This window comes from Apus apus, chromosome 3 (assembly GCF_020740795.1).
Source record: "Apus apus isolate bApuApu2 chromosome 3, bApuApu2.pri.cur, whole genome shotgun sequence".
NCBI classification, from domain to species: Eukaryota; Metazoa; Chordata; class Aves; order Apodiformes; family Apodidae; genus Apus; species Apus apus.
The window spans coordinates 76,853,621-76,969,975 of NC_067284.1; the positions used below are offsets into that span (position 1 = coordinate 76,853,621).

The 116,355-nt window shown below is 55.0% G+C and overlaps 7 protein-coding genes across 16 annotated transcripts; 3 read left to right on the forward strand and 4 right to left on the reverse strand.

Annotated features, from left to right (window-relative positions):
* Positions 1-7,164: 7,164 nt before the first annotated feature.
* On the forward strand, positions 7,165-21,534 carry TCTE1 (t-complex-associated-testis-expressed 1). Of its 2 annotated transcripts, none has more exons than XM_051615836.1 (5): positions 7,165-7,225; positions 12,609-12,878; positions 16,881-17,437; positions 17,990-18,439; positions 20,415-21,534. In XM_051615836.1, exons 1-5 carry the CDS (start codon positions 7,210-7,212, stop codon positions 20,589-20,591), a joined length of 1,470 nt encoding a protein of 489 aa, XP_051471796.1. In that variant the 5' UTR covers positions 7,165-7,209; the 3' UTR covers positions 20,592-21,534. The 2 variants fall into 2 exon arrangements, with proteins under 2 accessions (XP_051471796.1, XP_051471797.1); XM_051615837.1 differs by lacking the exon at positions 7,165-7,225 and adding an exon at positions 7,534-7,617.
* A 70-nt stretch (positions 21,535-21,604) lies between these two features.
* Positions 21,605-41,545, reverse strand: TMEM151B (transmembrane protein 151B). 2 transcript variants are annotated; one of them, XM_051615834.1, is made up of 4 exons: positions 41,436-41,545; positions 32,436-34,420; positions 31,945-32,349; positions 21,605-27,001 (listed from the first exon to the last, which is right to left on the reverse strand). In XM_051615834.1, the coding sequence occupies exons 1-2, from the start codon at positions 41,526-41,528 to the stop codon at positions 32,984-32,986; spliced, it is 1,530 nt and encodes a 509-aa protein (XP_051471794.1). In that variant the 5' UTR covers positions 41,529-41,545; the 3' UTR covers positions 21,605-27,001; positions 31,945-32,349; positions 32,436-32,983. The 2 variants fall into 2 exon arrangements, with proteins under 2 accessions (XP_051471794.1, XP_051471795.1); XM_051615835.1 differs by having other exon boundaries at positions 32,231-34,420.
* Positions 41,546-43,226: 1,681 nt separating this feature from the next.
* On the reverse strand, positions 43,227-49,799 carry LOC127382641 (uncharacterized). 2 transcript variants are annotated; one of them, XM_051614530.1, is made up of 7 exons: positions 49,710-49,799; positions 47,326-47,692; positions 45,933-46,028; positions 45,470-45,581; positions 45,125-45,288; positions 44,669-44,734; positions 43,227-44,372 (listed from the first exon to the last, which is right to left on the reverse strand). In XM_051614530.1, the coding sequence occupies exons 2-7, from the start codon at positions 47,475-47,477 to the stop codon at positions 44,315-44,317; spliced, it is 648 nt and encodes a 215-aa protein (XP_051470490.1). In that variant the 5' UTR covers positions 47,478-47,692; positions 49,710-49,799; the 3' UTR covers positions 43,227-44,314. The 2 variants fall into 2 exon arrangements, 1 of the variants encoding a protein (XP_051470490.1); XR_007889011.1 differs by lacking the exons at positions 45,470-45,581; positions 47,326-47,692; positions 49,710-49,799 and having other exon boundaries at positions 45,133-45,232; positions 45,933-47,317.
* Positions 49,800-49,889: 90 nt separating this feature from the next.
* NFKBIE (NFKB inhibitor epsilon) lies at positions 49,890-63,217 on the forward strand. Its single transcript, XM_051614529.1, has 6 exons — positions 49,890-50,323; positions 60,761-60,863; positions 61,356-61,587; positions 61,733-61,821; positions 62,123-62,371; positions 62,716-63,217. Exons 1-6 carry the CDS (start codon positions 49,989-49,991, stop codon positions 62,779-62,781), a joined length of 1,074 nt encoding a protein of 357 aa, XP_051470489.1. The 5' UTR covers positions 49,890-49,988; the 3' UTR covers positions 62,782-63,217.
* Positions 63,218-67,334: 4,117 nt separating this feature from the next.
* On the forward strand, positions 67,335-71,769 carry SLC35B2 (solute carrier family 35 member B2). The gene is made up of 3 exons (XM_051615573.1): positions 67,335-67,917; positions 68,209-68,369; positions 69,617-71,769. Exons 1-3 carry the CDS (start codon positions 67,644-67,646, stop codon positions 70,553-70,555), a joined length of 1,374 nt encoding a protein of 457 aa, XP_051471533.1. The 5' UTR covers positions 67,335-67,643; the 3' UTR covers positions 70,556-71,769.
* A 2,012-nt stretch (positions 71,770-73,781) lies between these two features.
* Positions 73,782-79,869, reverse strand: HSP90AB1 (heat shock protein 90 alpha family class B member 1). 2 transcript variants are annotated; one of them, XM_051615110.1, is made up of 12 exons: positions 79,793-79,869; positions 79,326-79,472; positions 78,968-79,174; positions 78,523-78,682; positions 78,199-78,332; positions 77,425-77,742; positions 76,826-76,991; positions 76,467-76,657; positions 76,048-76,195; positions 75,634-75,902; positions 74,876-75,209; positions 73,782-74,354 (listed from the first exon to the last, which is right to left on the reverse strand). In XM_051615110.1, the coding sequence occupies exons 2-12, from the start codon at positions 79,470-79,472 to the stop codon at positions 74,245-74,247; spliced, it is 2,184 nt and encodes a 727-aa protein (XP_051471070.1). In that variant the 5' UTR covers positions 79,793-79,869; the 3' UTR covers positions 73,782-74,244. The 2 variants fall into 2 exon arrangements, 1 of the variants encoding a protein (XP_051471070.1); XR_007889074.1 differs by lacking the exon at positions 73,782-74,354 and adding an exon at positions 75,459-75,528 and having other exon boundaries at positions 75,120-75,209.
* An 887-nt stretch (positions 79,870-80,756) lies between these two features.
* Positions 80,757-115,396, reverse strand: SLC29A1 (solute carrier family 29 member 1 (Augustine blood group)). 6 transcript variants are annotated; one of them, XM_051613906.1, is made up of 14 exons: positions 114,840-115,396; positions 108,528-108,692; positions 88,325-88,407; positions 87,776-87,857; positions 87,339-87,502; positions 86,976-87,115; positions 86,635-86,769; positions 86,362-86,459; positions 85,045-85,135; positions 84,842-84,933; positions 84,591-84,699; positions 84,230-84,315; positions 82,336-82,535; positions 80,757-81,713 (listed from the first exon to the last, which is right to left on the reverse strand). In XM_051613906.1, exons 3-14 carry the CDS (start codon positions 88,351-88,353, stop codon positions 81,602-81,604), a joined length of 1,338 nt encoding a protein of 445 aa, XP_051469866.1. In that variant the 5' UTR covers positions 88,354-88,407; positions 108,528-108,692; positions 114,840-115,396; the 3' UTR covers positions 80,757-81,601. The 6 variants fall into 6 exon arrangements, with proteins under 6 accessions (XP_051469866.1, XP_051469867.1, XP_051469870.1 ...); XM_051613907.1 differs by lacking the exon at positions 114,840-115,396 and adding an exon at positions 114,013-114,056; XM_051613910.1 differs by lacking the exons at positions 108,528-108,692; positions 114,840-115,396 and adding an exon at positions 103,743-103,782.
* Between the last annotated feature and the right edge of the window lie 959 nt (positions 115,397-116,355).

The following is a 116,355-nucleotide window of genomic DNA, read 5'->3' on the forward strand; positions in this document are numbered from 1 at the left end:
TGGTTTCCAGGCAGCCCAGCCCAGCAGGTGCAGGCAGAGCCTGCAGTGTGCCAGGGCTGAGCCCAGGTCCCTTTGCCAGCACAATCTCAATGCAGTGACGGGGTGCAAGAGGGAAGCCTGCTGGCTCTCCCTGCACTAGCCTGCGATGCTGCCAGGCATGGTCAAGGCAGGCAGGCAAGCACGGGCAGATGGCTGCAGCCACGGGCATTCAGCAGCATGCACCCAGCTCCCCCCAGCATGCAGCACAACATCTCAGGGTCCCCTGCTCTGCTGGCCAAGCCCTGAAAGGGAACATTAAGCTGGCCAAGGCTCTCCATGGCCCACACACCCTGCTGTGGGGTTGGGGCATGCCTGGGACCAAGATGCAGCAGCACTGGGAAGTGGCTCTGTCATGGACCGTGGCTCTGAAGGGAAGGGGATGGCTGCTGGCAGCTCTCCAGCCCTGCCAGGGCCGGGCTTCGCTGGGATAGGAAGAGGGCACCAAAGGACAGTGTCAACTCAGCAGCCCTTGGTGCACAAGCTCCAGAACTGTCCTATCCCATCAGCATCGGACTCCTGCCACAGCGACTGCCCCGACGTCCTTGCTGCGACCGGCTGGATGGGATTCCCCTTCTTCCCCCCCCCAACCCCCAGGTTGCCCCACAGCAGACCCTGCAACTGCTGATGCAGGATGTACAGAGCTGCTGCCAGAGGACACCAAGGGTTTAAAAGATGGAAGAGACATCTTGTTCCCAGGTACCCTCACCTCCCCATAGAACGCAGACCTGGGGAGCTGGAAGAGCTCCCCATCGGTCTCTCTCTTCCGTGAGTTAGGCTCTGAGTGCCCCCTTGTAAGGGGTATCACAGCCAACCTGACCTTGAAGCTAAATAAGACAAGCATGGATTATGCCCTCATTTAAAATATAACAAAGCCCCTGGACCTCTGAGCTGCTTACTGGTGGCCACATGAGGGTAAGATGCTGCACTGCCTGCCCTGGGCTTTTCAGCATCTCCTTGTGTACCGCCTGTGCTGTAAGACCTGAGCCCGCTCCATGTCCCTCTAGAGCACTAAGCCCTGTCGTGAGCATCTTGGGTTTATCAAACCACAGCACAAGAGGGAGAAGTGGAAATTGGGGCAGGGAAGGGAATGACACAGAGTCACAAGATAAAATGGAAAGCATGGACCTTCCCCAGGGAAAAAAGAGACCACGCAAAACCGACCGAGTGTCACCATGAAAGTGGTGGAAAATAGCTTCCCACTAACTCATTCCCAGCCTGGGAAGGGAAAAAATCTTTGCACCTGCTCTGAATGTTGTGAAGGCTGCAATAAGCACGGAGAGGAATAGAAGTAACTGGATGCTTTCCCTCCTCCAAGTGAAAATGCAGCCTCCTCTTTTTTTTCTTTTTCGCTTTTTACTTTTTTCTTCCCTCCTCTCCTGGCAGTGAGAGGACACATGCATCAGGGACAGGAGCCATGGGGGTTGCTGTGACACAGCAGTGATGTGGAGACCCTAGAGCTCAGGCAGTGCTAGTGGACAAGCCCATCACTGAGTATCAAGAAGAGCCAGCAGAAAGCGTCAAGAGTCCCTACAGGAAAGGAGAGATTGCTCAAGGAGCCACCCAGTTCTGAGCCAAAAGCAGCAGGCATTTCACTAACTCAGCCATCTGAAGCAGAAATGCTGGGAATACCTGAAAAAATCCTCCCTGAGTCCCTTTTGCTGCCTAAATACAGCCCCATGCTCCCAGCAGGGCTCACAAATAAGAGGTTTCTGCTGCCCACAGCTGAGACACATTTGCTGGCAGGACAGCTGCTCTGCTTTTCCCCTCCTCCTCCTCATTTCAACAGGGGGGACTGGGGGCTTGTCCTGCCCAAAAAATAGCTTGCTAAACCTTCAGACATGTAACTACCTTTGCAGATATTTACTCTGTGATGATGAGCAATCCCAGCCGAATAGGAAATTTTCCAACAAGGAAGGCAGCAGGGGCAAGGGAGTGTGGAGTGGTTCTGGTCATGTCCTAAGCATTGCTGTTAGTTATAGCACAGCCTGGGAGCTGGGCACAGGGGAGACTGTCAGAGCAGGTCCTCTCTTCCCTGGCACCCTTTAGTCTGTGGTTCTGCCAGCACCTCCCACAGCAATCCCACCACAACTGGGGCTGAGGACCAGGGAAGTTGGAGCAAACACGACAGCCTGAAATCTGGCAGTGATGGTTTTCCATCTCTTTTCTGTAGATGGAAGGGTGAAGAGAAAGGGAGGGGAGCTTGGCACAGCTCCTGCCTCAGCCTAGTGTGCCATCTGGCACTTGGATACAGCAGGAGGGGCTGAGTGGGAGTCAGCAGAGGGACCTGAGTCTTCTGGCCTGACGCTGGAGGGATCTTGGAATGAGGGAAGGAGAGAGGGTTTCTTCATCAAGGAGAGTGGCATTTGCAAACAGGAGCCAATAGGTTCCTGGGCAGAGATCCTGCCAGCAGAGAGGTTTTCATGATTTAGTCAAGAAAACATATGCTCTGGAAAAAAAAAATAAATCAAAACCAAGAAGAGGTAAATAAACTCTTGCCTGGGGATCTTCAGCTTGGCAGGATGAGGCAGTGTGCCCGCCCTGCCCTCTTTCCCTGCTACAAGCAGCTAGGATCACTGAATAAAAGGGGTTCCTGTGGTGAAAAGTGTTGCCACCTGCTGAGCTGAATCAAGCAGGGACAAATTCAAGTTTAAGGGGAGCAGCAAGGATCTGTTGAGACACCGTGGCTGCTCAGAGGGGCAGGACAGCAGAGGTGGGGTTAGAAAAGTGCAGTATGACCAAGCATCCTAGGGCGAAGGGTGTCCTGTTCTAGACTCTGGGATGCACAGGGAAGATTTAACAGCCATCCACTTTTGCCTCCATCTTCTTGGGGTGTGATTCCTGGGCCACAGCCTCAGTGGATGAAAAAAACCTCCTGCACTATTTTTGCATCAGCACTAAAATATCCTGGATGAAAGAAAACTTCCTGCTTCAGTGTTCAGGCCAGAGGTGGAGTGGTGTAAGAAAGAAAAACACATCCCTCTTGGGCAGGATGTATCCTGATAAATCCCACAGCATTTGGGTGGTGTGCTGTGGGAGATGGGAGACAAATCCAGGCGTATCCTGGACCGGCTTGCACCAGCAGCAGAGGAAGGATGCCCTTTTTCACAGGCCTCCTTGGTACAATACATGATGGTGGAGATGCCAACCACAACTACAGGTCAGATTCCCTGATTATTTCTTCCCCTGTCTTGTTTATTTAATTAATCTCAAAGAGGGAGTGTCCAGCCCAACCTCAGGCTTTGGTGATCATTTTCCTCACCCCCCTGCAGGGCTCCTGTGTACCATTGGAAAGGCCAGGATGAGAGGAGCTGCTGTAGCCCAGCAGCAGGCAGTCTCTGCCTCCTCTCCTGTGTCCAGCATCCACAGGCAAAGCCTGTGGGATGTCTGGGGGGATGAGCCTCTACTCCCAGTGGCAAGCCCTGCTCCCCACAGAGCTGGTGCAGGCAGCAGATGGGCCCATCTCTCCCTGCCAGCACAAGCAAGGGGGCTGGAAGGTAGGAGGTGGAACCAAATCCAGTCTAATTAAGGGTAATTACCATTCATACCAGGAAGCAGTAAGAGACAAAACCCACGTTCTGCCCGTCTATTAATAGTTGTCAGCAGCTGCAGGGTTCCTGCTGGGACCCAGGGAGAGCAGAAAGCTTTGGGAGGAGCAGCAGCATAGAGAGCAGCCCGCTCCCCTGTCCTTCAGCACTGGTTGTGCAGGGGCCTTTTTCCTCCTTCCAGGATGCTCTTCTTTCACTGCTTCCCTCAGGACTCCAGGAGATGCTGGCTGCTGTTAAGCAGTGTTTTCCAGAAGAAGCTGCAGGGAGCCAGTGGAGGAGGGCCTGGAGACAGGGCTTTGGAGCCAGTTCCTGCTCCTCAATGTGCTCAGTTTGCCAAGTGTCCACCAGTGTTGGCAACTTTCTGTGCTCCTCTGACCTTTCCAGTGAAAGGGTAGAAGCCATACAAGCAAGAGGACTTGCCTGGTGCCAAAGAAGGACAAACCTTGCTGGCTTCTGCCCCATTGAATCCGTTTGGTGTCAGGCAGACATCCAATACCAATTGCTTCCTCTCAAACCCAACCTTCAGCTGTGCCCACAGTTCCTCCCCTCGACAAGATGAAACACATCAGACAGAGGGGTGTTGCCTCACTGAAGATAGCAACTAGGGAAGCCACCCCACATGGCATACAGGACTTGGATAAAACAATGTCCTGAACCAGTATGGTGACTTCTGGCCATCATAGCATGATGTGAGGACAGAGGTGCAGGAGATGCACTAGCAGAGCTGACTGGGAAGACACATGCACAGGGAGGGTTTTTTCTCTCTTCCACTCCTGCTACCTCCAGCTGTCACTGCAAACAATCTGTCACTTGCTGTGGGCAAAAACGTCACCAGATGCATTTGTGCAGTCCTCAAGGAGACAGCTGGTGCTGGTGCCACCCTCCCAGGGAGAAACCAAGTAACAGATCAGAGCTGCTTGGCTGTGGAGTGTCTTGGAGGTTAGGCAAAGCAGGCTGCAGGAGAGAAAAAAACCTTTCTGTGCTTGGGCACTGTCCTCTCCTGCTCTGGCACTAGGCAATGCCCGGCAATAGTCCCCCTCCCAGTAACACCCAGCACAGCTTCATTGCTGGGCTGTCAGCAATCCTTGAGTTCAGTGCTGCTGGGGCAAGGGTCTGCTTGGGTCCCCTTGATCTCCTTCTCTCCACTGCTCACATTGAAGTGGAAGATGCCTAGACTGAGAGGGGCTGCATCCAATATCTTCTCCGAGATGAGCAAAGGCTCTGCTTCTTGCTACAGCATGTTGCTGAAAGAAACCAGGACAGCAACAGAGAAGGGAGACTGAAGACCAGAGGTTTGGGTCAAAAAAGAGAGCTGCTGAGGCTAGCCCTGGATGGGCAACTTGCTCTTCTGCAGGTCCCTGCAACACCCAGGCTGCATACAGGCCACCATTCTCTCTCCCTAGATGATTTTCAGCAAGCACAGCCTGCAGTATTATAAAAGACAATTTGGAAATGGAGCAGAGGTTTGGAGCTCTCTAACAAAGCCTGACCTTCTCATGCCACAGCTCTAGAAATCACCCCTAGTTGAGAACTTTAAGATTTGGGCAGATAAAGCAAGAATTTTCTCTTCACTCCCCTTCCAAGGCTGACATGGTGCTGCCTTTACCCCTACATGGCATATCTCCCAGCAAGTCCTTACAAACACCCTCAAAGAGACAAAAAAAAAAAAAAAAAAAAAAAAAAACCAAACAAAAAACCAGAATGGGAGAAGCCAGGTAAAGTAACATGTTTCTAGTCCATCGTGCCTGGGACACTAAAAATGGTTGTCACTTTATAGCCATAGCCCTGTCTCCAGAACAGGACACACATCTTTGCAGCAGCAGGAGCAGATGCCCTGTGGGATGTGTTCCCCACACACAAGGCACTGCAGGACCTGGCTCCTCTCCCATTTATTTGTTGTGATAATGACATTCGATTACTGTTGCACTGTCCTCAAACTCCAGGCAAAGACGGCTGAGCTGATAATGCACAACAGCACCACAGGCTCTGTCTGAGGGAAATCTGAGACCTGGAAGCTGAAGGGATAGAGCCAGCAGCTGGGATTTGCTGGTAGGATGATGCTCTGCTCACAAAGGCCAGGAAGCAGTGTCTTTCCCCATCCCCTCCCTCAGATGTGAACAGGAGGAATGGGAATGAATATGGGTGTTTTACCCTCCACACAGTCAGCTACTCCGGGGTATTTGAGAAGAAACTGGCTCTGCACACCCCATGGAAAACACATGCTAATTTCTACACAAATGGAAATAAATGCTAAGGTAGATAAAGAGTTAACACAGCCATTTTTCAGGTACCACTACTCGATTTCAGCACATGATTCCACAACTGAATGCATCCAGTTCTACAACTTGACTGCAATACTTGGGCGGTGCTGTCTCTGGGATTTGGTGAGTTTGGGCAGACAGAGCTGGTGAATTACATCGGACTGTGAAGTCTTCAAAGCATGACATTTGCATCACATTAGGGAGGCTGAAGACTTCCCCACTGCTGGCTTCTTATTGAAGGCTCAGCTTAGAAATTGAGCACAATTGTTGAGGCAACTCAGCGGGGTTATTTCTGTGGATACAGTTTGGCTATCTTCTTTGCTATTCAGGAGTCAAACTGAATACGTTCATGGAAATCAGTGCAGGAGAAAATATTTCTAGCTTTATATTGCCCTCATTCCTGCTTTTCAAGATTTCAAAAGCCCTGATGATGTGCTGCCAGGGAGAACACGGTCACTGTGGGGCCAGTGTTTGTGAAGGGCTTTGCAAGGCTTCTGACACCCTCATTGTGTGAAACACCAGCTTGGCTCACAGGCAGTGTCACTGTCTTCTGGGGAGCTGAGTGACAGAATCAGGCCACACCTAGAAAGGAAGTACATTGCTGCCAAAATCTAACTTCCCATCTTTGAAACTCACATAGAAGACCTCAAAAATCTTGATCCTTTTTTAAAAAAAAATTAATCTATGCATTTTCTATTTATGGTTTTGTTGCTGTACCTTTTGCATGATCTTGGATCACATTTGCAATATCTCCTTCACAACCAGGAAGTCCGTTTTAGATGGAAGTCAACACAGCTTCCTCAAAATGCCAGCTATCATGGGACTTGCAGGACTATCATGAGAGCTGGCACCAGTATTCTGGATACTCCCACAGGGCACAGAATGGCTACGCTCATCATGTACCCACTTCTGAGAGCATCAGCATTTTGAAGGAGAACAATAAAGTCACATTTCAGTCTGAAAATCTACTGGCAAACGGAGAAATGCTTAGGTCTGAGAAATAGGAAAGAGGAGATGCACATGTTCACCCCTTTGTTTCCTCTCAATACCCCACCGCGCTACGCGTGCAGTCACTGCCTTGCCTGGGATCCAGGTCTTTCCCGGCAAGAGGATGCTGACTGGCAGAACGGAAAGAAAGGGGACTGAGGAGGGGAGAGACGGGAACGCACACAGCAGATGGACCCAGGTCTTTCTGTCAGCAGAGTCCTCACATTTGCTCTCCTCCCTCTCAGACCTGTCTGCGATCTGCCATTCGGGGCAGCGGCCCCACAGAGTCAGGCCTCGAAGCAAGCCAGCCTCAGGCACCGGCGGCAGCCCCTCCAGCAAGGACGCTGCTGCCAACGCTGACGCGCCGTAAAACGCCCATGGGCGGCACAACAGGTACCTGAGCACAGCAAAGCATCCCCCCTCGGAGTACGGGTTCGCAGCGGGCTCCTTGCCCTGTTTTGTTTTGTTTTTTTTCCACGCTGCCAAGAAGCCACAGCGGCTGCCCCTGCAGGCGCGTCAAGGACCTGGGCAGAAGTCCCCACCAGCACCCCTGGCGCAGCTCCCCGGGCCAGCGCGGGGTGCGAAGGGCGTCCTGCTGAGCCCACACGCCTCCTTGGCGCTGGAAAGGAGGGCTCCCACCGCCGGGCCTCAGCCCTTTCCGCGGGGCGGGCCGGCAGGGGCAGCCCGCACCCCCCCCCCCCCCCCCTCCCCGTTCCGCACCCGCGGAGCAGCCCCCGCCGCGCCCCGGCAACGGCGGCGTCCCTGGCGACCGGCGGCGGCGGCAGGTGAGGGGCCGGGCCGGGCCGGGCCGGGCCGGGGGGAGGCGGGCGGGCTGCCCCTGCTCCCCTGCCCCGCCGCCGCGGGCAGAGCCGGCAGGCGGAACCCCGAGCCCGAAGGGGGACCCCGCCTGCTCCACGCCCGGCCTGCGGCATTCCCGGGGGGCTGCCGCATCCCCCCCTCCCCCCCGCTGGGCCTCCCCGCCTCGGCGGTTTGCAGGGCTTAATCAAGCGGCTGGGCTAATGAGTTTTCTTGGCTTCCGGGGAGCTGGGCTGGTGGGCCTGGCAGGGGGCAGGGGGGGCACGCTGTGGTTTAGCAGCAGCCAGATGTTTTCCTTCCCTCCCGGGATGAAGAGGTTCCTCCCGGAGTCTCCCGGGGCTGGCTCGACGGTGTGCGGCGTGGCCAGGGCTGCGGTGGGCAGTGCTCGGGTCCTGGCGTCTGTCGGTGTTTCTGACACCTCGTCTGGGCAGCGACCCTCACCGGGGCAGGCCTCTGGGGTGGTGACAGATACCCAGGACCACAGGGCTGGTCCTTCCATGCTGGCTGGGTTTCAGCTGTCACCGTTTGACTCGGGTCTGACAACAACGCTCTCGACCCCCTCCCTTCCTCCCAGGTAGGGAAGGAGAGAGAGAAGAAGAGAGAGACTTGGCTGGATTGAAAACTAAACTACACAGCTTTAATTAAACACTAATGATATAAGAAAATATATACAATTATATACAAATATGTTCATATATGTGCAAGAGCCTCTCAGGAGAGCTCGAGCCTGGAGGTCAATGGTGACAGAAGGACGGAGTCCTCCCCGGGCCCCGGCCATGGATGGAAGAGAAGGGAAGGAGAAGCAGGAAGAAAATTGTCTTCTGTGATCTCTGACGTTCCTCTGAGCTTATGTGGATATATGGAATGGAATAGCTCTGGCCAGTTTTGCTCTCTGTCTAATTCAGCCTCCTACAGGGGGGATCACAGATCTCCCCGTAGTGTCTGAGCCGGCAGAGTGAAGGTGCAACCTTGAAGCCCCAGCACTTAGAAAAACATTCCATTCTTATCAGTCTGAATTGGAACACACTGTGACTAGTTCAAAGAAAGCTTAGTGAAGGAAAAAAAATCAGTAAAGGGAAAATTGGCTTCGTCCTGGCTCAAACCAGGTCAACAGTCATGACATTAACCATTTTACCATATAGCCAGCTGGCCTCAGTCGGCCCGATCTCCCATTACAGAGGAATTCCATGATATCTGAAGCCAAATAGATCCCTCATTTGGCAAACTATTTTAATTTTTTTTAAAAAAGTACTTAAGGCGCATTGCAAAGCCTCAGCCCCTTGATGAGCCTGCAGTACACTGCCCAAATGCACACTTAGCATCAGCCTCTCAAAGTGTGGCAAGTCCTTGCAGGTGGTCGTGGGGTCAAGTGGTGTTAGCCAGGACTGGGGGATTGCTTGCCAACATCCTCACTAGCCGGCTCAGAGTAGGAGTAACAGCATGAAGCCCAGGACACCTGTAGTTCAGCTGGTAGTTTCTGGGTAGAGTGAGTTTCAGAGCAAATGTCATGTTGCCTGGAGCATAACCATCCCCAGCAAGAATTTCTTCTGTATTTACAAACTTACTGGTAAACACTGTGTGTATAGGCACTTCGTTTTTTGCATCACTGTGCTGCTGGTAGGAGATATCAGCCAAAGGTCACCCATTTCCATGTAACTCTTTATTTGGTCTCTCTGGGCTTTGGTGTGAATCAAAAGAGCACAGAACTTTTATGCTGGAGCACATGTCCTATTTCCAGATCAAAACAGGTGCAGCAGAAGGTTTGTTTGGCATGCTAGGTATTAGCATAAATTGGCATTTTCTGAAAGATCAGGTTCTTCCTGAGAAGGGAAGTGCGATTTCTTTTGTTTAGAAATGTTGGTGTCACTTACCTTTCAGCCTAATCTGAGTGTTAAATGACATAAAGTTGGAATTTAGTACATGACCCCATTCACTGTATATTATTTAATAAGCTTTTTCTAGCATAGGTGACATGTGGAGTGGGTGGGAAGGCACGTGTGTTAACACTGTTGACTTGGCTTATTGATAGTGAATTACAACAATTCTCCTGTGCTTAAATCCATGCTCAGCAAACTCTGGTGTGTTAGTCCTGGCTGGGTGAGGATCCTTCAGCCAAGGCAGAGGGGATGCAGGGGTGAAAGAGGTCCTTCCCCTGAGGGACTGCACCTGCGGAGAAGAGCAGTGGGGTGTGCTCCCTGTGCTGGGGGTGGTGGGGATGGATGCAGCAGGAGAGGTGACTCAGTGTCAAACTCAACTTCCCCCGGCACTGCAGGCGAGGGGGTTGATGCAGGCGCCTTGTTCGTGCTGGGTTCACACTGAGTGCTGAGTGGGGATGGGGGAGTCAGTGGAGCTGAGTAGGTGTGGAGCTCAGATCAGGGGAAAGCTCTTTAGCAGCCAGGACCCTCTGAGCTACCTGCTTCTCTTTTGGGGCCATCCTGTGTTGGGTCTGGTCCACAGCTGGGTGGTGCACACTGGCTGACCTCCTGCTGCAGCTGAGCTTTGCTCAGTCAGCTTCATCCAATGTATGGAGGGGCTGCAGTTTTCTGGAGCTGGGTTTCAGCTTTGCCTGAGGGCAGCTATGTCTCACGCTTGGTCTCCAGGAGCCCCTTTGGCAGTCCTGCATGTGCCATGGAAGATGTACCCTCTAAAAATTGATCTGGAAAGCAGCCATGAAATAATCATAGGCCACCGATGCTGCACTGGCTTTCCCCAGCAGCTGGCCTTTAACAATTGCTTCCAAAAGGTCAGGAAAGCCATCAGTAACTCCAATTAGCTGTGGCTGGCCTGGAGGACAGAGTGACACAGATGCTTTTTGAATAGGACGAAGGACTGAGCAAGGAGAAAATGTTTTTCCCAGTCACTTCTGTTCTATTAATGCCACCTCACTGCTACCCAGCTGTGCTTTGCCCTTCTGCTGAAGTCTGTCAAGCACCAAGAACTGGGTTTCAGCTGGGTCAACATGCTGTAGAGGATCTCTTCTCCCTCAATGGTGTCCCACTACCAAGGCACCTTCCCCTGGGGGCAGGAAGCTTTGCAGAGAGAGAACTTTCAGTCCTTGCATCTGCCCATCACCCATTTCTTCTCCTTCCACATCCACCCTTCTCCAGAACAGGATCACTTTTTCTATAGCTTTTGCCTTTGTCATCCATACACCAGTGCCTCCCGGGAAGTTCAGCTTCCCTGCCCTTGGCACCCTTCGTCCTCCTGCTTTGTGCTGGAGGTGCCCTGCTGCTGCCATCTCCACTCTTTCCTGACTGTCATTCTGAAACAGTTCCTCTCTCCGCAGACCTGCTTCAAGTGCATTTGAAGAAGCCTTGGCTGACACATTTGCTGCAGTACAGCATGAATCATTTTGCTCCTCTTCTGTAGTTCTCAGCATTTCACAGATTTCCTCTCTCCCCCCCTCTGCCAGTTCCTTTGCAGGCCCTTCTTTAGATGTCTTTTGGAGGGGGAAGGAGCAGAAGGAGGAACACCAGCAAAAAGTGAGCCACAAAGCTTTCAGGGATGGAGGGGCCTGTGCTGACTGAGGTAGCATAAACCGAGAGGGCAGAGGAGAAGGGAGCAGCCTGGTGCAGGGGAAGCAATTAAGATGCTCCATCTGGGGAGCACTGTCTGGCTCTTGCACTTCATAGAGAGGAGCTGTTTGGGATCAAAGGGCTGTTCAGCTGAGGGATGCTGTGGCACAAGATAGTACACGGCATTTGGCTTCTGTGCAGGATGTTATCACAGGACCCTTTTGATTCTACTGGGGTGCAAGGCCACCTTTAGCCTGAGGCATCCCCTTGGTCTTGCAGGAAGCTGTCCTCACCTCTGACCTTGCCATCTGTTCATCTGTCTGTGCTGCAGTCCTGTTATCCAGTTAGCCCAAGTGAGGATCAGCATGGGCCTGTGTGCCTTGGGGGATGCTCCCAAGCCTGGGCACTCCTGTTGAACCCAGAACTCAAGTGACAAATTCCTTCCTAGTGTCTTCTCTGCCTCTTTCAGACTGGTAGGGCTGGAAAGGGAACCATTAGGATTTCCATGCTATAACTGTACACGTGGGATCCTGACAGATGAGAGTGCTGGTCCCAAGGTTGGCGTAGGAGATGGCAAATGGGAAACTTTGTTCTGCAAAAGCTTTACAGAGCTAACAGGACTGGGCATCCTGCCTAGTGCTCTAGGCTGGTTCTTTTAGGTCTTATCTGCTTAGGCTCAGTGTGGTCTGAAGAGGTGTAACCATCTGATCCATTTGTCAGCTAATGGATGTTTGGAAGGAGTTCAGCTGGAGAGTAATTGGAAAAAGCACAAATAAACCACAAATATACTTAAAGTGTACTCGTCTGTAAAACATCTGTCTTTAAAGAATTACAAGAACAGGCATCCTGGATCAAAACAAAGATGGTCTTGCCCAGTACCCCACCCCTGCCAGTGTCTAGCAGCCGGTACCTGGAGAAGAGTAGAAAACCAATGCAAGTATGTATATATTTTTCCTTCAGCACTCTCCCCTCCTCCAGCTGTGTTCCACTCACCCTGGGCCAGTTGTAGTTCCTGCACAATGAATCATTCTTAAGGGGTTTATCTTCCATGGACTTGTCCTGGAATGTGCACAGACATTCTGTAGCAAGGAATTCCCCAGCTCAACTGCAGGTGGTGTGAAGAACTATCATTTTCCTTTGCTTTAAACCCAACTCCTGCCAGCTTCACCTATTTTTTTATGGGAAAAACCAGTAAAAAATCAAATCCTGTCCATCCTCTTCAGTAGCACTCTGAATTAATACCACGTTATTATCTGCTTATTATGCTTGGCACCTAGAGACCTCTTAGTACCAGACACAGTAGAAAGATAAGGCTGAATAATAATTGCTTAGTTGCAGTGCTCCCAGTCCAAGCAGAGAGACAGGCAAAGAGCAGGGGCTGAGTGCATTACAAGGGAGATTTCTTATTGCTGGCCTCTTTCTAAAGTTACCTTCTTCTTTTGCAGGCATCCCAGCTGGAAAACATGGTGGTGACTCCTGCTCTCAAGCAATTTTCATCTTTCTTGTCCTGAAGGAGAAGTGGATCTTGAGCAGGATGCAGCAGCCAGTGGCTGGTGACAGGAGCACAGCCATTCCCTGGCTGTATCCATCCCAGACCAGCCTCACTTCTGACTCGTACCGTATGCACCGCATCATCGAGGATCCCGAGTGGTCCCTTGCCACTGTCCCCCACCTCACTGAACTCTGCCTCCAGCACATTGTCCAGAATTTCGAAAGTAAGCAAGAGCTTGTCTTCCCTGGTGCACATGAAGAGAGAGCACCAGTGATGGGGAGCAGAGGGTCAACAAGATGGGTAGAGGCGTCTGAAAGGCAGAGCGTGGTACCCAAGCCTGCTGAAGGGAGAAATATCCCTTCAGGCAGCGAGTTAAACAAACTGCTTAGTTGCTAAGTATATACTTGTACACTCCAGGGGTGGCTGTAGTCCTCTGGGCTGCTATGCAGGATGTGACTGTGCCCTAACCTTGTCCTATTGTTTCCTCTTCCCTCCATGCTCTGCTGAACTCAATTACCTCAACTGTGGCCGGGGCTGTGGAGTTGCTGTTTCCTTCTCTAGATTCATGCACACATGATGGTAGCTCTCGAGGATGGAGCTCCGACGTGTCTTATTGATAGGGCTTTTAACTAGGTTGGAAGGGGGTGGGGGATAAAGCCAGGCTCACTACAGATGAGCCTAGGGGTGGTGTGGTGGTCGGGTCAGCTCGTCAGGCAACCTCACTGGAGGCCCAGCTTAAATGCCTTTGTACAAATGCATGCAGCATGGGGAATAAATAGGAGGAATTAGAGATGAGGGTGAGCCTGCAGGGCTATGATCTCATTGGTATTACTGAGACCTGGTGGGATGGCTCCTATGACTGGAGCATCAGAATGGAGGGTTACAAACTCTTTAGGAAGGACAGACAGGGTGGATGTGATGGGGATGTTGCCCTCTATGTCAAAGACCAGCTGGAGTGCATGGAGCTCTCCCTGAGGATGGATGCAGAGCTAACAGAGAGCTTATGGGTTAAAATTAAGGGGAAGAAAGGCCAAGGTGACATCACAGTGGGGGTTTGCTACAGGTCACCTGAGCAGGAGGATAATATAGATGAGGCACTATATAGACAGATAGGAGCAGCTTCACATTCACAAGCCATGGTCCTCATGGGAGAGTTTGCTGATGATATCAAGCTGTGTGGTGTGGTTGACAACCAAAGAGGGAAGGAATGCCATCCAGAGGGCCCTTGACAGGCTGAAGAGCTGGGCCAGTGCCAACCTCGTGAAGTTCAACAAGGCCAAGTGCAGGGTCCTGCACCTGGGTCAGCACAACCCCAGGCACAAATACAGGCTGGGGGAAAAATGGCTGGAGAGAGACCTGAGGAGAAGGACTTGGGAGTGGTAGTAGATGAGAAGCTCGACACGAGCTGCCAGTGTGCGCTGGAGCCCAGAGAGCCAGTTGTGTCCTGGGCTGCATCAAAAGAAGTGTAGCCAGCAGGGCCAGGGAGGTGATTCTGCCCCTCTGCTCTGCTCTGGTGAGACCCCACTTGGAATACTGTGTACAGTTCTGGTGCCCTCAGAACAAGAAAGATATAGACCTGGTGAAGAGGGTCCAGAGAAGGGCCACCAAGAGGATGCACCTTTGTAGCACCTCTGCTACAAAGACAGGCTGAGAGAGTTGGGGCTGTTCAGCCTAGAGAAGAGAAGGCTCCAGGGAGACCTTATAGCGGCCTTCCAGAACCTGAAGGGGCTACAGAAAAGCTGGGGAGGGGCTTTTCATCAGAGAAGATAGTGATAGGACAAGGGGTAATGGTTTTAAACGGAGAGAGGGGAGATTTAGGTTAGATATTAGGAAGAAATTCTTCACCATAAGGGTGGTGAGGAACTGGAATGGGTTGCCCAGGGAGGTTGTTGATGCCCCATCCCTGGAAGTTTTTAAGGCCAGGTTGGATGAGGTTTTGTGCAACCTGATCTAGTGGTAGGGTTCCCTACTCTTGGCAGGGGGGTTGGAACTTGATGATCTTTAAGGTCCCTTCCAACCTTAATGATTCTATGATTATTTGATTCTAGGTGTTGTACAAAGAGAAGAACCGCTCCCTACTCAAAGGAGCTACCATCTCAGGATACATACTGTACTCAGACCTTCTTCACAGCTTTTGGTGGCAATGTGACAGTTATATCCTCAGGCAGGGAATGTGCTTTTTGAAGCAGGTGGACTGATGAAACACAGCAAAACAGAAAAAGCATTTCTCACCTGGGAACTGACTGGGAGGGGGAAAGAAAGGGCCTACACATCTTTTTGGCTGACTCAGTGGAGTGGCAGCAAAGACCAAAGATAAGTCTAAGGCTGTGTCCACATTAGGACTGTATGACAGTGTAGAGGAGCTCAGTGCTGCCTTATGCCTGGAGCTGATGGTGCTTGGGGCTCAGAGCTGATGGCACTTGGAAGCTGGAGCTGGGAGACCCTCACAGTCCTATCAGCCTGGTCAGTCAGTCTGATGTCAAATGGATTTGACCTACATTGTGTGCATGTAAAAGCAGTGTGCTCGGCATCTTGGGGACCCTGATGACATTACCTGACTTGTGCAGCTACATCTTGCCCAGTGGTGCTGCCTGAGTGAGCCTGAGTGAAGCTAGCCTAGTTCTGACCCTACGTGTCCTGTCCCTGCTTGTGTTGTGGGACTTTGCAGGGACTTTGCAGAGAAGGTCACTGCAGTGCCAGCTGTAGGACACTGGATTGTCCTCCAATGGGAAGAGGACACACTCTGTGTGTCTCTAGGAAGCAAATGCCACAGAGGCAGAAGACAGAGACCGCACTTTGTGTCTCAAAATCTGTTTTCCCATGCACAGATAGGCCACTCCACTGATTATGTTCCCCTGAAAGCGGGAACCCAACCCACACACAGAGTCAAGATGTTTGCTTTAATATCCAGCTCAGTGCAGAAGAGGGAGCAAGGTGGTAATCCACAAAGCAAGCTCAGTTTCCTGAAATGCAAAGGCTACTTTCATACCCAAAAACGTGAGAAAGAACTTTATCTCTAACATTATTCTACCACTGGCACACACGACTGGTCAACTAATCCATCACTTCCATTTAAAGTGGCAATGCTCAGGAATTTCACTAAGCATGCTCAGAGAGTAAGGGGCTTCTTTTTAGCAAGGGTCCCTTTAGACTGTGGGTGTGAATTTGAGTATGCTAATGGATCGTTCATATATCAGAGATTTCAGTTACTCAAGGTGTTTTTCCCCAGTGCTCAAGGCTGTAACCAAGATAAGCTGTGGGGAGTGCCACTTTCCATCCCTTCCATCTGTCTAGCAGATGTCCCGCAGGCCTGTCTCAAGGCTGGGCTGTTGACTACCTGGGACATGTTTTTCTCTCAATGGAATCTGGTTTTGTCTAATTCTTGCTCTTTCACTGCTATCTAGGCCCTGTTTTTATTCTGCATGCCCCTTATGTTTTCTTGTATGTGACTTTCCCAAATGTAATTTGTTTTCCCCAAGTGTTACTTATTTCAATTAATAACTGACATCAGTGATTTCTGTTGATGCTACCGTGTATGTGTCACCAAGCATTCATGATGTCAGTATACATGGCTTTTTTTGTGGTGTTTCTTAACACAAAGAAATTCCAGCACAAAGGAACCAACTTAGACCTAGGGCAAACATTGAGAAACAGACTGAGGGAAGAAAGCTCCTGGGAAAAGGGAACTTTTATTTGAACAAGGTGGACAGGAATCAATTTGGGGTAAGGCAGACGAGTTAAGATTAAAAGGCACCAGAACTTGCATGAATAGCACACAGACAGTGATTCTCAAATATCATTCTTTAATATGCTTAGAAACCAAAGGGAGAAAGTTCAGCAAATGACAAGCCAAGCTCTCTCCTCACTGTAAGGCTGAATTAGCTCTCTTGGGAGCAGAAGTCCTACTCTGAATATAAACTGCATTCGAACTAAATTTACTCTGGGAGCTAAGTTTCTGATGCAGTTCCCAAATATTATGGGAGGAAGCCCAGTTATGCTGATGTTTTATTGTAAAAGTTAGAAATCCTACACAGAAATGTAGGAAATGTATCCTACTCATTTTCTGCCAGCTTAGCTCCCTCCACCAGCAGCTGGCAACTGAGAAGGGAGCCAGTATCAGCAGTAGGGAGGGCTTGGGCACACAGCTGGGGACCTAAGCACAATCACAGTGGCAGCATAGTTCCTACAGCCCAGAGCAACCTCTCCTCCTCTTCCTTCTCTCCAGAGAACCCTATTTTGAACCATCTTCTGCCTGAACACCAAAAGAAGGTGCTGGACAGGCTTTCCACTGGCCTTCCACTCACTGTGACTGCCAACCTAATAAGTGATGAGGACTACTGGAAGAGGTGCTGCACTGAACGATGGCAAGTGTGTGACATCTCCAGCTATGGAGAGAGCTGGAAACGGATGTTTTTTGAACGTCACCTGGAGAACGTCCTGAAATGTTTCATCCCTAACTCCACAGACCCTAACCAGGTCCTAGAGCTCATCCCACTCTGCAAAGACTATGTGCGGAAACTGGAGGTTGATCAGTTCCTGCCACCAGTGAAGGTGGATCAAATGGAGGAGAGTGATACAGACAGTGATACTGGGCTCAGTGATGTCCCCATGCATCACTACGACCTTGGAGTCCTCATTACTGCTCTCCCTCACCTTGAGGAGCTTCATCTCACTTATGGTGTGAAGGACTGTGGCATGAACTTTGAGTGGAAACTCTTTAACTTTACCTATCAGGACTGCTGCAACTTGGCTGTCGCCGTGAGGATGTGCCACAACTTGAAAGTAACGTATCCCAAACCCAACCTTCCTTGATCAGCTAGATCTTCAAATTTCCCAGGGGTAGAAAACCAGGAGCCAGTGTTGCTTTCTGGGAGCACCCATCCCCTTGCAAGCAGAGTGCAAGTCCAGCAGAGTGCAGAGATGTTAACTTGCTGGCCTAGCGCTGAGTGTCTTGCTCGGCATATGTTCTTGTTAGAAATGGTTGCCAAAGGGTTGGTAAGAAAACTGCTTGCTCCCACAAAGCATGTTCCCTGGAACCCAAGAGAAAGCAACACTCCTAATTTAGCTGGACAGTGAGAGTAAGAGGAGAGGAACAGGTGTTTCCAGCAGATGAACCATTTCTCCCTAGAACACGCAGGAGACATCAGTGGTGTCTCCAGCCTGCTGGAAGTATCTGCCCACTGTAAAAGCAACAGCTTGAACCTGCTGGCTAAAGGTGTCTGAAGTGAAGGGAGACACTGCCTGGTGGGCCATGGGCTTAACTCACTGGAGATCTTGCACAGAGCACAATCCAAAGCACTGGCTCTTTAGTGTCCCTGTCCTTTATGCCCACAGGTTTTCAAGTTGACGCGCAGCAACGTGGATGATGAGAAGACCAGGCTGCTGGTCCGTAACTTGCTGGATCACCCCAGCTTGGTGGAGCTGAACCTTTCCCACAATCTCATCAGGGACAAGGGGGCAAAAGATGTTGGCACGTTGATCACCCGCAGCAGATTAGAAATCCTCAATCTGTGTAACAACCAGATTGGTCACCTAGGGGCTCAGGCTCTTGCCCATGTCCTGGCCAAGAACTCCACCCTCATCTCCCTGAATCTGCGCCTCAATCATGTGGAGGACAAAGGTGGGGAGGCGATTGGTCAGGCCCTGCTGACCAACACCACCCTGAAGTCCATCCATCTGGGAAGTAACAACCTGTCAGAGGGAACCGCTAAGCTTTTCTCCCAGGTCCTGGCTCAGAATGCCACCCTGACAAGCATCAATTTCTCATGCAACAACCTGGGGCTGGTAAGAGAAACCCCTTCTCCCTGCAGTTTGTGAGACCGTGTGGTGGCCTTGCAAAGCACATGCTGAGCCTGCCCTGTCTTGAAGCCACAGAGGCAAATGCATCTCTAACGATGCAGTCTTGCTGCTATACCAGTCAGTTGTGAGGAGGGAGGAAATTAGAAGATGACAGGAAGGAGAAGGACATTTTCTGTGCACACACACATCTAGCTCTGTTGACAGGAGCTCCCAATCTGAATCTGGCTTCCAGGCTTTGGGCTTCTGGGCAGATTTTCCCCCTAGGAAACGGAGAACGAGGAAGTATGTCTGGGAAAAATCAAAGCCACTTCACACATGTGGGAGTATCTAATAATGATATGCAGCATGAGACAAGAGCCTTATGCATATCCTCTGCACTTTGGATCTGCTGTGCCATCTGTCACTCAGCAGCACACAGATAGTGTCACCCTTCCCAGAATCTCTTCTGTCCATCACATGCTCAGGGGAGGCTGAAAATTTGCTCTGTTGTTGTGCTCCTTTAACTCACCTTGCCACTCTGGAATGGCATGGTAGGTCAAAAATGTCACATCTAGGTGCTTATGAGTGGCTCCTAAACCACAGGCTTACAGTTTTCTAGATAGAGGAGCATCCACAGATCTTAGAATCATAGAACCATTGAAATTTAGAATTGTTTGGGTCACTAAAGTTCCAACCACCCTGCCATGGGTAGGGACACCTCCCACTAGACCAGGTTGCTCATCTTACTACATCCCCAAAAGTTGCAGTATGCAACATGCTCACAAACCAGGCTGCTTCTCTTCTGCTGATTAAAAAGAGCCTAAGAAATCTGAAACAGCCAAATGCAATCATGCTGGCTTTTAAACTTTCTGCTCTGCCTTAATTTTTCTCACTGTCACAATAGACAGCAAGACCAGCTGTCCCTGCTGGCAGGAATATTGGCATCAATGTATTTGACAACAGTTTTAAAATGATTTGATGGCAGAAACCTTTTGTGAGTTCTGAGGTTTATGATCTTAGACGGGGAAAAACATTTGAGTGTAATGACACAAGGGGGAAAAGGTTGGAAAGGAGAGAAGGATTTTTCCTTCAGAAAAAATAATCTTTGTGATTAGCATCTAGGAAACAAGTGAACCTGTGGTATTATATTTGGAGATATGGGTGTCTTTGTTAGAGATGCATCAAATTCTGACTTCCAGAGCCCATTAAAAGACATTCCTTTCCTGTCCTTTTTGTCCTGTCCTTTTGAGCAGGTCAAAGAGGCAGGGTGCTGGGATGAGGGGACTTCCTGGATGCAAGAGATGGGCACAGGAGGTTAATTTGGTACCTGAAAAAGAATAGCTGGGGGAAGTGGGTAACAAAGTCAAATTGTCACATCCCTAAAGACAATGCTTCAGGTAAGGGAAGGAAATGTTCCCAAGTGAATTGCCTCCTTAAGGCTATCTACATCACATTTTCTGCCCCATACAGGCTGGACTCCAGCTGTGTGAGATGTTTCTCACCGGAAAGCCAACCCAGCCTGGGAAATCACATCCAGGCAGAATACTGCTAGCAGTGGAGCTCTCAGCACTGCCGAGATGATGAGCAGTGCTCTAATCACACTGCCCTCTGTCCCCAGCTGGCAGTGAGCTGGGGACCAGGGGCAGGGAGGTGCAGAGACTCCTCTCAGGTTATCATTGCCAGCCATGCTATTAACCAGCCTGAGCTTGAAGACTCCTGACACCGTGCCCAGAGGGAGTCATTAGCATGTGTCACATCACTGAATGCTGCATAAGGTTACACTCCTTCCCTGTGTACTTCTCCTGTGAGCAAAATTTTGGGCTTGGGCTTCAAAGGCCTTGGTCACTTTTAGCACCATCTCTTGGGCTCCCCACCACTGGCAGGAGGGAAATGCAGAAGTTGTCCTGGGGAAGAGGGAAATAGAGCAATACACTTCACTTTTGGGCCTCCTCCTTTAACCCTCCTTCTTACCCATTTGCAGGATGGTGGGAAGCAGCTGCTTGATGGGCTGGCAAATAACAAGGTTTTGACCGAGTTTGACCTCCGCCTGGCAGAGGTGGGCCAGGAGATCGAGTACCTTATTCACCAAATTGTGTGGGCCAACCAGGAAGCAGAAAGCCTGGAGACTCTGCAGCAACCCCCTGCCAGCCCCCTCTGAAGAAAACACTCCAGAGAGCAATGAGCTTTGCAGGTTCAGTGTTGGGGATACTTTACTTCAGAGACTTGTATTTATTTGTATTTCTGAGCAACACTCAATCTGTGGCCACCACCACAGCCCTTCCCAGATTCCCATCATCCTACTTGTGACTTAACACCAGACAGATGTTTCATCTCATGGGACAGTAGTGGCACCACAGAAGCAATCTGCCTCTTGAACGCTCTCTCCCACTGCACCTGAAACTAAATCCCACCTCCTGTAATGTTTCTTATGTGCTCTGGCAGCAAGCCCAGTTTGGGCAGCTGCATGTTGTTCCACCTGTAAAGCAGCCAAGGTGAAGTCTCCACCATCTAAATGGTCTAAGTCCAGACCTAACCTTCAGGGCAGGCAGCTCATTAAGGCTTTTTGCTGAGGAGGGCTTGAGACACGTAGAGAATAGAGGGAATGTTGCTTCTAGTTCCTGTGCAGCTTTTTCTGGCTGTTGCTCTGCTCAAGGATTTATTCATTTTTATAGCAAAATTTCTCAGGAGTTTCAGATTTGGGTGGTGAAAAGTAGGAAAAAATATATTTAAATAAATGATGGGTCTCTCCACCATGGTTTCCTGCTTTGGGTTGCTATGCCTTTGATCAGCGCTAGCCTGCTTTGCAGAGACAAATTCTTTTCAATCAGATGCTTACCTCAACTAGTAGTGCTCTTCTGTGCAAACCTGTCAAAAAACAATCTGTTTCACATAACTGCAAGCTAGAGGGGTCCCTGCAGGACTGCTGGCTTGCACAGCCCACAGGGTTGAAAATGCAGCAGCTTCCTTGGGCTTGGAGGAAAATGGAGCAGCTTCCTTCTGCCCCATGGGCTTGTGGCCACTTGAGAACAGGACAGAGCACATACCTGACTGCCTTGGTCCTTTGACAGCCCCACTCAGGAGAGGTCAGTGAGGAATTAAGCAAGGGGGCCTTCATGCATCCCTCAGCCCTGCCCGGCACCAGCACTCACAGACCCACCGCTGGCAGCCACCTCAGTGAATCATCTGAAACTTTTATTACACCGATTTGGTTTACAATCTTTGTACTTTGATATTTCCAACAAAAAAGGCAACATTGTGATATACTGTTTGTACATATATAGAGAGACAGACAGAGCTAGATCATATTGACAGAGTTGGAAAGTAAAAACTGTTTCCCAGTGCTCACAAAATAATTTGTTTGCCACGTACCCGCTTCTGCCTTGCTCTGCTGGATGGATCCAGATGCCCACGCCGGCACCACGCACAGATCCCCATCCCACAGGACCTCTGCCTGCACCGTGTCACCCCCATATAGAGCAGAAAGGATGGAGGTTGAGGCTGTCTCCGCTGGCAGGGGTGCCAGCAGGGCTCAGCCCCAAGCACTCGCAGGGCTGTGTAGCTCCCTTCCCAACCATTTGTGGATGCTCCAGGGGCTACATCTGCAAGAAAACCTAACCAGCAGCAGGAGCTGTGAAACCTCCCCACTGGGGCATCTCCCACTACTTGTTTCCCATCCTCGAGACCGAGGTATTGAACAGATTTATTTATTTTTATTTGCATTTACAAAATATTTCCACTGAATGACACACCTGAATGAGATGAGAACTCGTGTTCAGAAACAGCAGGAAAGACCCAGATCAGCTTCAGGCTGATGAAGGAAGAGCTCCAGCAGCGAGGGTGGGGTGGGAGCTTAATGGTGTGGCCTGGTCCTCGGCAAGCCTGTTTGTAGCTCCAAGTATAGGGCTGCATCTGGTCAGCCAGTTGTGCAATGAAAGCTCGTGCTGGGAGGGCAGTGATGAGATCCCTCAGACATGCTAGCAGACACATGGGGAGGAACTGGCCACCAGAGCCAGTAAGGAACAGGGATGAAAAGAAAAGGGCTTGGGAAAACATATCAACCCCAGAACAACTGCTGACTTGCTTTTCAGGATACTTAGAGCTACTCTTCCTGCAAATAGCTGAGGCTATTGACACTACCTGAGCACCCTCTAAACCTGCTCCTGGGCTGCCACATGCAGGAACACCTGGACAGGTAGCTGCTGCCTGGAGAACCCTTTGCCTTCCCTCCCATCAATCTCTTGGCCAAACAGCAAAGCCCAAAGCAAGCAGCCTGGACCCCTCATCCACACCCAAGACCAACAGTACACTATCTGCCAGATTGCAAGAGTTTAAACCATATCAAATGTCATGCACGTTGGTAAAAATGAAAGCCCTGACAGCAACAACAGGTTGTCTGAGTGCAAACACTCCCAGGGTTGGTGGATCGCTTGTCACCTTGGGGTCTGGTTACCATGGTGTGGCACTGCCTTGCAGAGCAGTCACTAGCAGGTCAGTCTGTGCTGGGAAGGGCATGTGCCAGTGCAGGACCAGCACAGACCCTTCAGCTCTCCACAAGATCCATCCCCAAGGAGTACTGCGGGACTTTGAGGAGAGGAATCAGCTGTGGGCCTCCATCTGAAGGAAGGAACAACCTCCAGCAACTTGCCTGGGAGCTCATGTCCCCTCCTGCCGCCGTCCGCTGGAGCAGCGTGAGCAGCACTGGGTGGCACTCAGCAGCAGAGGGACTCCAGCCATGCTGGGAGCATCTCCCCACCCGTGGGTCTGCACCAGAGTGATGGGGGGGGATACATGGGGGTGGTCGGATAGTAAAGGAGGGGGATTGACACAAGGGCTTCCATTTCAACTACGCCAGCGGGCATCCCGTCGTGCCGGAGCAGGGGCTCCCAGCTGGCTGCTTCCCGCAGCAGATGGCAAGTCCTGCTTCTGCTCTGGGCATGGCGCGTGTGGCAGCCGGGGCCGGTGGCCGGCTTCCCAAGCCTGGCAACTTCTGCTCACAGCAACCCAGGCATCGGTTTGCAAGGTGTCATGCTGGCATATGTCGTAAACAGGACGGCAGGTTGATTTTGAGCACCGACGGGGTGCGGAGGAGCAGGCTGCCACAGGGATTGGGCAGAGGCTGGGCATGGGAATGGCTGCTGCATTCAGCCTCCCTTTGGGTCGATGGGACTGGGTTGGTCTACGCTGAGCTTGTTTCTGCCTGTCAGGTACCTGCTGGCCCTCTGCACAGCCAACTGAGGTGTTGGTGGCTAGGGTTCCATGGTGACAGGGGAATGGAGGAGCCTGTGCTCTGCCCCTGGGAGAGCACAGTAGAGCTGTGCCTCCATACAGGGTGAGGGCTTGGGCTGGGGCAGCCTCAGAGCATTTCCAGGTCATCTCTTATAGAGACTAACTATGAAACCGAATTGGGGAATAAACCAAGCATTACTGGCTGGAAACACACACTGTGCAGGTCACAGCCCTGTACCCCTGACAACTGAGAGAAGCTCTCCTGATTGCTGGGGACTCACTGCTTTATCCCATCAGCACCTACAGCACCAGTGCCCTGAGTGAAGCAGCCTCCCTCCAAACTCCCTCATCAGCTAGCCCTCTCAGGGACAGCTAGGCTAGACCCTCTCCTGCTTCCTCCTTCAATCACAGTGAAAGGGGATGAAGCCAGAGGTCATGCAGCTAGGAATCTGGGGAGCAGTGCAGAGCCAAGCCTTGCATCGGCATCCCTAGGCAGAGGGGACGGCTCAGAAATGAAGCAGTTCCTCCTCCCTACAGGCTGTGCCTGAAATAGCCGAGCCTGTCAGATCCCCATCCCTGGCCGTGATGGATTAGCCTCTCCAAGGCACAAGGCAATTTATTCATTAGTGACATTTACACCTTGTGGCTGCATTAGCCACTGCGGTTTGGTGACACGTGCTCAAGCTGTCAGTGCTGGGCTTGGAGGCAACATTGCTTCTCTGATGATCCAGCGAAGCTTGGCACCTCAGCTTGGAAACACCTCCTGCCTGTCTCCTCAGCCAGAGCAAGCACAGCCTGCTTTGAAAGCCCACTTTGTTCCTAGGCTTCTCCATCAAATGCCACATTCCCTACGTTTCCCTCCCATCCTCACAGCACCACTGCTCCAGCCCAGCAGCCTCCTGCCCTGTCTTGCCTGTGTCTCCTGCAAAAATGACCACACTTGCAAAGCCTTTTACAGCTGTTCTCCTACAGCCCCTCCTCTCTACGTGTCTTGCTGAGCATTTACACACTATTCTGCCCTCCTCAGCTAGCTCAACCCACAGCAAAGTTGCTCTCAGTCCCAGCAGAGAAGCACAGAGCTTATGTCTGGAGACTTGCCCAACAAACATGCTGCTTTCACCACCTCTCCTGGTCCTGTACCACCACAAGAGCCAACCTGCCTCTCCTCCCCAGGGACAGCACTGAAGATCAGGACCACCAAAATGTCAAGGGCCTGTTTTCTAACTTTAATCGGTCAAACTTACTCTGTCTACCAAGGCTCAGAGAAGTCCTGTAAAATTCTCTGGGAAAGCAGAAAGTGTTGCAGAAGTGAGGCCAGGCTGTGCTGTCTCTCCACCAAGCAAGCACAAGGCAAGCCAGGGCGGAGAGCACCGCTGGAAGGCAGCGCACAGGCAAACCAGCAGGTTACGGTGAGGTCTGGCCACCAGAATGCCTGAGGTCATCACATGTTTGCTGGCACTTCACAGCCAGCCCTCAGCACCTAGCAGGGAGAGGACTGAAATTATGTGAATGCCCAGCCTCAGAGGACTTCAGAGGAAGGGGGGTGATTCAGCCAGCTCAGAGGAATGACAGTTTGCACATCGTGTTTGGGGAGGGTGAGAAGAGCTGGAGAGTGCTGGCGAGGGAGCAGATCCAGCAGCTCTCCTGTTTTAGGCAGCCAGCAAGGGATTAGCTTGTTCTCATACACAGCTTGCTCCATGCTTTTATCCCTGCTCCCTGCCACTCGCTGCAGCAGATGTGATACTTCACACCATCTCCTCACCAAAACCAGGTCAGGAGTTGCCTCTCATGAGGAACAAGCAATGCTCTGTCACCTTGCAAAGCCCTCGCCGCGAGGACAGACGGGCAGCACCAGACCAAAGCCACAAACACACCAAGCCCCTGCAGGGGAGCGGGTCCCGGCTGTGCACACCAGCACGCAGAAGCACGCCCTGTCACGCGTGCACGCTTGGGTGGATGGCCAGGTCACATCTCCAGGGGCAGAGGAAGACTTTGAAGTTCAGCCTCCATTCCTGATCAGTCTATGCCACTGCGAAGCCACAGAGCCTCCCAAATCTTCCTTGAGCACAGCACTGTGCATTTAAACTGTGCTTAAACCCACCTCCTGGTCAAAAACTAAATTCTTTTAAGCAAGGAACAGCAACCTGAAACACTCCTCATAACTGTCAAGTGCTTTTAGTCTTGTTTCAGTTTGAAAAGGCTGTTGGCATTTCCAAAGTGAAATCCTGTTATTCTGGGGTCTAGTTGTCACTGCTTCATTCCCAACTGGCTGAGCAGTGCTGTGCACGCTGCTTCATCAGAGGCTCCATTACTTTCCTTCCTCTCTGCCCAGCCCCTGGGGAGGGGCTCTCCCAGGAGGGCAGGTGCAGCACACACAGAGCCCACCAGCCTCTGGCTGGGCAGAGCAGGAGGCCCTGTCTGCTTTCAGCTGCTCCTCCCTCTGCATCTGCTTCTGGAGACACGTCTAGACTCGGGCATGGGTTTCTCCGAACCTTTTCTCCCTGACTGGTTCATGGGCTGCCATCCAAAGTCGGAATTCATGGCACGGCAGCTGACGGTGCTGCTAATGGACATTGGGACTGATACAAAATACTAAGTCATCTCACCACATTCTAGCTAGGCTTTTTCTTTCACTAATGTGAGTAGCTAAGATTGCAGAAGCAGCTTGTGCTGATGGAGAGTGAAAGAACCTCGTGTGTCTGGGTGTGAAGTTACTTTGCTCTACGAAGTCCGCTAAATTATAATCACAGTAGGTGAATCATCCATTCCCGCAGTTCGAAGGACTAGGGAGGGTTCAGGATGGGTACCAATTTCTCATAAGCTTCATTTCCCCAAATGAATTTTACAAAAAACAAATGAACAAACAAAAATCCCCAGCAAAAAGAGTCTTCCTTAGGAGGAGGGGAGGAATAAAACCCACTTAGCTTTCCAGCAGCCGCTGTGCTTATTCTCAGTGCTGGATGGCCACGCCACACATTGTACTGGGCTCCTGAAAACTCGGCAGCTTCTGGAAGTGTTGCATAGGTGGATGATGTACCTGTTGGTAGAGCCTGGTTATGAGCTGCAGGAAGAGGAGCTTGCTGAACTCCACAGATAAATTGTCCCTCCCCCAAGATAGACAGACGAGGTGAGGAGGGGAGAAGGAAGGGGAGGCCATCAGACCATGGTTCTTGCAGGTTCAGTTCTGTCCTTGGGACCTCTTTTACCTCGTGTGTGGAAAGGATACAGTCCTGTGGGAGAAGGCTCCTCTCCCAGTGCAGTGGAGGTCAATCTGCTTGTTGGCTTCCTTTTGAAGTTGATGAGATCACATCCATGGGCATAACATTTCCCTTGGCAGGGCAGCTGTGATGGAGGCAGTAGAGCAGAACAATTCAACCCACTGCTTGCAAAGACAGTAGTTATTCAACATTCATTAGTGTTGGCCAAGTCTCAACATGAACTCTATGCATCAAAGCAAGATTAATTTGTCTGGACTCAAGGGCAGACCACTCTGAGGAGCTGCTAAGCCAAGCTCACATTGGTACAGTACCACTGGCTTCAATAAAATTATACTAGGAATTAACATAGCCCCTTAACTTCTACCTGAAATGTGACTAAGCCCTTTTCCCCTTTTTCAAGGATGTCCACAGGGAAAAGAGCCTGAGGAAGGCTCAGGCCCAAGTCCCCACTGGACTCCCAGGTTCTATGAACCAGCCTTTGGTGCCCAAGAATGCCTGATTCAGTGGAGACTCTAGGCCCACATGCACTGCAGGAAGCAGCATTACCAAACAGAACTAACACTTAAACCATACCCCATTTCTGAGATTATATGGTTCCAGATCATATTCACACAGACCTTATTCTAATCACTGATTATGAATGAAACATGACTATCACAACTTGAGACTTAGAGCTCTTTGGTAATACAATTTCTTTGTGGTGGTGTAGTATTTCAGACCCATGCGCTACAGCTACTGCAGCATAGTAGGAGCACATTGCAGCAAAGCTGTACCCTACTAAAAGCAAGGCAGCACCCTGGTGATACTAAACAGCAGTACTGAAGCCATGGCTGGAAAGGCTGGAGGGAGAGCTTAAAATATGTTCTTCTTCCCGCAGGCTAATCAGCCCGCAATGATTTACTGGCATCAGATGCTACCTAACTTTCTTAAACTTCCACTTAATAAACCTCCTCCTGCAGTCTCCTCTCTATGGGTATCCATCAGTTACTAAACAGCTCTGCAGCCTCTGGAGCATGAGCGGAGAGACAACGAAGAGGGCAGGGATAGGCTGGGTCTTTAACGTGCATTTTAAGGGGAGCTGAAAGGGAAGGGGGTGTGCTTGTTTGAAATAATAAAAACAGCAGCTTCCTCAGTGCTAATCCTGAGTGTTTGCATGATGGCAGACTTGGCACTGGCCATAAGATGAGATTCCCTCTCCCTGTCCTAACAAATGCTCCTACAGTTGTTCAAACTGAAAGTCCTCTCTGAAATCTTCCTCCTCAGTGTGGTCTGTATGACATGCAGCGGGCTCAAGATGTACCACCAGGCTGGTCGGTGTCACCACTTGGTTCTGCATAAACAAAGAGCTGGGCACTACCTGGGAAGCTTTCAGGGTGTGCTGAAAGCTGGATAAATGGGTGGTGGCATGTCTTGAAGAACAGCTAAACCAGATATTCTCACAGGTTCATTCTCTCTGTCTGTTCAGGAAAGCTGGAGAGCTTTTAAATAGCCAGCACGTATGCTGGCAGTAATGGGAAACACCAAATAGCCCAAGCTCATTGTCCAGCCTTGCGGCAGTGAGGAATAGCTCTCTTCTAGGGATGCATTAATGCCATGAAGTGCTAGGAAGAGGAACTGGCAGCATTCCCGCTTCACTCATCCTGGTGTGAGAGTAAAGCCCACTGACAAGTGCAACGCTGAGCCAGCCTCTTGGCCCATGGAAAGCTGCCATGGGTGAATGACGTATGGAAAAAAACAAAGCTGCTGGACTGCAGAGATCCTCCAGTTATTGCCCACTCGTACTGAGAAGCACCCGGCTTTCACCTTCCCAAAGGGTGATGATGCAGGCTGTCCTGCTTTTTTCCTTGTGTAAGGGGCCAGCAGTTCTGTGTACTTCACTTGAAGAGAACTTCTGCACCAGAACTGAGGACACAGCCAGCCTGGCAGACCAAGGCAATGCTTGCACCTTTGGCCTTCTCCTCTCGCCCAGGCCAGGCTCAGAGCAGGAAGGGTAGACTGGCTACACGGGGAAAACGTCTGCACCATCACACAAGCCAGGGTTTGCCCAGTAAGATCCTGGGATAGAGAAGACACTGGTGAAGGGAGGGCTGCAGAGACCAGATAACGCCTGGTTGTGTTGGGAGGCCATGGGGAAAATGAGCAGAGCCAATTGAACTAACCAGTCAATGGAGAAGAAGTAATGGGATTAAGATAGAGCAGGGAGAATTCAGCTTAGAGACAAGGGAGCAGGCTATCATGAGAGGAGCAGACTCGGCCATCGCCTGAGCTGCCAAAGGAATCGTCGTCACGGACACAGACACGGCAGAGAGCAGACACCAGTCTGCAGGAAGAGCAGGCGCCTGCCTGCTGCTCAGCCTGGAGCTGCAGTGGGTGGATGTCTGTGAGCTGTGGAGATGGGACCATTCCACAATGGAGGGGCTGTGTGCCAGAGCAGGGCCAGACTGCCTTTGGGTGTATGTGCTGAGAATCTGAGCCTCAAGGAGATTTAAATCAGCTGCCCTTTCCCCAGAGTATGAGGGCCCTTCACCAACACTTAGGAGGAAACCTATACACACCCGCCCTTCTGCTGGCTGCGTCCCAATGCTGGGGGTGGGAAGAGAGAGCCCAGTTGTCTGCCATGAACTTCCCTGCCTGGCTAGATATGCTGCCCTGCCATTGCAGGCAGGGAGAAGGAGAGGGAGCACAACCCCAGTTTCCATCTGTCCTCTTCAGCTTCATCACTTCTCTGCCAAGCTACCAGGCAGCTCCTGTCCCTTCTTCCCAGTCTGGTTCCTCACCCATGCCCAAGCATGTCATCTGCCTTTCCTGAGCATAAGACAGGGCAGGAAGGTCTCCAGCCTGGCAAGAATGGAGTAGGCTGGACTGGGAGGGCAACTTCACCAGGTGCTGTGGGGAGAAGGGCCAAAAATATGAGGAAGGGATGTCCAAGAAATCCTGGCATGCAGCGGACATCACTGCTAAGAGAGGTCCCACTTCTCCTCAAGATGCTGTGAGTCTGGCATGGCCAAAGACTGTGGCTCTGGGCTTATGTCTGGGACCTGGCTGTGGCTGGCACTATGTGCATGGGGAAGGTTTTCAGCAGCAAGAAGACTCTGCATGGATCCTGCAGGCCAGAGAAGCAGCCATGCCTCAAAGATATGTACCCACCTGGCTAGACCACCTCCAGAATAAGATTTCGTGGCTGAAAATGGGGCCAGAGGAACAAATTGAGGCAATCTCATGAAGAGGCCTAAAAGAGTCAAAAAAAAGGTGCCTGAGAGGGGAACTCTGCTGCAGGTGATAAAGGACAGGGGCACAGAGGCCCTAATAATCTCTCCCTACTCTGAGGACTGTCTTTGCCCCAGGGATCTAAAAGGCCTGCCAAACCTTTGGTAAATCCATCTGTCCAAGACACCTTGGAGGGTGGAGATAGAAAGACTAGGCACCGCAGTCTAATTTAAGCAGTGTGTAAGAGATTTCAAAGAGAACATGTTGGGAAGGACAAGCGGACCACGTTCCTCACTAATGAGCCCATTGCAGCTCCACTGACTGAACGTCTCCTGATTCACCAGGACATACAAGCACAGATCATTATCTTCCCAGAATCACAAGGACCCTCAGCACTGGTCTCGGCTTACATTAGGCCCTTGGAGAGAGAAGCAAGCCAAATGTCACCACTAAGCAAGAAAATACCAGGGCAGACAAGAGGACTGTCACTGCTTTCACCCAGTCTGAATTCATGCCAATAATGTTGAGAACTAAATGCGAAGGAGGATGTGCCCACACTGGTGACCTTGTGCTTCCCTGTTCTCAAAGGGACCCTCTTATGTAAGGCAACATCTAGGTCTCATAGTGATAGTAAGGGCAGATTGTAAGACAGAATCATAATGGAGCACAATTTTAAGGGCCTTTCTGTTCAAACCACCATTGTTTGCAGTCTAGCACTCAGGAATCAGGAGGACAAGGGCAAGTGACACTGACCAGGACACACAAAGCATGAAGAGAAGAGGAACAGATCACTCTGGGGGCAAATCCAAGTGGAGCCTTAAAATTCCCACAGGTGCTAGCTGATTCAGGCTTGCCAGCAAGAGATGACATCAAATATGGTGGAGGGTTACTTCTACAGCCTTCCCAAGACATGGGCAGAAGAAGTACAGCAGCATGACAAGAGAAAGAGAGCCTTCATTAATAAGTTAGCAGGAGGAAGACCAGCTGAACTAAATAAAATGCCTTACTGTTTGCTGTTACATCTTGCCCTTCTGCGATGGATGCAGAGGCAGACACCAAGTTCAAATGCTCAGGTGCTAACAGACTTACTCTTGTCACCCAAGGCCTGCTGCTCTCAGCCACTGTTTGCCCCAGTGGATAAGAAGCAGGCTGAGGCCGAGGAGCACTGCTGCCTGGAGAAATCACTGGCAGATTAAGCATGCACTCCCCCAAAGAGCTGATTGAAAAGAAGACAGCTTTTCTGAGAACTGGGACACGAGAGATCTGGGGATGTGCTGACAGAGAAGGAAAAGCTGGGTGCCTGCAAGCTGCAGTCACTGATGCAACTTCAGTGACATGAAGGCTCCTCGCCCATCACTGAGATCCCTTCCAGCAGGATAGAAGGGGCAGCACACAGTTCTGAGCAGGCCAGCATGCCCTAAGAAGAGCAAAGCAGAGGAACCCAGGGGCTAATGGGCTGCACAGAAGCCACCTCACTTCTCACACCTCTCTGCAAAAACCGGTATAGTGCAAACTGCTTGCTTTTAAGCAGGTTCCTCTCCAATGTATCCCCAAGCTCTATTCTACAGTGCATCCTTCACAGCAGATGTCTCTCTGCCTCCGAGCTGCAGGTTGTGCAGCCCCCCAGAAGGCGAATCCCTTTGCTCCTCATTTCCCCAGCCCAGGTTCCCGACCCTTCGGCATGCCCATGCGTTTCTCCCTCCCAGCCCCTCAGAGCTCTCTGCCAAAACCAGGCTGCCAGGAGCCTGCAGCCCAGACTCTGCAGCCAGAACCCAGCCTGATCTCATGCAAAATTCACTCTTGCAGACATGCACCAGATTGCTGGTCTATTATCAATAGGTGACTTGCAGCTGAACCTACCAGAGCCTTCCTTGATGCTCGTCTGAACCATGATTAGGACACACTTCAAAGCCAGGAAGGGACCCCAGCCACTTGAATCGCTGCCTGTTACCACAGTGCTTGTCCCAGTGCCATTCTCTCCCCCTTCCCCATCTCACTGGGGGCCTCCCACGTTCTCTTCCCAGCTGAGCCCTCCTCCAGCAAGCAGATCAGTAGTGCCGCAGATCTCTGCTCCATCTGGGGTTGCACATTCATCCCTTTCCAGGTGCTGCCTGCTTGTTGTAATCCCAGACTGAAAGCCCTTTACCTAGGGGATGCTGACTCTCAGAGCTGGCATGCCGAGGCTTCCTAAGGAGCGGAGCCTGGGATCCTCTGGAGGCGGTGCCATTCCCAGCAGTGAGAACAGAGTAACAGTCGAAGCATGGTCTAAAAAAAAAAACAAGTGGGGAGGGTGGGGAACGGTCGGAAGCGGAAGAGCTGGATTTGTGGCTTTCAGAAGCCTTTGCTCTAACCTGCCTCTCAGCTCCACGTGCCTGGATGCCCCAGACCTTTAGGCACAGGCAGTTAGATGCTGCTCCCAAAGGGCCTGTTCATCTCCACCCTGGCAAGGGTCTTGCTCCAGCGTGGGCAGCGGGGTAGGCAGAGGTGCAGCAGGGTGCCTTCTGGTGGCTGCTGGTTCTTCAGAGCACAAGCCAGCCCAGAGCCAGGGCTGGGAGACAAAGTACCCCCCTCCCTGCATCAGGCCTGTCTTTTTATTCCCCCCTTTGGATATCGATGCCATGAATGAAGGTTTTAGGGTTGGTTTGGTTGGGTTTGGGTTTTTTTGCATGTAGTGGTCAGTCTAGAGTTCTGTGCCACGTCAGGGGGAGCTTCAGCACTCACCCCTCCAAGAGGTCAGAGCCACAGAGGAGGGAGCTTTCGCTGGCTGCTGGAGCAAGATCCCGTGTCCGCTCCATCCTGATGTCCGCCTGGGCCACCTCCCTCCCCTGCGCTCCTCTCCCCAAATCCTGCACTGGCTCAGGCCAGGCAATGGACAACAAGATCTCGCCCCCCTCTGCTTTCACAGTGAGGTCTCCACGCAGGACCCGTTGCGGTGGAGGTGACGGTGGTCGTGGTTCAAGCAGCCTTCATTGCGATGCACGATGAGGACGGGGAAATAGAGGGCATCCTGGTAAGGAGGGGGGTCTTCCTCCTCCACAGTCACCTGGCTGGAGAGGCGGGTCTGCTCGGTGGGACAGCTCTGCTCATTCAGGCTCCCGCTCCGGCTCTGCCAGAGGCAGCTGCGCCGTGAGCCGTACAGGCGGCCCAGGGAGAAGCGGCTGCTGCTGAAGGGGATCCTGGGGCTGCCGTTGCAGATGCTCAGGGCGCTGCGGGAGAAGATGGAGGAGCTGCTTATAGTCCTGTGGCACCGCTCACAGTTCTGCCGGTAGCCCCCGTACCGGCAAGCGGAGTAGCTGGTGCAGCCCGAGAGCCCCACCAAGTCCATCAGGACCGCTTCTGAGTAGCTGGGCACCAGCTGCTGGTTGGATCGGATGTGCCACTCCAGCTCAGTGCTGTCCACCGTGTTGACACGGGGCATCCTCCGGCAGAAGGAGCGTTCCTCGGCCGGCGTCACCGCCACATAGTCGAACCCAAAGAGCTTCTCCACGTGGTAATGGACGTAGGAGGTGCGGTACTCATTTAGCACCCGCAGGGGCCAGGATAGGGTCAGCAGAGCCGCCACCCAGAAGACATAGTGGGACACGTACCAAGGCAGGTTGTCTGGGTCGGAAAAGGCCACCATGTATTCCTTGAAGTCCACGTTTTTGAGGTGCATCCCCTCCCTGGCCTCCATGTAGTCATCTAGGCCCTCGTTCTCTGTGAAGAAACGGGCCCGTTGCGTCAGGTAGGAGTTCTCCGACTCCACGTTGGCAAAGCTGAAACACTTGGTGAAGCGGAGTCGTGTGGCTGGGTAGCTTTCCAAGTCAATGAGGTCCTTGGAGATGTCCTTAACTCCACAGTTGGAATAATCAAACTCAGCTTCTGCCACGTGGGTGTTGACCCGCTCGTGATACACTTGGGTGGTGGTGTAGGCGTCCCCGTTGCGGTAGCGGGTAACCTGCCGGGTCCTGCGGACATAGTGGTAGCTGATGGCCTTCCACCAGATGCAGGGGGTCGCCTGCTGCATCCTCTGCACACGCTCGTGCACGCTCTCCACGTCCACTTTGTACTGCAGCTCGTTGCGGGTGTAGCAGTGCCAGCACTCCACCAGGTACACCACGTAGAGCATCACCAGGAAGGCCAAGGGGATGTAGACATAGCCGTTGGAACAGGGGCTGTCATGGTACATCATGGACTTGCCCTTGTAAGCGCTGTCAAAGGTCAGCCGGGTGACCTTGGTGACATGGCACCAGGTCATAGCTCCCATGCAGCCGTACATGAGGAGGGACAGCAGCAGGCATTTCCAGTGGGACTCTCGGCACAGGGACTTGCTGAGAGACTGCTTCACCGGCCGCTGCTGCTCCGGGGGACCGGGAGACGGGGAGAGAAAACAAGAGAGGAGTCAGTAGGCTGCTGCAGCAGGGGGAAGGAGAGCAGGGTGCCGAGGTGGCACCTGTAGCTCTGTGAACAGGGACAAAACAGCAGATGCCGTAGGGCTCCTGCCTCAGCAGGCAGGCCAAAGGCCGGGATCTCTCCCAGGATGACAGTCCTGCAGAGTGGACAGCTGTTACCCCTCCTTCCCTTTGCTGTGCTCTGCCCCTCCTTGGGAGATGGCCAGAGCCCAGCTGGAGGTGGAGAGCAGCAGACAGCAACTGGGCTGGCCTGCACCACAAGCATCCCCCTTCTTCAGTGGGGCATAACCCACCCCTGCCATGTCCCAGGGAGGAGTATTGAAGCACAGCAAGATGAAGACTGGGGGACCTCCCCCACATCCCTCTGCTTCTGCACCCATCCCACCAGCACAGGCAACCCAGCTAATGGGTTGTCCCACCTGAACACCTCACCACAGCTCATCCCACTGCATCTCTCACCACTTGCACTTGAGTGTCTCCCTCTTTCCCAGTAACGACAAACAGCAACATTCAGATTTCTCCTACCAGGGCAGCAGAAGCAGCCTGGGGTGCCTGTATGGTGGAGAAAGAGAGCTTCTGCAGCTGGAAAGGCCTCTGTTTGGTAATGGCTCTTCCCACCACAACACTTGGCAGCCCAGGGCTGAAGTGCTTCTCAAGTGCTTTATAAACCACACAAATGAGAAAGTACTTTTCCACAACTGAAATGCAGCCTTCTTTGGTGGGAGGGAAAGCAAATATGGAATAATGTCCTAAAACATGCTCAGGCTGGAAGAGAGGAGCATTCCACTGCTCTGCAGCAGAGGGGAAGGTGAGCAGCAGGTCATGTCTGCCAGCAAATGTCCCTGATTGCACTGGGATTTGGGTGTGACAGTCCACACTTCTGGAAGAACTGCTCTCAGCTCTTTCGTGGTGGGGAAAGGGCAGGACTTCAGCAATAGGACTTCCAAAAGATACTGCACTGGTGCCTTCACCATAGGAACTATGCAAAGTTTCCCAAAGACTTGGGAAAATCCCCCACTTAAAGAAACCTCTGTCACTCTCTGCAACACGCTGAAGTCTCAAGTATTGATCCACCTCAGTCAGTGAGACCTGGCAGTACCACACTCATTGGAGAACATGCAAAGTGGGTATTTCCTTTCTTACACAAAAGACTTCATCCAGCACAAATGCCATCCAATCTCCAAAGGTGCAACCTAACAGACAGAAGCAAGAACTCCAGCATTGTGCAGATGCCACTAAACTCACTAAGAGGCTTCCAGCTTTGCTCTCCCTCCCCAGCTGCATGCAGCATGGCTCCTGAGCTCACTTCTGCCATGTAGGGGCTAACACCAGCTGTAATGACACCATCCAGGGCAGTGAAGCCCAAGCTTGCCCCATCCCTCCTCCATTCCTGAGCACCCTGGGCTGCAGAGGTCTTTTATCCAGGGATTCCAAAGAGCTGAATGGGCTTATGCTGCTAGAAAACAAGGGAGTCACTTTCACTCTTGCATTAAAAAGGGAAGCTAAAGCAAGAACCTGAGGTCACTATGTCTCTGGCAGGTTTGGGACAAGTGTGGGCCTCTTCTTTCCCCTAAGAAATCCTCCCTGAAGAGCCCACCAGCCATGGCTTGGTCCCCTAGAATCCCATATGCTAATCTTTCCTCCCTACATCTTGCCAAAGCCTGGGCACACCCCATGCCAGTGGGACTTCTGCCACTGCAATTAGCAGGGCTGGATCTGGCCCAAATCTCCAACAGAGGTTTCTCCCCTGAAGGCAGGGAGCTTCCCTTCCTGCCTGCCCAGCAGCCATCCTGCCGTGAGCAGAACAAGTGGCACATCCAGAAGCATGGTGAGGGGAATGATGGCACATCCCACTGGGAGGCCAGGCATCAGTAGCACTGACCCTCTCTTTGGGGCGACCAGCTGAGAGCCAGAGCTGGCAACAGGGACACAGAGCCCAGGGAAGGCAGGCGGGGCAGTGTGGGTCTGCAGGCAGCAGAGACAGGCATGGGCTGGCTCTACTCAACAGCTCCAGCATGGACATGTGTACACCCGTCTTCCCAGTGTGACCCTCCACTGCAGCAGCCTCACAGTCACAGGGCAAGAAGGGAATCCCGGGCAAGAGAAAAGGGAGTGAGGAGAGGAAGTGGGAGCACCAGCAGGCAGAGCCGTGTGAGTCAGGTCCACGTTGGGATTACAGGAGCCTGCCCAGATCCTTCTGCCTTTGCTCAGCTGCAGCATGGCTCTCCCACGCTGGACTGCTGTGCCATTACCAAGGAGGATGAAGGTTTCCTCTCCCACAGCTGCCTTCTCCCTTGCAAATCCTGCCTGGCAGCAGCAGCCCTGGCTGTGAGGGTCTAAGGGGACTGCTCATCACAGGAGAAGCATGGGGGGCTGAGCAGGAGATGCAAGGCACATGCTAAGCCTGGGGAATCTGTGGGGTGAGAGGGCTTGCACAGAAACATGGCTTGTTTGGAGGTGGGGGGAGTCTGCAAATGGAGCACAAGGAATAAAGCAAAGCATTCAGCTCACTATTTGACAAGTTGGGGAAGGGGCACCAGTGGGCAGGTCCTCAGCAAATTCCACCTCCCAGTTGCTCCCCAGCCCCTGACATCCCCCACTGCCTGCACCATCCTGTTCAGGAGAAGGGGAATGCTGGTTGTTGCCCTGCGGAGATGCAGGCAAACCCCACTGCGGTTACCCACCCGGGGCAGGGCAGCTGGGAGTGTGATGCAGCCCAGGCTTGGTTCCAGGAACTGTGTTAGCAGGGCTCAAGTCCACGCATTAGTCTCCTCCTAGGACTACGCAGCATTTAGATACTGCAGCGGTTTTACAGGGTCACACTAACCCCTGCTGTAAACTGTTTACAAGCCAGTTTTGTCCTGGGCTTCTAAGGTAAAACACATACCCATCGGCCAAGCTGGTGGGGTTTCTGAAAGCTGATCAAGTGCCAGTGACAGGGGATACAACCACAGCAGAGATGGAGGAGGAGCCAGCTGCAGAGTCGAATCCCAGTAGGAACTGCAGTATCCCTGCTCCTCTCCTGGGCTGCAAAGGGCTCAGAGGAGCAAACAACTGGCCCCGTGGCTTCCCCCTGCAGAAGCAGCTGAACAAGGCTGCCTCCTCTTGCCTTGGAAAAGTCCAGCACGGCAAACATGCAGATGAGAAAGCTGGGGAAAGGGAAACCCTTTCTGTCCCAGAACAGTGTCAGTGGGAGGAGAGCAGGCTCTGATATAAATACCGTCGTCATCTGCCTGCTGCAGTCTGATGGAAAGAGGCAAAAGGCTTGCCCTATTTCACTGCAAACAGGGTTCCCCTCCACTACCAGGAGCCTCCCCCATTTCTTGGGCTGGAGCACTGGAGAGCAATGAGCAAACCTGCTATTGCTGATGCACCTGAACATCTCCGAAGTGCCAGAGGGCAGAACTGGTCCAGTCATGGCTCGGCCAACCCCTTTGTGGGACCCCAGTCAAAACCCTTCTCTGTGCTTCAGTTCACCATCTAGAACACCTCCTGGGACAGCCCCCTGGGTGCCCAGGTGCTAAAAGTAACACACATTGGGAAGGGCATGGGGTAGAGTGTTGCTACAGCCTCCCCTTCCTCATACATAGCATTTGCCTCTGACATTGCCCCTTAGGTGAAAGGAGATGGAATCCCACGCTTGCAGCTGCTCCTCTGGGATGGATGGGAGGGGATGGGGGGAATGACTTACGAGCAGCCATGAAGCAAATGGAGATGCCCACAAGGCACCGGGCAAAGGCAGATGAAGAGAGAGGCCCCATCACTGCTTGTACCAAACTCCTTTTGAGATCTAGGGAATCCTCATCTCAAAAAAGCCTGGAGGGGATAAACCTGCCCAGAGCCCAGGTGGCCAAGGACATGGGCCAAACTACCTTCATCTCCCCTACAATACAACTTTAAGCACTAAACAACTCCAGAAATTCTTCAAGCTTTACAAAGCTGCTCTCTGAAACATCCTGGCCCTGGCCAATCTCCCATTCCTCCATTTAATCAGTGTTCCCATGTCCTCACCTCCCACACCTCTCTGCTTCTCCCTGCAGAGATTAGCCTGAAATCTCCAGTTCATCTCCAGAAAACTAAGTAAGTGAGCTAAGCCCTCAGTTTACAAGATGCCTGGAGGTTCACAGGGTTAGGTGTACTGGAAAGCCAGAAAAATGAATCGAAAGCCCCAGAGCAGCAGCCTGAAGGCCCAGGTAGCTCCTGAGTGCCAGGCTGTGGCAGCAGCTTGCAGCGGACTCCAGTGGGACTCCTTAGCACCAGTTTCCATGGCTCTGCTCTGCCCATGTGCTTACATCATGAAACAATTTAATAAGCCCTGTCCCCTTTGACCTCAGATCCCCAAAACAATGCAGGTAGGGAGGAGGCAGTCATTTCTAGGAACTGCCACTACATTCCGAGGCCCCAGGCAGACATCAGCAACTCCTGGTCAGGATCCCCACATCACACCCCACATGCCTACTGCCCGGATTCAGGAACTACCTGCCTAGAAGAAAGAGCTGGCTCAGCCCCAGGCTGGCAGCACTGCCAACTGCAGAGGAATGGGGAAGGCTGAGCATCTAGGAGCCAGGCAACCCTGCCAGCAGTCAGCTCCTGCAATGGTACCAAGGTCTCCATTTTGCATAGCAACTAGGAGGAAGACTGGTTCTCTTCATCAGATACCACCTGAGCAGAAGGACATTTTTTTGCTTGTTTGCAGGCTTCAGAACTTGTCCCCTGGTATTTCATACCCTCCAAGGTGGAAATGCATTGCTGAGTGAGGTTCAGCTTCCCACCATTACGTGTAGGTGTATCCGTGTCATACCAAGAGGGAACAGAGGCTCAGCCAGGCTGCTACAGCCAGCTTTGGCCAGTAGCTCTTGCTACTTGCCTTGCTGGGACAAGAGCAGCACCTTGAATACGCCAAGGTACAGTACCCAAGACATGTCAAGGAGAGGCACTTTCTAACAGGGCAGAGCTTACTTCCCATTTTCTGGTCCCCAAACATCTCCTCTGGCTCCCTGGCCAATGGATCCTTACAGGCGGGATTCAGCCACCATCCCCAGATGCTCAGCAATGCTGGCAGCAGCAGTTGGTCCTGATGGAAATGAGGCCATCACACTGCCAGTACAGCCTTACACAGGCGCTACGGAGGAGCAGGGCCACCCTTCTCTCACAGCTTTCTGAGGACAGGAAGATTGCCCTAAGTCAACCCGTGAATCCCAGCTCCCCACTAAGGTCTCTCCTCATGGCATCAGATGAGATACCAGCAAGCATGGCACTGTCATGAGAGGCTGCAGCTTCCCTCTCCTCCACCAGCTGCTTCATGCAAGTCTGTGATAGCTTCTGGCCACACGAAGCATGCCCTTAGCCTAAACAGTGCAGGTCACAGAGTTGCAGCCTTTCTGCCTTTTCCCACGGGGTAAGATTATACTGACATCCTAGCTGGCAGCCTCCACGGAGCAATCAAAGCCCAGACGATCTTCTCATAATCCCCGTGAGGCAGGGGACACTGTAGTGGAGGGAAACTCATCCGAGCGCTGCCCTTGCTATGCTGCATGCATCCAAACCAGCTCTCACTCTGCCATCTCTCAAATGCCACTATGCTTTCTTGAACATGGCACTGCCAGGGCACTTGGGGCAAGAGACCACGACCCAGCCTGGCACAAGCATGTCCTCACACTAAAAAGGTGCCTCAGTTTGGCTCCACTGGTCAGGATCGTTTGGAGAGCCTGGGCTCATGGCACCAGCTGTTGCTGAAAGGAATCAGGAACAGAGGAACAGCCACAAAGCAGAGTATTCAGTATTTGTACAGCTTCCCAGTCCTTGAACTTCAGCTTTCCTCTTCCACAATTATTTATACCTAAATATAAATCTGTATATATAGAATAACCATGCACAGGCATGCACGTTGCTCCTAAGCCAAGGAGGCAGAGAACACCAGGATTATGCAGCACTTGCTAACCGCAGCTTCTCAACAGCAGAGGACGAGCGATGCGCCAGCTTCTGAGCAGCCCTCCAGCTGCCCTCTGAGCTGTGGTCTCACCGGTGAGGACAATCCACCCCGGCAGGATCACACTGCCCTTCCTGCGCTGCCCAGCCGTCCTCTCTGGGCCACCAGCCCCACAGCATAAGGTGGGTCTTGCGACTCAGTGCGATTGCTTGCTTTCCTCTTGGGAAGCCCAAGGTGCAAGCAGGATCTAATGGGGGCAGACAAAGGGGCACGCACACCTGCCTCCCCCTGCTGCTCCCAGGGCACAGAGCACCCTGCTCCTGACCCTTTTTGGTGTCTGCTGCCTGGACGCTAGAGAAGTCATCAGCCGGGGGGGACTGCAGCATACCTGGAGGCAAGGCTGTGCTGGTACCTGGCCTGCCCTAGCCCGCACCTTCTGCTCTTCCCAGCCTTCCTCCAGCTGAGAGCATCTCGAGCGACAACCCCAGGATTCAGCACATCCCCAAGTCTTCTGGCCGGCTGCCTGCTGAGTCTCCCCTCGCAGTGACCCCAGCAGCCGTGCTACTTCCTGGCAACCCCCTGCCCAAGCCAGAGCGCAGGATAAGGGGTCTCCATATCAATTTCTTCCAGCTACAACGACTTCTCCCCATCGCAGCAAGCCCAAGCAGCGACCCGCAATTCTCTTCCGTGATTTTCACCCTTCCTCCTACCCCCCCAGCCCCTCCCGGCTCTGCCCCCATCTCCGGGCACCGCTGGCTGCTGCTCCCCTTCCAGCCCCGAGGCACCGCGGCCAGCTCGAGGTGTCAAGCGGGTGACGGAGACCGGCAGGTTTCCTCGCCGCCCCCCCACCCCTCCCCCCATCCCGGGGCTGGAGAAGGGGAGAGGGGCTCCCGGGGAGGGGGTCTGTACCTGTGGGGGCAAAGCCCGTCCCGGCTGGCGGCGGGCAAAGCGGACGGGGAGGAAGGGAGTGGAAGGAGGGTGGTGGGGGGCAGCCCCGGGCGGGGGGGGAGGGGGGCGGCCGCTCTCCTCACCTCTTCTCGGGCCCCCTCCGCCTCCTCCTCCGGAGGCACCGGCGTGCTGCTGCCTCCCTCGCCGGCGGCGGCCGCCGAGGCGGGGGGGGACATGGCGGCGGCGCCCCGCTGGCGGTGCCTGCGGGCTGGGCAGCCGCATTATCCCGCCCGCCGCCGGGCGCTGCCCCGCCGGTGGCCGGGCGGGCGGCGGGGCGGCGGCATGGCCCCCAGCCGCGGCAGGGCGGCAGCGATCGCCGCCCGCCGGCCCCCGGCCCAGCCGCAGAGCAGCCCCGCTCCCGCGCCCGGCGCGGCGGAGGGGCGGGCAGAGCCGCGGTGGGAGGGCCGCGGCGGGGGCGGGGGGGACGGGATGGGGACAGGATGGGATGGGGAGGGGAGGGGATGGGGAGGGGATGCGATGGGGAGGGGATGCGATGGGATGGAGTGGGATGGAATGGGGGCGCGGCGGGATCCGCGTACCGCCCCGAGAGGGGCGTCGGGTGACCTTGAAGCGCCGGCGGCAGGCGGGGAGGCAGGCGGGGAGCCCGCTGCGGCCGCCTCTCGGGACCCCCACCGGGATTGGAGCTGCCGTCTGGGCGCTGCCGGGCAGGGGTCCCGCTCCCAGCCGCACTGAGTGAGGTCAGGCTGGCCAGTGCGGCCGGGCAGGCTTTGGTCCCGGCTGGGCTGTCTGGTGCGGAGACGAGGGGTCCCCTGGGTTTTTCCTCTCAGGTTGAAGTGGGAGAGCTCGATGGACCAGAAGCACTTTGCTTGAGCTCCAGCTATGGTTTTCTAACCCATGGGCAGCCCCAGCTGGTCTGGGGGGTAGGGTTGACCATCAGCGCTAATGCTGGCACGCAGGGGAAGACCTTAGGTTGGACAGTGTCTTCTCTGCTCCAGTCTCCACTGGGCCCAGGGATGCTCAGCTAGCAATCGCAGAGCTGACTGCGGCGTGTTTCACCCACAGAGCTGACCTGCTTGGTTGCTGGGACAAGTAGGAAAGTCTTCTCAGACCCACTGTCTAAACTCACAGTAGCATCCTCAGGGGACACCCACACAGAGCTCAGGAAGGGCCCAGATTCATCTAGATCCAAATATTGCCCAGCTTCCTCGACAGTCTTGGGAAAGCAGATGCCCCTGCAGGTACATCCCCAGATCCAAACTGAGGGAAAACATGAGCTTAAGAATTTGCTGGAAATGGCTTCACTTTTTCTGAGCTCTGAGGCTATCCTAGGAGTTAGCCTAAGCGGTTTGCTCTGGCCCACTCTGTTGCCTGGGATGGAAAAGGAATGATCCATAGGCCTGGTGGTCTTGCTCAAGGATATGCATTCGAGGGGAATTGCCAGCTACTGCTTCCTATGGGAATAGGTGTGGCAGTCGGGGTGCTGCTGAAGGAGCTCATCTTCAGAAGAGGCTGGGGATGCATTTCCTCTTGCCTTTCCCCTGTTTCCATGGGAACAGCAGCAAGCAGGAGCAGCCTGCTCTGAATTTTGCTGCCTACAGCTCAGGCACCCCCTGCCCAGTCCTCTGGGCAGACTTTGTCTCTCAAGGGTTTCAGACCCATCCTCACGTGATGGTTCCCATGCCTCCAAGGAGAGCTCACCAGTGTGCATGTGTACTTGGCAGAGCCAGGCAAACAGGCACAAGCCCAGAGCTGCCAGGATTTCTGTAGCAGCAGGTTTAAGAAAACATGGCAACTGGAGTAGAAGGGGTGCCCTTACTGGGATATTAATAGTTTTGTTCTCCAGATAGCCTTTATCTGCCACCCTGCAGAGAGATTCATAGCTGTCCCAAGCAGATGTAAAGCACTAGGTCATATTAGTGGTATTCTCCATTCATTTTCCATAATGTGTCAATACAGAAAAAGTCTCACACTTCTGTCTCTGGTAGTTACAAAAAGTAGCCTTTTAGCTCCTGGGTAAATATTGTTTTGGTTGCTACCTATGCAATAAATTTGCATTTAATTTCTGGGAAAAAATTTAATAAAAAATTAAGGCTGTATTTTAAACCAAAGGACCATAGATACCTCTCCTTGGGCTGGTATTTGTAGCATAAATATAAAAATGGATTTTGCAGAAAATTGGTGCAGCATTGAGTGTGTGTGTGTGTATATATATAAAAATTTGATGTAGCTTTATTTTGTCCAACAAATTAAGTGTGATCAAATGTTAGTCTTTTGTTTTGAAGCAATCAATGATTTCTAGGGATCTGCTTTTTCTCTCTTGAGCAGAAGTATAGCAGAGGATCCCCTTGTGTCAGGATGCAGGATTTTCTGAGCTTGGAAACTAATGCCTATTGCATTTAGAAATTTCAAGGCTATTTTACGCTGGCTGCCTGAGCCTTCCTGAATGTATTGCTCCAATTAAATTACTCCTTATTAATGTAACAAGGAGAGTGTGGGTGAGGGAACGTGCCTTTGCCATTGCTGGTCAGCAGTGTTGACTGCATGGGTGCTATTTACCTTTGAATCATTGTCCTCAAGAAAATCTGTGCCATTAGTTACATTTTCCTTAGCTACATACAGACTTCATGTCTGCTGGGAGGATATCCAGGTGTGGCCTTTTTTACTGTGGGAAGGAAACCTGTAGGGGTCACAAGTTTGTGACTGGGGAACTGGTTTCTGTTCAGCATTGCTAGGCAAGTGTCCACATCTCCGTGGGAAAGACGCCAACTATCCACAAACAGGCAAAGTCTGAAACCTCATGAAGTGGGTTGGTTTGTAGCTCCTGCTCTTGGGTTTATTCCACAATTGGGAATTCCTGTCACTGGAAACGCTGTGATTCTTCCCTTTCCAACAGGCTGCCTGTGTGCAATTTGCTTATTTTCCATCCAGCCCCATGAGAGTCCATTTCTTCACCAGCGCCATTATTTTTGAGGCTCCACAGAGGTTTCTGGCTCAGGTTAAATCACTTTCCTCTCTGCAGCAGCCCAGCAGGATACCCAGGGTCCTCCGTCACATCCCCCCTAGAAATGAAAGCTGGATTCAGAGCTGCCCAAATGCTGTTTCACACTCCTCAGGACATCTTGTCTGATAAAACTCTGGAGCAGCAGCAATCACCCCAGGTGCCTGGAAACTGAGCCAAATCCTCCCCTGACAAATGTTGCATTTTGCTTGAGGTTGTGAGGGTTTTTTTGGCCCATTACCCCCTGGAAGAAATACGCCATGGAAACTAGAGACTCAGAGAATTTAGCCTATCCCTAGTTACGGTCCTGGGAGTCACCTCCCTAAAAGCAGAAGACAGATTTATCTTGCAATTTACCTTCCCCATGCTGAGCAGTTGGAGCTGACACATCCTGGTCTGCGGAAGCACAGCTCTCCAGTGGACCTGGGCAGGCAGGGGAGACAAGGCTGTTCTGGGGAAGGGGCTAAAATCCCACTGCAAAACTGTTCTTCTGTCCATCTGCATTACTTAGGGGCCATTTCACAGGCAAGGCCAGCGTTCTGGGGAATGGCTGCAATCCCAGCTTGGGGAATGGCTGTGATCCCACCTTCAGCGCACCAGGAACAGCAGTTACCTGGGCAACACAGATTTGTTCATCACTTATTCATGGCACCCGGGGCTCCTCCATCCCAGGGGATGAGCACCTGCCCTCTGCATGCCCTATGCTCCTGCTCAGCATCTGAATATTTCAAAAGGCTTGGCTCACCCTCCCCACTGCCCTGAGCCAGCCCTGCTGCTCACCCCTCTCCCCTAACCCCTGCCTGGGGTCCTCACTTGCTTACAGTAGTGTGGTTCCACCATTCCTTTTCCCAAATCACTCTGATGCAAGTGTGGAGAGACACAAGCTCTAATTCAGTCTGGCAGCTGGGAAGTTTCACTCTCCTGAGAGTAGAGCAGAGCTTGCATGAGTAGTTCCTCCGGCAACACCATGCAGTTAACTAGAGACCAGCAGAGAAGACACTTGGAGCACTGTTAGGAGGCAAGGACTGTGCTAGTGGGGGGCTGCAGGGCTGTGGTGGGGAGCTGAGGTGAAGCAGGAAGCAACTCAAGCAGAAGCAACTAAAAAATGAAAGTTAACCATCCCCCATTCTAACAGCCATTAAGTGGTGATGTTGGAACCTGGGATGCAGCGTTGGTGGCAGACACCCTGCGCTCTCTGGTAAGGTGAGCTGAAGGATGGTTGGGTGAGCTGAGGTTTTTCTTCAGTCTTGGATGGTCCCCGTTGGATAAACTGTGCTTAGAGAGACATGAATAAATGATAGCCTGGCGACGGAGCACCGCTTTCCACAGCTATTTCGCGGGGAGGGAGGAGCTCTCTTAGTTAAAGCGGCGTGGCCAGACAGAGGTTACCAGCGCCACTCTCTGGAACTGAGTCTGCCTAGTCTCCACTAGCTATAAAGGGAGCCCCAGGTGACGAGATTTCTCACCTAAGGCAGAGTTTCACCATCTATTTAAGCATGTTTTTATTAACAGTTCTTCAAAACCATCTGCCATCCCCTCGCCATTCGGAACCACATCTGCCATCTCCTTTGGGGGAGCTCTGAGCACACACAGCTGCACACACACATAAATAAATACATACCAAGGCCTTATCAGCTGTGCATCTGCCCAGATCCAAGCGGAGAGCATTGTTGCTGCAGCCATTGACCAGACAGGAGTTATGAAAGGAGAATCTAATCTAGAATGAAATTTTAAAATATCTGGAAATATTTTTAATTCGTTTTGTAAGCTCAAAGATTTTTAGTGCATCTTAATATCAGTCACATTCTGCTTGTGGAAGTGAACGCTGTGGCTGAGAAGGCATTGAATTAGGTGTGAACCCCATTCAAAGAATCAATCCCCCTTGTCTGAATTCTCCACATCATACACACATATAGTGAGCCACAGAAGGAGCTAGAAACTGACCTGTCCACCACAGGACTCTGGGCTGCAATGGGAGTCGTGTGTCTTTCTCAGGGAGGGCAGCAGCTGGGCAACTTGCCCAGCACCTACCACATGTAGACAAACCTGATCTGCTGTGAGTTGTGTCACCGTATCGGCGAGATGGATCCCATAACATTATGGGAGTGCACAGGAGAAGGAGGAGGGGCACCCGACACAGGCTGCAAGGAGGAAAACTCCGGCTGGAAAGAAGCCCTTGCAGCAAAAGCAAGTGCCTCCCGGAGCAGCATCCTTGGAGGGTCTGCAGTGACCCGGTGATTTCAGCCAGACTTGCCACAAGAGGGCAGTCAGCGTTTTCCGGACTGGCGGCTCCAGAAATGGGTACCTGAGGAGGACCTAGTTTGCACTGATCTTTTAGAAAGCTCTGAATTGCTTCTGAGCTTTGAATCTTTAAAAAGTCATGTTCCTGCTTTACTCTGTTAGGCCAGAAAGTGAAGTGACCCAGTTTTGGTGCACTACAGAGCTGATTTGCTGTCAGATAGATGGAACAGCAGTTGGAAGAGAGAGCCTGCTGTCTTTCCTGTGGTTTTCCTCCCTCTCCCAGGGCCTCTGCTCCCTGCCAAGAGCCCAGTGCACGTGTCTTCTGGACTGAGTTCACTGAGCTGGAGCTGGAGTCCTGGTCAGAGGTCTGGGTTAGGGCTTGAGGAGCCCAGAGACAGCTCTGGAGCGGAAAATGCAGTGTGAGCTTTCTCAGATGAGGGTCTGGCACCTTTCTGCTGGGCTCAGGACTCTTGCTGCTGGGGTTGGGGGGGAAAGGGCTGCATGCCCAGGCAATAGGGCTGCCCAGTGCTTGTGTGGGACCAAAGCTGTGCAGTGGACAGTCTGCACGGGAGGAATCCAGCACCAGTCACTTTGCCTGGTGTAAATTACTGTGCAATAACTGCTTTTAACAATTTTAGGTAATCTATGTTGCTTAAACACAGTGGAGGACCACAACTGGGAATTAAAGTACCATTATTTTTTCTCAGATCAGACACAGAGTAATAATAAACTCCTTTTCTTCACCTCTCTCAACTGCATCTCACTTATCTCACCTAGTTAACCGCTTGAGGAACAGTAGAGAAGATGCTGGTGCCAGGTCCAGGCTGCAACTGATGCGGGCAGAGTTTGGGTTGAAGAAGATGGGTGCAGAGACCTGGGTTTCACTTAGGAAACCAGGAGGCTGTCCTTGCAGGCAGGACATCATCAGGGACAGTATCCGGGTTCACCGGGCAGCTGGGGAGTCCTTCCCATGCCCAGGCTCTGCCCCAATGCTCCTGGCAGCTCAGTATGATGGGGGAAGTCTTCCGGAGATGAGTTTCTTGCCAGAAAGGTTATTTTGAGTAGCTCACGGTGCTTTCGAGAGGCGTGGGCTGACACTGACCTCTAGTGGGAATAGATCCCTTTCTCTTTATTTTTTCCCTGCAATTTTAACCATTTTAAGTGACACATCTTAAAGGGGACTGGAGAGAGCCCAGAATTAGAATTTCTTTTTTAAAATCCTCAAATGCAAATCTGAACTTCAGGGTTGGCCTTATATTGTATTTAAATGGTTTTACTCGCTCAACCACCACCTACCTATACATTATGTATGTATATTATATATGTGCATGGGCACATGTATATGTATATCTCTCTGTATTCAAAGCCTCTGAAAATAATGAAAGTCCAAAACAGGCCAGGCAGAAAAGCTCTCTGACGGGAAGACAGCATGAAATGGAGACCAGGCCTTGCTGGATGAGTGACAGTAAGCAAATAATGAGGCAGAGTCACCAAGTTAATCTTTCAGACTTCCCAGTCTAACTGTCAAAAGGGTTAATAGAAGCACATTTAGCCAGAAGAGAGATGGCAAGGAGCTTGTGTCTGAGCTGGGTATTGGTGGCTGTAGTTGGAAGGTCAGAGCGAGGAGTGGCTGGACCTGGGCATGTGCATGGCATAGCTGATTTTATGGGGAGTGCTTGGTCTCTGCAGCTCAGCTGCAGCAGATCACTGCACCATAGTCCTGGGAGAGCACTAGCCAGCTCAAGAAAGTTCAAGGTTCACCTCAGTGAAGCTGCAAGATCACTAACTCCAGCTAAGTGCACATCAGCAGCAGAGGAAGGCCTCCTCAGGGGCTGCTTGGTAGCAGGGATTGAGTTGGGATGCAGTCACCACCAGGGCGTGAGAGGGAATGACATGAATATATGGCCCAGATCCCTGCCCTGCATTGGACAGAGCTGATAAGATGTAGGAGAAGCTCCTTTCCCATAGCAATTGTACTTTTGCAGCCAGGCAGTGCCATGGGCACATCTGGAGATACTGAGTGTGGGAGGAAAACCTGTGACTGGAAGTTACTGATGCTAACAGAGACTTCCCCTGCCTGCCTCCTGCTGCCCTCACACCCCAAACGCTTTCTTCCTGCCTGCTCAGAGGCACTTTTCATGGGTAGCTTGCCTGCAGCAAGGCTGTGGTTGAAGGCCTGGTGGCCAGTGCTGAGGGAGTGACGCAAACCTGAAGCGGCAGCTGCAGTGCGGGAGGGGGAAGTCATTGACGCTTTGCATGTGGTTTGTGTTGAGCTGGGTCTGGCACCTGCCACCAAGCTCTTCCTAGGTGAGCTCCCCTGCAAGTGTGTGGCACAAAGAGAACCTTCCCCTCCTGCTGGATTGAACTGGAAAGATGGGCACCCTTTGAAGGCAGAGAGGCATGTCAAGAAATAAAAGCAACAAGCGAAACTGATTTTAAAGTGTCACCTGTGTTCAGAGCTATCTAGGTTAGCTTTTGAGGTATGTCCACTGCTTGGGTCACTGGAAAGTAACTAATGAAGTCTATGCAGACCCATGAGGAACACCACTAGATAGCTTTGAGATTGGAAGGAGAGCACTGAAACACAGCCTGGTCAATCATTCACAGGCAGAGAGCTGGGCCTTTGTTTGCGCTTCTATTTTCAGCTTTGATCTCCGTGTCCTGGGTGCTCTTGTGTGAGCCCCAGCAACCCCTCCGGGCTCTGGGCTTTTTATTTGTGGTCCAGAAAGGCAGTGGGAAGCAGATAGGCCAAGTTACTCCTACAGCCAACTGTACCACCTGGCCTTTCGCTTTGCCTGTGCAGGCAGGGCAGACAAGGTGTCTCAGCGGGTGACACGGGTTAAACCACGCACACGGGAAAAGCAACTGTCTCGTTCGCACCTATCTCTGCTATCAGCAAGTGACATCTACCGCCTCGTTTCCCACAGAGCCAGCGGCTGCGGTCAGCACCCGCACACTCAACAGCATCCTCACCCACACCGCGCCTGGCGTGACAAGGTCCCTCTCCCAGCCCTGGCAAACCCGCCTGCTGTTTCAAGAACCCGAACAAACAGGGCGGCGGAGGGAGCAGGTCAGGACACACCGGCACGTCCTGCCCGGCGTGGGGAAGCGCAGCGCGGCCACCCCCCCCCGCGCAGCCCCGGCTGCTGACCCTCACCTGTGCCCGCGGGCGGGTGTTCTCCCTCCCACTGCTCCGGCAGGGGGGCCAGCCCCGCGTTCGCAGGGCGCCGGGGCAGCGCGGCGGGGCGGCAGCGGGCGGGGAATCCCGGGCAGGCGGGGCCGGGCGCGGCTGAGTCAGTGCGGGCAGGAGGAGGAGCCGCGGAGCCTCAGCCTCCGCGTCGGCCGCTTTCCGGCCATGAGCCCCCCGGCGCCGGGGCCGGGGCTGGGGTCGGGCCTGCGGCCGGGGCCGGGGCGGGCGGGCGGCGGGCGCTGAGCGATGTCGCGGGCGGCGGGCGGCGAGTGCCGCAAAGAGGCGGCCGGCTGGGAGGGCGAGGAAGGGCAGTGCGACTCGGGCATCGAGTCGCTGCGGTCGCTGCCGGGCGGCAGGGACACCCCCGCCCCGGCCCAGATACCCGCTGCCGCCGCTCAGGTCACCCCCGCCGAGACCCTCGCCGAGGAGCGGCTGGACTCCAGCTACGGCTCCGGCTCCCTGCCCGAGCAGCTGCCCTTGCTGCCGGCCGCCTGGCCCGCCGAGGAGCTGCCGCCGCCCCCCGAGGGGCTCAGCCGGCAGCAGCTGGAGGCCCTCGCCTACATTTCGGAGGACGGAGACACGTGAGTGGCCGCGGCCCCTGCCCTTTCTTTCCGTCCCTCCCTCCCTGGGGTCGGCTTGCTAGCGCCGGGGCCCCCCAGCCCCGGGCTTGGTGGCCCCTGGCGGCGGGGAGCCGGTGCCTGGAGATAAACAATCTGCCGTCGTCGTCAGCGCTCTCCTGAGGAGCAGCCCTTCAGCCGGGCTGTGAATGACTCCCCGAGCCCCTGTTCTGAGCGTCTCCTGCCTGGCACTGCACATGGATGCTTGGCACTCTGCCACGGGTTTGGGTGGGTGACCAGTGGGGCATCAAGCCAGGTCCAGCAGAGTGAGCCAGAAGAGGCACCCCAGTCAACGTGGTACAGAACAGACCCACCGTCGGAAGCAAACTTCCACTTGCAGGGGGGCTGCTAGCAAGTAGAAGGTGGTGTAGGAGCAAACCAAGCCCCTCCAGTGTCCCTTCCCCAGAGAGTGCAACATGTCCTCCCACATGAGGAAGGCTTGGCTGTGTGAGGTGGCACATAAGCGAGACCCGAAACAAGATGGGCTGTGCAGGGCAAGACCTTGAGGTGGCTGTCTCAGAGCCACAGATGCTGCTCAACTGAGCAACCCAAGAACTTTGTTCTCCGCTGGGAATGGCCTTGCTTTGCCAACTTGCCTGCACAGCCGCAGCTTTCAGCACAGTTGTGACGCACGCCCTACTATGGGGCTGCTGCCCCGAGCCTCTGTGATGGAGACGAGTGTTTCTCTTAATGAGGGGGGGGCGGGCGGTTGTTCCAACATCCGTAATGCCCTCTCAAGGGCAAAGGCATCAGTATGGAGGTATTTGGTTTGGCTTCTGGTAGCTGCCTTCAGCTAATCACAGCTTTTTCCTGTCTACATTCCCTCAACGGAAGGTTTTCATCATGAGTGCATACACACAGCGTGAGTGCAGCGTGCTCACAGCTAGAAAGGGCAAAGCTCTGCCCCAAACCCAAGCTGGAGTTTAATACAAGAGTAATGGTGCAAGAGGAAGAGAAACTAAGTGGCACTGACATGAGCAAGCGTGTCTTCAGTAGCAGGAGCAGCATAGAGACTCTGTCCTTTCCTGGCAGAGCACATCTGGTTCTGAGGCTGAAGATGAGCTGGGAGCCAGCCCGAGTGTTTACTTCCTGGTGAGGAAGGAGCCTGTGCATCTGCTAATTAATTCATTAATTCTCACTGCTCCAAGGATTGGCTGGAAGTCTCACAGCAAGCAAGGTTAGACTAAACCCAGCCTCCTACGCTCCCCACCAGGGTGCCTGGATTGTGCTTTCTAGTCCTGTCCTTATCTACAGGCTGGCTCTGGGGCTCCTCGTCATGGAGGAGCTTCACCACCTTTCCCAGCTGTGACGTGAGAGCTGAGGTGCCCATAGAGACAGCCAGGAGTCTTTTAAGAAGGGCTGTGGAATTGACACCTCAGAAAAGCCCCCTGGGCTAGTCTGTCACAGTGTGCCAAGGGCTCCCTGCTTGCTGTTCTTGAGTGAGCCTGGTAGATGCAGCTGCTTGGAGATGCTTTCACTGCTTGGGGCTGTTTTGTAAGGTGGTTGAGGCCTTTGCTTGTCAGACTTGCTTGGCCAGAGCCTAACGTAAGAATCTCATTAACTGGGGAAACATTAATTGGTGGTGTCTTGGTTACTGTAGGCAGGAGAGGCTCTCGGAGAGCTCTCCCAGCAGTTGCAGTTGCTCTCCTGTTTTCTCTCACAGTGCAGTTCAGAACAGGAAATCTGTAAAGAGCAAGGGAGGGAGCAAAAAGTCTGCCAGCAGTGCAGCTCATACAGCTCAGGGCTGGCCATGTCTCTGCAGAGAGCTGGCTTTCCTGGGATCCACTCCCAGCACTGAGAAAAAATACTGTTCTTGTGGTTAGAGTGGTGAGGCTGTGGATTTCTGCCTCTGCTATTCCTGTCTCTCCTCCTGACCCTGCGGCAGAGGTAGGTGGCATTTATATTTAGAAATGCTGAACATCCACCACTCGGCTCAGTGTAGATGGGGACTGATAGCACCCAGCAACTCAGTGAACTGCCACTGGTTTTGTATGCAAAAGCAAGTTGGGGCTGATAGTCATGCTAGAGTCTAAGGAGCAATTGCTCATCTGGTGACAGAAGATGCCCAGAGAAAATTGATCACATGGCCACAGGCTGCATCCCTTTCACCCTGCCAGACAAACCCATCAACTTCTTTTCATCTCTGTCAGCAGCATATTTCCTTGAGTGCCTTGCTTGAATGTCTGCCATAAAGCAGCTCCAGGCCAAGAATTAAAATCATACTATCAATATATTTCAGAAGACTTGGGCAACAGCACTTTCCTGTAATTGTAATTCTGAAAATACAAAAAGTTCAGGGGTTTTGGCTGAGTAGTTCCTGTTTCCCCAGCTGCCCTGGCTGGTACCGAGTGGAGAGGTGCACTGGGCTCACACAAAGGGAGCTGGCAAAAGTCTTGGTTTCCATCCGGCAGAAGTCTTGGCTGTCAGTATTTCCCTCAGGCTTGCCCACCTGTGCCACCTTGAGGTGTGCCTGTGAGGGGGCTTTGCTTGTTAGTCTGGCACTTGTGGGGGAAGTGTACAAGGTGGAGGCCGAGGCGAGGAGCATAAGCTTGGGTGGTTGAAGCATCAGCAGGATCTTCCGTGGATACTGTCGTGCCTGCCTCTGCCAGAGAGGAGTGTTAGCCTGGGCAAAGTGAAGCAATGGGGGTAATACTGGCTCTTCCAATACTCAAAATTAAAAGGGGTCCTGCTTTTGGAGGAAGGAAGTTAGCCAACAGGAGATGTGTGGGTGTGATGGCCAGTGAAATGTGTGGGTGCCATCTTCCAAGAATCATTTCAAAAGCCTCAGCTGCCCCCGTGCCTCCCTAGTGCCACTGTCGGTCCCTCTGCCTTGGGGAAGTCAGAGCTGCAGTTACTGGGCTACAGCACATCAGTCCTTGAGAAAGAGCGGCAGAATTGGGCATGGGTAGGAGAGGTCAAGGATGAGGAACAGGCAGAAGATGGTGGGTGCACTTAGGGCAGTGATACATATCCTGTTTATTCTGTGGCAGGGTAGGGAGCAAGAAGCCCTGTGCACTCATGTAGTCTCCTCAAAGCATCCGTCTTTTCCTTGTGAACCAAGCAGTCTCCTCCATGTAAACCAGCTCCTTTTCTGCTGAGTTGAGTCCCAATGGGACTACTCTGCGTGGAATTGAAGAGAAGGGGCTTTCCAGCTGCAGGCACGGCTAGCTCTGAGCAGGCTGCAGGCAGCTTTATTGCTGTGGCCCAGCCTCTGGACAAGCTCAACCTTTGTTAGGATTCATCGAGGAAACTCCCTCCTTCTCGGCCTCACCAGGCAGATGCATGAGTCCAGTCTCCTGGGAAAAGGGTGGGTGTGGGACCAGCTCCATTAAGGTGTGATGGGGTTGCCTGTTGCGTTCCAGCACAAGGGAAAACCTCCCCATTTGCTTGGGCTCAGGGCAGCCTCTGCCACTTGTAGAGAGACAGAGTTGATTCATCAGTGTGGGAACTTAGGCTGAGCTTCCTCTCTCTAGGGCTATATAGTCTGCCTTAAAAATACATTTCCCATTCTGCCTGTGCTTGTCCTTGGGCCACACACCAGTTTATGCTGTCGATACCTGATGCCATGGTGACGGGCTCCTTGGGCAGCTGGGCAGAGCACGCAGGCTTGCTCTGGGCCCTCTGGCCATGCCATGCTGCAAAGGGCTGGGGGCTGTGCCTTGGCAGGAGGGTGGCTGTCTTCTGCATGGGGCTCCATATGCAAAGCAGCACGGCTTCTCTGCAGGGATGAAGGTCAGGGGTCCCCAGCTCAGTCAAGGGAGAGATCTCAGCCTCCTTCTGATGGAAAATGGGACTGAGCGGTTTTGGTTGGGTGCGTGTTTCGGGGAGGGAGAGGAGTGGAGGAAGCTTGACTTCTTCCTTCCACCAGAGACAAGTGCTGCCCTGTCTGCTGATAAGAAATCACGTGCCAGTGACTTGTGGGCTGAGATGCCTTAACAAGGGCTTGGGGACAGTAAATGAAGTAAAATTTGCACCCCACGGGATCTGATGTTCTGAGGTCTTCTACACGTGATCGTAGCGAAGGGGCCTTCCCTGCTGAGCCCTTGCCTCTGTGGGTAGGCATTGAGCACGAAGGCTCATCTCACAGGGCCGAGAGCCACTTCAAACCACTCACCAGTGTGTCCCATCTTGTGTAGCCCTGTGCTGGAGGTCTTCCCCATGCAGGGGAACGGAGGTTGTCCCCGTTCAGGCTGCCTGCTCTGATGTGGCTGCTTGCTTGGCCCCTGTCCTGCTGAACAGGGACGTTGCTGAACCCCTGCATCCCGGTGTGTGTGCCTGAGGTAACACTCCCACAGCATGTGACAGCAAGGGGAAAGCAGTGTGAAAGAAGAAAAAAGAAGCAGAGGGCTGGAGAAACACATTTTTAGGAGAAGAATTAAAGAAGTTTGATGCAGAGACCTGGTTGCTGGTCAGGCTGGGAATCCCCCTGCTCAGCTGTTGTTGGTTTTGGCTGCCCAGCAGTGGGATGGCTGTAGTTAATGGGAAGCAGGGATGCTCTAGGGTTTTCTGGACGGGCTGTAGAAAGCTCCTTGCCCTATTGTTGGGGGACTTCAAGTCCATCTTGGGTTGCTCCCTAGTACATAGCTGTTGTGGGGCAGAGAAGAAAATTAGTCCTGGCTGTCCACAGGGAGAAGGGAACCGGCTGTGTCCGGCTGCCCGTGACTGGACTCTTGAGTTCTTCTGTGCATGCTCAGGAGTTTGTTGAGCAGTGGAAGGTTTGGTACCCCTCCAAGTGAGGGCAGGCAGCTCTGCACAGGCTCCTTTAGGATGCCCCAGGAGTTGCTGGCTGCCACAGAGCTCACACCCATACAGAGGCAGCCCTCTGAGATCATGCAGGCAAGAAGAGATTTTTTTTTCCCTATTCAGATGACCTCAGCCTGTCCTGGAGGAAGTTTCTTCAGACTTTCCACCTGCATAGGTTTGCCTTGAAGCTGGGCAGAGGCACAGGGAACTTCAGCACAGAGGAAAGGAAAGAATTACTGGAAATTTCCATGTTCTGGGATGCAGAAGCCTGATGCCAGGCTGTAACAGATCAGTTGAGGTGGGGAGGGCTTCATGTCCGTGCGCTCTGTAGGCAGGCTTGGCCGCTGCTGGGAAAGGGTTGAAGTCAGCTAAATTAAGAAAGTTTTGATTGTTGTTGGCTTGGGTGTTGGTTTTTTTTAAATACAATATGGATAAAAGAGGAATCAGGCATGACTGTGTAAGAAGAGAAAGCATGGAGTCTGAGCTGTGAGAGTGGTTATTGGGCCTTTCTCAGTGAGCTGTGTGGGATGCTCTCTGCATCCCAGAGATTGAAAGCCCCTCAGACTGGGGCAGATGCAGGAATGAAGGGGGCCCTGAGACATCCTAGAGCCATGGCATGTGCCTCATTAAAAGAAAATCCTGAGGGAGCAAGGATATGTGCACCGGGCTGTAAATGATTGTCAGGGTGCGTCATACGGGCTCTGGCAAAGTCCAGGCACTGGCCTCTCGCAGGAGGCTGTTCTGACCTCAAGATATCTCTGTGTGTATGGCAACCATAGAATGTATTTTCCTCCTGATGAGCAAGAATGGGAATTTGCTCCGTTTGAAATTTAGTTGCCACAGCCAATAGACCTTTCAGGATGTTTTCCACTTTTATTGTAATCATTCATCTCGCTTCTTGGCCCATGTCTGTGAAACCAGCTCTGTCCACCTGGGATGGGCTCACCTGCTTTCTGGCTTGGCTTATCCCTGCAGTGATGGTAGTGCAGGAACAGACCCTCATTTTGCAGGGGGCAGTCCATGTGCATCTGATGTTTAGTGTTTCTGCAACGCAGGACCCACCAGCTGCTCACAGAGCAAAATGCTCAAATGTGTGGGTTCAGAGTCTAGAGGAGGTTAGGCCAGGGGTGCAGTACATGGGTTAACCAGGGGCACCTTCATCTTCCCACCTCCTCCTCCTCTGCCTCACTGAAAAATGAGGCACCTGCAGCCCTCTTGTAATGGCCCACCACAGTCAGCCTCCAGCAGCCCTCATCTGCCAGCACCTGGACCAGACCCTCTGCAAAGCACCACAGAAAAGGTGGAGGCTGTCTCCCCTGCTCAGCTATCACTTCTCACCCCTCCATTTGGCCTCAGGAGCAACAGGCTGGGAAGCAGCTGCTGCCTGAGCTGGAGATGAAGGGGGTGAACCCAATGGCTGGAGGGGCTTTGTCCACTGAAGTGGAGAAGAAACCTGCAGAACAGCACACCCAGAGCAGGAGCAGAGGATGTGGAGATGAGCCTACAGCTGGCTGGGATCTGCTGGTCCCCTGGAGCTGCCAGAGGGCAGCTGGCACAGTATTATGGAGCTGAGTAGCATCACATAGGTATGCAGGGAGGAAGGGAGCTGAGCTGGGATGGTGGAGGGCTGCAAGGCAGGACAGAGCTGTGCTTGCTGAGCCTGCTGGCAGAGGTTCATGCTGATGTCTGAGGAAGCGGTTAGCAGTGCAGGTTACAGGGCTGGAACGGGACAGCAGGGTAGGTGTGGAATTCCCCTGCTGTTTTCCTCCTCCCTCGCTCTCCTCTCTATTGCTGCTGGGGCCATTTCCTCCCCTGAACAAGTTTCTCTTGTGCAAATTGTTTGCATTATTTCCTACTGCTCCAGTTGGCCAAAATCAGGAGTCAGGAACAAGTTGTTCCCAACACAGATAGGGACCTTATCTAGAGAGGGAGAAAAAATTTTCAAAGCAAATCCTTCTGATTACTGGATCACTTGTCCTAGGTGCTTCTGGGGTGAGATGGTGAAGGGAGAAGCTGCTTTGAGAGCAAGGTGTCTTGCTCCACAGATGTGGGGATCTGCATGATCACCCCCTTTTCCAGAGGGAGGGAAGAGAGTAGCCAAAGAACTGGTGGGACTTCATCAGTTATGTTTGTGTGTCATAGCTGGGTGTCACCCTTACCTTTGCCTCCAGCTGTAGGCACCCTCAAACACAGACACTTTCCCTGCCAGACAGCTGAGGTCACCTCAGAAACCTGCGAGATGGACATCACTGTGGAAATGGGTGTTCTTCTGTGCCTAAACTAGAACCACCTTGTGCATGGCAATGCTGCATGTTCAGACATGGGGACGTCCCCAAGGATGGCCCTGACCCCTCTGCTGCAGCATTGCTATCTCTGATGATGGATAGATCACCTTGTGACAGGGGTGCCCTGTGCCCATGGGCACCTTTGTATTTCGGACCGCTAATGAGTCCCCTTATGCCAGGGTGGAGCTGGTGAGCAAATGGAGAAGCTGAGAACAAGTCCAGCAGTCCATCCTACTAGATTGGCCATCCCTGCCCACAGATCCCCCATCCCTGCCCTTTCCAAAACTCCCTGTTGCCCTTTCCAAAAGTCCCTGCTGAGCCCCCAGCCCTGTGGCTGCAGGCAGGAGCGTGGGGAGGGAGGGAGCAGGGAAGCAGGGGGAAGGCAGAGGAGAGACATGCAGGCAGCTGAGGGCAAGGGTCTGAGTGTGGTGAGGTGGGAGGGTTTGTTCTGGCAAAGGCACAGGGTGAGGAGGGGTGTCTGGCAGCAAGCAGGTATCTCCCTCGCCGTGCTCTAGGGCTCAGCTGTGAGCAGCCCATCTGTGGCTGGAGCATGTGGCTGCCATGGCAGAGACAGAGGTGTGCTGGTAGCCTTGGCTGGAAGAAAGTGGAAACTGGCATGATGCCTACACCTCCAGTCTCCTGGGCATAGGAGGTTTCCTGTGTTATCAGGAGATGAATTCCTATTTGTGGTTGGCATCACTGCCCATGGCACAGGGTGCCTCAGTGCACATGTGCTCTTAGTGGGCTCATCCCAGCCCAGTGGTCTCTCCACAACTGCCCCCAGTAGCTCATGGCTCTCTCAGCTGTTTCAGGAAGCTGAGGGCTGGCAATGAGGAAAGGGGAACAAATGCAGAAATGAAAGTGCAGGAGGTGGCTGTGCTTTAGTGGAGAAGGAAGAGGGAGGGGAGGAAAGCAGTCCTTCGAAGCAGGCTTGTCCCAGCTGCTAGGTGAAAGCCTGAGCTCTTGACTGAGTGGGGATGGTCACTCCCATTACCTCCATGGCATAGATGCCGAAATTTGCTTGGCATCAGCTGAGCCCCGAATGGCTCCACTGCCTCACTGAGCTGCAAGGCCCCCCAGGGCAGGAAGAGCGAGGTGCTGGAGGCAGCGGAGGGCTGCCTGGGGTTTTCACCTCCTTCCGGTGGCTGCCCCACTTGTCCCCATGTGACAGCACGGCGTGGCCTGAGTTGTGGAGAGGGGCTGGGGGGATTCCTGGGGAGACGTGGGCTGGCTGCGGTGGGACTCAGCCCCAGTCGCCTCTCTCTCCCGTGGGAGCCCAGCGTGGCTCTGAAAAGTGAAAGCAGCTGAGTTTTAAAGTTCAGGCCAAATTGCCTTGGAAAGTCCCCTGTCAGAGCGGTCTTATCTCTGCCATACCTGAAGAAGGCAGATCCCATGGCCTCCTCCCGCATGTGTGGTGCCTGGGAGCGGGTTTGGAGAAACAGGGGCTGTCCCTGCAAGTGAGCAAAGGACACCTCGGGGCAGGTGCCACAGTGGGGACCAGGGGCCTGATGCAAAACCCAGTAGGGAATCTCCCTGCATGCATCATACGTGGGCTGGGGCCACTGAGAGTCTGCCGAAGGGAGGAGTTATTCTTGCAGCTGGTCCCCCAGCTCTGCTGCTCGCTTCTGTCCTGTGCTAGCCTGGTCTGGGCCCTGTGGCTGTTCCTCTGCCCCATGGTCTACTGAGGGTGGTCAGACCCTGCCTGTGGGGCTGCTTGGCCCTGGTTCAGAGCCCCTTCCCCTGCTTTGGGGAGTGCTGGCAGCGGGAGGCAAATGTGGGTGGCCTCTCCTTCCAGTGGGGAATTCCCTGACACTGTGTGACCTGGGGCTTCCCCAGGGATGCAGCCTCTCCTGTCGAGCACAGCCTGTCCCTTGGCGGCAGGGTAGAGAGAAACCAGCCTTGTTTTGCCACTGAAAATGGGCCTTAGCTGATGGGTCCCCAGTGCTGGCTCGACCCTTGGGCAGAGCATGGGAGGAGGTGAATAAATGATATTTTGGGGAACTGGCCTCTGGGCTTCTCTGCACGCTCATGTCCCCCTTGCAGCTGGCAAGAAGGCAGCCCCAGCCCCACTTCTTTGCTGCAAGGCTTTAGGGCCAAGTCTTGCCTTCTTGCCTGCAGAGGGATGCTGTCCATCCCCCACGTTGCAGGTGGCATCCCAAAGCTGGTCTGTCTGGTGAGCGGGTTGTCCTGCCAAGGCTAACACAGCTCTCACCCTCTGTCCCGTAGCCCTGCCCGCCTCTGCCCAGCAGCGTGGGCAGCAGGAGCCTGCTTAGAGCCAGGCCTTCGCTTCAGAGCTGATCCCTACCAGAGATAAAATCCACCCAGGAGCCCCAGCACAGGGGCAAGGAGGTGGCAGGAGGCTCAGCTCATGCCTGCCATGGTGTACGGAGCAGGAGTTGCTACCTGGTCCTGGCTGCTGCCTGCCATGGCTTGGGCTGGCCAGAGGGGCTACCCTGCTGTGCAGAGCCAGTCCCTCCTGTGCAGGGGCACCACCAAGGAGCACAGCAGGTCAGCGTAAGGGACTGGAAATTCCCTCTCGGCTCTGCCTCCGTCATGCTCTCACTTCTGTTCTGAGTGTGCCGGGGCCGGTGTCAGACACAAATGGAAATAGAACCTGTCCTTGGGCTGGGGGACTCGGGGCTGCGCAGCCACCTCATGGCTGTGGAGACCACGGCCCTGAGGATGAGGGCTCCCTGCTGGCCACCGAGCTCCGACAGTTGCACTTCCAGTGTCCCTCTGTGCCAGCGGGCTGTGTGCCAAAAAGGAAGGATGTGGGGGAGAAAAGAGGAAATCGGTGTGGGCCAGCAAATCGGCTGGCACAGGGACTGTGCCATGCAGGTGATCTTGGACCAGTGCCGGGCTCCTGCCCAGCTTTGGCTGCCTGCCTTCACAGAGGGGAAAGCAGAAGTGCTGTGTGCAGCCAGCAGCGGGGAACTGGAATTCCCCAGGCAGCTGCTAGAGACCAGGCCTCTCTCCACAGCTGCCAAAACTGGCCCTTGCGCTCTGTGAAGCACATCCCAGATTCTTCAGACGTGTCCAAGTTGGTGGCTTTGGGCAGTGCTGAGTCCAAGCTCCACATGTTCTGTGATGTCCATGGGAGGACCCTGTGGTGCTTAATGGGGACAGGAGGGTCAGTTCCCTGTGGGGCTCAGAGTAAAGGACTTCCCTGAGGAGTTTCAGGGTTCCTGCTTTGCCCTGCTGCTTTGGAGGGAGGGCAGGGTGGAGGAGCTCTGAGCTGACGGCAAGGGAAGGGGACTGGGGAAGGCAGGCAGGTTATTCCGCCCTGCAGCAGTGGAGGATCTCTGCTCCTCGGCATGGTACTCAGGACTCACTTTTTTTTTTTTCCTCCCCATTCCCCTTATCCCCTCTCTAGGTTGGTTCACCTAGCCATTATCCACTGTGTCCCAGCTGTGGCACTCTGTTGTATCGCTCAGCTGCCCAGGGAAGTGCTGGAGATCCAGAATGATCTTTTCCAGGTATGTAGATGTGATAAGCAGAAGAGGGGAGGAAGGCAGGTGCCGCAGGCTTGCTAGGTAGATGCCCAATCCTTCTGACCTTTCCCCAGGATCCCCCACACACTTTCTCCAGAGGGGGTGAAGATCTCATGTGAGCAGCCCCTTTTCAGGGATGGGAAAAAGAGTGTGGGAGGTACTGAGAGAGAGGTGTGACAGCAACCAGCATCAAAGGGTGAAGGGGTCCTTTACAAGGTGCCAGGATGTTGCAGACAGCCCGGTTGGTGGAGCTGGCACAGCTTGAATGTGACAGGGTAGATAACCTGGGAGAGTGAGATCTACCCCCACTGGTGATCCTTGAGCTGAGGTGCAGGGAGGCAGCAAACTGTTGGCACCCCAGGTGTCAAACACACTTGACCCCAAGACAGGCTCCTTCAACAGCAGCCTCACCACACTCGGTGTGTCCTGCAGGGCATCTCTCCCCTTTCCTAATTTCTGTCCCCACCTTCTCTGTAGACCCCGCTCCACTTGGCTGTGTACCTGGAGCAGCCCAGTGTCATCCAGGCACTGATGCACAAGGGAGTGAACCCCGGGCTGCAGGACCGCAATGGCAACACGCCGCTGCACCTGGCCTGCGAGCAGCAGTGCCTGCGGTGTGCCCAGCAGCTGCTGCAGGGCATGGCCCCGCTGGAGGACACAGGCCAGCCCCACCAGCACCACCAGGACCTGCAGCTCCAGAACTGGCAAGGTGAGACCTGAGGGCAGCCCGGTGTGGAGCTGGTGGCCGGGTGCCTCACGTATGCAGGGAGCCGGGAGCATGGCAGGGCAGGCACAGCGCCAGGGTTGGGTGGTCTGGGCTGACTGTGGCTCTCTCTCCTACCTCCCCACCCCAGGCTTGGCGTGTCTGCACATCAGCACCTTGAAGGGCAACATCCCAATGATGTCTCTGCTGCTGGAGAGGGGTGCTAACATCGATGTTCGGGTAAGGCTGGGGACATGGTGAGATATTCAGGTGAGATTGGGCGTGGTATGCAGCTCCCTGGGCCACTCTCTCCAACCTTGGAGCAGGCGCTGCCAGGCAGTGTCAGGACTGTCGTGGGGCTTGGAGGCAATTAATTTTGAGGGAGAAGAGATGAAAGGCCCTTGCGGGGCTGTTGGGTGCTATGACTGCAGTCAGGATGGGGACTACTCCCTTTGCACCCTGTCAAGGGAGTGTGGGCAGGTGCCGCGGGGTCCATCTGAGGGGACTCCACATCCATGTGCTTGTGGTCTGTGGCTTGCAGGAGGGCACAAGCGGGAAGACCCCATTGCACCTGGCTGTGGAGTGCCACAACCGCAGGGCTGTCCAGTTTCTGCTGCGCAACGGGGCCTACGTGGACGCCCAGATGTACAACGGGTGCACCCCGCTCCACCTGGCCGTGGGCCGCAGGGATGCTGCCATCGCTGCCATCCTCTCGCACTCCGGGGCTGACACCCTGCTGAGGAACATGGAGAATGAGACAGCCCAGGACCTGGCTGATGGCAACGATGATGTGAGTCTGCAAAGGGGGGGAGGAGCTATGAGCCCTCGGGGGGTGGGGGTTGTGGTTCTGCCAGTGTGTCAGGGTGCAGGAGTCAGACAATTTGAGGAAAGCTCCCAGGAGGAGTTTCTAGCCATGTTCATGCTCCCCCGTAAGGTGCAGGCATTGGCTCTGGGGATGTGTGGGTGCCTGTTGCCTTGAGACCTAGGGAAAGCCCAGCCAGGGTTTCTTGGCACTTTCCCAGAGAGGTGGGAGGCTGCAGGGTTGGGGGAGGGGAGCAAGGTCTGGGCCTCTACCCCAGACCCATGGAAAGATGATCCGGGATCCTTACATATCCACATCCTTGCACTTTCCAGCTCCTCGCCTTGCTGCCCTTCGATGACCTGAAGATCTCAGGGAAGCCTGTTGTGTGCTCTGAATGAGCTGCTGGACTCCTTTGGCCCCTTGGGCTGCCTTCTCGCTCCATGCTGCTGCCCTGCTGCCCCCTGAGACCTTGCCTGCCTGCAGTTCCATGGGAGCAGAGCCACTTTGGGAGACTTATCCCCCCCTGCCTCCTCTTTGGAAGAGTTTTGTTGGCCTCAGGCTGCCTTCGCAGAGGGAAGAAGGTGGCACTATGAGCACTACACAGAGGAGGCTTTTCTTGTAGTATTTGTGCCCAGCAGCAGAACTGAATTTCCCCACCCTGACACGGGTCTGACGTGTGGGAGTCTCCAGCTTACACAGAGAAGGAGCAGGAGAGGACTCCTTTTCACACTGTGTAGTAGACGGAGCACCCTCGGCACCCCCAAAACACCATCAGTGTAAGTGTGGGGTGAGGAGAGTTAACACTCTAATAAACATTTGTTCTTGCTGCGGGCAGCTGAGGTCTCATGTGATGTAACCCACCCTGCTCCCCTGCAGCATCAGGAGGCTGAGCACTAACTGCCCCAGGCATGTGAGGGCTGCAGGGGCTTCCCCAGCCCACCCGCTCCCTCGGGTCCCTCACACAGCAGAAGGTGAGTAGGAGCACAGGGACTTCCCCACTTGCAGAGCCTTTCTGGTGCTCAAGGCTGAAGCTGAGGGATCCCAACATGGTGCACCATTCCCATGCCATTCCGAGAACATCTGGCATCAGGGCTGAAGAAAGAACACAGGAGGTGCCAGAAGACCGGGTTGTGGATCCCTGGTCCTGCTGTCATGCCTGGTGTCTTGCTGCCCTTACTGTGCTACAGTTTCCCCTTTCGCAAAGAGGACAGAAAGATCCTGCCCCCACCACCTGGCTTCAGAGGGTGTTAAAAATCGTAGGGCATGGGTCTTCCCTGGGTTTTAGATTACGCCAGGCTAAAGCAGAGGAGATGGCTGGGTTATCTCGACATCCCTTCTGTTTTTCAGCTCACCAACCTTCACTTCCCTCCTCTCAAGCCAGAAAAACACGTGCAACACAGGAGGGAACCGGCAGCCCTTCGAAGGTGCTGTGGGAATGGAGATAACTGGCTGTGCCTGGCCCCACCGCAGCTAGGGAAACTCCCCGCTTGCTGCCTGGGAGCAGCTGCTGCTGTTTGGGTCACATCCCAGATGGGGCAATCAGCTAAGATGCTCTGGAGCGAGCCGCTGTCTTCTTCCTCCTCCCTTCTTGGAAAGAAAGATAGCCAGGGAATGCTGCCAGGAAAGCAGCACGTCCCACCCCCTCTCCCCCCCAGGCTTTCCTGTCGTTCACCTGGTCTCTTCAGCAGCCCTGGCCTGGGTCTCTGCTGCTCTGGGGTCTCTGCTGCTCTGGGGTCTCTGCTGCTCTGGGGTCTCTGCTGCTCTGGGGTCTCTGCCCGGCCCCCTCCAGCCGGGCTCAGGAGCGCTGCCCACGGGCCGTGAGGGCAGAGCCGTGCGCGGGGCCCGGGCTGCAGCTGGGCGGGGAGGGACGGGCAGGAAGAACCAAGCCATCGGCAGCGTTTTGTTTTTTTATTTTATTTTATTGTCAAGAATAGCTATTTATTTATTTACTTATTTTTAAGACGTCAGCTGTGGCTGGGTGCCCCCTGGTGGCTGCAGCCCGCCCGGCAGCCTGCCGTGGCGCCGGGGAGGGCCCCGTCCTGCCCCGCAGCCGAGCGGCAAGCGCGGGTTGGCCGCGGCGGGCGAGGCCCGGGCCCCGGCTCTCAGGCCCGGAAACCGCTGCCGGTGCTCGGCCTGGAACCGGAGCTGCCGGGGCCGGCGCCTTCCCCTTCCCGCCTCCCCTGTCAGTTCCGGCGGAAGCGATCCTGGCCGCTTCGCGGGGCCGGGGCGCAGGCAGCCCGGCAGCCCGCCCGCCTCCCGCCGCCTCCCGCCGCCCAGCGCGGCCTGGGCCCGGCGCGGCCACCGCGGGCGTCCCCCCGCCGCGACCCCTCCGCGGAGGCAGGGGGCGCTGTGGGGCGCGGGCCGGGGCTGCCGCCGCCGGGAGCGGAGCCGCGGGGAGCCGGCCGGGAGCCGGCCGGGAGCGGGAGCGGGAGCAGCGGGGCCGGGCCGGGCCGGGCCGCAGGTGGGTAGCCCAGCCGGGGTGGCCGCGGCGGGCCGGGCCGGGCCGGGCCGCGGGCGGCAGCGGGGTGGGCAGGGGCCGTGCTGCCGGCCTGCGCCCTGCGGACGTGGCGGGGAGGCGTCCCCCGGTCCCCCCGCTCGCTCCGCACCCAGCGGGCGATGTCTCCCGCCGTTCCCGGGGGTCGGTCCCCGGGCAGAGGCCGCTGGCGCCCGGAGCCTCGGGACAGCAAAGTCCTGGAGCGGGAAGCGGGCTTCCCGTGCGGGGACCCCCGGAGCCCCTGCCCGCGGGGAGGGGAGCGTCTGCGGGCGCAGGGAGCCCGGGAGCCCTTGCCGGCCGCCCTGGGCAGAGCTGGCAGCGGGCTTTCTGGGGACAGTCTGTGAGGACGACTTGGAGCCGGCTGCGGGGCAGGGTCAGGATGAGACGTGAGGTCCAGACCAGGTGGGATGGGTCTTGGGAGCAACCCGGTCTAGTGGAAGCTGTCCTTGCAGGGGGTTTGAAACTGGATGATCTGCCAGGTCCCTTCCAGCCCAAACCATTCTGAGATGCTACACTCGGCTCTTAGCGGGGGGCAGCAGACTTCTGAGCTTCGGGCTTGGGTTTGACCTCAGCCCGCCACGGTGTGAGAGATGCGCTTGAGAGCAGCAAGGCTGCAGGCAGGACATTTTTTTTCAGACCTCTGGCCCAGGACCCAAAATTTGCAACACACGCAGAGGGGCTGTTGCCCAGCCTGGCTCCGGAATGGTGCGTTCTGAGAGCTGCCCCTCTGGAACAGGAGCCAAGTTGTCGTCTCGGCTCCCTGGCTGCTCTGCAGGCCCCAGACTAAGGCTCCTTTCATGCCTCGGCGTGCTGCCTGCTTGCCCTGCGCAGCCTCCCCCTTTCTACCTGTAACACTGGTGCCCCTGTTTCTTCCCAGCCTCGGTGGGGAGGGCAGGGCCTGCTGCACTGAGTCAGCTCTCAGGGCCTGGGAATTGCTAGCGCAGGCATAGAGAGAGCCATTGTCCCGCCATAGCCTCCTCTTCACAGTTGCTGTGGGAGAACAGAGCTGGTTCTCCTCCCGTGGCAGCGCTGAGGGGGTGGCAGGGGTAACAGCAGGCACGGTCATGCTGGGTTTGGTCTCTGTCAAGTCGAAGGCAGACGTGGCCCCTGAGTGTAGCAACTGAACCTGCCGTTCCTATCTGACTTCTGCAAAAGCGAATGGCATTTTTGTACCCTCTCTCTCCAGTAAAAAGGGCTGCTGTGATCAGCCAGGATTGCTCAATATGGGCTGCATATGGGCAGCTTCAGCCCTGTTCTGGGCATCCTGCAGCACTCCTACAGCCTGCCACAATGCCCCTGCAGCAGAGGTGGGGACAGGGGTGGAGGTGTCAGAGTGCCTTTTCTACAGGGGAAAGCAGGGGGGAATACAAAGCAGGCACAGAAACCCACCCCCAGCTGTTTGCACTTCTCCCTGGGCTGGGAATTTCGGAGTCCTCTAAGTTACAGAAGGGAGATTTCAGGGTGAAACACAGGCTTGGCTTAGGTCAGGTTGTTGGACTTCAGGCTCCTGGCCAGAGCAACTGAGGATGAGAAAAGCCCCTGAAGCCCTTCCCAAGGACAAGAGGCTGATGGAGAGGTCTGCTTGTTCATGAAATGGCAGGGGACTTTTTAGCTCTTAAATCTCTGAGTTTTTAAGTCTCTGAGTTTCACGTGAGGGCTGCTAGCAGTGACAGCTGTAGAATGTTGGGGCCCAGTACACCTCACAGGGCCTAAATTCCTGTGACTCAGTTGTTTTGGGGAGAGGAGGGGATTAACACCTCTAGCCCTTTCCATCACTGGAGCCCAGAGCTTCTTCTGGTGCATGTTTATATAGCCAGCCCCACAGCATCCACCTGGCTCCCACAGCCATTGGGAGGCTTTTTCTACTGGAGACACTGAGGCAGGGATGGAGCATAGACCAAGGAAACCTCCTATCCTGATGCAGGAATCCACAGCTTGCCATGCAAGGGGAGGATGCAGGTGGCCTTGGGTGGACAGGTCCTTGCCAGATGCTCCTGCTGTTGTGTACCTGGTGCTTTTGTTCGCATGGCCCCTGGATATCGACAGTTTGCCTATGTGAGGGAAGGGACAGTGGAGGGAAGAACTCCTTCAGGGAGTATTAAAGCTGTTTTAAAGCTGGCTAGGTCACCACCTTAGGGCTATAGCTGAAGAATATCAGCTATAACTTCTCAGATAGTCCTGGTAAAATCCCAACCAGCCAGCTGGTAGGAAGGTTCCTTCCCAGCCTTGCTTTCTGGCTTGCCAAGCAGGCGAGCTTTGGTTGTTTCCTCTGAGCTGTGGGGAATGCCTTGGCACGATGCCTGGGGAGGTGGGGGAGGCTGGCAGCCTGAGCCCTCCTCACCTCTCCTCCACTCACCTGGGGCAGCGGAGGGGAAGCTCTGAACTGTTTGCTTTTAGAGGAAGGCCACTCTGGCCACAGGCTTGAAACCTGAGCTGCTAGGGTAGGAGTCACTTTTTCCATTCAATGACCTTTTATTTTTTCCGCCCAGGAGCTGCGCTGAAGTTTAACCTAAAAAGGTGAGGTGTGAGGTGTTCCTTGCATTTGGAGTAAGGGTGTTGTCAAAACCAGGTGGTTGTAACAGTGTTCAGACATTCTCTTCTGTCCTGGAAATCCAAGTTTCTGAATCCATGTGTTCCTAATCCAGAGAAAACACCCTAAACAGAAGCAAACAGGAATGTCTGGCATGTGCTTTTCAACTCCAGAGGGCTCTTCCTACTCCACATACTGCCATCATCACTGTCGTGGGATCTGGGTGCTGCTTGGCCATGGGGAGCAGGCCAGGTGGCACCGAGCAAAGCTGGCCATGTGCTGGTTGCCCACCGCTTGCCTCTTTGTTTCCCCACAGATTTTGGCTTCCCCTTGTGCTGGCTTCCCTCCCTATCATGGCTACTGGTGAAGAGATGACCCCTGCCCTGCAGGACTCTTGGGGGGACTTCTGGCTCTTCCGTTTCTTTCTTAATGCTGCTGGCTATGCAAGTATTGTGGTGCCAGGATTCTTCCTCATCCAGTACTTCAAGAGAAGAAATTACCTGGAGACAGGTAAGGGCAGGAGCTTCCCTTCCAAATCCTGCTTTCCTGTCAGCTCTCTGCACCCCATTTGGTGCTGACAGGACATTTTCCTGAGCAGTTTTGTCAGACCAGGTGTGAGCTGCTTGCAGAGCTGTGTCCCAGAGCTGTCTGGGTGCTATACACTAAACAAATTTATCTGAGGTCCTCCTGCCATCAGGTGCAGAGGCTAGTAAGGAGGGAGGCTTCACCTCTCAAACTGGTGCAGCTTATGGTGCCCGGGCTGTGGTTAATTCTGTCTCTACGTTCTCTTACCCCCTTTAGGCCGAGGCATTTGCTTTCCTGTCATCAAATCATGCGTGTTCGGCTCTGAGGTGAAGTCTGTACACCAGGAGGATGGCTCCCTGCCACCCCGAGCAGAGCCCACAGAGTCCTCTACAGCTCGACAGGTCTTCAAGCTCCTCTTCTGTGCTGCTGGTCTACAGGTAGGGGCCCTGTGCACATGTGGGGCATCCCACTCTGGGAAGAGGAGGTGGGCAGCAGATTTGTGGTGATCTGTTCCTTGAAGACCAAGGATGCAGTGCTGGAGGTTGGGACACAGACTTTCAACCCAGGATAGTCCACCAGAGCTGCTGTGTCACCAGTAAGGGCTGTGGAGGTCCATTTAGCTGATGTCATCTGGGTTAGGACCTCCTGTCCATCTGATTGTAGTCCTCTGCAGCCATGGATAGGGAAAATTCTGATTCAGCAGACTGTTAGGGCTGCTCTTGTTCTGGCCCTCATGTCAGAGCAACAGATGGTTTGAGCCCTCTTTATCTCCCACGCTGCCCTCTGGGTCACCTTCTGGGGCTGATGTGTCCTGCCTTGATAGATTGGATTTGAATACTGGAGAGAAATACTGAATTCAGCTATAGATAAACACGAATTCTTAATCTTGGGGAGACTGAGTCTCAGCCTGAGTGTCATTAGGAAGGGCAGTTTTTTGGGTCTCTCAGGACTAAAAATAGCAATGTGGGCACTGTGATAGAAAAACCCATGCCAGCAGAAGACTCCCACTCTGTGGCCTACCATCCCAGCCCATATAGACCTGCTGTGAAGACACGAACAACTCCTTCCATCTCTCTGTGCCTCAGTTTCTTGGGAGGGGATGTGTGGTGAGAGAAGTCTGTGTCACTTCTGTGAGGGGACTGTTGCAACAGAAGTAGTGGAGGTGACAGTCAGAGCAGTGATCATCCCTGGAGGACAATTTCATCTGCTGGGTTTGAAACAAGAATTGATTTGGATGGAAGAACTGGGCCTAGGGAGCTGGAAGTGAAAACCAATGCAGAGGCCACTGGGAAAATTGCCAGGACCTGCCACAGGGAGCTGGCACCAAAACTGCCGCTGTGCATCGGTAACGTTCCCTGATCCCGTCTGTCTGGTGCAGCTTACAACACAACTGCTCACTGTACTCCAGGGTGTTTGCTTTGCTGGCTTCTCTCTCTGCTTGAATAGGCTGTAAACTGAGCAGGGTTTGTTTGGGATGGGATGTTCCTGGTTGTAACCATCTGGGACAGTGAGTTCCCACAGACGGGTGGAGTGGGGGGAGGCCTCATCTCCCCGTGTGTCAGGGAAGCATTGCAGTGCAGGGGGTGAGGCAACGCTGGGGCAAGCAAGGATCTCCTTCGGGTCTGTTCTTCCTGTGGATGCTGTTGCGGGTTGTCATTCTCCCTGTGCTCCTCTTGCTTCACAGGTCTCCTACCTCACATGGGGCGTCCTCCAGGAGCGTGTAATGACAAGAACATATGGTGCTACTGAAACAGACCCTGGTGAGAAGTTCAAGGACTCCCAGTTCCTAGTGTTCATGAACCGCATCCTGGCCTTCACGGTGGCTGGTCTGTACTGCGCCCTGACCAAGCAGCCGCGCCATGGGGCTCCTATGTACAAATACTCCTTTGCCTCACTCTCTAACATCTTCAGCAGCTGGTGCCAGTATGAGGCACTCAAATACATCAGCTTCCCCACCCAGGTGCTGGCCAAGGCCTCCAAAGTGATCCCAGTGATGATGATGGGCAAACTGGTGTCACGCAAGAGTTATGAGTACTGGGAGTACCTGACTGCTGTCCTCATTTCTGTGGGGGTCAGCATGTTCCTCCTCTCCAGTGCTCCAAACAGGCACGTGTCCACTGTCACCACTTTCTCAGGCGTGGTCCTCCTGGCCAGCTACATAATCTTCGACAGTTTCACCTCCAACTGGCAGGACGCCCTCTTCACCTACAAGATGTCTCCCGTGCAGATGATGTTTGGCGTCAATGTCTTCTCCTGCCTTTTCACGGTGGGCTCGCTCCTGGAGCAGGGGGCCCTGCTGGAGTCGTTACACTTCATGGCCCGCCACTCGGAGTTCGCAGCCCACGCCGTGCTGCTCTCCGTGTGCTCCGCCTTCGGCCAGCTCTTCATCTTCTACACCATCAACCACTTCGGGGCAGCTGTCTTCACCATCATCATGACGCTGCGCCAGGCCTTTGCCATTCTCCTCTCCTGCCTCATCTACGGGCACACTGTCACTGTCATGGGCGGGCTGGGTGTAGGTGTTGTCTTCATGGCCCTCTTCCTCCGCGTCTACGCCCGTAGCCGCATGAAGAAGCGCAGTAAGAAGCTCCCGCCGGGCGAGACCCCTGTACAAAAGGTCTAAGGAGTTGGGGCCATGGCATTTTAAACCATGCCTGCTGTCCTGCCTGCACTTAGGGGTACTTGCTTAATTTCTCAGAACCCGCCGAGGAGCAGGGTGGGGTATGAATAGGCTGGACCAGTGACTCACTTTTCCACCTGCTTTTCCTGGGAAAGGGGCTGGATCAAGCCCAGGGAATGCTCTGGGCTGCCACAGCTCCAAACCTTTCCATTTGCCTTAATAGGTCAAAGACTTCCAGCTAAGGCACAGGCCTGGCAGGGGAGCTCATATCCTGGGGGAATACCAGTGGGGGGCTGCTGGTACTCCTGCCCCACCTTCATCTTGTGGCTTCTCTCCAAAGTCACTGATGAAGAAGGGAGCTCTTTTCCCTGGCACGGTCTTGCCTCTGGCTAATGCTCCTCCATTTCTGTTACTACTACATAGCTGTTACTACTACAGAGCTCAGCAGGAGGAAAGGGCAAGCAAAACTGAATTTCTCTTTTGAAGCATTTCCATCTGAGGCAAGCCCCAAGGTGAGCCTCCCAAGAGGTGCTTCAGGTAGGACAACAGGCACATTAAAGGGAAGGACTCCCAGCCTGTCCTACCCCAGGCCTGGGATCTGTTCTGCAGTGAAAGCCAGCACCTCCCAGTTTGGTTTTACCTGTTCCTCTCCCCTGCTCCAAGACACTTTGCTCCCCTGGGCCCAGACTGATTTTTACGCAGAGACTGAGGCTGGCTGGTACAGGTCCCAGGGCTTGCAGAGTTCTAGGTTGCTTTTTGGTTACATCTGCTGCTGTGACAGGCCAAAGGCTGTGCTGCCCAGAAGCCCCAGAATTGCCTCGGGGTGCCTCAGTGTCCCATGGTTTCTGGGCTCTGTATTTGCCATTCAGAGAAGCACAAATAGACCCTCTTCTTCCTGCCAACTGGAAGCATCAAGCCCCAGCTTTCCTGGGGTCTGGCCAGAGCCCTGCTGTGCCTGGAGGGCTGCAAGGTGGGACAGAGCCCACTTGTGGTGCCTTGTTTCTGCTCCACAGGTGGGTGAGTGGGCATCTGCTCCCAGGCAGCAGGGAACAGAGCACCAGAAGCTGCTCTTCCCCAGAAGCCTGGGATTTACTGGTTAACCCTTTTCTCCTCAACACAACCTGACTGACAAGCCAGCAGGTTTTGGTACTTTTGAAAGGCTTTTTTTTTTTCCCCTCTTTTTATTTTATTAAATTAAAAATATGCTGCATACAATATCCTGGGGCTAAATGTTTTTAAATTATTTTTTTTTCCATGTAGCTTGAAAGGAGGGGATAGACTTCCCAACCCTTCCTGCACCCCTGGTCTCTCTGGGACAGCAAAGCTGTCATTCCTTTCCAAACACAGGTGCTTCTGCCTTTGCCCAGGCAAGTATGAGACAATGTTAGACCCAAAGCTACAAGACCTGACAAGGGATCCAAGTACATGGCTGGGAAGCACCTGGGCTGCTGCTTATGCTGGTGGACAGGTGGAGGAGCTGTTAAGCCTGATTTTGGTTTGGGTTCTGGGTTCCCTGCATGGTGCAACTTGGGCAATGTAGCCAGAGATGGTGCAGAGGCTGGCTGAGCAACCACCAGAGCCACCAGCACTGTAAGAAGGTCCTGGAGGAGGACCCTTTATCAGGTGCACCTGTACCAACAGGAGCTCTGCAGGCCCCACAGCAGAGCCAGGGAGGCTTGAGGGGCAGGTGGTCCATCCAAGCAGTACATATGGGAGGCCTGGTAAAAAACCTTGTCTGTAGCCAGTACAGTCTAGTCATGGTGAGGTCTGGGGTCAGAGAAAGGACCTTGGCCTCAAAGAACTAGAGGCAAGGGAGACTTGGGTGAGGGTTACAGGAGAAAGAGGAGACTAGGGACAGGAGCTGCTTATCACAGTGCTGAGTTAGCTGAGCCAGCAGGGGTGACTGAGCTGGTGCCGAGCACAGCCCAGGCTTCAGAGCACTTTGGTCTCCAACAGCTTTACCTGTATTCCTTTCCTACCTCTTGAATTCTCAGAAGTGCCTACGAGGCCTCACAGCCCTTCATCCTGCCCCTACAAATTCCCTCAATGTCTGCGCCCACCAGTTGCTGGCACTGTGAAAATGGTACTTTTTCACGTTGGTCAAGAGAATGGTCTGCCAGGTTGGGAACAGGGTGCCTTTTCTCATTATAAATGTAGATTTAAAGAAAAAAAAATAGTGAAAAAAAACAAATTACCAACAAAACATTCCAAGTTAAAAATATCAATTGACTTTACTGATTCATTATTTGGCACAACCTTTCTAACCAGAGAGAGATTTTAATTTTCAATGTTTTTCTCTTGTCCAAGGGAAAGAAAACCATCCCAAAGGCATTTGCTGGCTCAGCTACAGCACTGCCCGAGTAGCCTGCACCCAAACAGCAGCCACATTGCAGCAGTGCCCTAGTGTGCAGCAAGGGACTCCAGCAGCCTCCTCCTCCTCCCTCCCTGTTGGAAGATGGATGCTGGCTAAAGCCCACTCCATTATGTGCCTGTGGTTGCTGACAAACAGCCAGGAAGACAATGTGGTGTTGGTGTCACTTTCCCCTGCCAAAACCTAGGGGCTACTGTGCCCAAGGGTGATGAACTCATGGGGTGTGAGTTGGGTGCAAGGGGCAGATTAATCAGAGGTGATGTCCTAGGCTTCTCCATCCTCCCAAACAGAGGCAAAAGCCAAGGGGATAGTCAGATACTGCCAAACTCCCCAGGGTTTCAGAAGCCCAGAAAGGACCAGCTGGAGGTAGGAGGAAAGGTGACATCTAAAGCACAAAGTGCAGTTTGGCCAAAGAGAGGCAACTGGACTACAGTCTGAAGCTGTTGTTCCACCCCCTGCCCTGCACTGCAAGGGAAAAGGCTGATGGCTCCTCTCACAGCTCCCAGTCCCAGGACGCTGGGATCAGAGCAACCAGCAGCAGTGCAGGCTCAGGTCCTGGCGCAGCTTGCCCAGCTGACACTGCCGAGTGAAAAGGTCTGTCCCCAGGCTGCAAGGCATGCAGCGCTCTAGGTCAAGAGCTGCCTGGGCAGCTGGAGATCACCCCACCTGCACAGCAGGGCATCTGTTTCTCCAACACACTTCACAGTGGCTGGGCAGGGAAGGGGTAGGGATCAGCTAAAGGCTGAGCTCTGCAAACCAGCCAGGGCAGGGGAGAGACCAGCAGCCCAATAACCCCAGACACAGGCTGAGACCCCTTCCTCCTTATCATAGGCATGAAACACAAGGCACTCCTCCACGTAAACCACAATCTTGGATACTTTAATTCCAGCAGAACAAAACAACAGAATAAATCAAACTAAAATAACCAAGCCAACTGAAATACAATATCCTACCCTGGGGGTTTCAGGGAGGCAGCAGCTCAGAGGAAGGCCTCTTCCACCCCAATGGAACAAGGGCAGTGTTTGATGAGAGACCCCATGGTGGGGGAAAGAGGGGAAGCCTGATGCCTCCCTCACCTCCACTCCCCACCAGCTGTTCCTACACAAGCAGAAAGACACAGAACAGCCTCAGGGCTGCCTGAATCACTACTGACAAACAGGGAATCATGCCCTCCTGCACCCTGCCAAAAACAACCCCAAACAAACAAAAATAATAAAAAAGACACCACCAAGGAGTCAGTAGCAGCTGGTGGGAGCAGACCCACTCCTAAGCAGACAAGATATGGGGCAGAGGCCTGGTAGGGAAGAGGCTTCTGCATACTTTAATCTACCTCTTCCATGCGAGATGCATCTTCCTCTCCCTCCAGAGGGGGGATTTCATCAGGCACAGCTGCACTGGGCTCCTCTACAGTCGCCTCATCTTCATCAATGCCTAGGGAAGGAGAGGAAAGGAAGAGATGAGGCCTCCATAACACCTGATCCCACGGGTACAGCCTCTCCCAGAGCACAGACTGGCTCCTGCCCACAGGGACAGGGCTATTGGCATCTACTAGTTATGCCAAGCCACAGCACCTCCTGATTTACATTTAGCTTCATAGCCAATTCAGAGAAAAAAACTGGAGTGCAAGAACAAGCTGTTTCACTCAATGGGTCACATCTCCCACTATAGACTTCTGACATTCACTCTGAAGAAATAAAAAGCCTCAGGCTCATTATCTGAGCAGCCTGATGGTGACTCCTGGCCTTGTGGAGGACAAGACAGCCCTCCTGAAGTACCCTGGCCCCAGTTTCCACTTGCCCCCAGCGACTTCATGTACACATCCAGTTCTGCACATCACACCAGCATGGCTCCCTCATGGGTCTCCCCTGCCCTAGGACAGTTTCACACTACCCTGACCAGCTAACCTGCTTTCAGGACCTGCTCCAGGCCTGAAACACTGCATGAACACCTACCAAGCCCCAGTTTGATCATTCTGTAGATGCGGTTGGAGTGGGTCTGGGGATCTTCCAGGGAGAAACCAGAGGACAGCAAAGCAGTCTCGAAGAGTAGCACCACCAGATCTTTGACAGCTTTGTCATTCTTGTCAGCATCAGCCTTCTGGCGGAGGGTTTCCACAATTGGGTGGTCAGGGTTGATCTCCAGGTGCTTCTTGGCCATCATATAGCCCATGGTAGAGTTGTCCCGCAGCGCCTGAGCCTTCATGATGCGCTCCATGTTGGCCGTCCAACCATAGGTGCTGGTGACGATGCAGCAGGGAGATGAGACCAACCGGTTTGAGATAGTCACCTGCCAATGGAACCCAGGGTTAGCTGAGCAAGGTCCTCGTACACCCTGGACTCAGTCCAACCACAACACACATGATACCCCAGGTCTTTGACACAGGGGCAACCCAAAGCAAGCAGAGATCCTCCAGGCAGCTCCGGGACTGCTGCATACACTAGTTTGGACAGCTCAGCCAGCACCTCAGCACCCACTGCACATTTCCCAAACTCACCTGCCCCCATCAATGCACGTATTTGGGTCAGTGCCCCTCACCTGCAGCCTGGCTGCTTAGAGCAAGATGGTGCAGTGCATGTTGGGACCTCCAGTCTCCTTAGCGGCTCCTCTGCAGGAGATGAGAGGCATGCATTGAGCTGAGGCCCTTGCCTGCATCATGGACGGCCCAGCCCTCCTCCCTCCAGCCTAGGACTAAGCTCCCTGCCCATCTCACCTTCTCCACTTTCTTGTCCAGGATCTCCTTCATGAGTTTGCAGAGGGTCTCGAACTTGGCCTTGCTCTCTTCCATCTTCTTTTTCTCCTCCTCATCCTCAGGCAGCTCCAGTCCCTCCTTAGTGACTGAGACCAGGGTCTTCCCATCAAACTCCTTGAGCTGCTGCACACAGTACTCATCAATGGGCTCTGTCATGTACACCACCTCAAAGCCACGCTTCCGCACACGCTCCACGAAGGCCGAGTTGGCAACCTGCTCCTTACTCTCCCCTGTGGTTGTGGGCGGTAAAAACGAGACGTCACCAAGGCACAAGAGCTGGGTACAGCAGGACAAACAGCACACTAAGGTGTTTTTGAAACTCCTAGCATAAAACTCCACCTCACAGGGTGAGGGCACAGAAGAGATCTGGCTCACCTGTGATGTAGTAGATGCTCTTCTGGGTCTCCTTCATACGGGACACATACTCTGAAAGGGAAGTCACCTCATCGCCTGACTGGGACGTGTGGTAACGCAGCAGCTCCGAAAGGCGCTTTCGGTTGGTCGAGTCCTCGTGAATGCCAAGCTGGGGGCAGAAGAGATTCGTGAAGCCTCCAAGATGGGACCTGCATGGACCTGGCCACTACAGAAGCACAGCCATCTCCGCCCACCTTCTAGCCATTTCAGCCCTAGGCCAACCAGAGGGACCAGCTGCCCACAAAGGCTCTCTGGGCACTTACAAGACCCCCTCTACCCTGACACCCACACAGAGATGACATGGCACAGGGACAAGCCTGCTCCTCTGGCACACAGGTCAGGGGCCCCTCCCTCCTCCTGGTGCAGGGTGCCCAGCTCACCTTCAGATTCTTGGAAAAGGCCTCATAAAATTTCTTGTAGTTCTCTTTGTCCTCTGCCAGCTCGGAGAAGAGCTCCAAGCATTTCTTCACAATGTTTTTACGGATCACCTTAAGGATCTTGCTTTGCTGGAGCATCTCACGAGAGATGTTCAGAGGTAGGTCCTCTGAGTCCACAACACCCCGGATGAAGTCTGAGTAGAGAAAATGAAAACAGGACTCAAATTAGGAGCTCTGAGCTTCATCACAGAAGTGCTACACCCCTGACTGCTGTATGCCCACACCAGCTCATGCCTCAGCCAGAGCAGAAACACAGGCAGTAGGGGTCCCAGCTCCGCACTGGAAGGCTGAGGGGCTCTTACTTAGGTACTCAGGGATGAGCTCATCGCAGCTGTCCATGATGAAGACACGCCTCACATACAGCTTAATGTTATTCTTCTTTTTCTTGTTCTCAAAGAGGTCAAAAGGGGCACGGCGTGGGATGAAGAGCAAGGCCCTGAACTCCAGCTGCCCTTCCACAGAAAAGTGCTGCAGAGAAAGGAGGAAAAAAAGCTGGCAGAGTGCTTCCCTTCTACCCCGTCCCCCAGGACCCACTGTGGGCAGGCTGAACTGCCATTCCTCAGCCCTGGGCTAGCAGGGAGCACAGCAGGATCTCTAGCATCCAAGCTGCCTGCACCGCTCATTCCTCTTCCCCACTGCCCCCTATATGCCAATGCTCTCTGGTATCCAAAAGGGCAGGATGGAAAGTCATGCTTGTGACACCCAACACCCTCCTGTCCTGCTTCTAGGCTGATGCCACCAACCACTCCACCTGCATGGAAGTCACACCACAGGCTGTGGCACCACTGAGTAGCATGGGAACCCTCCATCCCATTGAGGCACAACCATCTGGTGGCTCTGGGTATGGGCTGGAAAGGGCCCCTTTGTCTCTTCCTGGAAGCCAGGGTGGCACAGCACCTACCTTGACAGCCAGGTGGTCCTCCCAGTCGTTGGTGAGGCTTTTGTAGAACTCGCCATACTCCTCCTGGGTGATGTCATCAGGGTTGCGGGTCCAAATAGGCTTGGTCTTGTTCAGCTCCTCCTGGTCAATATATTTCTCCTTGATTTTCTTGGTCTTTTTCTTCTTGCTTTTATCTGCTTCCTCCTCTTCCTCATCAGAGCCCACATCTTCAATTTTTGGTTTCTCCTCATCTTTAGATTCTGACTCTTCCTCTTCCTTCTCACCCTTCTCCTCCTCTGCCTCATCATCACTGATCTCTTTCTCACGCTCCTTCTCCAGCTGTGAATAAAGTGATAGGCAAGACTGAGGTTTAACCCCAAGCAGCTGTTACCAGAATTCCTTTTGCTCCAGATGAGATAAATGGGTGTCCTCCAAGGCTCTACAAATGCAACAACTGGAACCAGGTCGTCTCCTGAAGCCAACCCTCAGAGTCCCTCCAAAGCTCATTCAACCAAAATCTGCGTCTGAGATGAGGCAGACAAGAGGCAGGAAATCCTCCTCCCTCCATGGCTGGTTTAGATCATGTCCAGCTGCACAGATGAAAGGCCAAAAGTGTGCCTGGATACCCACCACCTTCACCTCCAGTGAGCCCCCAGCCTCAAATCACCTCTGGTCACAGAAGCTGGAAGCACCATTGCTCATTACCCAGCAGCCAGGAGGCACCTGCTTCCAACACCACCCACCCCCATCTCCAGCTTTCAAAGAGGTTCCTGCAATCATCCTTCCCTCACGTACATAGAGTGTGATGGGGTAGCCAATGAACTGGGAATGCTTCTTCACCACCTCTTTGACACGTCGCTCCTCCAAGTACTCTGTCTGATCCTCCTTCAAATACAGGATCACTTTGGTGCCCCGTCCAATGGGCTCACCTACAGTGTGGGGAGAGAAACACTAGTGTTCCAGGGCACAGAGCAAGCAGGGCCAACTCCTCGAGCCCAAACGCTACTTAATACCCAACATGTACAAGCATGACTGACAACACAGCACAGCTCTAGGGAGCAGCAGGAAAAGGGTCCTTCTAGCAGAGAAATCGGCTTAGGTTTTTTGTACTACACGTACCATGGTCAATTCGGACAGTGAAGGAGCCTCCAGCTGATGATTCCCAAGCATACTGCTCATCATCATTGTGTTTGGTAATGACAACAACCTTCTCAGCCACTAGATAGGCAGAATAGAAACCCACACCAAACTGCCCAATCATGGAGATGTCTGCACCAGCCTGCGAAATCAGAAAAAGACCAACTGACTAGTGAAGAGACAGAAGACATCTGCAACTGATCCACAGCAGCAAAGAAAGAACTGGGTCAGCATGCAGACAAAAAGAGGCAAGTGCCAACAGGCAGCCAGCCCTACCCTCAGCTCCTCCCTGCTGCTGGAAAGGTTGGGAAGCACTCAGGTAGACCAACAGCACCCACAACAAAAAAGGCAGTAGGGCTGTGGCTATACCCCAGTGAAAGCCTGTGGCCTGGGCCCTAAGGAATCCATGCAGCCAAAGGCAACCCACCTGCAAGGCTTCCATGAAGGCTTTGGTGCCAGATTTGGCAATAGTGCCCAGGTTGTTGATGAGGTCAGCTTTAGTCATCCCGATGCCAGTGTCCACCAAGGTGAGCGTGCGGTCCCGGGGGTTGGGGACTATGTCAATCTTGAGGTCCTTACCGCTGTCCAGCTTCGACGGGTCAGTCAGGCTCTCATAGCGGATCTTATCCAATGCCTAGAGGAGAGGACGCTGCTCGCCACGACCTCCCTCCTCAGCAGCTCCCTCCGCCCCCCGCACACGCCCCGCAGGCCGCCCAGACACCCGTGTCAGCGCACCAGCCCCCCCCCCAAGGCCCCCGGCAGAGGAGGAAGGCCGCCGGTCTCACGTCAGAGGCGTTAGAGATGAGCTCCCGCAGGAAGATCTCCTTGTTGGAATAGAAGGTGTTGATGATGAGCGACATGAGCTGGGCGATCTCCGCCTGGAAGGCGAAGGTCTCCGCATCCTCCTCCCCATGCTGCACTTCCTCGGGCATCTGCAATGCAAGCACAGGCCATCAGCACGCCGGGGGGGGAGGCAGGGCCGGGGGGGCAGCGGGAAGGGGGGGCAGGCCGGGCCGGGGGGCAGCGGGCAGAGCCGGGGGGGGTGGGCAGGGCCGGGGGGGCAGGCATGGGGCAGGCCCAGGGGGCAGCGGGCAGGGCAGGGGGGGCAGGGCCGGGGGGGGCAGGCCCAGGGGGCAGCGGGCAGGGCCGGGGGCAGGCAGGGGGCAGGGCCGGGGGGGGCAGGGGGCAGGCCCGGGGGGCAGGCCGGGCCGGGGGGCAGCGGGCAGGGCCGGGGCCGCCGCACAGGCCTCACCGCGCCAGGCGTGCGGCACCAGCAGAAGAGCCGCGCCCGCCTCCCGCCGCCCCTTATAGGCACGGGGGTCGGAACGCTCGCCGTCTCCTTCCGCCTTAAAGCGGCCCTGCTCCCCGCTCTCTCCCTCCGGACCCCACCGCCTTCACCAACGCACTTCCCTGCCGGCCTCGCCTTTTTCCGGCCGCGCTGTCTGTCCTGCCTGCGGGCTCCGAGGGCCAGTCCCGCTGCCGCCCCCGGCCCCGGTCTCTGCGGCATGTCGGGCTGTGGGGCCCACCGGCGTTGCCGTTTAGCGGCGGCGGCCACGGCGGAGGCGGGTGCGCAGTCCGTGTAAAGCCGCTTCCAGGCCCGCTCCAGGCCGGGAGCCGCCGCCGCCGCCTCTCGCCGCCGCGCCCGGGGGGTGGGGGAGGGGGCGAGCGCCCGCGGTTCTCCGGGTGTCGCGGCGGGGGGCCCCGCCGGTGGGGGACTATTTCCTGCGGCCGGCGGCGGAGGGACACGGTGGCGGACGAGGGGGGCAGGGCTGGCAGAGGGCGGGGGGCGGCGTCCCCGGTGCTGCTGCCGGGGGGTCCCTCCGGGGGCGTGGGGGGTCAGCGCAGCCCCGGGAGGTGCCCGCTGCTCCGCCGGCGGCCACACAGGCCTGCATCCCCGGTGGTGCAGGGCCGGAGCGGTGCCTGGCGGGCAGGGGAAGGCCGGGAACGGGGCAGGAGTGGCCCAGGGCCCTGCAGCTCCTGGCTGGGGAGACCGAGGCGGCGGCGGCCGTCAGGGATGCGGGGCGAAGGGGCGATGTTGCGGGGGGGGGGGGTGTGTAGTTCCCCCTCAGCAGCAGGAGGGGGCGCTGTGGCTGTTCCCGGGCGCCAGGGAAGCCCCGCATCCCTGACAGCCCTCAGGGATTTCAGCCCTTCCCCCCCCACCCCCATCACCACCACGGCCCTCTCCCCTGCGGTGGTAAACAGACACACAGCCCAAGGCGTGTTTCAGTCTTTTTATAGAAAACGGCAACTGTACAGACACATTTACACAGACAAGGGGCGGGAAAGCCAAGGGAGAGGTCGGGTAAAAAGGGAAGGCAGCCCCGGCGGGAAGGGAGTTGCCTTCTCTCCCGTTGCAGCCCATGGTGGGACCTCCTGTCACACAACCAGGAGGCAGAAAGAAAACTGGAAAAAATGACCAAAAGAAAGAGGGAAGAAAGGCAGGGAGAGGAGGGGAAGGCGGGGTGTGGAGACCTTCCTCGGTGCAGCCACGGTGGGCCGCACTGCTTCTGGGATGCTGCTGTGCAGGAGGATGTACAGCTAGGAGAGATCAGGGATGGGAAGGCTGGCTAGGGCTCTCCTCCCCATTTGCATGTCTCACCAACAGGAGAAGTGGCGTAGGATGTTTCCAGGACCCCTGGAAGAAGAGGAGAGCAAGTCTCTAGGTGCCTTGGGGACAAGGGCAAGAGCAGGAATAACACTGGATACCAGCCTTCAACGCTGTCGGAAAGGAGGAGGCTGAGAATGGCTTTTGGCCTTGAGCAGGGAAAAGTACATGGCGTGGGAGGCAGCTGGACTTCTCCAAGATCCTGGGAGTCTTACATGCACACAGCATGGGGAAGGAGAAGGCACGTAGGCCTGAAGGCATCACGCAGCCGAGCATGGCAGGAGCCAGGCCAACCCTGCAGGAGTGGAACCATCCCTGGGTGTAATGTCTGCTGTGGCAGTGTGACTTTGCAGGGCAGGCTGAGGTGTTATCTCCCCACGGCGCCGAGGTGTCCAGGGCCTTGGAGGAGGGTGCGGAGCGGTCTCGCGCTGTCCCTGCACCTCCCGGGTGCCTCTGCTAGATTAGAATTCGGAACAGGAAGGAGACGGCAGCTCCTAGGGCCAAGCCCAGTGACAGGAAGAAGGCCATGATGGCTCCAGCTGTCTCTGCTTCATGGGCAAGCACTTTCCTAGGGGAGAAACAAGTGTCAGACCTGTCCTTAGGGATGTGTGCCCTGTGCCCTGCCGTGAGTTCAATGGAGGGATGGGACGAGGCCACAGAGGAGCCAGAAGCTGTGCTCCTCTGCAGCAGAGGGATGGCAGGAGCAAATCCTGTACTACGGGCTCGTAGAGAAAGAAGTGCATTGGGGAGGCTGTCTTGAAGCTCCCACTGCCAGGGGCACCCCTCCCTGACTCCTGTCCCCAGGCACTGCAGCCTGCATGGCTGAGCCCCAGCCGGGCTTCTCACGCTGCCTGTGCTCCTGTGCTGGGCACGGCTGCTCACCCTGCTGTGGGTGCTGTGCCATGCTTTGCTTCCCTCCAAATCCCTGCTGTGTCCAGCCCCTTCCACAGCATGGCAGGTAGGGGAAACAGGGAGCCCAAACAGTAGATTTCTCATCTCAAGGGTATGGAGGCACAAGGCTGGAAGATGGGACACTGGGACTGTCTTCCCCGAGGTGGTGTGGTGATTCTCCTCTGCACCTGCATCCCCTTCTCTAGATTCCATCACTGGGCAGAGCCAGACACCAGTTGTGCTGGGGCTGGCATCTGTGGGTGTAACCAACTCTTCCCCTGTCCCCAGCTCTTACTCACTTGGGCCCGAAGCACATGCAAAGGCTGGCCAGGTAGCCATTGGAGATGGAGAAGAAGATCATGAAGATGATGTACCAGGCATCATGAGAGAACACAACAGGCAGGTAGTGACGAGGCTTCACGTTGCACAGCATGAAAAGAGGGATAAAGATGACACGGAGGGCCACCATCACTGGCAGGAGCCAGCTGTCCTTCCCGGGCTGGGAGAAAAACACATGTCACTGAGCAGCTAAGAAGTGGGCATTCCCCATCCCATGGCATGTCAGCAGACTGTCCTGTGCTGGGGCTGAGGAGGAGCCACAAAGAGAGGGCAAAGTTGCTGAGAAACTTCCTCTGCTGCAACAAATCTCAGCATCACTGCTTGCTGCGGTAAGGAGGTCATGCTACTGCCCTGAACTCCTGTCCCAGACAACTTGGAGAGCAACAGCATTAGACTCAAAACACTGAGCTGGGCTTGTGAGCGACAGCTAAGCCCTTGCTGGAAACAGCTGGCAGGCAGGAGAGCCTCGTTCATTCTCATGCAATCTCCTCTTGCAGCAAACAACCAGGCAGGACAAGGCTGGCTGAGGTGAACCCCCTCTGGCACCTCAGAGCCTGCAAACTGGGCTTTAACCAGCTCTTCAGCCTCCTATGCCATCCCCCAGCCAAGCAGGGCAAGATCCAGCAATCTGGGAAAGAGATTATGCTGGAGCTGTTTCGGACAGTGCTAGGAAAGGCACAGACCAAAACAAAGTCCTCTTCGCTCCTAGCAGAGGACTTTAGACACTTGAGGCTGGGATGAAGGAGGCACCATCCCCCTGTGTTGTCCCTGCAGATGGGACTGAGGCAGCCCCTGGCATGAGATGTGCCTGGCTCCATCTAGGGCCTCCTCAGTGGGGTGCCAAGCACTCAGATGACGCCGAGTCTCACTGGTCTGGGATCAGGAGAGACCCACAACTACCCTGGGAGCTGCCTGGATTGGTGTAGCCATGGGACACCTCATGAGCACAGAGGGAAGCTGAGGTTAGGCCAGCTCCCATGTCTGTATGGGAATGAGCAAGAGCAGCAGCCTCTTCTTCCTGAGGGGAAGAAAAAGAGCAAGTGGGGCCCCAACCAGGGAAATGAGGCCCAAACCACATGCAGTCAGACTTTCCACACTGCCTTGTTTTGGAAACGTCTCCTGCTGGGTCATCCCACCACGGAGGCTGCGGCCTGGACACCAGGCAATGCGGCTCATGGCCAAGGCCAAGGGCAGCCAGCAGTGATGGCCAGGGGAGAAGCAGCTCCAGGCTGTGGGGAAGCTGGGCCCAGACAGACCCCATGGCGCTGAGGAGCTTCTCTAAACAAACAGCCTGAACAATACAGGGGGAAACATGCTTGGGAGGTAGGTGAAGGGGCAGGAAGAGAGACAGATGGGACAGCCGCCTTCCTCACCCACCCCCATCACAGCTCCCAAACCTCAGCCCCAGCAGCTCTGAGCCAGGCAGAGGAGAAGAGAGCAAGGGGAGAGCTCTGTGACCCACGTGGCATGGCTCTGCCCTGCTTCCAGGACAAGGTTCTTTATAGCAGCTGTGTCCTGTGTGGAGGCCAGAGGTTTTATTTTGGGCTGCCCTGTCTTTCACCCTCTTTCCCTGCCGCCATCCTGCCTGGCTGTTTGCATAGCTGGAGTGAAGGTTTGTTTACATAGAGGCTAAAGTGGAGGAGCCAGCTTCATCCAAGGCATGCTGAAGGAGGGGTGCAGAGGACAGGACAACACTGTGGTTGTCAGCTCTGACCCATAAATCTGTGCTGAGCACCTAAGGCCAGGGCAGGAGTCAGGTCTGTGCCTCCTTCCTCCAAGCCGTGGATGACAGCCATGGCTGAGGGGCCTGGAGATGAGGAGTACCTGGGCATTTGCTCCCTGCCTCATGCTTACCCATGTGAAGAGGGCAGTGAGACTCCGTCCTGTCCAGTCAAAGACATTAAATAGCAGGAAACAGGAGACAGGGATGAAGTAGAGACCTGCAGAAGGGGGAGAAGGTCACCAACGAGCCCAGGATGCCCCAGGTCCTCCTGCTGATTGCATGGAGACTGTCTCTGAGGTTTAGGTTCTCCTGGTTTCCCACTAAAGGCTGGAATGCTCTCCCAGCCAGGTTGGTATCTGCATAGAAACCATCATGCACAATGGTCTCCCCTCCTTCTCAGGCACCTCTGCTACTTCAAGTCCCACTTTCTCTCCTGCCAGTCCCCTCGTTTCCGGTTTCCTCCTGCCCCATCACATCCCTGGCCACACTTACCCCATCTGTTTCCCTCTCCAAGGACAGTGGACACCTTAGCTGTGATGGAAGGAAAGACACCGATGGTGACGGTGAAGACGAAGCAGACAGACACAGCCATGACCCAGAGCTAGGCAGATAAAAGAAAAAGGCTGGTACCAAACACAAACAAGAGACCAGTGCAGGCTGGTCTCCTCCCCCTGTGCTCTCCTACACCCATGCCCATCCCCTGAGAGAAGGGGCAAGGCAGGGGTTGCTGGCAACTCACAGACCTTCTTAAAAATAGTTACGACTGAAGGCGTCTCGTCAGGGTTGTGTATAGGGATGATCTTTGAGTTATTCTGCTCCATTCCGTTGGGCTCATCTGCAGGGAGAGACACAAGTAGGGTATAGCAGACCCCAGAAAGCTGGGATCTAATTTACCCCTTCTGTCTTGTTCTCTTTTTCCTTTATCTTCCTCCTCTCAGCCCCTCACCTTTCTTAATCAGGTCTCTCTTGGTCTCCAGCTCTGCATTGTACACATGGTACTCTGTCTTGTCCTTGACGGAGTAGTATCGGAAGAAATCCTGCAGAGACAGCCACGGAGAACTCATCCATACATGAGGAAAGAAGGCTGCCAGGGGCTGTGTGGTAATGGCTGGTATGGGCAATATGGGCAAAGTATTCCTTCCACTTGTGTCCAATACTGATAGTTTCCTGCTCACCCAGGGGCCCATTTCCACAGTACCCAAGGATACTGGGGTACAGACGACACAAAGTTAGGAGGGAATGTTGACCTGTCTGAGGGTAGGGAGGCTCTACAGGGAGACTTGGACAGACTAGATCGATGGGCCAAGGTCAGTGGTGTGAAGTTCATAAAGGTCAAGTGCCGGGTCTTGCACTTGGACCACAACAACCCCATGCAATGCTGCAGGCTTGGGGAAGAGTGGCTGGAAAGCTGCCCAGCAAAAAAGGACCTTGGGGTTCTGATTGATAGGCTGCTGAACATGAGCCAGCAGTGTGCCCAGGTGGCCAAGAAAGCCAATGGCATCCTGGCCTGTATAGAAATAGTGTGGCAAGCAGGACCAGGGAGGTGATCATCCCCTCTGTACTCAGCATTGGTGAGGCCACATCTCAAGTACTGTGTCCAGTTTTGGGCACCTCAATACGAGAAAGACATTGAGATGCTGAAGAGTGACCAAGCTAGTGAAGGGCCTTGAGAACAAGTCTTACAAGGAGCAGCTGACGGAACTGGGGCTATTTAGTCTGAAGAAAAGGAGGCTGAGGGGAGACCTCATCACCCTCTACAGCTACCTGAAAGGAGGTTGTATAGAGGTAGGTGCTGGTCCCTTCTCACAAGTAACTGGTGATAGAACAAGAGGAAATGGCCTCAAGCTGCACAAGGGGAGGTTTAGACTAGACATTAGGAAAAACTTCTTCACTGAAAGGGTTGTCAGACACTGGAATGGGCTGCCCAGGGAGGCGGTTGAGTCACCATCCCTGGTTGTGTTTAGAAGTTGTCTAGATGTGGTGCTTGGGAATATGGCTTAGTGCTAGACTTGGTAGAGTGGGGTTAATGGTTGCACTTGGTCATCTTGAAGGTCTTTTCCAACCTAAGTGATCCTGTGATTCTGTGATCTAAGGTGGGAAGTATCCCAGAAAGCTCCCTTGGAACAGGGGAGGGCTTGCCCTGACCCAGGAGGCGGAGGCTGGTAGAAGTCAAGGCTGGGATGCTAGAGGGCCACCATCTTTGTGCTGCGATGTGCAAGGGTCCCACGTCCCCACACCCTTCCCCACCAGGACAACATCTCACCAGGCGAGGCAGGAGGATGTAGGAGAAGATTGCCAGCACGATCGCTATACAGGCCGTGGTGAAGTAACCGATGAAGCTTTCAGGTTGCTGGGCACCAACTGGGAGCACAGGAAGGGAGGATACAGGGGGGGAAAAGGAAGAAGCTGACAGGTACTAAGAAGAGTAAGGCCCTGCTGCCATCTCCCACCCAACCCTGCAGTGTGACCCCAACAGATGCTGTTGACAGCAGTGCTCTGGGAAGGCCCTGTCACCCACAGGGCAGGAATTACTCACTGGCAATACTGAAGATCATCGCCAAAGCGGCGAAGGTGCCGGCCAAGCCCTGCCCACTCATGATGGGAGCTGTGTAGCTGGCAGGCAGGAGCCCTGCCAGGCCAAAGAGGCTGCTCTGGAGCATAGCACCAAAAGCTGTGAAGGGGAAAGATTAATCAAAATGAGAAACCAAAGGCAAGCTTGGACTGCACCTCAGTGGGGAGCCAAGGCCTCTGCCCTGCAAGTCAAAGCAGGTCCTCCTCCTCCTTGGCTCTCCTGCAGTGAGGTTCATGTTCTTTTCCCAGTGACCAGCCCTAGCCATGAAGCTGTGCCCTTTTCCTTCCCCCCACTGCCTCACGCACAGTTGATGAAGACGATGCTGATCATGGTAAAGATGAAGAAGGGAAGAGGCTCCATGGAGACCTTCACCATGATTGCTGTGACTAAAAACACCAGCCCAATGGCCACCAGGCTGCCCAAGATGCGGATCTGCTGGGGAATCCTGCAAGAAAGCATCTCAGTGAGGAAAACCCACCCCTCAGAAGCTTATGAAGCTGGGGACAAGCTCACCCATGGGCATCCCAGCCAAGCCCCAGCACAGGAGACCAGTGTTTTGCCTTTTGACTTAACAGGCTGCACCTTGGCTCAGTGCTGGGGCAAGAGGATAGGCCAGAGCTGGGCAGCCCTATAGGGACCAGCAGGGGCAAGGATGAAGCAAGGCTCACCGCTGGTGGATGAAGGAGTTGAGGCAGGTGAAGACAAGGAGGGGCACCATGGCGCAGAGAGTCATGAAGTTGTCAAACATGGACTCTAGGTAGGAAGGGGACCCACTGGTCTCATTCCAGGAGTGGCTCCTCTCCTCTGTGTCCGCGAGGCGACCGATGAAATACTGTTAGGGAAGGAGCCTGGTGGGGCTGAGGTGCTCTGAGGCCTCCCCGCCAGCAAACTCAGGCCACCCATGTCCCTTCAGCCCCATGTCCAGCTCAGGGTTCCTCCTGCCACCTCAGTGCCACTTGTCCTACCCAGGTCACCCATGCTTCTGTCTCCTGTGTGCAAATGCAGGGGTTCCACACCATGCCATGCTGTCACCACTACAGCATGGTCTCTATAGGTGACAGGGAATGATTAGTCTCATGGGCAGCAGGAGGAGGGAAGCCCTCACCTCCCTGGCAGTCATGAAGAAATTCCATGGCAGCAGCGTTCCCAGGCCGAGGATGAAGAAGATCAGCCAGACAGCCTTGTACCTGCAGATAGGACAGAGTAGTTTGGAGTAGGACTCTGGGCAGGGCAGAAGTCAGGCATCACTTCCAGCTGTCCCTGACTCATAGCTGGAGGCACCAGGAGGAGGGAGGACAAAGTGTATTGCCTTGCCTCTGCCTCACAGGCCTGTGGGAGGTGACGTGGCGCTGCAGAGGGGCTGTGGGAGGCCCTCCCCGGGAAGGTACAAAGGCAGCAGTGGGCACTGGCTGCTCCTCAGCATGTGGCACCCAGATGTGCAGCAGCCATCACCAGAGCTGGGAGGGAGTCACGCTCCCAAGGCGTGCCCCAGTGCCAGGGACTCTTTACAGCCCATTTGCTATAGAAAAGCTGATGGAGAGAGCATCTCAGGGAAGGGACAGCTCCATAGCCCAATAAGCATGCAGGCAACACTGGGTCCCCCTGTCCTCCCTTATCTCCTGGTATCCTGGGTGTGCCCCCAGACCCACATTACCTATCTTGGGGCCCATCTCTTGCTGTCATCTTGTGCAGCAAGGGTCAGCGCAGGTCCCAGCACGTCTTGTGGCTGCTCTCCGTCTGAAAAGCAAACAGAGGACTTTATGGAGGAGTGAGGGATGCAGGCCAGGCAGGGGCAGGGCTGGTTTTAACCCCTCAGCCATGCTGCCAGGTAGGGGCTCCACAAGTCACAGGAGCCAAACAGAGCCAGTTAGAGCACGGCACAGCAGCTTGGGAGACCCACAGCTCAGAGCCCCTCAGCTGGGGGGCTGGGACACCCTATCTTATGCTACTGGCCGGGGAACACCAAACCTTTCCTCCGAAAGGGGAACTGCTTTCCTGAGACGCCCAGGCTGCTGGGCGCCAGCCGCCTGCCCGCTCCGCAGCAGGCTCTTAAGGGATTTGCGAGCCTGCAGCTCTCTGCCCCCAATCCTCGGGCTGTGACCGCCGCAGAGGCGCAGCGGGCCGTGTCCATCCCCCCTGCCCTCCCCACCTTCCTCCGACGCCCGGGGCACGGCGGCACAAAAGACACGTTTAATTCAGCAGCCTTTCCGGCCAGAACGGCGCAGCCCCTCCACCCCCTCATTTCCAAGTCCCGCTTCCCCGGGGCTTTCGAAGCCCTTTCCTGGGTCACCTTGGAAAGCCAAGGGCGTTCGTGACACTGCTGTCCCCTGCCCAGCACCCACCGCTCCTTTTCCTCCCCGTCATCACCTGCCCAGCCCCTACCATCACCTTGGCGTTGCTGTCCCCAGAGATGAAGCCCCCAGAGGGGACATTCCCTCCCCGATCTCCCCCCTCCCCTCCCCCCCGCCTCTTCCTGGGGCTGAGCGGGATTAGCCGCTCTGGAAAAGCCACAGGCCTGCCTTGTCCTTTTCCAGTCCGGGCAGCGCAGCATGGGACGCTCCGACACCGCTCCCAGGGCTTCATCTGCAGCCGAGCCCCCGGCGCTCAGCCCCCGGCCCCCCCGGGGCATGCCCCTCCGCCGCCGGCTACAGCATCCCTGCCCTGCCGGCAGCCTTGCCAGGTAGGGCATGGGGGAGGCAGGCAGGAAGCAGCATGCTGGGATCTGTAGTCCCTGCCGGCCCCCGCGCCGTTAAAGGCAGCGGAGCCCGGCCCTTCCCGCAGGTGCCCGCGTGGTTCCGGGCACCGCTCGCCTCCTTCCCACCGTGGGGTCCTGCAAGCTGGGGGAGCCTACACCTAACAATCGACCCGAAACATAGCCGGCAGAGTGTGGAGAGGGATTTGGGAAGCCTGTTGGCTGCTTGGAAAACCCAGAGCAGGTTGACAGGTAGGTTTGCATGGACCGAGAGCCCCACCAACCCGGCAAGTGTCACCCTGTCTGCAGCACCACTCCCCTGCTTTCCCAACGCAGACAGCTCAGAGCATGAGAGCTCCTGCCTTGCATTGATGAGCCACTTGGGCTTCCAGAGAAAACAACCCAAAATCTCCTCCCAGCAGCCTGACAGTGCCTCTGTGGGCAGGAGATGCTCCAGGCCTTGGCCCTGGATTAACAGGTAGTTTTGCAAGCACAACTGCCACCCCCTCACATGGGGAAAACCCACCGGGCCACAGCTTGTCTCCAAGCAAACAGATCTCACCCAAAACTGAGGGGAGGAGGATCTCACCCAAAACTCCAGCTCCCCCCGTGGGTTCCCAGTGAGCCATCAACATGCTGCCCCCTTTGCCCAGCCAAGCTCCTGGCTCCCGTCCCAGATCCCCACCAGGTCACATAGGTGACCCAAGAAACAGGGGCAGGGACGGACCCCACAGACATACCTGGGGAGGACGGAGCCAGGGGAAGCTCCGTGTTCAGTGTATTTGAAGGCAGTGTGTGCCCCCCCTTTCTGTACCCCCTTGCTCTTGGGGGTGAGCGTCAGGCCCCGGCTCAAGTCACGGGGGCTGGGGCCATGTGGGTCTAGCGGCATCCAGGGAGAAGAGGTGTCGGGTACCACAGCTGGCACACAGCCCGGCCCCTGCTGCCCAGGGATGGGAGGGAAGAAGGGAAGAGTGTCATGGAGGAGGTGGCAGGCGCTGGTGGGTAGCAGGGAGGAGGTGAAGGCAGAGATCAGGCTCCAGGGGTGCTGGGGCAGGGCGCTGCGTGCTGCTCCACCACGCTGCTTTCCCGGCTACCTCCTGCTTCCGTCTGGAGAGCGCCCACATCCCTGCGTTAGGAGCCGGACCTCCTCGGCAGGCACTGCCTGCCTACCCAGCCGCAGCCTCCTGCCTGTTCTGTTTGTTTTCTGTCTCACTTCGCTAAGTGCCTCCTAATTTTCCCCACAAAGAGCAGTGCCTGCCAAGGGGTGCACGGGTCAGCACTCATTACGGCAGGAAATGCATCCAGCCGCCAGCTCTTATAAAAACAACCTTACGAGAAGCAGAAAAGGTCACATGAACCAACACCAGCAACAGGTGGCAACCTGGCTCAGGTCTGGCAAGAGCAGCCCTACCGTAAGGGATTAGGGAACAGAGGCCACCCTCCAGCCACCAGGATGGTGCAGCACAGATCTAACCACCTCCCAAGAGAGTCTCCTGATGTTTAGCCTGGCCACCAGCATGGTGGGAGCACAGCCTGGAGGACAGGAGAAGCTATGCGGAGTCTTGGAGCAAGGACATCCATTTTGTACCTGGGCTCAGAGCTGTCTGTCTCATCCCCTTGGAAGCTATGTGTAAGCAGAAGGAGAAAGAAAATAAGGAGTGAGCTTAACAAACAACAGGTTAGCACTTCCGAGCAGGTACAAACAAGAGATGGCATAATTTTAATTGCCCATTCACGGTGCACAAGGACCTTGACAGACGCTGAGTGACACCTGTGGTATTGGGCCATGAGCAGCCCCATTGCCAGCCAAGCCCTGCAAGCCCACAGCAGGACCAGCCATCACCAAAACCACCTGACCTCTTCAGAAAAACTTGCACTGGAGGACAGCCACGCCTGCAGGCAGCCATTTGTCACCAGGCTTTGGAGATCTCCCTACCTCTCCCTCCCCCTCCCCACACATCAACTTTTCCCATGCTTCTGCTTCACCCACGGTGAGCACAGCACACGCTTGGCTTTCCACTTGAGCAATTTCATGGCGCTGGGTAGGTGTGCTATGGGTTTATACCCAGAAACACCAGCTCTTTAAAGAAAAGCCCTTTATGTCACACCAAGTGTAGCACCATCCTTGCAGTCCCTAGACAAGGGGCTTACAGCAGGCCCACTGGCAAGCACCCCACATCCTGTCCCCCTACTTGTAGGGGATCACTTTGCAGGGGTAAGGTCAGCACTTCCTCCAAGTGTGGCCAAGACAGGGCAGGGCCAGATGCCTCCCCAAGCTTCACCCCATCCCCTACATCCACTTACTCCCTTGGGTGACACCAGAGCCTACCTGGCCCGAAGACTGATCTGGGAGCCCACTGAGTTACCTGCAGGTGGGATACAAGCCCAGGATGGGTATGCAATTCACATGAAGCCCTGGTGGTCATGACTCAGATGGAAGATGGGAAACACTCCGAGCCTGCTTGCTACATGAGATTTCACGTACATGGCTGAATTCTAACCACACTGCTTGTGGGTCCTCCTACCTTGTGCTGGGGTCAAGCGAAACAGCCCCCAGGGCAGCGTCCAGCCTGCCTCCACCTTCAGCCACCAGCTGTGAGCACACTGTGTTTGTATTTCACAAGACGTATGAGTGTGTGCAATTGTGCATCCTCAGCACGGCACTGGGACTAATGCAAGCCCTCCCAAAATAAGGGGAGGTACCCTGGATCAAATCAGAGGGCAGTCTGGCTCAAAAGCTTGTCTCCATCAGAGGTCAAAATCAGATGCCAAGAAAAGGTAACTGGGGTTTAGGCATAGACTAGCACTCCAACTGCTCCCTCATGTGAGGGGCATGTTGATGCATTTTGCAGCCCACGGCAAGTTTCGCTTCTGTGAAAATTCTTCTTCCTCCTCCAACTCAGGAGTCTCTGCACAAAGGCAGCCTCTCTCCTCATGTCCAGGGCCTTGACAAGGGCTCCCCCACTGTCAAAGTGTGGGTGAGCATTGGAGTGGCTTCTTGTTTTCAACCAGGCCTGGATTGTATCCACCCTGGTGCACATTTGCGAAACAGCTACATTCTAGCTCAATTAGTCATCTGCACAAGGCTCCACAACTTTGGTCCTCCGAGTTGCTTTCCTCCTGGCATTCCCTGGATCCCCTCAAGGTGCTGTGGCTGGGAGCACACAAGGACTGCGAGGAGGCGAGTGCTGAATTTGAAGAGTAGCACAAAGCCTTCCAGCTTTGTTTCTGCTTTGTCACTCACCGAGATGATTCGAGGTGTTTTTTCTGCGCACCGAGCCATCTGAAACAGCCCCGGGCCTTGCTGCAAATGCCTGGCTCAGTGTGTAATCTTTGTGAATTTGGGGCTCCTTCCCCCATCTATCACTTGATATTTATCTAAACTGAATTTCATCTGCCTACTGCCAGGTGATGTAATGGCCCTCTGTACTCTTCCGAGCTGGCACTTGCCCTCACTAACCTGAGTAATCTAATCCCCTCAGCAAGCCCTGTCATCTCATTGCTCATTCCCTTTTCCAGGTCACTCACAAACATGTTTGAAAAAACATGGGACGCAATACAGCGATCTCTCCACCACAAAAACCGACCACTAACTCGTACGTCCCCCTTCCTGTTTTTGTACCAATTACAGAGCCATGCAAGGACCTTCCCTCTTGACCAGCCAGTTCCCTTAAAAACTGGGCTGAAAGACCTAGCTGAATGTTTTCTGGGAAGCAGCGTGGGCACCACAAGCCCAGAGTCCGGGTGAAGCACTGCACCAGCTTGTGGGTCCTTCAGCAGGAACATCCCCACAGATCCCATTCCTGTGCAGGCACCCAGGTGGGACAGCAGATTCATCAGCCAGCTTTTCCCAGAAGTTCCCTCCAGCTCTTCTTAGAAATGAACGTCACATCTTTCCCCCCTCCCAGTCTCCAAGGGCTGGGGCAGTTGTGAATGAATGACTAGAGACCACACGTGACAGCCAGCTCATGCACCCTCCCATTCCTTCTGGTGAACATCGCCTTGCCCTACTGACTTGTTGCTGTTTAGCTTTGCTTTCTAGCCTTTCCTCTGCAGATGCTCTGAGAAGCCCACAAAAGAAAGCAGGAGATACTGCTTAGGCTCTTCTGGAGCAGACAGAGTGGCAAAATCTTAATCTGGGTTTTCTGCTATGGCCTCTTTTCCTCCCATGCCCCTCCAATGGATTGTGGTAGGCTTCCCACTCCAGATGTGCTTTGCAAGCAGTTTCCATCAGAAAGCTGCTAACACTTCCTATTTACTATTCTTGTTCTCCTATCTGAGCCCTGCCTCTCTGCACTGCCACAGCCTGGAGGGTAGAAAAAGCAACCTGTGCAGCAGGCTCCCCAGGCAACATTTCTGACCTCCATGGGTCAGAAATGCTCCTCCACTCCTCCATGGGCAAAAGACAGCTCTAGACCTTCTCTGCTTTCAGGCTTGAGGCACTTGCAGCCACCACACACTCTTCGCAGAGCAGGAGGGCCGCCTGTCCCTGCTCCCAGCACACGCCCGCTGCCTGGCTGCCTGTTATCCCTGTTATCTCGGCTGCCGGGTGGTGCGGGGGGAGCACTCAGCCCCATGGTGTGTTTCAAACTGCGCACACCAGCCAGCTGCAAAATCCCTTATCTGGAGCATTCAAGGAGCCTTGAGAGGCTCCCTGGGGGCCCTTGCCCCTGGCAGGTAAATCGATCCGGCCAGGCAGCAAATTCCTCAGGGCCCGGCAGGACTCCAGCACTGTCCCTGAAGGGCTTCCCAGCTGGGAGACGTGAGCAGACCACGACTGGACAGAACCAGCCATAAAACCCCCCTAGGCAACGCAGCTGGGACTCTTCCACCCATCACCCCATGAGGCAGTGGGTGTCCACCCCCCTACCAGGGCTGCTGAGTGGGTTTCCAGCCATGACATATCACTGCCCAAATACCAACAAGGGGGCCCTAGCGATGGCGGCCCCATGGCTGAAAGGCACACACCTCTCTCCCCAGCACACCGTGAATGCCCAAGCCCAGGCACACCTGGCGCCTGACCAGAGAAAGCCCTTCCACACACCCATGCTACTACCCAGAGCAGAGATGAGTGTTGCTGCTCAGCATCCCATCAAATGCTGCAGGGGTGCATTTTAATGTACAAGCAGCTTACCAGAAGTTGGTCCCAGACTCTCGTTCTTGGTCACTTCAGGCCACGGGACTGCAGGGACAGTGAAGCCTGGGGAGAGGCAGGAAAAGCCCCACAAATATTGAAGCAGTCGTCTGCTCCCACGCTGGTGGCTTGGGGGTGCAGGAGGAGATACAGCAACCCTGGGAGCAGGAGCTAACAGAACGTCATCTCTCAGGAGACGTCAGAGGGGGAGAGATAAGCTGCTCTCGGGAGCCTGTTTGCAGAGACAGGATTCATAGGGGCTCTTCTGAGGAGCTGGTCTCCCTGATCACACCCACTCAGGAGAAAAGACCATTCCCTCCAAGGCACAACCCTGGTTTGCCTCTCAGCTGGTTGAGGAAGAAGGCACATTTTTCCAGTGCTATTTTTGGGCTCAATTTTTTTGAAATTTAAAAATAAAGACCATTTATTCCAAGGAGAGAGAAGGAGGGATTTTTTCAGGCCCCCACTCAATAGAGCTACAGGAAAGTCTAAAACTAGGCAGAGACCACCTCTGGGCCCTGGTCGGTGCCTCCAGGCAGCTCTCAGCACCTCTAAGGGCTGCCTGGAGATGGGGAGGGGCTGGGTGGGGGGCTGACCCCTATGGGCATGCACAGAGGCACCCACCAAGCTCATGCCACCTGGCCACTGCTTCCTGTGGAACCATCGCAGGTTCAGGGAGAATCCAGGGATGCTTTGCCCAGACCTTCATTCTCATCTAGCATCCTCTGCAGCTGGCAGCCCCCCACAGCCTGCATCCACAGGGCTGGTTCCAGTCCCCCAGTGGTGTTAGTGTGGCCAGCAGAGGTTCTGCCTGGCTCTGCCCAGTGGCCACTTAGAGGGAGCTGCTGCAGACAAGGGGTGCTCCCCCAGGGTCAGCCTGGGGGCCACATCAGGAAGAGGCACAATGGGAGGAAGCCATGTTTCCTCTTCGCAATACAGAAAACCTTACAGGACCCCACGGTAGAACAACCGGACACCATTAATGTAAAAATCAGCTGGGAGCACAAGCAGCAGCCAAAGGCAGTGGGTTGGAAGTGAGTCCTCCTTGCATGGAGGAGCCTGAGGCTTGGTGAAGCGGTGGCAAAGGCCACCATGTACTAGGACAGCCACACACAGAGGACAGAGACAATCCCAACCATGCCACAGCACAAGGCACAGTGCTGGCTCCTGCCAGCCCTACCACAAGGAGAGTGACACTCCTTATTTCCACCCAGTTGGGTGGGAAGAGGGATGCTCTAGTGGGCTGGGGCAACACTTAGGAAAAAGCCCCTGGGGCATGGCTACCAGATGCATCTCTTCTGCTTTAGTAGCTTCCCCCAGGGTCATGCTCAAGCTTGCTCAAGAGCAAGAGATGGTATCTCAGTTGACCACACCTTGGGCTGCAGCAACAGCATGTCAGAGGAACAGGGCTGAGCCTATGGGACTGTGTCCCCATTTTCCATCTGCAGCTGAAAGGAGCAAGGGTGAAATGCGGAAAAAGGAAGCACACAGCAAGATGGGACAAGTCCGAAACCATGGTCACTCAAGTCTGAAGATAAGGAGTCAATGGGAAACTCAGGGGACAGAGTACCATGGCTGGGGAATGAAAGAGAGGCAAGGCGAGTTTCTCCACACCCTGCCTTCTCCTGGGCTTGGTAGGGCCATATCTACCAGCAACATGTGGTTACCCTGAGGTCACTGCTCAGGGAGAAGTATTGCAGGAGAAAAGCAGGACTGCAGGAGGCCCTCTGCCATTGGTGGTCCTCAGGGTGCTGGGACAGAGAAGGGAGAGGATTCCTCCATCATTGCTTCATGTTCTTGGCCCGAGGACTGAGCTCACAACTGGCAGAGCTGGGAAGGAGTCAGGCCAGGAATGACACCAGGGAGCTGAACAAGCATTGACCTGTGGTGAGAGGCTAGTAGGGAAGGATGGGGACAGCTTACGGTGCAGCTGCAAGGTTCTCAAACAGCCCAGCAGTGAGGGGCAAGGCAGGGGGTGTATGGAATTACTGGGAAGTTCAAAAGCCCCTCTAAATCCTTCCCTAAGCTACATACGGAACCCCTGCTATGCACAGACCCTCTGGTGGAGGACGTTTGGAGGGTTCAGGTCAACCCCAAACATGTACCCCCACCCTAAATGCCACTGCACACTTTACGGGGGCTCCTCTCCCCCAGCAGAGCCCAAGACTGGGGCTCACTTGCTTGCCCTCAAAGCACAGCTGCTTCTGGATCAAAACCTTGCACAGGCCAGTGCAGGTGCAGAGCTGCCCAAGAGAAGAAGGGCAGGAGAAGCCAGAAGCCAACCAGCAGCAAAAGCACCTGCCCACAGCAGGCCCTGCCTGCTGCCCCCCCAGTCAGCCTCCACACCCCAGGGCATGTTAGCCTCCTGGGGGAGAGGTTCTAGTTCTAGCTGCCAGCTCTAGTTCCCCCCTTTATGGAGCAGATGCCAGATGGAAATGCACAGAGCTGGCAGCAGGCAGGACCCCAGTGGCTGAATGACATGCCTTTGGGCCATGCTGCTCCCTTGCCCCAGCCCCCCGAGAAGGTGGGAGTTGGATGGAGTGAGCCTTGTCCTTGCACCCAGAGGACTCACTGAGGGGGCTGCAGCAGGCTGCCAACCCTGCTGGGGGGGCTGGCAAAGGAGCAGACCTCATTTTGCCCTACACAGTGATTTTTCAGAGCCTGGTCTGCACTGCACAGCTACTTCCAGCTTAGTGGGGGGCAGAGGAGTGAACCCAGAGCAAGAACAATCTGATCTTCCCCTGGTACCACCATCTCCCCAGCTCCCAAAATTTGGAGGGGCGGTTCCTCCCCACTGACCAGCAGCCCCTGGCAGAAGCTGGGATGGATACGTAGGGGCCAACCACTGCCAGGCCTGTGGCGGGTCGAGGTTGGCTCCGTCCTCCGCATGTCCTCTGTGCCCAGCGGATGAGACAGAAATACCAAGGCTATTTTGGGTCCCCACAGACCAAGCAGCCTTTCCCTTGTAGGCCTGGCTGACTGTTGCATTCAGCATGAAACATCCACAGCCCTACTGGGAAAGGTGATGGGGGGCAGGGAAACAAGTTTTGGCACCCGCCACAGTCCTGTGCGGTCTCACTGCCAGCTGCCTGACCTGCCAAGAACCTGCTTGCAGCCTGGGCAGCCACAGCATCTCATAAACCCCCAGTTGGCTTCAGCTGCTAAATGCAGCCACTTCATGATGGTCAGGGGCATGGCAGCTCTGCTCCAGGACATGGGGCACATCTGTCACCCCCTCACACCCACTTCACTCCAGCCAAGGGGCACCCCACAATCCCCAGAAACAAAAGAAGGGAAAAGGGAAGGATGTCCTGACTGGGTCTATGTTGGGGGCACTCCAGGAGCTACACAAACCTGCACATTTCCCAGCTGACTTTAAATTAGGTTGAGGGGAAGATGCTGCCTGCTGAGAGCCAGGTTTGCCACGTCCTCAGTCTGCAGCAGCTCTAGAAGAGCCGTGTGGGCAAAACACACTCTGTGGACCAAGGAATGGAAAGCCAAGATGGCAGTATGCCATCAAGCAGAGTGAAGCAAGAAAAGGATTTGGAGTAAACACCCAGAGTGGAAATGGCACCTCTGGCACCTCCATTCCCTCCTTCCTGAACAATTCAGCTTCCCCAGATGTCCTGGCAGGACTCACATATGGAGCTTGAGCAAGGCTTGAAGGAGACACCTCCTTTGGAGGGAATAAGTCAGAACCCAAACCTCTTGCTCTTGGCACTGGCCTCAGCTAACCCACAGCAAACAGGAAACCCTCTATGTAGTAGGATCAGACAGGGAGAGGCAACCGGAGGCAGGAACATCACCCCCGCGTCTGCCCAAACCCCAGCAAAACAGACTCTCCTGGACAACCAACAATAACAATCCTGGCCACAAGTAGGGGAAGGGTAAGTCACATCCCCTCCACATCCCAACCCAGGTGCCGCTGCTACATCCATGCAACCAGCCACCACCTGGTGTGCCATAGCCACAAAGTCTTGGGCTGCCTGGGACTGTAAGCATCCTCAGGGATGCCTCAGGGAATCATGGAGACCTCTGCCTGAAAGCCCCCATGAGCTCTGTACCTGCCAAAACAGCACTTTGGAGAGGTTGGTCTTGGCTTGCAGGCTCTGCTGGCATCCCAGCTTTCCCTGTATTAATTTAGGGAGCAGAGGAGATGAAAGCAGCTCTGAGAATGCCCACTGGGAGATCCAAGGATAGCGTAACCCCTGTCGAAGCAGGCTGGCCACCTGGCAAGGCATCCCACCAGAGCTTGCCAGGGTGCCTGAACACACAGGGATGCTGAGGAGCTCCTACAGAGATGCTGGGTGATAGGGAGCCTAGGGGGATGACCTCTGCTAAAGCAATCCCTTTCTAGCATACCATGTCTCCCTCGCAACCACAGGGAAGGAAGGGAGGGACAGCTGGTGGTGAACAGCTTGTGTTTGTTTCTCAACAGCCAGGCTATTTGCTGCTGTTGGGTTTTGTTTCACGTCGAAGGCTCCTCTTTTGGAGCAAGACCAGCTGCAGAGCAGCCCAGGCAGGGGGAGTGCAGAGCCCTGTGGCAGCTCCCTTGACCCCCAGCAAGGCAGAGCTCCTGGCCTCATCACCCAGACACTCCGCTTCCACTGCCTCAAGGGTAACAGCCTTATCCGGGAACATGCTGGCAGATAATTCCCTGATGTAGCTGACCGCACAGTCACACTAGCCTTGTATTTCCATAAGGAGAGGGTGTGAAGATGGGAAGGAGAAGCTGCAGGGGAGGGTGGATCACTTCTTGATAGCTTAGTGGTGTTGCTGTTGGTTGGCTTCCTCCCATGTTTGATGGATAACACTCCAGTTCTCATCAGGATGGCACACAGACCTACCCAACCTCACCACCCTCAGCCACAGCCCAGGACCTACAAACCCTGATGGGCTGAAAGCACTGTGGTCCCCACGTGTTCCCCACAGCAGCAGACTCCCCAAAGGGGCAGAAGTCCCACCCAGAGCAAACACCATTGGGGGGCTCATCCACAGCACTGAGGGAGGATATCCCAGTAAAAAAAAAAATAAATAGAATTGCCTCCAACTCGGTCCTGAGGTCGGGAAAAGACAATGCCTGTCAAAGGCAGGGCAGGCATGGCAAGCAGCTCTTCCAACCCTGAGCCCCTGGCAGAACCAAGAAGGGAGATGTGCCACCAGTCCTTCCTGCCTCCTCAAGCTGTTCTCCAGGGGTAACCCCCAAGCCTAAAAGGAGTGAGCTCTCACAAGGGCTTCCCACAAGCAAACCTATAGCAAAAGTCAAACAGGGCTGCCCATGCCAAAGTCCTCATGGTCTTTGAGCTTCTTCAGGCAAGTCAGCCCTCAGCTGCAGGTACAAATTGACTCCCTGTCCCTGCGTGGCATTGGTTGGTGGCTGTGCTAGGTGAGATGAACCAGGCAGGGGTAAGGACCACACTTGTAGCTGCAGCATAGGCAGAAGTGGGAAAAGCCAAGCAGAGTGACCAAGGTGGGACACCACTCTCCCCAGCAGCCGTGCAGAAGGCTGGGGCCATCTCAGGGACAATCTGGGGCACTGTTACACATTCAGGTTGGCTTGGCCTCAGCACAGCAAGACTGATGACCCAGTGTTGCTGCCATGACTCAGCCTCAGTACATGATAAAAGCAGGCTGCTCACCGGGCGGGACACTGATTGCAAGACCCTCCCATCCTGCCACTGCTCTCAATCCAGCCGCATCCCTCCTAGCCTTGCTCTTCTCTACATCCAGCCCCTGCCTGCTTCCTCCCTGTGCAGCTTCCTGGTCCACTCAATGAATTTCCAGCTGGAAATTTCACAGTGAGATGCTTTCCCATCAGACAAGTCCTAAAGGAAATGAACTATATGCAGATCCCACTGGCAGTGGTATGGTGGGAGGAAACCAAGAAGGCTCTGTGGATATCTTCTTGATTTCCTGCTGGCTCTTCTGCATGAGCCAGCAAGCAGGCAATAGGTCTCTGCTCTCCTCTGGCCTCAGAAAAAGTCAGTGTCCCAGAGGTGAAGCCTGACTGTGCTCACCCATGGCTTAAGCAGGATGCTGAAAGAGAGCTTTGAGTACTGCATGCAGAATGACAGGCTCACTAACTTGTGTCATGGATGGTGCATGACAGCCACACATACCCAGTGCTTTAAAGGGATTGGTGAGACCAGGGAAAGGCCTGCTCCAGGTCAGAGCAGGACCAAAATGTCACAACAGTGATCACCACTGGTATCAGCAATGAAGTTACAAAGCACTAACCCTAAGCAACGGCTGCCCTTGTCTCATGGGACCAACAACCCTTGTACATGTTCCATAAGTAGCACCATGACTCCTTCCCACACAAGGACCTCAGAACCCATGTACAGCCAATCCCCTGACCAGGTCAGCAGGGTCTGGAGTGGGAGATGGAGTGCAATACTGCACCACAACCTCAGCTGGTTTCCCTACAGACCACACATCCTGATGTAAACAAACCCGCCCAAGGTCTATCCCTACTCTGCACCCCTTTCCCCATCCCACATCTTGCACACTGTTAACCTACAAAGCACTGAGTCTTTATCACTTTGCTTAATCAAATCCCAGTAGCTGTGTGGCTGATAAAACTCCTGTCCATCTGCAAATGCCTGTAGCTTGTGCAAAGTGCTTTGTGCCTGAGCTTGCTGGCAGCAAAGTACAAGCTATCATGGAGATGTGACCCTGAGAGCTTGTGGTCCTGCAGCTCCAGCAGCTCCAGCTCCAGGACAGAGCTAGGTGCTGGGGGGGGGGGCTGAGGAAGGGGCAGGGAGGTGAGCAGAGGTTGCGCTGTGGGGTTGGTAAAGAGCTGGCAAGGATGGCAAGCAAACAGCACTCTGCTGATAAGAGCACAACTCTGTTGCAGCTTCCTTAACCCTTACCAGAACTTAGATGTTACACTGGAGGATGTTACACTGTGATCTACATCTGCCCTAGATAAAGCACCAGGGCCTGCTTATCGGCTTCCCAAAGCGCATGCCTGGTGCCTTCTCAGCTTGACAGGGCAGGTGGGAGCTCCCAGGCTCACTCTGGCCCAACAGGCTGGTCCCCAGCTCTGCCTCTGCCAGTGGAGTTGGGAATGAAGCCAGGCAGAGTGAGGAAGGTGCACTGTGGGTGTAGGTGAATGGGGGCCTTGTCCTCCACACCCTGGCTTCCCCCCAGACCACAACAAAGAGGGAGACAGGTCAGGCCAGGGCAAGAACAAAGCCCATGTCTCATCTTTAAAGAGGAACAGGCTCGTTAATACCTCCCAGCCCAAGATAATGAGAGCAGGGATGCCATGATGGGGAAATGATGCCAGTAGTTAACTACGCAGTTTGGGGAGAAAAGGTGAAGAGGGATAATGCCAGGATAGTAATGTCACACTGTCCTGTGTGCTGGCGATACATTTGCTAAGTTCAGGCTGAAGAGAATTTCTTCACCCTCTTCATTCCAGGTACCTGGTAACAGCATAGACCCTTGCCTCTCGACTGCGCTAGCTGGGAGGGAACAACTACTTTGCAAACCATCTTCTGGATCCTATGTTATAGTCCTTGACGCAGTATAGAAAACATCCCTGCTCTGTGAAGACCTTCTTGGTGAGGCAAGAACAAGCCTACCTGTCTTTTCCAGCAGCAAAAAGGAAGTAGTGGGAGCAGGAGCGCTCCGGGAGGCACGTGTGTGGTGTTCGCACCGCACTGATGCTGCACCAGTGGCCCATGAGCCACACCTGGACAACCAGGAAAGCCAAGAGAAAAGCATCCCTGCCTAGTCACGTCCTGAGGCAGCTTTGTAGTGAAGGCAGGCTCAAGGGAGCCCAAGGCTGTCTGGCAGCTCACGCAGGCTGGCGAGCGGAAACGATGCCGCCAAGCCGGGATGCAGGGCAGGAGGGGAGTGGGATTTCCCATGTCGGCATTCACAGAAGTCCCTCAATTGTGTCGGCTCACAACAGGCAACTGAGGGGCCGTCGGGCTGCTTCCTGCTTCAGAGCAGCCGGGAAGTGCATCCAGCTGTGGCCAACAGCTGCATGAATTCCTCCTGCAGCCCCTAGCCCTGGGGAATCTACTGAGCTCAAGGATACAGGCTCACTTGTATGTGATCCCACAGTCCCAGGGCTTGGCTGCCACTGCCTTCCCACACAGCCCACAGCTCCACAAGCTGTTCCCAAGAGGCAGATGGGAGCGCTGGTGAGTACAGGGAAGGACTGTGCTGGTCTGGCAGTATTAGCACCTACCAGGGATGTGAAGCTCAGATTTAACTAGAGGCTCAAATTTAACTACAGGAGGGGGGAAGACAGCACAAAAGGCCTCCAGACAGAGATCTCAGTGCTCCTGCCTGGACCAATCTCTCCATTAATGCTTCTGGTTTGCTCAGGAATGGAAAGAAATGCTTACTGAAATCTTCCACAGCATCCCACAGCCAACTGGGAGCATTTTCTTGAGCAGGACCTGCAGCAACCCTGGCCCAGTGGCTTTGCTGCCAGCCACGAGCCTGACATGCACAGCAGCACATGGTGCCCAGCCCATGCGGTGGGTCCCCACAACATGCACCCAGCTGCAACACCCCAGCAGCCACTGTCATGCCAGACACACGACTGAGCGCCAGAGATGCACATCCCTGCAGCAGGAGGACCGCTGGCACAAACCCCTCGGTGGAGTCCTGCATCCCAGGCATCACCATGCTTCCCATCCCCAAAACCCCAGGCTGTCTGCTCTGCTTCGCATCCCCAAAACAACACGCACTTTCCCCCCTTCCCCCCAACAGTAACTACGAAAGGCGATTCGGAATTGGGAAGAAACCCCTCCGTCTTAAAAGGCAGCATCTCTGCATCACCCCCTCCCCGACCCGCCCTCCCCCTAAGCTGCTGGCGCCGGATCCTGAGCTCGCAACCCCACCTGACTCCCAGCGGGAGCTCCCCACGCACCCGGCAGCTTTGAAACGCTGCTGGAAGCACCGGCAGGCTGCAAGCTCAGCGACTTTGAGCCAATACCTTCAATACAGGCGCCCACAGCTGCCCCCCCGCTCCTTGCCCGCTCTGGCGCCTTCTGTCCCCGATGCAGATCGGAAACCTCCTCCTCCTTCTCTTCCTCCCTCCCCGCTACACAAACTCCTCCTCCTCCTCGTTTTGCCGCCTTCAGCGCCACGCGGTTCGGGCTTGGGGTGGGGGGCGCGGCGTGTTTTCCCACTCCCCCCGCTCCCCATCCCCGGGGAGGAGAAGGGGAAAGATGCGCCGAGACCCTCCGCGGGCACCGATACCCAGCCCACGGGTGAACCCACCTGCCCCGCGCTCTTCCACGCCGCTTAATGCTCACGGACCTCCCTCCTTCCCTCTGGGCTTGCCCGCCCCTGGCTCCCCCCCCTTTCCGCGCCTCCCCTCATCCCCACGCCCTCCCCGCAGCCGGTGGAAGGGGGAGCAGCACCCCTCCCACGCTCCGGAGTTGCACCCAGCTCCGGGTTTGCATTAACACCCATGCATTAGTTAACGTTATAGCGCTGAAGGGAGCTACACAGAATCACAGAATCGTTCTGGTTGGAAAAGACCTTGAAGATCATCCCGGCCAACCATACATTATCTTATGGCTCTAACTGGAGTGCAAACTGGCCCCATTCGCTAGGTCCATCGCTTGGCCTCCATGCTGCATCCTAATCCGGGCAAAAACCCACTCTGCTGTCAGTCACCACTTCTGTGTGCAAACATACACATCACTATCTCAAGCTACGCAGAGGGCTGAAGACAGCTTTTTGTGCTGTGCATTCACTGAATCATAGGATGACAGAATGGTTTGAGTTGGAACTGACCTTAGAGATAATTCCAACCGCCCTGCCATGGGCAGGGACTCCTCCCAGTAAACCAGGTTGCTCAAAGCTCCATCCAGCCTGGCCTTGAGCACTTCCGGGGATGTGTTCACGGTGCTGCTACACGGGAAGGCAAGTGATAGGCAGACTCCTCTGAAATTTACAAATTCCCCTGTATCTGGAGGATGTAAATATCCTCTGTATCCAGTATTCAACGGGCAGGCACGGATTCTAAGCTGTGGTTTTTTTTCAGGCTGCCCATCTCAAGGCACCTATCTCTCCAGAATAGTTATCTACTTCACTGTGATAAAAGCCAGTTGTTTCGCTTAAGTGCATACGTGCAGGAGGACTCGAGGTACTTTGTCCCTCAGCAAAGGGAAGTGCACCTGAATTCAACCTCATAACCAGGTGGTTAAATATTCTGTAGAAATATTTTTTCGGTTGCTCAGTGTTTCAAGGTGCTTCCGGCGGGAGCACAGGGCCCTCCTCACTCTCTTCATTCAGTTACACCATGTGGCCGCCGGCAGCGGCACCAGGAAGTCCCCACAGCAGCTTCAACTGTGAAAATGTTTGCTGTGTTAATAAACAGCCTGAGAAAATTCACCACAGACAGCCATCAGTTAGAAATTAAAATCACAAGTTAAAACACCCCCGAATGCTCTGGCAGATTCCTGTCCTCACAATCTCTCAGTGAGATGATCTCTAGCAGGCATCTCCCTGCAGAATCCAAGCACCGAGCTTGGATTTTAAGACAGACCTGCCTAACACTGCCACGTAAGCAAAAAGTCCCCAAAGCCTGAGAAAAAGCAATGGGGCCAGGGGTAAGACACCTACTCAGTGCTTTCTGAGACACAGTGATGACACTGTGGAGTCTCACCCTCAGGAAGCAGTGTCTTTGCCGTCCTGCTCAGCGGCAGCCTCTGCTGCAGGACCTCCCCCTCTGCCGTGGTGCTAGGTATTTGTTGCAGTTCTGGGCTCCTGGGGTTAGATGGTAGGATGCACTGACAACACAAAGTGAGCTGCAGACAGTGTTGTCAGAGAATAAGACAGGAGGTTGCTGTCTTAAATGTAAGATTCTTATCAGATCAAATTAAATTTAAAAGCTCCCATCTCAAATTAAGCTCCTGCTGTGTCTCCCAGGCAATGATGGATCCAAGCCTTGGGCCTGCCTTTCTTCAGCCTATTTTCCCTAAGCCTTTCCAATCTGGAAGGTTATCTTGGTGAGCTCCTCTCCCTCCCCCTTCCCCTCTCCCTCTCTCACTCCCTGTCTCTCTCCTTTCCTTCCTTCCACCTCAACAGAAATGGAAAAACATGAAGCAAGATCACTTCAAAATACACTGGGACAAAAAAGCAAAATAGAGGTCACCTGTTTTGGGATGTCTCACGTATCCTCCTCTCTGGCTTTGAGATGTGTCATGCTGTCACCAACAGACCCCTAAGAGCCCTCCTGTCAGTCCCTGGGACCTTGACACAACTGCACCATGAGCCCCAGGTTTCCCCTTGAGATGTCTGTAGCAGCATCGAGCTAAAATTTGTACATGGCTACAACTGTATTTTTCTGTGAAAGCTCCAACTTTAGCACAGGCTAAAAGCTGTGAGAATGGATCCCCCAGGGACTCCCGAGCATGGTGTCCAGACTGGTGGTGCCCAGCCAAACTGCCACTATGGTTTGAGAGGCCAGGACACGGCTCTCAGCATCAAGAGCCTCAGACCTCATCAGGAGGAGAAATGCCACAACATTTACCTTGGAGTAAATACTCCAGGAAGGCTTCTCTTCAGGACAGCGTGGGTGTTGCCATTGCCTCACCTCAGGCTTTCAGAAGCAGGGTGCGTAGCACTTACCATCACTAAAGTATGGGATTAACTGTTCTCTCATTCACAGCTCTGGTCCTGTCTGGAATCAACATCTCTCAATAGAAATGTCTGGCAGTGGAGACAGGGGGTTTGAAATCCATTAGCGCTGAACAGCGTTGCAGCCACCATGACCGCAGGCAGTCAGGAGGCCAGCAGATATACCCGAGGGGAGAAGAGGAGACAAGCAGCTTCCAGCTCCTAAGTACAGCACAGGCTGCCACTGCTTCTCTGCAGACTTGTGCAGCTACCCATCACCAACGTGCAGGATAGGCTTTGGGGCAAGCAGGAGACCCAGAGCAAGACAGCCACCATGGACTGAGGAAGGCAAAGGCTGGGAGAGAGTGTCCAGTAACATCCAGCCCTGGCTGGTGTAGGGCAGAAGAGATTTCACCCACAGGTGTCATCTCAGGAGAGGCACTTCAGCCCCCTGGGGAACACATTTGTCCTCAAAAGGGATACACAGCCCTTGGGCTGCTTGATGCCAATGGCGGTGTGTGGTCTCAGGGGGGTGACACCTCCTCTGTGAGGAAAGGTGATAAATCCCACAGCTGATGACAACTCACTTAACTCCCCACAAACACAAGCCCTTGCTGAAGGGCTGAGCTGTCTTGCTTCATCTTGGCATGTTGCATTGGCCTTTCAGAAACCCCCTGCTCCCAAGTTCCTCTCAGGTTATCATGTTGGCTTTTGCAACTATAACAACAGGCCTCCCAGAAGAAGAAAACAGCTACAAAACCGGTTTCTGCTGCAAACTGGAAACAGCTGGTGCTTTGCCCAGTGCTGGTACTGGGCCCACCAATGACTGACAGCAATACGATACACAGAGCTAGACGTGTCTCCCTTGTGTAATTTGGGAAAGGAGAAGAGGCAGCATCAAGCAGGGCCTGGGGGCTTGTTGCTCTTCCACCCTTTCCATCCCCGAAGCAGCAGCGTGGTGCCAAAATATGCTGCTGCTGTTGGCAGATCACTGTGCTCCCCAGAGCAAAGGCAGAAGGCACAGCCCTGCTTTCCTGGAGGAAGGCAGCCCGCAAAGCCTTTCCCTTGCATAAGGCTGGAATCCCATGGACATGCTCTCCAGGACATGCCATTGGGGCTCAAGCTGCTCAGCCCTTCAAGTTTTTTTTCTGAAACCTCAGATGTGTGCTGCAGGCATTTTGACACCATCACCTGGAGCCCAATTTGTATGCTCTGCTCAAAGCTAGTGTGTAACAGGCAGAACAGGCAAAGTGCTCTCCCTTCAGAGGTGCTTGCTGCCAAAACTTTCACAAAAGCTGCTTTTTTTTCCCCCCCTCCCTGTAGCAATTCCCTGCCTCAGCTAAAGCAACAAAATCCAAAAGAGGAAAGCAAACAAACAGCTGGTTTGGAAAGCAAGAGCAGAAAGGAAGATTTATTCCAGGCTGTGGGTAATGCATCACGTGAGCTGGAGGAATATTTTCCGTGCCTCTTGGGCAATATTTGAGTTTTAGGGCCTGAGGAGGTAGGCAGCATTTGCAGGCACTTAGTGTTGCCAGGATCCTTTACACTTGGCACCCACATCAACCGTTTTCCTTGGTGATTTGCAAGCACTTTGCAACCATACATTAACTAACCCACCCTCGTCTCAGCCCTCACCTACAATGAGATTTCCCTTTCCCTCTAATGCGCCTGTGGTAGGGGCTGGGGAAACTGAGTCACAGTGAGGCTGAGCTCAGGGGACTCTATGTCATCCAGCTCCCTTTTCCACTGCAAAACCACCCTTCCCTTTGCAAGCACCAGCCATGGCAACAGCGTTTCCCTGCTGCCCACCCCTTCTCCCAGAGGAAGGCAGGGGAGGGTCAGCTGAGAGAGCCTCTGTGCTGGCCCTCAATGCCACGGAGCTGAGAAACATAGAGCCAGTGTGTTTAAGAGGCCGAGCAGGCAGGCAGGAGTGGGGTGGCAAGCAGATTAGCAGCCGTATCCGATTCTCTGCACGTGTGACAAGGCAGCGGAGCACTGCCGAGCTGGGAAAGGGGGAGAAGAGGCATTTTAATCAGTCACATGGAGGGAAACACAGAAGATGCTGGACCTCTGTCAAGTGCCAGCAGGTTATTAACCTATTAGCCAATGGGGAGAAAAAACTATTATAGACTCCTGAGAATCCAGTTATAACGAGACTGCAATGATCCTGGACGTTTTGATAGTCAACAAAGCATCTTGGCCTGTTGCTGAGATCAGCGAATAGCTCAGGGACTGTTTTAGTATACTTTGCTGCTCCCTCATTGGCCATGGCTGACCCCAGAACAGGGTCCTGGCTGCCGAGTTGCTGGCAGACCCTTGTTGGGGTGAGAGTTCTCCAGTTGTTCCTTGCAGGGCTTCTGATGGTGACCCCCTGGGACCTTGGTGCCCTGCCCTATGTTTTGGAGTGAGAGGTGGTGGGGCGGAGGTGATGCTTACCTGATGGCCTGAGCCTGGCTGGGATGAGGTGGGGAAGGAACAGGCTGCGATCCCCTCCTGAGGCTGCCCGTGGCAAGGAGATCCAGCCAGGCACGTCACCGCTCGCAGGGAGCCATGCAGATCTCCAGCACGTCACCGTCCCTCTGCTTCCTCACACGACACGACCTGCAGGGACAAAGTCAGGCAGCTGCCTGTGACTTCTTCACTAGTGGGCTGAGGACAGCAGGAGCTTGCTGCCAGCAGAGGAGCAGCCCTGGGCAAAAACTTGCTAGGAGAGGTAGGGAAGAGGGAGGCACCTGCTGCCAATCAGCCCCACTGCCTCCCCACACTCAGCATCCCCCCTTGCGGCTAACACCGAGATGCAACAGGGTGACATCGCTACCCCCAAAGCACTTGAAGCTCCAGTGGGCAAATGGGCTGGAGATTGGCAGGGAAGGGCCTTGGCCCCAGGAGCCTCCAGCCTGGTGGTGGAGCCACGGATGTTTTCCAGCTGGGCAAGCAGAAACAAACCCCATTGTCTGCTGCACTGGAGCAGCTCAGCAAGGGGCCCAGGGCACCCATGGGGCTCCCAGGGGCAGGTGTGGGTGGTAGGGTCCAGCCAAGCTCCAGCCCCACTCACAGTGCTGGAGGGGAGGGCCTGGTGCCCCATGGGGCAGCTACATCTTTGTGATGTGAGGCACAGGATGCAAACCCCTCTGTCCAAGCAACTGCTGAGGGTCTCCATTCCCTGCCACCTCCTGGCGTGATCTTTCCCACAGCAATCCCTCACTTCTCCATCCTCTGTTTCCCTCCGTGCACATCTTCCCTCCCTCCCTGAACTGCTGCTGCCCTCTCCTCAGCTCCAGCCACCCATTTGGTTACTCTTACAAGCATTTACTGCCTAATGACACCAATTAGCTGTGGAGTTGCTGGGTGGCTAGTTATTGAGTGACAGCCACACAGCCACTGGCCAAGGGTGAAAATGTTACCCCTGCAGCAGGCAGTTTCCACCTGCCGGGGGCTGTACTGACACCTGGGTAAACTCAAGACACACAGTGCAGGCTCCCACTCCTACTGGAGGAGCCAGCACTGGGCAGGGATGCCCTGCAGCATTCAGAGATGGCAGCCACAAGGCACGGGCCAGTGGGAGCATCCAGGGTCACCCTGCCATGATCTCACACTTGGTGTCCTTGGTGAAGGATGGAGCTGGCATGGGTGGAGGCAGCCACACTATAGTTAAGGTCATCTGGCCCATTGAAGCAGTGCCTGGGACACATCCTGCTCCTTGGCTGGCAGCACCAGCCTCCCTCAACGGAGCACAGCCATTGAGGAAGGAGCTGGCTGGCACCCAGCCACCCTCGTAAAACACCACGGGAGAGCTGCAAGCAGCTGGGAACCAGGGAACCTGGCAGGAGGAAGCAGTGCGGCAGCCACTGTGTGGTCCTGCTCCCCTTGCCTCCCCAAAGCACATCCACGCCCGAGCAGAGCCAGGTGTCTAGCGGCTCCCCGGATCTCCAAGCGCCATCTAAAAGGCAGATTAAGCCCTTCTGGACGACAGCTGAATCCCAGCCCTGAGGCGGAGCCTGAAGCTATGACTCCCCATCAGCCTCTCAAGGCACCTTGGTGGCAGCCGGCAGAGCCACTGGAATGGCCTGTGACTGGAGGCTGCCCACCCTGTGCAGCAGGGCAGGGGCAAGGCACCCACCAGCTCTCCCAGCCAGCCCAGTCCCCCGGGTGGGCTCTGTGGCTGCTGGCACTATGGGGACCATGGCACTACGGGGACCATGGCACATGGCCATCTGCAGAGAAAAGGGCTCCAAACATAGCCCCAGGAGCTCTCACGGCTGTGCTGGTCCCAGGCTGTGCCTGACCCAACAGTCGCTGGCTGGTGTGGAGGAATTTAGCTCTGTGCAAACGTCTGGCACGGCTGACTAAATCCTGTCTGCAGACTAAGTCCGGCCCGTCATGCTTTCCCCCTTGGGCGAATCAGCAGTGGAGCTGTGGCTGAATGCTCCCAAACGCCCCCCAGGGAGGTCCCTAGGAGGGCCCTTTCCCACAGCTTCCAACAGTACCAGCCCTTCATCATTTCCTCTCCTTGCCAGTCACGCTTCCACAGGTTCCCAAGCCGAAGTGCGTCCCCCAGGCCACCCGGCAGAGCGTAACCATGAGACATCAAACGAAGGGCAAGCCGAACCCATGACCAGCAGCCTGGCTGCCCAGCTGTTGCTTGGACTGCCCCCCCTCCTTCCCCCAGCTCCTCTGCAAAGCTGACCAACCACCCACGGGCAGAGGAAGCGTTAACACAGCCCAGGGAGAAGGCAACCCTTGGGGGCTGCTGTACCCCTCACTCGTGGGGAGGGGGGACACCCGCTGGAGCCTGCAGTGCCCAGCACTCATACTGCTGGGGGCTCCCTGGCTGAGTTTGGCTTTCCCCGCAGGGGAGGCACCCCCTTCTGGCCCCTGCCCACGCTGGCTGCAAATCTGCCTGACCCCGAGAGGGGCTCTGCTGGGACCACCCCGCAGCGCAGCGGCAGAGCACCCGCAAACTCAGCGCCGGGAGCCGAGCGAGCCCGTGCTGCCCCCTGCTGGCGGCGGCCGGGCGCTGCCTCCCCCCGCTCGGCGGCGGGCACGGGGAGCGGCGGCCCCCGGGTGGGCGGCCGGCAGCTGTGGCCCCCCTGCCCTCCCGTGACCGGGGAGCACGGGGAGCCCACGGGGAAGGGCTTAGCCGGCCTATAGGCTTAAGTGGCTCGGCGACATGCGGGAAGCAGGGTGGGAACGCAGAGGCATTGGCATGCTCCCAAAAGTGGTCGGGGGTTTCCTGAGCCAGGAAGCAGGCTGAGCCCCTCCTCGGGAAGGGGGTTAGGGAAGTACAGGCAAGGACCTAAGCGCTGGGACCCCTGGCTCCACCGTGAGGCAGTGGGCAGGAGCACGGAGATGGGGGCATCACCTGCATTGAGAGCTGGGTGCACAAAATGGGACCAGGCACCCCAAAGTGTGGGCAGCTATTAGGAGGGCTTGTTGAGTGTGCTGTGCCAGCCTGTGGCTGGGCCGCAGAGTGGAGGCTGAGAATGAGCAAGAGCCAGGAAATTTGGGAGTTAAGCAGGGAAGTCCAATAGCTGAAGCTCCAGCTCCTGGATTGAAGGTGGTGGAAAGGAGCAGGGCAGAGGTTGCCTGTAGGTAACGCCATGGAGAAGGGCAAGAATGGTGTTCAGAAGCAGATTTCAGAGTCCTGTCGTCATCCAGGATCACATGAGGACACAAGACAGTGACAGTCACCCTGAACAAGACCTGTCCTGTGGAACTGTGATTGCAGCTTAACTGCAGGCTACAGAGAAAGGGGCTCTGGTTGGTCCCCTGGGAGCCCTGAGTCTCACACGGATGGAATGTGACAGGGAAAAGCACTGGGTGCACCTCCTCAGCTCAGTTCACTCCTCAGAAGGCAGCTTGCCTGCTTCTTCTGCCACCCTTGCCTATAAAGGCACCAAGGAGCATCCTTGCGCCTCTTCCAAGTGCCAAAGGGACAAGAGGGACTCCTGGTGACACCTTCCCAGGGGCCCGTGGCCTGAGGCTGACTCCACACATCCATCCTCAGCTTACAGGGACTCACAGACAGTCTCCAGGGAAACACAGTCTGCTGTGCTAACACTGCGGCCCAGACCCAGTAAATCTCTTTTTTGGCAAGCCAAAAGGGGAAAGTCAGCCCTGACAACAGCAGTGGCTGACTTCCCATGAAGACCCCCCTTCTGAGGAGGAGCTGCAGGCATCACCTACTCCCTGCCTTCTCCACTCTTCCCACAGGACCTGCCATCTCCAGTGGGTGCAAGCAAGCGTAAAAGCCTCACCTGGCTTTTGCTAGTGCTGTGTCCTGGGATGGCAGAGCTGGGAAGCTTTGCAGCAGGGCTGTAGCTGCAGTCATAGAGGTGCTGGGATCCCAGTAAAAAGCCAGGCTTCTCAAAAAGAAAAAGAGCTCCACAAAAGCCTGGCCCCAGAGTGGCTCATGGCTGCTGGCAGCTCAGATCAGGGCTGCCTGCCCTGATGCAGGGCAGACTGTTCTGCTGCCGGCTCCCCCCATCCCGCTGCTCCCAGTGCCACCCAGCTCGCCTTCAGGGACACTCCAGCTGCTCTTGGCAGGGAGCGGAGGCTCCTTATATGTCTGTGCATGAGACAGCCGGTGCAGTGCAAGCAGGCCAGCAGCAGCACTTGGCTATGCTCCTCCATCGTGCCTCCTGCACCGGCTTGGGGACAGATGAGTTTCACCATCTCCTCCCACCTAGCTGTGCCAGCTTCCCTTGCTCCCTACCTTTCCTCATACATCACAGCCACTACAGAGCCTGCTCCCTCCCCATGGCAGCACCAGGATAGGAGCAGAGAGCAGCAGTGGGGACCTCCTTTTCTCACTGCCTGTGTGAGACCTTTACTGGAGCAGCCGAGCAGCTCCATGACCTTGAGAGGCCCCACGGATGCAGGGGCAAGGGCCATGCCGTGAACCCTGCCTGGCCTGTACCTTTGTCTCTCTGTCCCCTGCACGCAATGTCAGGCTGCGGCAAACAAGCTTTGGGTTAAGCCTTGGGCCCCAGGGGCAGCTGGGTCTTCTGCACTGCGCCAAATCATGCTGAGGGCAGCTGGGGAAAGGCGCCTGGGGAGGAAGGAGCTGGATGGGGAATGGTGCAAGGTGGGCTCCCAGCTTTTAGCGGTCAGGCTACAAATAGAAAGGGTCATGGGAGAGTGCCCAGCTATGGGCCAAAGGGCCTGTGAGAGGCGGACAGGGCAACAGAAGAAGCCTTGGCAGGGAGGCAAGGGGTGGCACAGTGCCAGGGCCTCAAGGGACAGGAAAGGCTCCCTGGTGTGTCCCCGGCAGTGCAGGCACCTTGGGGGCTATATAGGAACATGTAGGTCTGATGGGGGAGGGAGGCAGTCAGCAGTAAGGGAAGGCTGGAACTGACACAAGAAGGTGACAGAGGATAGCAGAGATGGCTGTGCCAGTTCTTGGGTGACATCCCCATGGGCAAGGTAACCAAACACCCTACCCAGCTGGTGGTGGGAGGGTGGGAGGAAAGCATGGCACTGTCCTGATGCCAGCCCTGTCTCCTGGGACAGAGATACAGCTCCCCCTGCCCAACCCTGGGGAGGTTCCCAAACAGCGAGGCAGCGGCAGCAGCATCTAGTGCAGGTAGGAATGCTGGGGTGAGCACACTGAGGTCAACGCACCCGTCAGACAGCCTCCCACCCCAGCACCCCAACCCCAGCTGCCTTGCACTTCCACAGGATGGGTGCTAGGGCTCCCTGGGAGCACAGCAGCCGCCACTACCTGGGTCGCTGCTCTGCCCTAGCACCCACCCGCCCCCGTGGCAGCCGGCACTGGCCATTAACCCCGTGCCCTGTTTACAGCCTGCAGTGGCAGTCCCCATCTGGCTGACATGTCCCAGCCCATGGGACACAGTGCAGAGAGCTCCCGCCTGGCCCAGGGTGCCCCGAGACAGCCCAGGACACAGCCACGCTTGCTTACATGTTTTTTTTCCGGAGCTGGCAGGCTTCTTCCCGCGGTGCTGCTGGCTGACAGGGCAGGATCCCACGCGGCTCAGGCAGAGCGCTGCCAGCAATGCTGGCCCGGGGCTTGCCAGGTCCTAGCGCTCTGCCTGCCACGTCAAGGACACAGAGCAGCCGGGTGCAGGACAGCCCTCACCCCAGCCCAGGACAGCCCCGGTGCCACCGACACTGCACCCCGGCGCTCCACCCCTGCCTAGCCCTGCCTCGCACCCCACTCTGCCCCATGGCACCCACATTTGTGAGAGGGATGCTGCTGTGGTCGCCCCGCTGCCACGGTCCTGGCACTGGGATGCTGTGTGCTCTGGCTTTTCCCAGCACTGGCCCTCCTGCTCCTGCACCCTCTTGAGAACCCTGCCCAGGGGGATCCCTGCCCCAAGAGGGGGCATTGCCATGCTGTGAGTTTGCCCAGGCGAGGAGGGCAGGGTGCTGACAGCCAGCCCCACCACTGCTGTTCCCCCCTTTCACTTTCCCCTGAAGCAGGTTCAGGCTCCGAACCCTCCTCGCAGCCACGAGACTGGAAAGTTCCAGGTCCTGGTTGGGTTCCCAGCCTCTGTCACCCCACGTTGTGGGGGAGCAAGGTGGTAGGTGATGGCTCCAGGAGCTCACCACAGGCCCCCGGCTGCAGGGTGACCTTGCAGCAGGACAGCAGCGTAGTCAAAATGAGGAGGAGATACCTGCTTGGCGGGGGAGGGGACTCAGAGCTGGACCCCCTCGCTGGTGCCCTGAGCACGGGACAGCAGGGCCAGCACTTGCTCCCCTCACCCCCTGCCTGCACCCTGCCCTTACCTCGCGGGTTCAGCTCTCCTGGTGCCAGTCGATGCCACCTTCAGCCTCCTCGCTGCCTGCTGCCAAGCGGGGTCGGGGTTTCGTGGCGGCGGGAGCGGGGTGCGGAGGCTCTGGAGCCGGAGCGGGTTTCAGAGCCCAGACGCTGGCTGGGGCCGGCTGAGCACGGCTCCCGCTGGCTCAGCAGGTGGAAGCTGCAGGCACGGGCGGATTAGCCGCGGGGGGAAGTGGCTTCTGCCATAGAACTGCGAGCGGGATTCGTCAGAAGGTTGCAGCGGGGCCAAGCGCCAGCACAGGGAAGGGAGAGAGGGGAGGCTGCGGGTGGGCAGCTGCCCTCGGGGGACAGCACAGCTTGTGCAAGCACAGCACTGGGCACATAGAGTGGTGCTGGGAGTGCCAGAGTTGTCCCTGGGATGGGGGCACCTGTCCGGTGGCACATGCCAGCCCATGCTGTTGTGCTGGACTCAGGCCATGGTGGGACCCACCACGGGTCTGCAACAGCCCCCTGGGGCCGGTTGAGGGGCCCTCAGCAGAGCACCCCGCACCCACTGCCCCCTCCGCCGGCCCCTCAGCTGCTCAGGAATGAACTGGCGCCTGCCACCGCCTGCTCTCCTGGTATGTACGGCTGGAGCCACGAATCGGCCTCCTCCCCAGCCGGCCAGGGCTGGCCCCCACCCAGGGCATCCCCCCGCCCCCCAGCCCCAGCTGCCCTCTTGCCTCTTCCCATTAAGGCAGCCCACTAAGCCGAGCTTCAGAGCAGGAGGAAAACAGGTGCCAGAGCCAAGAGCAATGAAGCCGAGTGGAGGGGGGGAGGCTCAGGGGGAGCACAAGACGCTCATCCCCTACCCCCGCATGGCAGCACCCCTTGCCGGCATTTCCTCCCACCCCCTCCCTAGGACCACAGAGAAAGCCCCTCTGCAGGTAACGCTGGTGTGTCCACCTCCACCTGCCGCCTGTCCCCAGCCCTGGGGACACCACGAGAAGGGAGGAGCCGGGGGGAGATGGGGTGGCAGGAGCAGCCCCGCGCCCACATTTCTGCTCTCCCCGCCCTTGCTGCAGAGCTGGGCTGCAGCCAGCGCTTCTATTTTAAGCCCCACAGTGCGGATGAGGAGGCAAGGGTGTACGCTTCTGAGCCTCGCAGCCTGCTGGGGAAAAACCCGGCTACTCACGGCCCCAGAAACTTTCCCCTTCTCCCCCCAGGGCTGCTGCATGCTCTGGGGCACTCTGGCTCAGCTGCTCTTTCCCCTTCCCAGCGCAGGCAGGATCTGGGGCAGCTGAAGCCAGTGTAGCCCAGTGAAGTTAATGCAAAACATTTGAGATGCAGGAAGCTTGTGGGGGGTCTGGGCACACTCCTCTGGCCCCCTCCATAGCACACAGCATCTGCCTGCAACCGTCCTGCAAGAGAGGAAGGGCAGGCCTGGCACGGCTGTGCAGGCAGGAGGATTTGCTCTGCAGGCAGCAGAGGCTTGGCAGGGAAAAGGGGCCCAGGTGCCCCCTGGGATTAGCTGGGCTGGGCACG

Coding starts and splice junctions, on each gene's coding strand:
- TCTE1 (XM_051615836.1), top strand. Junction 12,879..16,880: donor CATTGTCCAGAATTTCGAAA/GTAAGCAAGAGC, acceptor CCTTCTCTCCAG/AGAACCCTATTTTGAACCAT. Junction 17,438..17,989: donor GGATGTGCCACAACTTGAAA/GTAACGTATCCC, acceptor TTATGCCCACAG/GTTTTCAAGTTGACGCGCAG.
- TMEM151B (XM_051615834.1), bottom strand. CDS start 41,528: ATGTCCCCCCCCGCCTCGGCGGCCGCCGCCGGCGAGGGAGGCAGCAGC. Junction 34,421..41,435: donor CGGAGGGGGCCCGAGAAGAG/GTGAGGAGAGCG, acceptor CCCCCGGAGCAG/CAGCGGCCGGTGAAGCAGTC.
- LOC127382641 (XM_051614530.1), bottom strand. CDS start 47,477: ATGATGTCCTGCCTGCAAGGACAGCCTCCTGGTTTCCTAAGTGAAACC. Junction 45,582..45,932: donor GCACAGCTGATAAGGCCTTG/GTATGTATTTAT, acceptor CTCTAAGCACAG/TTTATCCAACGGGGACCATC. Junction 44,373..44,668: donor AACTGCTCAGCATGGGGAAG/GTAAATTGCAAG, acceptor TTTCATTTCTAG/GGGGGATGTGACGGAGGACC.
- NFKBIE (XM_051614529.1), top strand. CDS start 49,989: ATGTCGCGGGCGGCGGGCGGCGAGTGCCGCAAAGAGGCGGCCGGCTGG. Junction 50,324..60,760: donor ATTTCGGAGGACGGAGACAC/GTGAGTGGCCGC, acceptor TCCCCTCTCTAG/GTTGGTTCACCTAGCCATTA. Junction 62,372..62,715: donor TGGCTGATGGCAACGATGAT/GTGAGTCTGCAA, acceptor TGCACTTTCCAG/CTCCTCGCCTTGCTGCCCTT.
- SLC35B2 (XM_051615573.1), top strand. CDS start 67,644: ATGGGGAGCAGGCCAGGTGGCACCGAGCAAAGCTGGCCATGTGCTGGT. Junction 67,918..68,208: donor AAGAAATTACCTGGAGACAG/GTAAGGGCAGGA, acceptor TACCCCCTTTAG/GCCGAGGCATTTGCTTTCCT. Junction 68,370..69,616: donor TCTGTGCTGCTGGTCTACAG/GTAGGGGCCCTG, acceptor CTTGCTTCACAG/GTCTCCTACCTCACATGGGG.
- HSP90AB1 (XM_051615110.1), bottom strand. CDS start 79,472: ATGCCCGAGGAAGTGCAGCATGGGGAGGAGGATGCGGAGACCTTCGCC. Junction 75,903..76,047: donor GAGCATCTACTACATCACAG/GTGAGCCAGATC, acceptor CCACAACCACAG/GGGAGAGTAAGGAGCAGGTT. Junction 75,210..75,633: donor TGGACAAGAAAGTGGAGAAG/GTGAGATGGGCA, acceptor TTCCATTGGCAG/GTGACTATCTCAAACCGGTT.
- SLC29A1 (XM_051613906.1), bottom strand. CDS start 88,353: ATGACAGCAAGAGATGGGCCCCAAGATAG. Junction 86,460..86,634: donor GATGATCTTCAGTATTGCCA/GTGAGTAATTCC, acceptor CTGTGCTCCCAG/TTGGTGCCCAGCAACCTGAA. Junction 84,700..84,841: donor TCGTAACTATTTTTAAGAAG/GTCTGTGAGTTG, acceptor TTATCTGCCTAG/CTCTGGGTCATGGCTGTGTC.